General features: G+C 30.6%; 5 protein-coding genes and 1 long non-coding RNA gene across 10 annotated transcripts in view; 1 reads left to right on the top strand and 5 right to left on the bottom strand.

The window, feature by feature from the left end:
* The first annotated feature begins 2,807 nt into the window (after nt 1–2,807).
* Nucleotides 2,808–30,357, top strand: LOC111616888 (N-alpha-acetyltransferase 10-like). 3 transcript variants are annotated; one of them, XM_023358239.1, is made up of 6 exons: nt 2,808–2,856; nt 22,219–22,317; nt 29,200–29,258; nt 29,358–29,403; nt 29,490–29,650; nt 29,727–30,357. In XM_023358239.1, exons 2-6 carry the CDS (start codon nt 22,231–22,233, stop codon nt 29,827–29,829), a joined length of 456 nt encoding a protein of 151 aa, XP_023214007.1. In that variant the 5' UTR covers nt 2,808–2,856; nt 22,219–22,230; the 3' UTR covers nt 29,830–30,357. The 3 variants fall into 3 exon arrangements, with proteins under 3 accessions (XP_023214007.1, XP_023214006.1, XP_023214005.1); XM_023358238.1 differs by lacking the exon at nt 2,808–2,856 and adding an exon at nt 9,337–9,446; XM_023358237.1 differs by lacking the exon at nt 2,808–2,856 and adding an exon at nt 20,495–20,647 and having other exon boundaries at nt 29,727–30,351.
* Nucleotides 3,137–14,728, bottom strand: LOC111616901 (eosinophil peroxidase-like). The gene is made up of 18 exons (XM_023358261.1): nt 14,445–14,728; nt 14,187–14,323; nt 9,306–9,429; nt 8,910–9,133; nt 8,664–8,840; nt 8,296–8,442; nt 8,123–8,227; nt 7,939–8,043; nt 7,654–7,789; nt 7,027–7,581; nt 6,801–6,958; nt 6,626–6,719; nt 6,439–6,501; nt 4,820–4,956; nt 3,862–4,375; nt 3,620–3,777; nt 3,428–3,521; nt 3,137–3,335 (listed from the first exon to the last, which is right to left on the bottom strand). Exons 1-18 carry the CDS (start codon nt 14,465–14,467, stop codon nt 3,257–3,259), a joined length of 3,030 nt encoding a protein of 1,009 aa, XP_023214029.1. The 5' UTR covers nt 14,468–14,728; the 3' UTR covers nt 3,137–3,256.
* On the bottom strand, nt 4,825–5,173 carry LOC111616890. The gene is made up of 2 exons (XR_002755338.1): nt 5,078–5,173; nt 4,825–4,956 (listed from the first exon to the last, which is right to left on the bottom strand). It is a non-coding gene; the product is annotated as an uncharacterized LOC111616890 (long non-coding RNA).
* Nucleotides 30,358–34,751: 4,394 nt separating the features above from the next.
* Nucleotides 34,752–37,347, bottom strand: LOC111616889 (ADP-ribosylation factor-like protein 8B). Its single transcript, XM_023358240.1, has 4 exons — nt 37,238–37,347; nt 37,001–37,162; nt 35,749–35,819; nt 34,752–35,625 (listed from the first exon to the last, which is right to left on the bottom strand). The coding sequence occupies exons 1-4, from the start codon at nt 37,273–37,275 to the stop codon at nt 35,576–35,578; spliced, it is 321 nt and encodes a 106-aa protein (XP_023214008.1). The 5' UTR covers nt 37,276–37,347; the 3' UTR covers nt 34,752–35,575.
* A 5,817-nt stretch (nt 37,348–43,164) lies between these two features.
* Nucleotides 43,165–72,120, bottom strand: LOC111616896 (ADP-ribosylation factor-like protein 8B-A). Its single transcript, XM_023358252.1, has 6 exons — nt 71,869–72,120; nt 50,168–50,248; nt 45,651–45,724; nt 45,414–45,575; nt 44,162–44,232; nt 43,165–44,038 (listed from the first exon to the last, which is right to left on the bottom strand). The coding sequence occupies exons 1-6, from the start codon at nt 71,989–71,991 to the stop codon at nt 43,989–43,991; spliced, it is 561 nt and encodes a 186-aa protein (XP_023214020.1). The 5' UTR covers nt 71,992–72,120; the 3' UTR covers nt 43,165–43,988.
* Nucleotides 72,121–90,521: 18,401 nt separating this feature from the next.
* The window catches only part of LOC111616897 (DNA/RNA-binding protein KIN17-like), a 33,258-nt gene continuing 10,073 nt past the window's right edge, over nt 90,522–113,706 (bottom strand). The window contains exons 1-13 of one of the 3 annotated variants that reach the window (XR_002755340.1): nt 110,371–110,461; nt 107,053–107,169; nt 105,657–105,751; nt 105,480–105,523; nt 103,928–104,093; nt 103,743–103,851; nt 100,162–100,246; nt 99,644–99,695; nt 98,144–98,312; nt 95,421–95,489; nt 92,607–92,807; nt 90,620–90,760; nt 90,522–90,539 (exon numbers count right to left, since the gene is read on the bottom strand). Coding sequence is in view for 2 of the 3 variants with exons in the window: in XM_023358253.1 (XP_023214021.1) it covers nt 90,692–90,760; nt 92,607–92,807; nt 95,421–95,489; nt 98,144–98,312; nt 99,644–99,695; nt 100,162–100,246; nt 103,743–103,851; nt 103,928–104,093; nt 105,480–105,523; nt 105,657–105,751; nt 107,053–107,166 (1,173 nt within the window). In the remaining variant the exon portion in view is untranslated. Of the gene's footprint in view, nt 90,540–90,562; nt 90,761–92,606; nt 92,808–95,420; nt 95,490–98,143; nt 98,313–99,643; nt 99,696–100,161; nt 100,247–103,742; nt 103,852–103,927; nt 104,094–105,479; nt 105,524–105,656; nt 105,752–107,052; nt 107,170–110,370; nt 110,462–113,706 lie in introns of those variants that run through there. The other 2 variants (XM_023358253.1, XM_023358254.1) reach the window with 2 other exon arrangements.

Genomic DNA, 113,706 nt, shown 5'->3' on the forward strand with positions numbered 1-113,706 from the left:
GTGTGATCCGGTAGCGATGCACGGCTTGTGACCTAACGTAACATATGTATATACAACATATGTTACGTACTGTACATGTAAACATCGATGTTTGACTGTGTATATTCGGCGCTTTCTATCGAGCTAGAAACCAAGCACCCCTCTATCAAATTCATCGAAATCTGTTGTATATACCTGTATATAAAAATTTTATACTACGATTTTAATTTTGTAATAAATAATACGGATCAAACATAGAAAAGTAAACCGTGTTATGCGATTTCCTGCTATACGAAACAGAGTACTAGTACAAAAAAATGGGATTACGTTCCAAAAGTTAATAGTAGTGTTTCGTTAGCGTTACTTCGCCTAATGATAACAATTACAATTAAAAGTATTGTATTACGCCCTAATATTAATTTTAGTTAAACGAGGGCGCTTTCGTTTTACGAAGTGTCCTCGTACACGTGGCGGCCATTTTTAAGATGCAGAAGTCGACCATGTGCCATTGGTAAATGCAATTTTTATCTTATTATACATTATTTATTTGTTTTTAGTGATTTTTAATATACTGTTTAAGACATTTAACTGTGTTATATATGCCTTGCCGTTTACCGGAATGGATATTGTTTAGGGCCTGGTTAATAGGGAACGGATTAATTCGCTTCCATTATTTCTAATGGGGTAAATCGATTCGTATAAGGCCTCCTGTAATAAATTAAATTCGAAGTACGAGGAATCACTGTATTTTAGAACATATATTCTTTACATTTTTATTTCTAAACATGACAGTAAAATATGTAAATGAATACTATGAGGAGTGGTGGTATACCACCACTCCTCATAGTATAGTTTAAAATATTCTTTTAACAATTAATTATTAGAAATGAAATTTAAATTTTTATGAGATAATTAAGAAGAATTTTCAATTGTTTTCCCCTGGTTTCTCTTTCCATTTTTTAGACAGTAATTATACAGGGTAAACTTATAAGTCTCGAACCATAGAAGTTTAACCAGACTTATGTATTATCCTAATTTGTATTAATATTATTTAATACCTTTACAATTTAAAGCTTAAATTATTTAAAATTATATATTATAATTATTTAAAAGGCCATTAAAATATTCAATAAGATAAAAGTATTTCAAATTCATGAAATTAAGTAATGCATCGGAACAACTTCCATGTTCGTTGTATACGTTGTTAGGTTACTACTGTATTTATAAAAGAATGTTGATTTTTATCGTAAAATGCCTGATACTTTCTCTATTTTACTCTAAGACTTTTCCATCTTTCTCTTGATCTTCTCAGTTACTTTTCCTGTCATAGAAGTTTCGTGTATACGTTAGCTGGTATCCTTTTCTTACTGTACTACTTGTATTATGTAACTCCACTGATTTATTCTAACTATCTTTCTAAGTCCAAACTTTCTCTAATCTTTTTCTTTTTGATTTTATATCTTCGATGTTTTTATTTCTACATCCTGCTCTCCGCTTATATCTCTATCAGTCCAGTTGCTAGAAACATATGTTAAACTACAACTATTGAATACATAGGGCGTATTGACTAGTGAAGAGGCTTTAATACGGCTTTATAAGTTCAGCTATAGTTTTTTCTTTCAAATGAAACAGAGTATGTCATCGGTTTGCTTATACAGCTGTACAAGTTCATTACTAAGCAACGCACTCTTAGACCGTAGCCTACATCTATTAGCTTAAATACAGTATTTAAAAATCCTACAAAAAATACATTGATTTGAAATAATTGTCTTTTTTTTAGTACGTTCTGTGTGTCTGCAATTGGTTAAAAAGGTAAGGGGTTCCTGATTACGCTAATGAAACACACGCTCATTCACATATTTATACTACACACACACACTCCTGGATATCTCTTGGTGCTCTTAGAACTGAAAGAAACTACTAGAATGCTCTTAAAATTTTTTTTTGTTTTTTTTTTTACTTATCTTTCTTTTAAATAATGACTTTTTGAAAGTTAGTGTACAAAAGATATTAGCGAGGTTTCGGCCGAAGTTTTCATCTCTCAAACGTGAACGTCGAACGTCGAGCGCCGCTTACAAGATAACGGCGCTCGACGTTCGACGTTCACGTTTGAGAGATGAAAACTTCGGCCGAAACCTCTCTATTGTGTTATTTAGGTGTTCTGTTGTTCTGTCTTGAATAAGCAATGTTTGTTTTTTTTTAATGTAATACACGAATTAAAAGGCAAAATAATAATATATAATGGTACGAATGGAGAATTCTGAATCCCTTAAGCTCACCTCTTCTATTATCTGAGTCAAAAAAAAAAATGTTGCAAAGGCGCCTGACACTAACTTCTCGAGTTTTGTGGAAAATATTTGCAACATTCAATTTAGAGCTCTTATAGTGTGTGATCCGGTAGCGATGCACGGCTTGTGACCTAACGTAACATATGTATATACAACATATGTTACGTACTGTACATGTAAACATCGATGTTTGACTGTGTATATTCGGCGCTTTCTATCGAGCTAGAAACCAAGCACCCCTCTATCAAATTCATCGAAATCTGTTGTATATACCTGTATATAAAAATTTTATACTACGATTTTAATTTTGTAATAAATAATACGGATCAAACATAGAAAAGTAAACCGTGTTATGCGATTTCCTGCTATACGAAACAGAGTACTAGTACAAAAAAATGGGATTACGTTCCAGAAGTTAATAGTAGTGTTTCGTTAGCGTTACTTCGCCTAATGATAACAATTACAATTAAAAGTATTGTATTACGTCCTAATATTAATTTTAGTTAAACGAGGGCGCTTTCGTTTTACGAAGTGTCCTCGTACACGTGGCGGCCATTTTTAAGATGCAGAAGTCGACCATGTGCCATTGGTAAATGCAATTTTTATCTTATTATACATTATTTATTTGTTTTTAGTGATTTTTAATATACTGTTTAAGACATTTAACTGTGTTATATATGCCTTGCCGTTTACCGGAATGGATATTGTTTAGGGCCTGGTTAATAGGGAACGGATTAATTCGCTTCCATTATTTCTAGTGGGGTAAATCGATTCGTATAAGGCCTCCTGTAATAAATTAAATTCGAAGTACGAGGAATCACTGTATTTTAGAACATATATTCTTTACATTTTTATTTCTAAACATGACAGTAAAATATGTAAATGAATGCTTATACCACCACTCCTCATAGTATAGTTTAAAATATTCTTTTAACAATTAATTATTAGAAATGAAATTTAAATTTTTATGAGATAATTAAGAAGAATTTTCAATTGTTTTCCCCTGGTTTCTCTTTCCATGCAGAAAAATCCCAACGTCGGACATCTTCGCAATTTATGAGAGGACTTCTATTAAAAAAAATAAATTAATTATAACAGAATTATATAATAATTTTTCCACTTCATAATATAATTAATTAATTAATTAATTAATTACTCACCCGAACACAAATACATTTTCCTCTATTTTAGAAATGTTAGTGGTGTAACAAATCAAATGACTGAGTTTAACTGTTTTAATTAACTCCATCTGATCTATTAAAAACAGATTGTGATTATTTCAAACGACATTTTATAAATTTGCAAAAACTAATAGATATTTATTTAATTATTGAATTAATTAATAAATGTACCCGGTTTTAGACAATTCTTATGTCCGCAGTAATGTCTCCATCCAAATTTAAAACGAAAAAATTGTAGACCAATAATTGTGGCTGCTGTACGTCCAACTGTGGCATTTTCCAAACGTTTTTCGCAAACCAAACCCGTGAAAAAATCGATACATTCCACGCTAAAGTAATTAAATTATGCATAATTATACTATTCAATTAATATATTATTAAATAGTTATAGCATGGTATAAACCACCACTTACCATTGGTAAACTTCTTGCAATATCTTCACAGTGGAGTAATCCATTAAACCACATTTGGCTAAATCTGAAAATTTCTCAATTTTGATTCCGTATAGAAAAGATAGATATTTTATGTAAGGAGGTAGACCCTGATCTCTTCCTCTTTGTATATTCATTGAAGCAAGATCCAATCCTATTCTCGAATTATTTACTCTATATAAAAATGTTGTCAGCGACTGTACTAATAAACGATCAAATTTCTCTTCTGGTTGTTTAGTCGACCCTCTTAAAATGTCTTCGATCCCTCGATTAAGTATATAATCATTAATGCAAAAGTTATCTCTTAGCTGTATTTCTTCCATTGTTCCATCTTCGGTAACTAAGAAGATTGGATCGGGAACTGTAGAATGAAGTCTGAAAGCACAACCAGCGAAATCATTATATAATTTGNCAATTTTATTTTTTAATTCCACCACAGCTAACAGCATGACCCAGATACGGTAGATACTAGACAGCAGTACACGGCTCCATTTTTCTAAAACGATATTAGTCCCCTCTTTTTAAATCCAGGACCGTGGGCTGCCCATTTCTCGGGCCATAGACATTTGTCTAGTACGCTCAATGATTAAAACGGCTCCGATTATACCCAGTCATAGATGAACGGATGCCCAGGTAGTCGAGGCGTAATGGAGAGGGAACTCAATTGATAAAATAAGTAAACCACACGAGCGATCTGCGAAAGAGGTACCTCAAGAAGGACTTATTATGTTTTAGGAAAACTGGCTCCTATTTTTTTCTTATTTACGTGTTAGGCACGCTGTTGGTGAGGCGCAAACCCGCGATTAATCACCAGAGTTCAACGGTTTTATCCATTCGGCTATTCCTTTATGGACTAACAGTTTACAGATAAATCCCGAACGAAAAAAGAAAACTTTTAAAATGAAATATATAAAATAATATCCTAACAAAATTATTTTACCTTTACTTTCAATTTCACGCAATTTTTGGACCTCTAATTCGGCATTTCTTACTAATTCACGTAGATAATCGTCGTCGATCAAGCTAAACAACTCTTCGATTTCACGAGCGGAGACAAAGAATACGCCCAAGGCCAAGCTGTAAATTACAGAAAAACTTATCTATAATATTCTAAATCGATTATATTTTCGTAATTCGGCGTAAAATCTAGAATTAAATAAGCTAAAAACGTAAGGAGAACAAAGAAACCGAGCCTTACCTAAGCGCAATGTTGAAGTACATGTTCACAGACCCATCAGCATTTGTGCTATTTGATTATATACAAATAGTAGTCACAAATGTAGGTGTTCTCTACACAAGTGTTCAGGTGTTTATGAATAAATTTAACAAATAATTTGATTCGAAAAAACAAAAATTATTATAAATTTTTGATGATAAAGTATAGAATTTATTAGTTTAATTAAACAGTTTTAGAGTTATAATTTTTAAACAAAAAACCATCATTAAATACTAATTTAGATAAATATTAGAACAAAGTGGGTAATTGTAATATTTTAAATTTTTTAATTTTAAAATTAAATAATAATTTGTTTCATTTTATGTTTCGTATATGTTTTTCTAATTGGAAACAGCTGTTTATAAAATCTCGATATGGAACCATAACAGCTGTTTTTATGTCGAAATTTCGAGTGATTTTTATTAGAAATTATTTGCTAAAATATAATTTCATTACTTTATCGGTTAATTTACAAGCAAAGATCTCAATTAAAGCATTTATTTGGTTGAATTAGACGTTGCAATCGATCGTGCAATACATTTTTGTTGAGGCTCACTAACACCTTTATTTTAAACTGAATCTATAAACTCACGCTTTCAATACATCAGCCATGTAAAATGCAAGAAAAAACAATTCGCCTTTATATTTTGAAGAAGAAATAAACTTGTTTGCTTCGAACCTTTAAATTCTGTAAAAGGGAAATCACTTGTCTACCCAAAAGACTATCTCAGTGCCCACTTTTGAAATCTTAACATACAATACCACAAAAATCATCATTATAAGATTTATTAACCACGTTTCTACTTTAAAATTCTTTCATTATTACCCTCTTTGTGCCTTTTAAATCGTTTAAGTCACGTTATTTCAATTCAAAATCTTCCTTCGAAAGGAGTTAGATAGATGACATGCACGACTCTATTGTTAAAAGTATGATTAACAGGGGCAAGCAACTATTAATTTAAGAAGAAACAAAGTAATATCAATGGCGGTGGTACTGAATTTGGTACTTATGCATTCCCTATCAGGATCTTTCGAGTCCATAATGAGTGTGGATAAAGTATCACTTTATACAGGAAGGGTCGAAAGGTACTGGAATGCATTTATAATTTGGTTGTCTCTTCTATATTATTTACAGGGGAGAAGAGCTAGAAGGAAATCGCCTCCACCACGAAATCGTCCTAATTAAAATGCTTAAGAAGAATCACATATTCAGTTGTTAAAAGCTTTATTATTTTAATAATGTATTATAACAGTAAAACAAATTATTTTCTATCTTTAACAACAATTCATCATTTAATTTTTAATAACAACATAAAGAAAATTGGATAATTCTTCTTAAATTTTAATCCTCCTTCCACGCAGAGAGATCCAACGGAGGGAAATCACGGCAACGTATGATGCGACTTCTGTAAAAATAAATATAATATATTTTGTATTTTATTCTTAGCAACGTAACATCGAATAAATTACACTTTATATATCCGTATAGATGATATATACCCTCTTATAAATGGTATACATGATACTTACCCTCTTATAAATGGGGTTTCTGTTATTTCAGCCATTCCATTGGCATAGCAAAATACATGACTGAGTGAGACTTCTTCAATAGCTTCGCTCTGTTCTATTTTTAACAATTTTTATTGTTAATATTTAGAATTAATTTTCTTATGTGTATCAAAATTATCTATTAATATCGGTATACCTAATGTTAAATAATTCCAATGCGTGTAAAAATGTCTTGCACCGAATTTTAAACGATAAAATTGTCGTGCAATAAGTATGGCTGCTGTAGGTCCAACAACTGAATTTCTCTGACGTCTTTCACAGATTAAACCCGTAAAAAGATCGATGCATTCCACACTGAAACAATTCAATTATAATTAATTAACTACAAGTAGAAGAAGTTTACCAGCAATACGCGTACTTACCATTGGTACACATTCATTAATTTCTCTACAGTAGATCTATCCATTAAATCATACGTAATTAAATCTGAAAATGTTTCTATTGTGAATCCGTGAAAGTAATGAACGTATTGAATGTAAGAAGGAAGGCCGTGGTCTCTCCCTCTTTGTATATTTATAGAGGCAAGATCCAATCCTAAACTCGTAGTATTTCTTCTATACATAAATGTAGTCAGTGACTGAACTAATAAATCATCGTAATTTTCTTCCGCTTGTATAGTTGCTCCTCTTATTACGTCTTCGATTCCTCGTTGGAGTATGGTAGTCACATCGAAAAAGGAATCTCTTAGAAGTATTTCACTCTTTCTTCCGTCTTCGGTAATTAGAAATATTGGATCGGGTACTATAGAATGGAGTCTATAACCGGCAGCAGCGAAAGAATTTATTAATTTCATAGGAACCGAATTATAATATCTCGTATATCCACCATCGTGTAAACGTCTCGCTAAATCCGGCCCAATAATTAATGGAAGAAATTCGGTATAGACGATGTGTTGATAGACACAAATAACATATTTTCTGGTAAAGTAAAATTTGAATTTAATTTTAATAAATAAATGTTTATATAGAAGATAATAAAATTTTATGTACCTTGTTTCTTGATATAAAGTTTCTTCCGTCCATTGTGGATTCATTATTTTCAATTCTTCGGCGATTCTATTGTGGAATCTGAGGAAAGTAATGTGCATCGATGCTAAACCCAGGTTTTGGTTCGATCTAAAATCGCCTTAAGTAATAAAATAACTTATGTAAAGCGCATTTTATGTTTATAACAGACATTTTGTAGGGTACTCTTATCTTTGAGGACAATAAGAGGACCTCCTATATCCTATATCCGTACCTAACACAGACAAACATATATATATAAATATATACCTGTTTTAAAGCATTCATTAGGCGGATTGCATAGATTAGGAGCATTCAAATTCAAATCTGGCATTGGAAACTCTCCGACTGATGTCATTCTAGATGCTAATTTACCTTTATAAAGATGTTTAAAAAATAATTAAATACATCTGATAATAGATAAAGAGAATAATAAAATAATTATTAAAATTACCAGTTCCATCTAATGTTCTTAGTATTAGAGATCGATTTAAATCTGTATCGTACACTTGAGAACAATCGAGTGCCGGAGTTAAAGAATTCATCTGTTCTCTCCAACCTGTCAATGGTAATGGGTCGATATAATAATAATAGCATAATATTTTTAAATTATACAATAATATTTACCTAAATTACAAGTTCCACATCGGGCATCTCGCACAAAATTCATGCAAGTAATATTTGGAAAATCGGGATCATTCGGACCAATTTCAATAGGTAAACAAGTTTCGTGAAGAGGAGGATCGCCGCAACACTGGATCGCTGAATTATTTACTATTTAAACAGAAAATTCATTTAAATATGTTATATTTGAAATTATTAAATACAGTAGAATCGCTCTGTAGTGAGACCTTTAGCGAACATTTCTGACTTCCGCCATTTTGTGTCGTTATATCGATACTAACACGCTGTATTTACTGTAATTTAAAAATGATGGCCAGATGCTAAATCGGGTGTCACTATAAAGCACGTTTCGAATTAAAATATTTACTTACTTGACGTAGGTTGAGTGGTAAATTCCATGTCGTGATCGACGAATTGTCCGAAAATCGAAACCAGTGCAGTGTAACGATAACTAAGGCTGCCATAATTTCCAGTTCTATGAACATTTAAAGTTATATTTCTCGGATCTGGTGTAGGGCATTCCCTACATATTCTCGGGGTATCCACACCTCGAATATAAAATATTCATTAGAAGAAAGCTTTATTTAATTTACCAATAAAATTACACATTTTCTTACCATCGGCATAATCGGGAGGTAATAAACGATCCAAACAGGAGAACGTCCTTCCTTCGTTTGGCCTATTTAAATGATTGCAACTTCCATCTATTGTAGGGTATTTTGTATCGGTGCAATCGACTGGTCTGTTGTCCACACATTGCTCCTGTAATTGCTTGGTGATTTCGTTATTCTTCAGAGGATACTCTCGTAGTAGATTTATATCGGTTGAATCTAAATCATATCTTTAAAAAAAATAATAACATTAATGTATTATTTGAACTGAAGTAGACAAGAGCTAGCTTGAACTGGAAGGATCACGATTCAGTTCAGGCCGATTCGTGTCTGCTCTTTCGAAGGGCGGACTATTATAGGATATTATACCTTATTAAATGATTTATTTATTAAATAATTTACCTGCCAACTATATCACGTGTCATTATTTCAAGCATGGTTTGAACATCGTTAGGGTGATATGCGGGACACGTTTTTAACTGATGTCTTCCTTCGGCAGAAATAACGTAAGGATTCAAGTATTTTGCTGTAAGAAATTGAAAGGTAAGATCCATAAAGATTTCTCTCGGTATTTTAGAAAATAAATAATTAATTATGTAAACATCAAAAGTAATGTGAATATTATTAAAGAGTGATAGAAACGAAGACCCTGAAAAAAATCTAGAAATATTAGATTCAGCATGCTTTACACTGTGAAAGAATGAGAAAATGACCTAAATAAGGGTCAGTTTTTCATAGAAAAACCGTTGGCGAGGCGCGAACCCACGACCAACTCCAGAGTTCAGTGGTTTTTTCCACTCGGGCACTGATTAAATTTGCCATATAAGATCCTACAAGGTACTGAAGCTTTAAATTCTACCATTGTACCATGTACTTTGTTAACAGTATAATTACTTTTTACCATGATCTTTTTTAAAATTCTTTCCTCCCTGTGGCACTAAGAGGGCCTTTTTAGGAAGCCCGTTATGGCTTCGGCTATACCGGGTGATGAGGGAACGGGATACGAAATATCCAAACAGACAACCTGGGATTCGATCACCCATTACAATCCGAATGGATGAAACCACTGAACACTGGCATGGTCGTGGGTTCGCGCCTGTCCAAAAGGGTGTGGCACGTGGTGTTTTTCGGGTTTTCTTCTCGTTAGTAACACCTAAATAGCGGCCAATTTATCATAGAAAATCACTCTTCGGCAGTGTCGCGTTGTCGTATATAAATAAACCAAACCTTAGCTCGACGAGGACATAAAACACATATCTAATTATACACTTAGTTATTTCTAATTTGGATAATATATGCCGTACACACCACTACATTTATTCGATATGCTGATTTATTATGCATGCGAGGCATTAATAGAAATGAATATATCTTTTATTCTCAATTTCGTTCGTACTATTTCTCGAATTTATATAAAAAATTACACCGATTAAGTTAAAACCTGGAGGAACCGTTGATGGAATGAGGCAAAGCAACACCTGGACGATCTCCCCTATAGAAAAAAAAAAGGGCCCATATTTAGGTGTTAGACACGCGAGAAAGACCGGAAAACTGCACGTAACCAGCTCGTTTGTCAGGCGCGATTTATTTCCAGTTATTAATTAAAACATACGATTATCTATTATACGGCCCAACGGATAATCGGGACTCTACCGTATACGAGGTCCATACCTCATATTGATACGGCGTGTATTGTATATTACACTGGATAACGGAGACAATGTTGTATGCAATGTGTGGCCTGTACTGCAAGGCCGGATAATCGAAACTTTACTACGTATAATTAATATATTAACGTATAGAATAATTAAAACTGAGGAATTCAAATCGAAGTTCATTTTATTCCTTTCATTTATATAAAATTGCAGATAGATTTTTTTTTTTTTAATTACAGGTAAAATCTAAAAGGTATTGTTTGTTCTTCGAACATTGTTTAATTGTTTTTGCCGAATACTGAGAAAATTAATTTTAAATGTTCCATTATATTATTTTACAATCGAGTGAAAACCATTAATTATTCGATTCTTGTGCAACATTCCTTTCATTATGGTTCAAATGCACACAATCAGGCCCTATGGCAGAGAGGTTAGAAGTGTCATTTAAGTACTACAAGAGGCCCTGATATATTTTTCGGGCCTCAAAATTTGATACAGGAGACGGGTTTGGGAATATCCTGTCCCTCGACACCTGTTTCCTCTTTTGTGGGCCTTGTCAAATCCACGATGGATATGATTTAAAAAGGCCCTCTTAATGCTTACGGAGAGGAAGAGATCCACAAATTTCCTGTGTGTTAAGGCCTACTACTGGGTCTCACCGACCCTTAAATTTATATAATAAGATTTTATATAGAGAAGGTCATTTCTGAGGTGCCACACGCAATTAAACGAAGTCTAAATATAACTTTACACGTAAACATTGAATTATTTTTAAAGGTATTACTGATTATTATTAAGCACAGTTTATAAATAAATCATTAAAATTATGAATAAGACTATTATTATGCACTAAACAATATATTTATAATTAAAAATCAAGCTGAAAGGGTGCAAATTGGAGGTGTTCAAACTCCGTTTGGGATTAAATTTCTCCTCGAGTTGAACTCATTTCATAGAAAAAATGTTTATTTAATATCAAGTCATCGAACCATGTAATGAAGGAATTTAAATTAATTATAATTATAAGGTTTCGAGTGGTTAAATATACATTATAAACATATTTGATAGAGAATTAACGAGGTTGTTTTTATCGGTTTTTTTAAGCAAATAAATGAAAATTTGACGTTGCACTCAATTAAAATATACTTATTTAAACACGAATTTATTATTAAATGCATTTAAAATTAGTAATAATTCTAATTACAAACGTAATTAAATTGATTTTTATTAGCATAAGTGAATAAATAAAATGTAATTATTGAGTTAATTGTATTTATTTTACGTTTAAATTAATAACAGATATATTTGAAGGCTGAGCAATGTGCCTTGCAAAAGTTTTCACTCGGAGAAACCACTAGAAGGGGTTTTTCCGAGTGAAATCCACCCCTAGATCGTTGATTACGAGACGTAAATCTATCGTCATTTAGTGTATGGACCAAATCCCCAGGAATTTTTCGGGGGATGGTCACCACTCAGCCGTCCATTGTGGCCGAATCATAATGGACTTGCTAAAAGAGGCTCTTTTAGTGCCAACAGGAAAGAAATAGTTTAAAAAAAAATTGTGTATGGCTCAGTTTTGTTGTAAGCCTATTGCTCTGGAGAACCCTGGATCGAAGCAGTCGAAAAATTACAGGAATGATCCATCCCGGTTATGTCAGGCCCTGTCTCTGATCACCCAGTCTCGTTGTTGTGGCTGGGCCGAACTGATGACGATAAAAAAGCTCGATTAAAAGGCTCTTTCAGTTATCTTTTCTAAGGCAACGTGACACAAGAGGCGATCTGCCTAGGAGATGCCTCTCGTGAGATCTTTTACGGGAAACTGACCACAATTTCGGTGTTACTAACACGAAGAAAACCCGGAGAACTCTACATGTTCAGGTGCAAACCCACGACCAACTAACTACCAGTGGTTTTATCCGCTTAGCCTGGCTGAAGCCAAACTTATCTTTAGTTCAGCCAGGCCCACAATGGCACAGCCGGATGAGGAGGAACGAGTGTCGTCACATATACGTGACGAATCCCGAAAAATTCCAAGGAATTTCCGACTGTCCAGATCGATTCCGGATCCTCCAGAGCGTTAGGTTGACTCCTAATGCTTGGGGCCTTCGGGCCTATTACCTAATCCCGTGTTATATAATCTAATTAAGTGAAGATCTGTGTTATTTTAATGCTGTTATCTAATATTTTAGATATTAATTCCCCAAATTAATACAGTAAATTCGATACCATTATTTTTGTTATAATTCATTTATTTTTACGAAAAATAAAATAAAATTAATTAAAGGAACGTAATGATGCGAATCTAACAAGATGTACACCAAAAATTAATTAATTACTATTTAATTATAAATGCCTTACAGTCCTTACTACTAATTAATTTTTAATTGTCTACTTACAGTAAAAACCCTTGTACAATTGGATTATATTTCCAAAATTATTAATTACAAATTTACATAACTTCATTCACCATTAAAACATCAAAGATAATGTGATTCTATCAATCATTTATACTGTTTGCTTTTTGTAAACGTTATCCTGAGTTTTTAATTAATAAAATCGGGAATTTATTATACGCAATATCTTATTTATTTAATTATTGTCTTTAGTGGTTTGTAGTAATACCATAAAATACATCTATTTCAATATAATTTGTAATGGGGAATCGTCGGGCCCACCATTGGCCGAGCGGAGAAAACATTGAGCATTAGCGGATGGTCAGGTGGAATTTTGAGGGTATTTTTCTCGTGTTTAGCAGCTAAATAGGGCCACTTTCCTATAGAAAGTTCTCCTGGAAGGAATCGTCACGTCGAAGCGATTAAAGCATTAATTCAAGTATATAGGACAGGAACCTCAGGATATTCTTTTACTGTGTCGCTGTGGGGAGTCAGGATCAAATCTGGAAGCTCTAAAAACCTAAAGTTTTTATCCCGGATATCTCTTACACCCGGCTGTTCCACAGTAGGCCCGTTCGAACCTACAATGAGCGTGATTAAAAAGCTTTCTTAATGCAAACAGAGTGGAAAAAATGAAAAAAAGTACTGTATTGTCTGTGAAAAATTGTATGGGTTGCTCTCTTGCTGTCGATTCCAGTTACCCAGAGCGGTAGGATTGGATTGATAGATTAAGGCAACTCGACACATGGACGATCTGACAAGACGTGGGGACGGTACCCGATATATTATTGTAATAGAATCCCCGTTCCCTCAACACTCCATCTCTGATCCGGCCGGGACAACAATAGGGTTATGAGGGAGAAGGCCCCGAGGTATCCCGAATTGACACTCTAAAATACCTCTAGGATTATTTAGATTGCCCGATTTCCACGTTGGGTCCTCAAGAGCGGGGTGGGCTGACACCTTTTACATCCACAAGCCGAAATTAAAATGATAAATCCTAAACTAATAATAAAATAAGAAAACACGACACTAATCTTAATTAAAATTCTCAGATTTAGATATACTAATAATAAATAAAAGTTATTAAAATCAATTTGTCTTCGCTCTTGCGTATCCCAATAATTCTAATAAAATCTCAATCCAAGCGAGACAATTTCTCTATTATTTACGTAAAACAATAACCTAACAACTATATAATTAACATTTTAAATATATAAACTGTATAATTTTACCTCTGCTTTCAATTTCGCGTAGTTTTTGGACCTCTAATTCGGCATTTCTCACTAATTCTTGGAGGTAATCTTCGTCGATCAAGCTAAACAACTCTTCGATTTCACGAGCAGCCACGAAGAATACGCCCAAAGCCAAGCTGTAAATTACAGAAAAACTTGTCTATAATATTCTAAATCGATTCTATTTTCGTAATTCAAAGAAAAATCTAGAATTAAATAAGCTAGAACGAAGAGAGAACAAAGAAACCGTAGCCTTACCTAAGCGCAACGTTGAAGTACATGTTAATCGGCTGCACTTCACTAGTAATATGATATACGTGCCACCTAACACATGTATATATACATGTAAAGCTCGAAAATCCGGACGTCAATGCAATCTGGAGCCTTCAAAAAGCCTGATTTTGTAAGTATTCCTGCACTCTTTACGAAGTACAGGCCCGTGCTCTGAACACCTGAACTGGAATTTGGAGTTTACGCCGATGAATTCGAAAATCTGGATGGGTTTCGGACCCAATTAATCCGGATTATCGATACTTAGCTGTATATATATGATATATTCTACAGATGTTCCTCATTAAACAAAAAATTTGAATTTTATGATGGTAAATATGTTATGAAATTAATGAAAGCTGTTAGAATTTTGACGCCTGTTGCGGTGTCTGAACATGAAGAATTTAAACAGATGTTTCGATTTGTTCGAGTAGAATCCGATTTTATAACATATTTGAATTATTAATTTAAAAAAAATAGCATTTTAATTTATTACAGGGCTTAAGTTCTTTGTTTTTCGACTAAATTTATTACCATTTTTTTTTTTTTAAATTAAATATGGCGTTCGGATGTCGGGCGTGAATCTTCGTTTATTTAACAGAAAAACAACTTTTATAGTAAAAAAAAATGTCTTTAAATGTTTAGAATTGTTTATAATTTTATTAATTTAAAGAAAATTGTAAAAATTTACTGGGTTCGCGAGGCGGTGTCATGCGATTTCTCGCTTGTCAACACGTGTCGCTTGCCAGGACAACGCGACACGTGGGTGACCTACCAAGGGGGGAGAACATTCTATGGGAAATTGGCTCCTATTCAGGTGTTACAAACGTGAAAAAAACCGAAAAACTCCACGTGAACAGCCCACGTTAACCAGGCTCGAACCTGCGACTAACTACCAGTGTGAAGCGTTTTATTCTTTCGGCCACTGTTGAGGCTTGCGTAATGCAATAGGTAATGCAATTTTCTAGTATCAATGCATTTTATTATTATTATTTTTTTTTTAATGTTCGATTTTATGTTTAAATTAGAGGAAATTTTAAAAATTTAATCTGTTCGTGAAGCAGTGGCACTTGCGAGTGTAGAGAACAGGTGATGCAATTTGCCCTTGTCGATACACTGTTGTGTGTTTTTAATTTTTCCCAATTCGATTTTATGACTTGACTTGTTAAAAAGTGTACAAGACTTTTATTTGTTTTTTTTTATTAAGAGAAAATAAAATATTGCAGCAATAAATATTGTGATTAAATTGTAAAAATATACGCAGTATCTTTTAGGATTTAATACGCACCTGTTTTTTAGCATTTAACGCTGGTAATGGTCGTGGATTCGCGCCTCACCGATCAGCTGGCCACGTGCAGTTTCCCGGGTTTTATTCAGGTTCGTAACAGCAAATAGGGGCCAGTTTTCCATAGAAAGTCCTCTTGGGAAGCCACGATCCTTGGCAGACCACCCTCGCATTGTCTTATCCCATTAATCCATCAACCAATCCTCAATTTTAGAAAGATTTCTTCAGAAGAAATTATGAATGGATCAAGGACAATCAGTTTTTCATGGGAATGTCCCTCCCATCCATCACCATCCTGTCACCCTATAGTGGGTCTGGCCAAACCTATGATAAGCACGAATACAAAGTCCCCAAAGACTAGGGTAGGAAGATGATGGGGTGGAACCACCCTACCACGTCCCTACATATCACGATAAATTCTACATTTGGTAACGTTTATCGGATTTGGGGATGGGGAGGATTCGAACTGTGGTTCCTTACGCGCCACGAATGACTCTTTACTACCTGATAAAAGGGCGATTGGCAATGAAAAAGTACTAAAGGACCCACTCTCTTTGTCTCATAGTTTCCTATTTTATAGAAATTTCGCAGTATATGGGACCTTAAATCACGTAATTTTGCTAAACAATGGCACTGGCATTCTTGTGTGTGTGGCTTAATCAGAATAATAAACGGCTATGAAAGTTATTGTTTATTATTTTATCAAGTGTTTATTAAATAGAGAGGAGTCTTTCAGAAATATCCGTTATTCTCGTTTCAGTAAAATAATCCAACCCTCAAAGTAAAAATATATTTACTTTTTTTTTCTTGGTTTCTTTAACAAAATTTGTCTATAACAAAATGGAGGTAAGTAAACGTAAAAATGAAACCGGAAGGAAAGATGTGGAGTGAATATTGAGGAATTTTTTAAAGAAATGATAATTTTATCATTGAAAGTGAAAAGTGGGTCGGTAGGAATAGCAATGGGATCAGTGGGATTAGCTGTGAAGTCAGTAGGATTAGCAGTGGGGTCTGTAAGACTAGCAGAGGGGTCAGTGGGATTAGCAATGAGGTCAGTGGGATTAGAAGTGAGGTCAATACTGTAGGATTAGCAGGGATAGCAGTGAAGTCAGTAGAATTAGTAGTATGACCAGTAGTATTAGCACTGAGGGCAGTACTGTAGGAATAGCAGGGATAGCAGTGAAGTCAGTAGAATTAGCAGTTTGATCAGTAGTATTAGCACTGAGGCAGTGCTGTAGGAATAGCAGGGATAGCAGTGAAGTCAGTAGGATTAGCAGTTTGATCAGTAGTATTAGCACTGAAGCAGTGCTGTAGGAATAGCAGGGATAGCAGTGAAGTCAGTAGGATTAGCAGTTTGATCAGTAGTATTAGCACTGAAGCAGTGCTGTAGGAATAGCAGGGATAGCAGTGAAGTCAGTAGGATTAGCAGTTTGATCAGTAGTATTAGCACTGAAGCAGTGCTGTAGGAATAGCAGGGATAGCAGTGAAGTCAGTAGGATTAGCAGTTTGATCAGTAGTATTAGCACTGAAGCAGTGCTGTAGGAATAGCAGGGATAGCAGTGAAGTCAGTAGGATTAGCAGTTTGATCAGTAGTATTAGCACTGAAGCAGTGCTGTAGGAATAGCAGGGATAGCAGTGAAGTCAGTAGGATTAGCAGTTTGATCAGTAGTATTAGCACTGAAGCAGTGCTGTAGGAATAGCAGGGATAGCAGTGAAGTCAGTAGGATTAGCAGTTTGATCAGTAGTATTAGCACTGAAGCAGTGCTGTAGGAATAGCAGGGATAGCAGTGAAGTCAGTAGGATTAGCAGTTTGATCAGTAGTATTAGCACTGAAGCAGTGCTGTAGGAATAGCAGGGATAGCAGTGAAGTCAGTAGGATTAGCAGTTTGATCAGTAGTATTAGCAGTAGGATTGATAAGTCACTTTAGCTCATTTTACTTTCCCCAATGACAATTGAGAAAGTGAAAATATTGTCTTAGACAAAGTCTCTATAGATATCCTACAGAAGCGTGTAAAGCTTTAGGTGATGTAGCAGTCGTGTAGTAGGCTATAATACTAATTCAGAAAGAAAGTGTTTTGGATTAAATTTTATTTATTTACTGTATTTTACTGATTTCAAAAGGCAGGAGCGTAGCAAACTGCTTTCTTCACTCATCCTGAAACCAACAAAACATACGAATACAGAAAAACAACAAAACACATACACTAAACTGCTAAAACACACACAATTCAGTTAATTAGTTTAAAATATTATCAAAATCAAACCAAATTACTTAACTCTTAGGCTCTCTACTCTTAAAGGAACCCCTTATGCATAGAGGGAAATAAGGGCCTGCATTTCTAGGGGCCTCAAAAAACATTTTGTTGCAAATGATTCGTGCCGTTGCACCTCCTATATATTAAGAAAAATACTCTCTTTGTTTTTGATCAAACGTCATTAATTAAGGAATATAATACAATTTTTAATGCTGTTTTGCGTTTTTTATACACTGGAGGCCTCAAAAAGGCCGTGAAAGGCATTTGTCAGACTTCGTGCAATGATACAGTTAATTAAACCTCCAAAAAAACGAACCAGTAGCGGATACCGGTATGTACTTTGAGGTCCTATGTGCAATTTTATTATAAGGCCCTTTATGTAATTTTAAATAAATATATATATTAAAAAAAAACAATAAAATCCTTAAACAAAGGTTTTCAAATTCCTTTGACAAAGGTTTTCAGGCATTCACTAAATTTTTAGAGGCGTATTATCATTTTGCTACTTAGGCCTTTTGAGGCCTTGGCCGCACCTAGTGGGCCTATTGGGCAATCCGCCGCTGCAACTGCTAGTGATAAAAACTTAAAAAATGGCCATTTAAAAAAATTATTTTACATGCAAATTTGCTCAACGTTCCCAAAAACATGGTGCCCACTTGATCATTGGCGGGCAACATGTTTTTTGGGAACGTTCAGCAAATTTGCATATAAAATAATGGTAACAAACCATTCAAACCGCTAAACATTGGTAATTGATCGCGGGTTCGCGCTTGGCCATCGGATTGCACGTGGGTTTTCTTCAACTTCCTTCGCCTAAATAGGGCCAAGTTTTCCAATTTCCCCTCGTCAGATTACCCACGTTCTCGTGGTCCTAAGAAAATAAATCAAAGCTAAAATCATGGCCGCCGAATCGCGTCATATAATTAAAATAAAAGTATTTTATTAATAATTCGTAGAATTATTCATCATTCGATAAGTCATTGCCGTTAGAAACACCTGGTTTACAATAACTGTTTATTGACTTAAATTTTGTCGTGTTTCTCTCGATATTTCGATCGAATGAGACGTGACAAGAGCAATAAAATATACACTATTGAACCCTTTGAAAAACCTTTTGAAATAAACAAAAAAATATACATAATAATGCGCCAGAAAGGAGGTTTATTATTACAAATTATTAAAATTTATCAATAGAACTGTGTTATGTAACCATGCAGAGAATCACAAAGAACTGATTGATGGGGTGAGTCAAAGCAATGCGTGGACAATATGCCAAAGGGGGTACCCCCAAAGGACTTTAAATATGGAAAACTGGCCCTTATCTAGGTCACACACGAAAAAAAACCCGGAAAAACTCCGGGTGATCAGATGCGAACCCGCGACAGGCTTGTAAGATTAACCCATATTACAAGCCTGTTGTCGGGTCGCATCTGATCACCCAGAGTTATTCCGGGTTTTTAAGGCAACGTGACACTTGGGCCATCTGCCAATGGGAGGTGCCTCCCGGAAGGACTTTCTACGCGAAATTGGTTCCTATTTAAGCGTTAAACAGATGAAGAAAACCTATTTGGTGAGGCACGAACCCACGACATTCGACTACCTGCGAGATATTTCGAAATTAAGCTTTAAATTGGGTACCCCCACACAACTGCTAACTGGTACCCCCACACAACTGCTAACTGCAACTAACCAGATTTAACATGCCAACAACTATCGCTTATATAATCATTAACGTAGATTTCACACACTCCTTATATAATCTATTTTAAGCATAGATTATCATTTTGTAAATTTAGAAAATATAAAAAAATTAACTATATAAGCCTTTAATTTGCTTAACTTTTTTATCATTTCAAACGAGCTCCTGGTAGATGGAAACCTGCCTTCTGGTTGATATCGCTGACCCTCAAGATCCGAAATTTGAATTTCGGGTTTTGATGGTCAGCGATCCTTCTGCAAGTTTTAATCTATTATATGAAGTGCATAGCACTCAGTACCTGGTGCGGTACACAAGGTATTATACCTGTAAGTGCATAGTACTTTAAACTACTGGTGTGACCTTTATGGGTATGGTGCATAAGGTCTAGTAGAGGGTGGTGTTGCAATGAAGTTTGTGGGACTTGCTGGTACGCTCACGTAGGTACAGCAAGGGATGGTGGTGGTACCATCTGGAAACGGGATGCTCTTGTGGACATGGACTCTACAGCTCTGTTAAAGTCACAACAGACCATTTTACAAACCCATTATGAATTCTGTCAGGTCCACCAAACCCGCGATAGGCCCGAAAAAAAGCTCCGTTAGTGTTCACACAATGGAGTCAAAAAAATGGGAAGAATGTCTGCGTAACTTTTCATAAACAAACAAATTCGGTTATTATTAATAATTTTATATATTTCCAATTTAAATTTTATAATTTTAAAATACAATTAAACAATTTTAAAAGTTAATTTTGAAAAAAAAAAAAAAATTAAAATGTTACTCGGTTTTTAATCGGCAGGGGTCGTTGGATGAACTTAATCGGCGTGACTTTAGTCTTTTGTTAAATTTCGGTATTTTAAGTGAAATTTGATCAATAACAAGCGAATTTTGTGATTTATATTTCTGTGATCAAAACATTAATAGAAAAAACATGAACATAAGGTGTGCGAAGGTAAGATTATTTAGAAATGTCGTATATAAAACCTATACTTACTTAGTTAAGATAATCACGTGGGTACGATTGCCGCGAAACTATCATTTTAGTAAATAACTTATTTTATAAGAAATGGAACTAATATTGATTGATTGAATATTGACAATTTATAAATGTTTTATGACCTTAGTACAGTTTTTTAAATTTTAATGTAAAATTAATTATGCATATTATTCTCTAGAGTCAGGTTCTTTTAAATTAGTTTTTCACATCTTTCAAATTTTATTTTCAATACTCTGATAGTTTTATAAACACATGCATTGTACAGTCCACATACTGGATAACGAGGATTAAAAGTATTGCAAATGGCATTTACAATTAATACGGATCACATTCCGACGTTGCCAGCAAAATGATTAATTTAACTGACTAACTAAAACTGTCAATGTTATTTGATGCAGTATATAATTTTTAAATTAATTTCTTTTAATAAAATAATTATAACCATGTGTTTTTTTTTACCTTCTCCATTCTCCCCTATGTAGTCTTTTGTGGTCTTTTATTAATTAGGATGTGTGGTATACAGTTAATTAGTTAATAGTCAAAAATATGTTACTTGTTGTCTCTAAAAGTAGGCTACACTTGAAGTCCTATAATTGCATGTGTATCTACATCCTACATCTTATAATATAATTGAGATGGGATGATGATGATGATGATAAATAATAAGAGCAGAACCCAAATGGTTAGCAGCAGGGCTGTGGAGTCGCATAGAAATCTACCGACTCCGACTCCAACACCAAAACTCCACAGCCCTGGTTAGGAGTTGAAATTTGGTACATAGTTAGGATATACCATGAGAATGCACGCTAAGAAGGGATTTTTGGAAATTCTCTGTGGGGAGAGGGAGAGGGTTAATAATAATAATAATAATTTTTTTTGTTTTTCTTTTTTTTGTAAATTGCTTTGCTTATTTCTTCTTGATCATTCTTGATCTTGGAACACTTTTTGAGTTAATTTCAAGTGCTTGCTTGACCTTGTATTTGAGGTGCATTATTCCAAAATGCATCTCATCCATTTTTGCTTAATTTTTGGTATACAATAAAATTTTTAAGTGTTCGATTCAACAGTGTTAAGATTCGTTTATAGAACGTGTAAAATGGAATTATAATTTCAATGAGGAATTGGGAATGTATTGAAGTTTATAAGATGGAGTTTTGGAATAATTGAAAGTGTGGATAAGATGCAGTTTGGAATGATGTGCCTCGACACTAATAGTAATTTGACACAATTTAACCTCATAGTAGTTATTACTGTCTTTTGCTTTACTTTTCTGGCATCATTTTCAATTTACCCGACTAATTTCCGATCCCTGAAACTCATTTTCAGTTGACCCCAGGGTAACTATCCGACACTGGGTCAAATTTTCAGGAATGACTTAAGGGATTCCCATTCTTGATTTTGGATCTCTCAAATAGTAACCTGACCTTTATTGGTCACTTTGTTGTGTATTATATACTTAGAAGTTTATTATGTTGGAGGAGTAATATAATATTACACTTATTAATTTTTTTTTTCTTTTAATTTAGCCAGAGGATCTTATGAATATGCAGCATTGCAATTTACTATGCTTACCAGAAAATTATCAGATGAAATATTATTTTTATCATGGTTTATCATGGCCTCAGGTAATGAATTTTTTTAGCATTTCATATTAAGTAAACTTAATTTTAATTAATTTAGAAGAACAATACAAATATGATAAAGTAAGGTGCGTCCCATAAATATGAAGGCACAATTTGTTATGCAAATAAAAGCTAAACTAATTATCGTATAACGAAACAAATTTAATTTTGAGGTAGTTACAGCTTACAAATAAATGTACTAAAAAATCATGTAATTATATTGAAAAACAACTTAACAATAAATTAATTTAAATCAAAATTGCATTTCTTGCTGTCCCAAAATTATAAAGGCATAATACAAAATCACTAGAACAGTAGAAAGTATTGTTAATGATAATCAACTAATTATCATCCAATACACCTCTCTTTTTTCATAATAACTTTGTAGATACACAGTCTGACATTGATTGTATAAGCTTTTAAAGGACTATTGTAGTTATTTTTTCCCAGTAGATGTTAATTGCAAGTTTTAACTCATCTACACTGCTATATTGGCACCCATTAGCTTATACAGCTCTAGTTAAGATCCCCCAGAGGTTATCCATTGGATTCAAATCTAGAGAATGAGCTGGCCAATCAGTAACTGGAACTCCATTACTTAAAAACCACTCATAAGCTGATCTAACTGTGTGGATAGGGACATTATCTTGTTGGAAAAACCAACGATTTCCAGCAATTATATCAGCCCAAGGCAAAAGATAACTTTCTAGCATGAAAGATAACTTTCTAGCATTCATTCGGCCACTGAGGAATACAACATTTGTCTTGCCAAACCAACTAAACCCACCCCATACCATCATTGAGCTTCCCCTTTGCAGCCGTTTTGAAAATATTTCTTCCTCACCCCTCAAATGATACCAATAACAAGTCCAACCATCTGGTCCATCAAGATTAAATTTCTTCTCGTCACTCCAGATGATGTGCTTCCAAGTGTCTGTCCATCCTGTTTTCTCCTGTGTCCATTGCAAGCGCTTTTGCTCATGGATGGGGTTAGTGATGGCATAGGCTTTTTCATTTTATAGATGAGATCCTGACATGTACTAATAATTCTTCCAACTGTAGATTTTGATACATTAAGCTCTAGTTTTGATGCTAGTCTTCATAAAGATGTTTGGTTGCTTTTGATTTCCCTCAAAATACCAAGTTTTCCTCTATTTGTAAACTTTGAAGGTCAACCTGTTGATTTCTTTTTGTCTGTATTTGTCTCCAAATTTTACGAAATTGTCAATTACAGTTGGAGTTGGAGAACGATTAATTTTTTTTTGCAATTGCTCTTTGCTGAGTAATTTTAATCTCTTAAAGCTGAAATATTGCCTTTTTCAACATCTGTTAAGGGTTTTGCATGTGCCGTAATGAAAAACAACTCATTTACATCAATATGTAACAGAAATAAACATTTGAAATATGTGGCAGTTATACTGTACGACCTCTATTGTTAAAAAATCTAATCTGCCTTTGTTTTTGGGACAGTGAGAAATGTGATTGATTTAAATTAATTTATTGTGAAGTTGTTAAACAATATAATTACATAGTATATTTATTTGTAAGTTGTAACTACTTTAAAGTTAAATTGGTTTTGTTATATAATAATTAGTTTAGCTTTTATTTGCATAACAAGTTGTGCCTTTATATTTATGGGATTCACCTTATTGTTTGGCAACTCAACACTGCTCTTATGTGTATATAGTACAATAACATTTTTAATATGTTTGGCCTGCCAGTGGTTGAGTGGATAAAACCACGGAAAACTGCTAGACGGTCGTGGATTTGTACCTCACCTAAGGGCTAGCTTTGTGGAATTTTCTGGTTTCTTTATGACTCTAACACATAAATAGGGGCCAATTTTTAACAAAAGTCCTCCTAGAATGTATTGTGTTGCCATATTCTCCATCAAACCAAACCTTTTAATGCTTTCTTGAAAGCATTTTCAACATTAAAAAAGAATTTAAGTTACGTGTTCATTTGAATTGAATTGAAGTGATTGTTGATTAACATAGCCAAAAAAGTATTGGCTCATTATTGGTGTGATGATGCATTGTCTGACAATCTGTGCTGTTGAGTGCTCTTATGCATTCTGGAGATAAAAAGGAACCTGTTCTTTTTTGAACAAATAAAGTTAATAAAAAACTCTCTTATGTAAAGTAACATTAATTTATAGGGGTAGAAACTACTAGGAGTGTCTGTTAATCTGGTCCTAGGGAAAAATCTCCAGCTTCTCTTCTCAACAACCCCAAAAACATGCATTTTTATTTGTCCGTAATGAATCCTATATGCATCAATAGTATATTTTATAAATTCTTTTCAAAATGAAATATTATATCCACAAGTTTCCAGAACATGTTTTGAATGCTGCCACATCACATTTTGGGCTGCAATTTGAAAAAATTGTAGACCTATAAATTCTCACTGTCATCTGTCTGTCCTTCCTTTATCTTAGGAATATCAATAGAGTTAGATAGATTAAAGCCAACACCAGATAGGGAAAGTGTAAGGGCAGGAAACCCCAATTAACTATATGTGGACTTCTGATGCAAAATAGAAGTCATATTATTTCAATTCAAAAATTTCCCCCGAAAGGAGTTAGTAATAGAGTCACACCAGCCATTTATCTAACAGGAAAAGTATGGTGTACGGGGCAAGACACTACTAATTTGAGTTGGAGCACATATATTTTAGATTAAATAAATTAAAAATCGCAGCCTAGCATTGTGATGATGTCAAAATAATTATATAAAAACTCTTATGGAGGTGTTAAGTGGGTGTTATGATCAGATTTCTGTTAGTCATATCAAAATCAATTTTATTCTCAGTCCTGTATTTCTTGTAGTATCTTAATGGGGGCACAACAGCATGGGAAAATACACGAATTTCACCTGGAAACATGTGGATAAGACTAAATCAATTAAATTATGCTTTGTATGTACATACATACTATTGTACCTTCTGTTGAGTTTACAACTATAGCATCGTATGTCTTATTAAAAAAAAATTTTTTAAATGTACAAAGAAATTACTTTTAGGGATGACGAATAATTTTGTTTAATTTTTATGTTATTTACTTACTTTAGTAGGTCTACACTATAGAAAAGCCATAACTTACAAATGTACATAGTGTATATTTTGGAAAACTGTATAACCAGAGGGTATATACTATATTTTTATAGAAAAGTACAGGATATACAGTTTACGTTATCATATATTCTCCACCACAGTTATGATTGTATGCTCATATTTTTTTTAATGTTTCAAAGGTTATTGTTATATTCTCATACATATCAACATATTTAAGCAATTGAAATGTCTAACAATTTTGTTTGAATTATATTATTTTTCCGTCTTCAATTGTTAAGCAGCGTATTGAAACTGCCCATTATTGATACTGTCTTTGTATAAATAATTCAACTTTGTTAGAAGTTAGTCGGTCCGCCAAATTTAGCTTGCCACTGTAGCTGGTGGGGAGCCAATATTGTAACTGTTCGCTTGTTAAGTATTGTCAAAACTGCTGCCATTTTGAATAGTTTTCAACAAGAATTTGTCTTGGATAATAAAATCCTAAATGTGGATGCCAGTGCACAAGAGACATTGCATTTTCATGCATTGGCAAAAATATTTTCAAGAACCCATTGTAGAATATTACTCCTAAAAGTTTAACAATTAGATAAGAAATGCAATGTAACCAGAGCTGCAGTTGTTTAGTTTGTTTTTCTGAATTGATTAAGTAAAATTACAAAAAATTTATGGTGTAACAATAATAATCGATTTTTCAAATATTTTCTATTTTAACTGTTTTGCTATCATTAATTTCAGATGTTTCAGATTAACTTTTCAGATTTAATAAGGACATGTTATTAAAAACCACTACGAAATCTTTATTGGTCCATTTTAAAGCAAAAATACTAAAAGTTACATCTTATTTATTACTAAACCGTAAATATATCAAAGTAAATAAGTGTTTCCTTAATAGAGGAATTCTTCATATGTCGTTAATATTTTCAAGATTCTTGTCTTCAGTTCCATCTTTTGAATCCATTCTACTTAATTGCTTTACTTACACCACAGCTAACAAATGTTTATATCTAAAAATATGTTCATTTTTGAGTAGTCGTCCTTGTTTATTTGTCAGTCTTTCGACATTATGGCCTTATTCATTTGTATAATCTTAAATAAATTTTCCATAGAATGTATGTTGTCATTCTAAGACTATAAATTGAATAAGTGTTCTGATCATCATATACTATATTCCATTTTCAAAAATTAATGTCTAATTGTTTTAGAGATGAACGTGTGCCAATTTTAGAATTGCCGACATAAATGGCTTAATGCATGCAAGGATGCACTGGTGCTCCAACCCAAATGTGACTTTATATATATATATAATTTTTTTACATTTAATCTCTCTCATATGTACATATAAAAAATTATCATCCTATCAATTGAATTAGTGGTGAAAAGGTATATCACCACTTACAGAATTCCATAACTTGTCATGTGGTAATGTCTCAAATGCCGCAGAATCTATTTTCTGATGTGTCGAAAGCTCTCTGTGTTTCTACAAGAAACTCAATTCCACATGCAAACAGTTCCTCTTATGTCAACAAGCTACTGCATCAGATGCTTGCAATAGAAAACCACAAAGTTACAAAGGTTACATTCTTGATGGTTTGCAAGTGTCTAGCATACAAAAAACCTTGTTGTTGTTTGACAACTTCAATTGAATACGTGCCACTTTTATGTACGAAGGTAGGCTGAAAAGTAATGCACACATGCCTGTAAAACAAAAACAAATAGCAATATCGGGCAAAAAGTACATTAAAGTACCATTCTCAAGCTTCAAAATCATATATTTATTTTTCAATATAGTCACCGTTAAGGATAACACATTTCTCCCAGCGTGTAACAAGTTTTTTCATTCCAACTTTTCTCGAATCCAGGACTTGACAGCTGCCTTCACCTCATTGTCCGAGGTGTAATGATCACCCTTGAGGTCTCTCCTGAGTAGAGGAAAAAATAAAAATCGCAAGAACAGGGGAATAATGAGGGCATGGAATCGGTTCAAACTTCAGGTTTCGCAGAGCATTTCCAGTTGCGCGCTAGGTGTGTGGACAAGCTTTGTCATGTTGCAAGATTATTGGCGCCAGGCTGCCTCTAATAACAAATAATCACCTGGAGCCAATAATCTTGAAACATGACAAAGCTCGTCCACACACCTAGCGCGCAACTGGCAATGCTCTTCGAAACCTGAAGTTTGAACTGATTCCATGTCCTCCTTATTCCCCTGATCTTGCGCCTTGTGATTTTTATTTTTTTCCTCTACTCAGGAGAGACCTCAAGGGTGATCATTACACCTCGGACAATGAGGTGAAGGCAGCTGTCAAGTCCTGGATTCGAGAAAAGTCTGAAGAATTTTTCAGTGACGGAATGAAAAAACTTGTTACACATCGGGAGAAATGTGTTAGCCTTAACGGTGACTATGTTGAAAAATAAATATATGATTTTGAAGCTTGAGAATAGTACCTTAATGTATATTTTACACTTTAAAGCATCTGGACTTTTCACTCTTGCCAATAATAAGAGGAAATTCTTTGTCGGTTCCATTTATCTGAGCATGTAACATTTTTCTTCTTTGAAGATGTGTTTTCAATCAATGGGGTAGCATCCAATAAAATAATACTGCTTCATATTGTACACGAGTCTTTTAAGGTGCAAGTTCAGTACACATATTATTCTATTGCTTTGGATCTACTCTGTCTTTTCTGCAATACTGTTTTCAAAACCATCAACCCTGCAGCAATTGACTTAAAATTCAGATTGCGGAACTGTCTGACATCAGGTACCTTATCAAGAAGTATGGGACACTAATTGGAAGATTTTTGGAATGCATTGCTTTTGGTCATTTAAGTGGTTTGTTCTCAACATCAGTACTAATTATGACAAATTGCATCTTATTAGTTTTTCATGTTATTTTTGCTACTGTTGCATAGGATTTCTTCAAATTTTCTATATTGTATATTCTTGCCACTTCAAAGAAATGGCTTTACACTTGTTTGATTTCATGTTTTGTTACACACTCTCACAATCCTGCTTCAACCTGGCAACTTAAGTTTAAAGCCAATAGTAGTTAAGGTTCATATATGAAGGCAATTTTGCTGTGTAGGAAAAAAAGGAGTACAGTAATGTATATAAAAGAAACAAAAAAGGAAGACTCGGTAGGAGAACTGTTCTGTTTAAATTAATATATAAAAGTGTCATGCAAAATTATGCTGTGTAGCAAGCTAATTCAGTAAGGAAAAGAGAAATACACTACTTGCATACAAAACAAAAAGAAATGACAACTCTACATTGCCGTAAAGCTTCTTCATCAGATTTTTTTACCTTGCTATCGTAACACGACTTGGTTTCGTTCATCCAACAAGTCCGCTTTCATCCCTCTTTTTGACCATTCAGTGTTGCAGCAGATTTTCTTGGCTTATTCTTGAGTTTGTACTGGAGCAGAGGCATCATAGAATCTCCCTAGAGCAAATGGTGTAATTACTTTGTTCAAAGGTTTCTAATCCTTACAGCAGCACCAATTCAAAAAACTGGGCAGAATTTTTTTTATGTAGTGGTGAATCAAGGTAGAAATTTTAACTGTGTTATAAGCATGCTGTATGTTATAATTGAATAAACTTGACTGTGTATGTTAATAAATACTCCCAAAAATACACTGCTGGCCAAGTAAAATGCAACCTACAATATCTAGAGGCCTACATGGTGTTGCATTTTACTTGGCCAGCAGTATATACTATTTTATTTATTTAAACAGAAAAGACATTGTATTTGATATGAAAATATATATATCATAATGAATTTTAACAGAACTATGATGGTCATATATTTAATTATTAGTTGTCGTATGTAGCCGAGGATGAAAAAGGCAAGATTGTTGGCTACGTTTTGGCAAAAATGTAAGTTGTGAAAAAAATTTCTTTTTCACAATAGCATAAGAATGCTGATTGTAATCTATTTCATTTGAATGAAATGCTCAATGCATTACTGTTTTGTAGGGAAGAAGACTCGGATGACGATCCACATGGACACATCACGTCGTTGGTAAATGCCCTTGTTTTTGTCCTAATTTTATTGAAGTGATAGTTTGTGAAGATTTTAAAATACAAAACTAATTTCTTTTCATTAAGGCCGTGAAAAGGTCTCATAGAAGACTTGGACTCGCACAGAAACTTATGGACCAGTCATCAAGATCCATGGTAGAGTGCTTCAATGCAAAATATGTTTCTCTACACGTCAGAAAAAGTAATCGAGCCGCACTACATCTCTACACAAACACTTTAGGATTTACGTAAGCCATTGGTTTTTTTTTTATAAGAAACATAATTTGCAATAGACGACGCTCATAAGACACTTTCTGCTTTCAGAATCAGTGAGGTCGAACCAAAGTACTATGCGGACGGAGAGGACGCCTACGCAATGAAGAGAGACTTGGCAACTTTTGCAAATCAGACAAATGAAAGTTCGTGATTGGAAAGATTTCTTTTTATCTCGAATGCCAAATGACTCTCTTAATCAAAATTATGATTTGTGCTTGTGATATTTATTCAAATTTTTGTTCCTTTTGAAAAAAAAAATTTGGCAGATCCTCCTTTTTTCCTCTGTAAATAAAATTTTCAATGAACTATTCTAATTTGTTTTGAGATAACATTATTCATTTGTGCTAATTTATATCTACATTAAAATCAACCAAATTATACAAGTTACCTGCTACATTTTGAGTTCTTGAACTTTAAAGTTGATAAGATTTTACACATTTCCCTAACTTTTTATAGCTTACCTATCTAATATTGTGGATGGTAGGGTGTTTGAAGTTAGTTGCACATATATTTATTTATTTTCCTCCCCTTAATGATGGTCCTGTGAGGACAAGTTACCATTTTGTGTACTATCGATGAGAAATAAAAACTTTTAATTAGTTGCTGGTAATTATGAGTACAGTAGAGCATCGATTATCCGAACCTCAATTAACCGACCGTTCTAGTCGGCAAATTTCAAATGTCCACTAGTGATGTGGCATTACAATATTTGGCTATGTCTTGTCTACTTTAATATTATTTTTCTTTTAATTATGTGAAACCATGCTTTGAAATTCATTTCTGGTTCTAACACAATAAAGGCGGTTTTTCTCATCTTAAACCGCCAAGTGTCTTAATTTATTGCACTTTATTGTGTTAGAAGCAGAAAAGAATATTATTTTTGTTAAAGTTTTTGCATGTTTTAGCTGGCATCAATGGCTCGACCATTGAAGGGAGGGCAATATTTAAACGAAACTTAATTTTCTAATTATAAGTGGTTGTTTGTTTCGTGAGCAATAAAATAATTTTAAAATAATTTTTAATGATACAATAGCAACTATTATTATTTTAAAAAAATTTGTTAGGCTAAACATCAACGAAAATTCAACGCAAAGTTGGTTAATAGTGATATACTAATAAACTAATTACATGGGATATCCTAATATACTATACTAATAATGTATTTTTTCCTTCTTTACGGTTATCCGACCAACCGAGTCCCCAATTGAGTCGGATAATAAAATGCTCTACTGTATTATACAGCTTGATGTATATAATATCCTTCTTAACAAGAACAATGTTTAAAATATTATAAGGGCTTTCTGTATGTTAAAGTGCTATGTTCATCTGTTGTAAGGTATTTTTTAAACTATTTAGAGTACAGATTAACAGAATTTAACTTTTGACTAGTTGACAGTTCAAACCGTTAAAGGCGCATTGATTAAATTGACAGAATGACTAGTGGCTAGATTGTCCTTAATAGAAAGTCTTTTAACCTCATTCGTTATGACATCATCTCTTAAATTTTGATTAATAAATTGGTGAATAACTTGGCAGTTTCAGTATATCATTCATTATGCTGTTTATATTAAGCTGCTTAATAAACTAGATGAGACTAATTATAGATATTAGATGGCTGGGTGGCCAAAGCAGTTAAGGTACCAGCCTACCATTCTTGGAACCCAGAATTGAATTCAGCAGACGAAAACCCCAAGACTTGTGGGGTGGTCTGTCCAAAATATCAGGCCCAACTGTGAACCTGACCACACGATGGAATTTTCTTCAAAATTTGCCATACTTGATTTTACTGTCAATTTATAATTATAAATGAAAATAAGAAGTTCTAAACATTACAGTTTCATTTCAACAAAAAGATAAATTGAAGATAACCTTTACATTGAAGAACAATGGGGATTTCAGAGATGTATATTTCTTAAGTTAATTGAGTATAACATGTGTCACTCAAAGTCCCTCTATGTGCAAACTCCTGGTCACTTGGCACAAATCCAAGCAATAATTAAACTCTGCCAATTTAAGCACATCCAGTGTGATAATGAACACTGTATATCATGCAATAGTTAAAGACATGCAACTATTCTACAAAAGGAATCCCCAAGGTATATCAACTCTTATGTATTGGGAAGGACAAACAAAATGAATATAGGATTCCTGGATAAGAGTCCTGACATGGCACTTTACTGTGCCAGGTCAGGACTCAGATTCAACATGTTAAAAGAATATGTAGATCATCATCCCACCCTCTCCTAGCAAGACTGTGAACATAAGACCAATGTAAGGAAAGGGCTATTTATTTGCCTATGCCGACCCTGAGACAGGTGGGTAGATCTGAAAAGGTTAAAAAAAAATGTTTGTTTTAACATATCTGCTGAAGTTTAAAGGTCGGTGAGAAACATTTTTGATTTATTATTTGATTTTAACAATGAACTCTGGTCAAATATTAAACTGACTTCTGGAATGTCTTACAGGAAAGGTGTGGAACCTATTTTTCATTTAGAAAGCCATATAAAAGATATAAGACTGCATGTTGTATTGTACATATAACATTCAGTATACATACAAATATATTAATTACACACAGTGACTTCTAATAAATAAAAATATCTAAAAAGTGAACAGATGCCTGAGAACAGTATTATATCATTTCATGCTTTATTGGGCCATTCTACAAGCCATAAATTCCATACCAATGTAAACTTTGTATCTTTAAGTTCTAGTCAATAATCAGCTACCAATTTACTATAGCATTTTACTGAAATTTATTTTTCTACATTCAAACAGGAGTTCTAAATTACAGTAAAACCTCTCAAACTCAAATATTTCTTTAACTCAAAGAAAACAAAGCACTTGGTAAGTCTGAAAGGAATAGTGTCGGGATTTAATGTCTCCAACTTAAATTTTCTCCAAGTCAAAGTTTTTCATGGTTCCCTACACCAATTTATGTTACTTTCAACTTCCTTGATTCAAATTTCAACATACAGGTAACCCCTGTATAACACGGCACTTCTATAGCACGAATTCACTCTAACATGGTTAGAGAATTGGGAACATCCTCCATATAACAGTGCTTTTATAGCATGGATTCACTCTAACACGCTTTGGGTAAAACCCTCGTACAACATAAAATGTAATAAAGGGTGCGTTCTTTTATACCTCTGCACGAGCATTATAATTGTTTTCGTGGCTACTTTGAATGCTCTTTCAACAAATAATCCATTTAATGGTTAAATTTTACAATTGGGACCCTTTTGCCTCTAAAAGTTCATTTTAGAATTATAGATTCCTCCACACGATACTATCGATAATGAGGGCGCCGCCATCTTTCTTTCACCATCATTCCTAAATGCCTACAAACAGCGGCGCACTCCTGTTGCAGAGCAACCGCTATTAATGAAGGCACCTAAAAACTGTTACCAGTTGATGATGCTCATGCTGAGATCATCATATAAAATGAATAATCCTCTGGTAAAATATTTACTTAAATAATAAATAAGTATTTTACCTATGAAAAAAATGAATAATAAATCCGATTTAAATAAGGATTTAACAACATGCTTTTTAATTTTTGGAACCTAACCCCTCTTTTTGCACTAGTTCTTTGTTTTGTATAACACGGCAATTTTTTGGAACATAACTCCCGTGTTATACGGGGGTTACCTGTATATTCTATCTAAAGTGATCCTAATTATCGGATTTCCATGAAATTTTCAGACAGTTGTATCTACTCTCCAACACCAATTGAGACTATGTTCCAGTCCAAAGTGAGGTCCTCTCACTTTATCTTGACAAAAATAACAGTACCTGCAAAACTGTTTGATTCCATTAGCTACATTGAGCATTTTGCTGAAAGGCATTACACGGGCTGTTTAAAACAAAGAAAAAAAAAAAACACTATCAAAGATTCTTTACACAATGCAAGAGAGGTAAAAGTACAAATCTATTCAGAATCAGCATTTTACTCTATTGTACTGTAATTCAAAGTTTTTCCCTGCCTTTAGAACTTTGTTAGAGAAGTTTTACTGTACTTTTTAAATTCTATAAACAAAACACAAGTTACTTTAATGTGATAGCTATCAGTTCATGTAATTAATTAAATTTTATTTATGTTCGTTTATATTAAAACTTGAGCAATTTATAAGGGAATTTCATGGATGGCCACATAAGATTATAGTGTTCTACTTTACAACTGATTTATAATTTGGCTAGTATTCCACTCACTAAATCAACAAAATAGTTGTACTTTCAGATGATATATAATAAAGCTTTTATAAACAATGCATGTATTTCTTAAGAAAGTTCCTCAAATGTAAATCTAATTTAAACAACTTTATTCAGAGAAATTATTCTTAAATAATTAACATAGCTCCATGTTCATCGTCAGGAGTCAACAAGAGATATCTCGTTGATTTCTGACGATGGACACATAATCCAAAGCATTAGTTTGCTCCAATAACAGCAGTTATAAGTAGATATATGTTTTATACATTAAAAGAAAATAGTCAAATATCATATTATTCCAAAAATAAAATATGAAAAGTGTTAATTTAAGACTATATTTTAAAAAATGTTTCATATTTAAAAGAAATAACTGTCAAAAAAAAGTTAAATTGTCATTTAAAAAATAAGATCAAACTACTAAATTCGAAAAATAATCAAAATAGCCTTTTCTTTTGAGGAAAAATATGTCGAAACACAAGAATGACTTGTAGCCATTAGCATGCAATGACTTTTATTATACGCTTATGAAAGTACTACAAAATTTTATATATTATATACTGTATATATTTTTTATATATATATATATTTATATATAACTTGTGTTATGTACAGAGCAATTGCCACCAATGGCTTAGAAATACATCCATTCAAATAATTACAATAGAAACATATAAAACTCATTTTGTGTCGGGTAAACATCTTTCTTTTCTAAGTACTAAATTTTATGATTTTGCTAGATTAATTTTGAACCACTGACTTTGATCTGACACTTGAAATAAATAAGCCTAAAACTATAATTCCGTCCACGGGAGTAGGAATTAATTTTTCTTAATGTCTTTTCTTACCAATTTTGATGTCTTTTTTTTTTGTTTTTATATCTATTTTTAGATGAAGACAGTTATTGGCACATCACAACAATGCGCGGAATGTATGAGATGAAATTTTAAGAATGGCTAGCTTAAAAATTTTAAAATGTGCATCGTTTTATCAAAATAATAAATCGGAGATACGTATATGAACAATTATTTAAAGAGTATATTTTCGTTTTAAATGGAAGAATAACAATAAGAATTTGGAAAAAATTTCGTTAAGTGCAACAATGTTTTTTTTTTTCTTCTTTAATCTCATTTCTTCGTACGAAATTTCTGAACATTTCATAAAATTTCTGGGATAAATGTGTATTAATACTTGAAAATTTGTTCAGACTATTTAATATTAAGATTTTATTCTGATTTTCGTATCTGATGTAAAAAAGAAAATTAAAAACAGAAAAAAAAGGGAGAGAGAACAGAAAACCAGAACTTCAAAAATGAATTTTTTTACATTATCAAACACCCGTGCCTAAGATAAAATTACATTCGTAAAGTATCGACAGATTTTACTCAATGCACAAAATCTGCAATGCCTCCTATCGACAATATTTCACATGCAAAACTTATACAATGTTTTTAAATCTGTTATTTCTGCTCAATTGGCAACTTAAAAGGCAATAAAAGATATTAAATCTCTCTTGTTTTATCCAAATGAATAGTTTTACAAGAGTAATAAATAATTGCATGTACAAAAATCAGCTGAAATAACATCATCAATGATTTTTTTCTTTTTTTTTTTTTTTTCATTTTAATCTTACATTTCAACATGACTTTATATAGATTTTTGAGTTTCATGCTTACGAATATCATTCAGTGTGCTCGAGATTTAGAATGGGAAATCAACCACTGCAATGTTATATCTGAAAAATTATTGGAAAGTTTTTTTAATTATAAATGATTTTAAATTGTTTTTACTTTTAATATATTTTTCTCTTAAACTTTATATAATGAAATAATATAAAGATTTGTTTCGTGTGCCTCACCTATATTATCTTTTTCCTTGCAGGATATGGAATAACAGCATATTTCACGATCTTGTATAGCTTGTAAATTCCTGTAAATATATTCATTTTATTATGATAAACTCAATTACAATAAATGTGATTTCATATGTATGACACACTACAATCTCACTAATTTAAACTAATTGTTATATGGAATTGTGAAGGTTATACACAGTGGAGTGAAAATAAACTGAACTTTTAATATAATCTTTGTTAGTTTAATTGTTAAGTATTCATTGTACATAAAATTACTTTCAAAATAAGCATCTGCAGCTGTGCATATCTTGCAGCTCATTCTGTGTTACTTCTTTGAGCACAATTGTCAGAATGCATTTTCGAGTCGTCGTGAAGAACGACACGTGGAGCCACACCATTTGCCATATGTTTGGGCAATTTTCAAAATATCAACCAGATCATCTAGTGATTATCTACGATCCTTTTTATCTCTGAAAGTTCGGGAAATTGTTTCTTCATTTCTTACTGAAGTCGGCTGACACAGACGAGTTTGCTTTATGTTGATTCACAGCCTTCTTAAGCAGATTAAATATTTTTATAAAGCTTGACACAGAATTTAATATTGGTTTGCTGTTCATAATGCATCATCTCAGAATTCCAACAGCACACCCATACATACTCTTAATACTTTGACATTTTGTGTCTTAATTTATCTGAATACATAAATCTACATGTGTCAAACAAGTACTGATATATGTAACAAAATATTTATGTGCACATCCTCATAATTACAACTGTTGCTAGGAAACGTCAAAAGTTTGGTACTGTTAACAAACTTCACTATATGAACACTGGATTTTATGCTTTGAAAGTTAAATGATTATTATTTTCCACATTTTTACATATAAAAAGATAACACAGGTATTCAGTATTACTTAACGTAAATGTATGCAATGGCTATGAAGAAAATCAACAGCTAATCAAAACACTAATTTGAATCTTTGAATTCTATAATAATATATAACTAATGCTAGTTAAATTCTGTTTTTCATCTATAAAATTACATTTGAGATAAAAACAACAATGAATATTGCTGCATTATAGAAGAATATTAAGTGAAAATCTTTCTGAAATAAGCTGTACATTACAATCATCTATAACTAATAATTACAGATGAATATAATAATATTGAAATTAAAAGAATTTTATGAATTTTTTTAGATTATTCTATAATAAAAAAAAATCCTCAAATTATTTTTACATAAACGAAACTTACATCTGTTCAATTAAGTCTTTTTCATCTAGAGCACTTTCGAGATCTCTCTTATTTCCGAGAACAAGAACGGGTATTCCAGCCAACTGTGGTTTATCCAAAAGATTATGTAACTCGTTGCGAGACGCTTCAATTTTTTCATGATCCGCAGCATCCACCATATATCTGAAAGTCAATAGATTTTTTTTTTATAATTTCACTGAAGTATTTTTAGAAAATACGTAATTTAAAGCTACTTACACAATAGCATTAACGCCTCTACAGTATCTTTCCCACATGCTACGAAATCTTGGTTGGCCCCCAATATCCCAGATCTGTAACAAAAAAGAAAATTTAAATATCTCTTATCATAAAAATATATCATTATGCTAAGGAATTCAGTTCGTCAAAATATGGCTACTTTGAGATTTGAAGTGAAAATTCTGTCCAAACTGCAATATGCTTATGTTAACCTGTTTGTTTAGATTGAAGTGCCTTCGTGCTATGTGAGAACAATAGACCAAGAACAGCTCTAATCTGGTCAATATGCTTTTCGAATAACACATTTTTGGGTGTCACCTTATACACAGACTACCATTTTTTCTCTTACCTTGTAGAATACGGCTAGTTTTCGGGATTGTGAGATTGGCCTATAAGTAGCAGATTGAGTTATTTGTAGGGCTCTTGGCTACTATATTTGGGAAACACACTATTTTTTACGCTACTTTAAAAGTAATTTGGGCTAAATTTTGAGGAATTCTGCTTTACTTTTTATAAAACCTATCTGGCAACCTGTGGGGTTCTTACTGGACACGTGTTGTTTACTTGCAGTTTATTTATATTATTATCAATAATTAAGAAAAATTGCATTTGGTATACATAGCCATATTCCATTTCCTTAATAAATTACAACAATTACATGGCATTTGCATATTGTACAGAAATATGGAAATATGGAAATATGTAAAGGCAGAAATACAAGAATGCTACATACAGGATTTCCTGTACGTAGCATTCTTGTATTTCTGCCTTTATTTTTTTTCTCACTTGTATAATAGTTGTTCAGGCATTAACTCTAAGTTTATTAATAAATTTACATTATGTATATTTCCTGAAATTTTGGATACATTTTACCAGAATTTCAATATTTGGACTATGCAAATTTTGATAACTTTCTTTGTATGTAATACCTAATATTTCCTGTCAAATTCAAGTCGGAACTTTGGTGGGCCAGTTTTCTAATTCTCTAATGTTGTCACTTAAACCATTTTTCATACATTTTTCATACATGTGATATAGTGTGTTATCTTGCAAAAAAACTATATCCTTCAGGATTATCTAGTTCTATCAAGCTTGTTCATCATCTAATATTTTTTTAATTTTCTTGCACACCTTAATTCCTTTTTGAATATAATGAAGTTTTCCAACTCCTTGCACAGTAGTGTAACTCCAGACCATTATTCTATCTGATAACTACAGGTAGCCCTCGGTTTACGCCAGCTCAATTTACGCCGATTCACAATAACGCCGTTATGCAATTTGCTGTGTAATTCCCCGATTTTCCCTATGCCAGACTGATTTTCATTTCAGTGTTGACGTATTTACCAAGCCGTGACATTGTACATTCATTAAAACAAAGATTTTTATTGAATATATTTATTTTTTTCTGTTTAATATTATTGGGTATGTATACATTTGTATTAAGTTAATATTAAAACACTAAATGTTTAGGTACCCACGAGTCAAGTTATCAAACTTAATAGTCCAATAAATGGCGTCCGAATCCATAGTGCCAATGAATGTATCCCATATCAGTTCATTTAGGAAAACACCTTATGATGCAGTAGCACTTACGGAGATCACAAACTATCGTTAGTGAGACAAATCTACTTCTCGTTGGCCAGACAATATCTATCTCTCCTTATCCATCTTCAATTTTCCCGCTCAAACTGACCTTATACATGCACTACGGCGACCGGTGGTCGACCAATCAGTGTCTCCACTCGTCCATAGCTCTACGTCAGGTTAACGTATCCTTTCAACTATGGAAAGTTTGACAGATGAACTTTGTGAGTTAGACAATAATTGGAAGCGAAGTGCAAATGTAAAAAGAAACATCATCGCATCCATTTGACCATATTCCGAAATTCTCNATTTTTAAAAAAATTTGTTAGGCTAAACATCAATGAAAATTCAACGCAAAGTTGGTTAATAGTGATATACTAATAAACTAATTACATGGGATATCCTAATATACTATACTAATAATGTATTTTTTCCTTCTTTACGGTTATCCGACCAACCGAGTCCCCAATTGAGTCGGATAATAAAATGCTCTACTGTATTATACAGCTTGATGTATATAATATCCTTCTTAACAAGAACAATGTTTAAAATATTATAAGGGCTTTCTGTATGTTAAAGTGCTATGTTCATCTGTTGTAAGGTATTTTTTAAACTATTTAGAGTACAGATTAACAGAATTTAACTTTTGACTAGTTGACAGTTCAAACCGTTAAAGGCGCATTGATTAAATTGACAGAATGACTAGTGGCTAGATTGTCCTTAATAGAAAGTCTTTTAACCTCATTCGTTATGACATCATCTCTTAAATTTTGATTAATAAATTGGTGAATAACTTGGCAGTTTCAGTATATCATTCATTATGCTGTTTATATTAAGCTGCTTAATAAACTAGATGAGACTAATTATAGATATTAGATGGCTGGGTGGCCAAAGCAGTTAAGGCACCAGCCTACCATTCTTGGAACCCAGAATTGAATTCAGCAGACGAAAACCCCAAGACTTGTGGGGTGGTCTGTCCAAAATATCAGGCCCAACTGTGAACCTGACCACACGATGGAATTTTCTTCAAAATTTGCCATACTTGATTTTACTGTCAATTTATAATTATAAATGAAAATAAGAAGTTCTAAACATTACAGTTTCATTTCAACAAAAAGATAAATTGAAGATAACCTTTACATTGAAGAACAATGGGGATTTCAGAGATGTATATTTCTTAAGTTAATTGAGTATAACATGTGTCACTCAAAGTCCCTCTATGTGCAAACTCCTGGTCACTTGGCACAAATCCAAGCAATAATTAAACTCTGCCAATTTAAGCACATCCAGTATGATAATGAACACTGTATATCATGCAATAGTTAAAGACATGCAACTATTCTACAAAAGGAACCCCCAAGGTATATCAACTCTTATGTATTGGGAAGGACAAACAAAATGAATATAGGATTCCTGGATAAGAGTCCTGACATGGCACTTTACTGTGCCAGGTCAGGACTCAGATTCAACATGTTAAAAGAATATGTAGATCATCATCCCACCCTCTCCTAGCAAGACTGTGAACATAAGACCAATGTAAGGAAAGGGCTATTTATTTGCCTATGCCGACCCTGAGACAGGTGGGTAGATCTGAAAAGGTTAAAAAAAAATGTTTGTTTTAACATATCTGCTGAAGTTTAAAGGTCGGTGAGAAACATTTTTGATTTATTATTTGATTTTAACAATGAACTCTGGTCAAATATTAAACTGACTTCTGGAATGTCTTACAGGAAAGGTGTGGAACCTATTTTTCATTTAGAAAGCCATATAAAAGATATAAGACTGCATGTTGTATTGTACATATAACATTCAGTATACATACAAATATATTAATTACACACAGTGACTTCTAATAAATAAAAATATCTAAAAAGTGAACAGATGCCTGAGAACAGTATTATATCATTTCATGCTTTATTGGGCCATTCTACAAGCCATAAATTCCATACCAATGTAAACTTTGTATCTTTAAGTTCTAGTCAATAATCAGCTACCAATTTACTATAGCATTTTACTGAAATTTATTTTTCTACATTCAAACAGGAGTTCTAAATTACAGTAAAACCTCTCAAACTCAAATATTTCTTTAACTCAAAGAAAACAAAGCACTTGGTAAGTCTGAAAGGAATAGTGTCGGGATTTAATGTCTCCAACTTAAATTTTCTCCAAGTCAAAGTTTTTCATGGTTCCCTACACCAATTTATGTTACTTTCAACTTCCTTGATTCAAATTTCAACATACAGGTAACCCCTGTATAACACGGCACTTCTATAGCACGAATTCACTCTAACATGGTTAGAGAATTGGGAACATCCTCCATATAACAGTGCTTTTATAGCATGGATTCACTCTAACACGCTTTGGGAATTGGGTAAAACCCTCGTACAACATAAAATGTAATAAAGGGTGCGTTCTTTTATACCTCTGCACGAGCATTATAATTGTTTTCGTGGCTACTTTGAATGCTCTTTCAACAAATAATCCATTTAATGGTTAAATTTTACAATTGGGACCCTTTTGCCTCTAAAAGTTCATTTTAGAATTATAGATTCCTCCACACGATACTATCGATAATGAGGGCGCCGCCATCTTTCTTTCACCATCATTCCTAAATGCCTACAAACAGCGGCGCACTCCTGTTGCAGAGCGACCGCTATTAATGAAGGCACCTAAAAACTGTTACCAGTTGATGATGCTCATGCTGAGATCATCATATAAAATGAATAATCCTCTGGTAAAATATTTACTTAAATAATAAATAAGTATTTTACCTATGAAAAAAATGAATAATAAATCCGATTTAAATAAGGATTTAACAACATGCTTTTTAATTTTTGGAACCTAACCCCTCTTTTTGCACTAGTTCTTTGTTTTGTATAACACGGCAATTTTTTGGAACATAACTCCCGTGTTATACGGGGGTTACCTGTATATTCTATCTAAAGTGATCCTAATTATCGGATTTCCATGAAATTTTCAGACAGTTGTATCTACTCTCCAACACCAATTGAGACTATGTTCCAGTCCAAAGTGAGGTCCTCTCACTTTATCTTGACAAAAATAACAGTACCTGCAAAACTGTTTGATTCCATTAGCTACATTGAGCATTTTGCTGAAAGGCATTACACGGGCTGTTTAAAACAAAGAAAAAAAAAATACTATCAAAGATTCTTTACACAATGCAAGAGAGGTAAAAGTACAAATCTATTCAGAATCAGCATTTTACTCTATTGTACTGTAATTCAAAGTTTTTCCCTGCCTTTAGAACTTTGTTAGAGAAGTTTTACTGTACTTTTTAAATTCTATAAACAAAACACAAGTTACTTTAATGTGATAGCTATCAGTTCATGTAATTAATTAAATTTTATTTATGTTCGTTTATATTAAAACTTGAGCAATTTATAAGGGAATTTCATGGATGGCCACATAAGATTATAGTGTTCTACTTTACAACTGATTTATAATTTGGCTAGTATTCCACTCACTAAATCAACAAAATAGTTGTACTTTCAGATGATATATAATAAAGCTTTTATAAACAATGCATGTATTTCTTAAGAAAGTTCCTCAAATGTAAATCTAATTTAAACAACTTTATTCAGAGAAATTATTCTTAAATAATTAACATAGCTCCATGTTCATCGTCAGGAGTCAACAAGAGATATCTCGTTGATTTCTGACGATGGACACATAATCCAAAGCATTAGTTTGCTCCAATAACAGCAGTTATAAGTAGATATATGTTTTATACATTAAAAGAAAATAGTCAAATATCATATTATTCCAAAAATAAAATATGAAAAGTGTTAATTTAAGACTATATTTTAAAAAATGTTTCATATTTAAAAGAAATAACTGTCAAAAAAAAGTTAAATTGTCATTTAAAAAATAAGATCAAACTACTAAATTCGAAAAATAATCAAAATAGCCTTTTCTTTTGAGGAAAAATATGTCGAAACACAAGAATGACTTGTAGCCATTAGCATGCAATGACTTTTATTATACGCTTATGAAAGTACTACAAAATTTTATATATTATATACTGTATATATTTTTTATATATATATATATTTATATATAACTTGTGTTATGTACAGAGCAATTGCCACCAATGGCTTAGAAATACATCCATTCAAATAATTACAATAGAAACATATAAAACTCATTTTGTGTCGGGTAAACATCTTTCTTTTCTAAGTACTAAATTTTATGATTTTGCTAGATTAATTTTGAACCACTGACTTTGATCTGACACTTGAAATAAATAAGCCTAAAACTATAATTCCGTCCACGGGAGTAGGAATTAATTTTTCTTAATGTCTTTTCTTACCAATTTTGATGTCTTTTTTTTTTGTTTTTATATCTATTTTTAGATGAAGACAGTTATTGGCACATCACAACAATGCGCGGAATGTATGAGATGAAATTTTAAGAATGGCTAGCTTAAAAATTTTAAAATGTGCATCGTTTTATCAAAATAATAAATCGGAGATACGTATATGAACAATTATTTAAAGAGTATATTTTCGTTTTAAATGGAAGAATAACAATAAGAATTTGGAAAAAATTTCGTTAAGTGCAACAATGTTTTTTTTTTTCTTCTTTAATCTCATTTCTTCGTACGAAATTTCTGAACATTTCATAAAATTTCTGGGATAAATGTGTATTAATACTTGAAAATTTGTTCAGACTATTTAATATTAAGATTTTATTCTGATTTTCGTATCTGATGTAAAAAAGAAAATTAAAAACAGAAAAAAAAGGGAGAGAGAACAGAAAACCAGAACTTCAAAAATGAATTTTTTTACATTATCAAACACCCGTGCCTAAGATAAAATTACATTCGTAAAGTATCGACAGATTTTACTCAATGCACAAAATCTGCAATGCCTCCTATCGACAATATTTCACATGCAAAACTTATACAATGTTTTTAAATCTGTTATTTCTGCTCAATTGGCAACTTAAAAGGCAATAAAAGATATTAAATCTCTCTTGTTTTATCCAAATGAATAGTTTTACAAGAGTAATAAATAATTGCATGTACAAAAATCAGCTGAAATAACATCATCAATGATTTTTTTCTTTTTTTTTTTTTTTTCATTTTAATCTTACATTTCAACATGACTTTATATAGATTTTTGAGTTTCATGCTTACGAATATCATTCAGTGTGCTCGAGATTTAGAATGGGAAATCAACCACTGCAATGTTATATCTGAAAAATTATTGGAAAGTTTTTTTAATTATAAATGATTTTAAATTGTTTTTACTTTTAATATATTTTTCTCTTAAACTTTATATAATGAAATAATATAAAGATTTGTTTCGTGTGCCTCACCTATATTATCTTTTTCCTTGCAGGATATGGAATAACAGCATATTTCACGATCTTGTATAGCTTGTAAATTCCTGTAAATATATTCATTTTATTATGATAAACTCAATTACAATAAATGTGATTTCATATGTATGACACACTACAATCTCACTAATTTAAACTAATTGTTATATGGAATTGTGAAGGTTATACACAGTGGAGTGAAAATAAACTGAACTTTTAATATAATCTTTGTTAGTTTAATTGTTAAGTATTCATTGTACATAAAATTACTTTCAAAATAAGCATCTGCAGCTGTGCATATCTTGCAGCTCATTCTGTGTTACTTCTTTGAGCACAATTGTCAGAATGCATTTTCGAGTCGTCGTGAAGAACGACACGTGGAGCCACACCATTTGCCATATGTTTGGGCAATTTTCAAAATATCAACCAGATCATCTAGTGATTATCTACGATCCTTTTTATCTCTGAAAGTTCGGGAAATTGTTTCTTCATTTCTTACTGAAGTCGGCTGACACAGACGAGTTTGCTTTATGTTGATTCACAGCCTTCTTAAGCAGATTAAATATTTTTATAAAGCTTGACACAGAATTTAATATTGGTTTGCTGTTCATAATGCATCATCTCAGAATTCCAACAGCACACCCATACATACTCTTAATACTTTGACATTTTGTGTCTTAATTTATCTGAATACATAAATCTACATGTGTCAAACAAGTACTGATATATGTAACAAAATATTTATGTGCACATCCTCATAATTACAACTGTTGCTAGGAAACGTCAAAAGTTTGGTACTGTTAACAAACTTCACTATATGAACACTGGATTTTATGCTTTGAAAGTTAAATGATTATTATTTTCCACATTTTTACATATAAAAAGATAACACAGGTATTCAGTATTACTTAACGTAAATGTATGCAATGGCTATGAAGAAAATCAACAGCTAATCAAAACACTAATTTGAATCTTTGAATTCTATAATAATATATAACTAATGCTAGTTAAATTCTGTTTTTCATCTATAAAATTACATTTGAGATAAAAACAACAATGAATATTGCTGCATTATAGAAGAATATTAAGTGAAAATCTTTCTGAAATAAGCTGTACATTACAATCATCTATAACTAATAATTACAGATGAATATAATAATATTGAAATTAAAAGAATTTTATGAATTTTTTTAGATTATTCTATAATAAAAAAAAATCCTCAAATTATTTTTACATAAACGAAACTTACATCTGTTCAATTAAGTCTTTTTCATCTAGAGCACTTTCGAGATCTCTCTTATTTCCGAGAACAAGAACGGGTATTCCAGCCAACTGTGGTTTATCCAAAAGATTATGTAACTCGTTGCGAGACGCTTCAATTTTTTCATGATCCGCAGCATCCACCATATATCTGAAAGTCAATAGATTTTTTTTTTATAATTTCACTGAAGTATTTTTAGAAAATACGTAATTTAAAGCTACTTACACAATAGCATTAACGCCTCTACAGTATCTTTCCCACATGCTACGAAATCTTGGTTGGCCCCCAATATCCCAGATCTGTAACAAAAAAGAAAATTTAAATATCTCTTATCATAAAAATATATCATTATGCTAAGGAATTCAGTTCGTCAAAATATGGCTACTTTGAGATTTGAAGTGAAAATTCTGTCCAAACTGCAATATGCTTATGTTAACCTGTTTGTTTAGATTGAAGTGCCTTCGTGCTATGTGAGAACAATAGACCAAGAACAGCTCTAATCTGGTCAATATGCTTTTCGAATAACACATTTTTGGGTGTCACCTTATACACAGACTACCATTTTTTCTCTTACCTTGTAGAATACGGCTAGTTTTCGGGATTGTGAGATTGGCCTATAAGTAGCAGATTGAGTTATTTGTAGGGCTCTTGGCTACTATATTTGGGAAACACACTATTTTTTACGCTACTTTAAAAGTAATTTGGGCTAAATTTTGAGGAATTCTGCTTTACTTTTTATAAAACCTATCTGGCAACCTGTGGGGTTCTTACTGGACACGTGTTGTTTACTTGCAGTTTATTTATATTATTATCAATAATTAAGAAAAATTGCATTTGGTATACATAGCCATATTCCATTTCCTTAATAAATTACAACAATTACATGGCATTTGCATATTGTACAGAAATATGGAAATATGTAAAGGCAGAAATACAAGAATGCTACATACAGGATTTCCTGTACGTAGCATTCTTGTATTTCTGCCTTTATTTTTTTTCTCACTTGTATAATAGTTGTTCAGGCATTAACTCTAAGTTTATTAATAAATTTACATTATGTATATTTCCTGAAATTTTGGATACATTTTACCAGAATTTCAATATTTGGACTATGCAAATTTTGATAACTTTCTTTGTATGTAATACCTAATATTTCCTGTCAAATTCAAGTCGGAACTTTGGTGGGCCAGTTTTCTAATTCTCTAATGTTGTCACTTAAACCATTTTTCATACATTTTTCATACATGTGATATAGTGTGTTATCTTGCAAAAAAACTATATCCTTCAAGATTATCTAGTTCTATCAAGCTTGTTCATCATCTAATATTTTTTTAATTTTCTTGCACACCTTAATTCCTTTTTGAATATAATGAAGTTTTCCAACTCCTTGCACAGTAGTGTAACTCCAGACCATTATTCTATCTGATAACTACAGGTAGCCCTCGGTTTACGCCAGCTCAATTTACGCCGATTCACAATAACGCCGTTATGCAATTTGCTGTGTAATTCCCCGATTTTCCCTATGCCAGACTGATTTTCATTTCAGTGTTGACGTATTTACCAAGCCGTGACATTGTACATTCATTAAAACAAAGATTTTTATTGAATATATTTATTTTTTTCTGTTTAATATTATTGGGTATGTATACATTTGTATTAAGTTAATATTAAAACACTAAATGTTTAGGTACCCACGAGTCAAGTTATCAAACTTAATAGTCCAATAAATGGCGTCCGAATCCATAGTGCCAATGAATGTATCCCATATCAGTTCATTTAGGAAAACACCTTATGATGCAGTAGCACTTACGGAGATCACAAACTATCGTTAGTGAGACAAATCTACTTCTCGTTGGCCAGACAATATCTATCTCTCCTTATCCATCTTCAATTTTCCCGCTCAAACTGACCTTATACATGCACTACGGCGACCGGTGGTCGACCAATCAGTGTCTCCACTCGTCCATAGCTCTACGTCAGGTTAACGTATCCTTTCAACTATGGAAAGTTTGACAGATGAACTTTGTGAGTTAGACAATAATTGGAAGCGAAGTGCAAATGTAAAAAGAAACATCATCGCATCCATTTGACCATATTCCGAAATTCTCAATGAAAGAAAACAAAAAATGTAAACAAAGATGGATACTTTTTTCTGAAAAATGTAAGAGATCCGAAACTAAAATTTTTTAATAAAAACATTTCACTTTATTTTATGATATAAATTTTTAATTTTTAAAATATATTTTATGTATTTTGTATTATATTGTAGTAATAAACAAAATTATTTGCTTATTTTTCACTTATGTAGAACCTAACCCTATATCTCACTGTAAATTTGGGTTTGTTTTACGCCAATTCGATTTGTGCCGGCTTTTGTAGGAACAGAACTGTGGCATAAACCGAGGGCTACCTGTATAGTTTTTGTTAAGCAGTCATTTCTAAATGCTTCTCCTGACCTCTATAAACACAATTTGGATTGATATGATGTCAAAGAAGATTTAGATTTGCCAAACCATATTACTTTACTCCAATCCATGCTCTCGTTGTCATTTACACATTGCAATCTTTTTAGTTTATTTCCAAAAGAGAATGCTGGAACTCTACAATAATTATAACTATTCATTTTCATCTTAGATGATGATTAACAGTTTGCCAATTAAGAGTTTACCCTTTACAGGTTGAGATAGTTTTGCGATTGTCATTTTTCTGTTGCATAAAGCCAATCTGTTTTAAAATTCTCTTGTATCCATTGTTTTTTTAGTGGTCTATGCTTTCTCTTTTCATAGAAACAGTTCCTTGTTTGGTAATTATTTAAAATTTTATGAACCTTTACTGATTCTTTTCATAATTTCAACAATATCACAAATGGATTGCCAGATTCTTTCAATCCAATAATTATTCCTTTATCACCTAATGATAGCTGCAATCTCCTATTATTAAAAGAAATTTTTCTACTAAATCAAATCAAAATCTATGTTTACCATAAAAGAATTATTCATATCACTGCACTTTTGGCAATTTCAGTTTTATTTATGATCCTAGAAAAACAGTGACAAAATGATAAGCTGATAACATACCACCCTCCTAATGTTAAAACATTAATCTGCTAAACAGTTTAAAAAGGAACAAATACATAACATCATTATATTAAAACTACCAGCATATATATATATATATGCTGGTATATCAATATATACCAGCAATATGCTATCAATATATATATATATAGCATATTGTTTCATGTAAAATCTCAAAATAATGTTGACTATTTTACAAATTATAGACATTTAAATTAAGTAAGAATAACTTTATATTTACTATAAAGTTGTATTACCAGTAATAGCAAGAGAAGGAAGTGAAAAAATTAATTTTTTCAGTAGTTCTTGCAAAATTGTAAATTTTTAAAATGAAAACTGAGATAACAAATGGCAACAGATAATGTTTCAGAATCAATCTACAAAAATAAATAATTTCGTACAATCCACACAAAAATTTTCATTCCTAAAGAATGTCAATTGGAAAGTATGTACTTCAGACGAACATTTAAGCAAAATATCAATCGATTACTCACAAATCACTTCTTTCTATCAACAATAAACATGTCATAGAATTACAGCAACAATTACTTCTCAAGTAAATCAACATTATTAATCATTAGCAGAAAAATAAGCAAATATTTGCCAAACTTATATAAAAAATAAGTTGCCATTGAATTTTTATTGAACTGGCAAGGAAATATTACTATATTCCAATTACTGACCTTGAAACTATGATTATGTGAATTAAACCCATAAAAAAGCAAATCGGCACAGAGATCAAAAATAGACAAAACAGGTGGATAGATACATCGATATATCACTTATTTGGTTTGTACCCAGACATGTGCAATATAATAAAGGGCTACTGTGCTAGAAAAATATCAATACTCTTTATAATATAGAATATTTACAAAATAAGTGATTATTATTATTTTAGTTTTCAGGAATAGAAAAAGCTTATATTTTGGCAACTATAAATAGAAATATTGAATAATGATAAAGTTTATAATAAATTCTGCAATCATTTTATTCTTACTATCATTTAGGCGTTCCAAAAAGAATGTTACCATTTTAAATTATATTAATTATTATCTGAGAAATATGCAACATATACCAGCTGAGAGAGTAACTGTCCGAGTTTCGTCTCCCATGTGCATTCAAATATTTAGTTGTCTACTATCTCTAGGAAGCACCATAAATGAAAATGGCAACTTTCTATAGAGAAGGCGTTTTGTGATCTGTGGTTCATAAAGTTGGAATTACTTATCATTGTGCAACATGAGTAATCTGTAAGAGCTGCAGAATTACGGCTGTTTTGGGAAGAGTGACAGTGAAAATGCCATGGTAATTGTAGGAAGAATTTGCATCCTGGCCGAATGTGTGCTGTAGCATTCTTTTTGGAAGTTAGGACCCTGTTTATAGTATTTTTATCAAAATTAAAACAAATTTTAAATACATATTTTACTTTATAATTAGAAACTACTTTTAAAACTCACAGCATTTTGTATCAGTTAATAGATTATTGTTCGGTCGATATTCTTTTAATGTTTATACATACAGTAAAACTTTGTTCATCTTATAAGCTAAATAAACTTTTAAGAAATAAAAATAATAATTATTATAAATATTTTATTATAAAACACATCAATTTATGCATGTTAAAATCAGATATATATACATATATATTTTTAATAAATATATTACCTTAATAGTGACATTTCCTTTTGTTACTTTCCTCATATTAAAACCCACAGTGGGAATCATATCTTCACAGAATTGACCAGACTATATAAAAAAAAATTTTAAATATTTTATAAGTATTATTTATTTCTATTTTAAGAACTAAATTATTAATTCATAATACGTAAAACATATACCGTAATTTTACAAACCGCGATTGACAGACGCGTAAAGTTCAAGAGTAACATTAACACAAACCAAAATAAGCATAACATTTGTTCATCATACAATTCGAATACCATTATAATTATCATTTTTAAAATAGGCAGAAAACACTTAAATTGGTCACTTAGGTGAGATATTAAGGTTACAACCTTGATATTTATACGATTTACAGTTTATATAACATGCCCTCATCATTAACTAGCATTAGAATGAGAGGTGATGCTTAACGGAGAAAAAAAAGCAGATGACAAATCAAATAAAAAGAGTATTTCTCGAGTTGAGTTCGAATCCTATGTTTGTACACAAAATTACAAATTTAATAAAGAATAAATAATAATCCTCAAGAACCGAGAGTCAATATTTTGTCAACCACGAGTGAACCTTTTTCTTTTTTTGACAGATGCAATACGGGTCAATATAGCATTACAATATTAGATGATAATTATTTAATTTATGCAAAAATAAATAATCTTATGAATGATACACATTAATAAAAAACTATCCTAAGAATGTTATATAACAACATATATATTATTATTCCAATTTTTATTATATAATATCAGATGTTCCGTAATTTGTAACAATCTTAAAAGCAATATTGATAATTAATGGAATATACAGGATGTTCGTAAAGTTACTGTGCAGTGAGAAATTTGTAACACTAAAGTTTCTTATATGGTATTGCAAGCAAGAGTCTTGTATGCAATACCATACATATAACTTTACTATTACAAATTTCTCACTGCACAGTAACTTTTCAGATATCCTGTAATACATAATGTTGTAAATCAAATAATAAAAAATAAAAATGAAGCAAATCAATCAATATTTTGCTGCTTAATGGCATGATTTTCCCTATACAATCTCCAAGAGAAAATTTGTTTTATTTCTGTCATATCAGAAATCAGCAAGTTTCACGACAGGATATCTTTACAGATCTCGAATAACTTTATTCCAAAACCATTCAGTCGTATTTTACTATTTAAAAACAAATTGCAATTACATCTGATCCAAGATGCAACGATTAGGATACAGAAATAGTTCAACCACTAGTTTAAATTTTTATCATTACGTCCAATCTGCATTTAAAAATTAAAATTTTGTTAAATTAAACAAAGCTACTACAGGATTACGTATTCACATTTCTCGTACGATATCACAGGCATCAATAAAAGTATTGACCACTTAATACTGTATATCATAGAAGATTTGCAATACTTAGAAAATAAAATAAATATATATTAATTGCTCTAATATGTTTATGCAGTTGATGAGTTACAAATCTCTACAATAAAATTTTGACCCCTATATTATCAGTTTATTTACTAATTGAAGTATGAATCAGTGTTTAAAGTCTGGAATTAAAATTTTATAATTGTTTTTAAGTTATTTCAAATGAAATAAGAATAAATTTTAACTAAGACTGCTTAAATATTATATATAAATAATTTTATTGTAGGCAAGTATACTGATTACTTCAACTGATTACATCATAAATACATAAGTCACTAATATAGACAATGTCATACCTTTGTTTGAATTAAGAATGTTCTCTCATTGTATCAACATTTTTAAAACAAAAACAATTAAATTATTATCCCTTATTATAAATATAAATAATTCTCATTCATTAATTAATATGTAAGGAATGTATATATAACTAACTAACTATTGTTCCTTACTAAAAACAATAAAAATAGTTATTATGTAATGTGATTAATATTATGTATATATTAATCACATTACATACACAATAATGCAATTTATTAATCAATAACTATATTAATAACAATTATTATTACTTAATGATACATACAAAACCTTACATAATAAATTCGGCAAATGAAGTCACTACTACTTAATAGATAATATCTAAATACTACTAAATGGAACTTATTCAGCAACCTTCCTCTCATACTTGTGTGTTAAGTCAGCAGGTTCCAATGTACTCCCATTCCTATATGCTATGAAATGTTTGTTTCCTACATGATGTTAATTTTGAGCAGTTTGCAAACGTGGCATCTTGTTTCAAACTTAGGAAGACAGCTATAAAAACATGAAAACATGCATTTGAAGCAAACAAATAGGAAGATCAGTGCTATAACTAGAAAGATGCAATGAGTGCAAAAGGCACAGGGACCAGGATAAAAAAAGACACAGAAATGGGGTATCAAAAAGTAATTTATTGTGACACTGTCACAATGCTGGGCTGCAATTTTTAATCCCTAATTTAAATAAATTATATGCTCTCATCTCAAATTAGTACTGTAATGTCTTGCCCCCGTACTTCATACTTTTACGTTAACAATGGAGTCGTGACAGTCATCTATCTAACACCTTTCAGGGTGAAATTTTTGAATTGAAATAACATGACTTCCAGTTTGCATTGGAAGTTTGTATATAGTTAATCGGGGCCTCCTGTCCCTAAGCTTTTCAATATCTGGTCTTGTCTTTCATCTATGTAACTTTGTTCTATAGATTAAGGAACGACAAATGACAGTGGGAATTTATAAGTCTACAGTTTTTGCAAACTGCAGCCCACTAAATCATGCATACATAGCTGGTGACCAAACTTAAAAATGTCAGAAAGATGCTAGAATATAAACTATTCAAAATAACAATAACACTAATTTCATTGATTAGTAGTATTTTATTTGTAAAAATCTTGTTTAGATAATGCTACGATAATTTATGTTTGTGTATTTATCTCAAATATTTCACTTAAACAAACATGTTTGACAATGAACATTGTACGTATAGAGTATAAGCATTTTAATTTTTCGTCTTTATTTTTTTGTTTAATCGGAGAAATTTAACTTTCATAAATTTATCATTTATATTAATATCACGGTATCTGTTACCAAGGAAAAAAGTGCACCTTATATTTGAATAAATATGGTACACAAAAAATAATACGAGTGTTTTGATAACAGAGAAATTACAGTATAACCTTGATTTAATGGACATCAAATTTAACAGACAAAATTCCCAGTTCATATGTCGTATGTAAAAATTAACACCCTATTAATCTTAAAAAGCTTTTTATATGTAATTAAATTAACAGGTTATATTCTTTCCAAATCCAAAAGTCACCATTCTTAACTTCCATCACAATGAGAGTGTCTCAATATAATCATCATCTGAAGATGAATAAATAGGACACATTTTGTGTTTTTGTCAAATTTAAATTTCATTTTCTTTTTAAGAACATAATCTATTTGTTTAAATACAATTAAAGTGTATTTTCCAAAAAATATTTGTTTATTTATTTCAATTTAGATCATATACTTGTTTATTACAGTCTTAAGAGTAAAGTATGTAGTACATATGCAATTATACATATATAAAACTTTTCGGTAAGATTAACTTCTTATATATACTTAATTTTAATTACACAAACATATCTACATAAGTAAAAACAGATAAACTAACTATTCTGTCAATTTTTTAACGTAGGCATTTGGAAAACATACTTTATTATATAGCGGACTTACGGCTTAGTCCGAATAAGTCCATTAAATTGAGGTTTTCCTATATTTCCAAACACATTTTGAATCATAAATAATTCTGTAACTCTATAAATTTAAATATGTTAAGAATAAAAAAAATAAATAAATATTTTTATCATCTCAACAAACATCAATTTCAATTACGTTTGGTTTTCAAATTTTTCATCCTTATGAAATATAAATTTAATTCATAAAGATTTATATTATATTACAAATAAATATTATCAAATATTTTTAGTTTAATCTCTAACTGAACAAATCTTTAGTCTTTATGGGATAAAGTCTATCACAATTTATTACTTCAAATTCCATAATTCACGAATAAACACAATTCCAAAGGACATTGCATTTATTCATTCAAATGTCTCTAATAAAATAATTTTTGATTTATATAAACCTTTAAATCTACATTAATAAATATATTAACCTACTTTATTTTACTATAAAATTAGACAACAAGGAAAATTTGAACTTTTGTTATAATAATATTTTCCTTTATAAAAAAAAAACAGATTTTATTTAGAAAGAATTTCAGTGTTAGAATAACAAATTTTATAAACAAAATTAAAAACTATCAACATACAATTTAACTGAATAATCACTTTAACATAATTTATTATAACAGTGAACCACCATAAGATAATTTATGCAATAAAACCAGGCTACAGAATAAATAAAAGTCTAATTTGTTCTATATTAATTTTCTAACACTAAATCTAGACTAAATTCTAGATTAGATATTAATCGTAATATTTTAAAAAAAATTTACTAAGTAAGAATGAAAGAAAATCATTAAAGGAGCGAGGATAATTATTCAGATTACGCACTTTTCGGGATTTTCATTAGACGTTCTGACAATTTAAATAGAACAAGTGTTCGTTCAAACAACATTTAAACAAATTAACAGATATATTTCCCTCCTCGGTTTAAAAAATGTTTGAATGTGTAATGTTGGTCGGCTACATTAAATGTTCTGTTGAAATTGTCTGAATGTCAAATGCTGTTGATCTGAAAGCAGAATTGAAAATCTCAAAATGCGATTAATCCAGATAATTATCCCGATCCTTTAACAGAAATATTATGAGGACTGATCATATTCCTCTGAAATCAAATTAATTTCCACTGAATTTACGAATTTAATATGGAATAATTTTATCATCATAGGAAACAATTAATTTGATTAGACATAATTCAAACCAAAAACTCATTTTAAATTAAATTAATAATTGATCTATTAAAAAATAAAATTCTTAAAACATTTTAAGAGTTAGATCATGAGAAATGTTAAAAAACATGCTATTTCTATTTACACATTGTAAAATTTTGTCATATTACAAAATATTTTTATTACTCTTAAAATATTAACAAGATATAATTTGATTATAATGAAAATTAATTTTTCCTTCTATAGTAACAATTCTGTACATTAAAGTATTTAATATTTCAATATATTGCAATAAGCAGGTTAATCTTTGGGTTCGGAACTTTTTGCCAAACCCGAAGATAATCCTTTACAAGGATTAAAAGTATTAGTTTGAAATATAGAGCAATTTCCGGAAAATTAAATTTGTATTTATTATAAAATTCCAGTTTCATTAGATTAATTACAGAACTATTCATAATGACATAATATGAACTGTTTCTAAACTATTTTTATGTATTGCTAAATCTTTAACAGCTATTTGATCAATAAAGAGAAGTTTAATACAAAGTTTTACATTCAATTCACTTACCAGATAAGAATAAGAAATTAGATGATAACATAATATTCATTATTGCAAATTCTATTTTCTTTATTTTGTAAAGATTTATTTTTCAATTAAGAAACTTTTCTGAAACAAAAATATATTAACGTTTGCGTGTAGTCGATCAAATACAGCTATTTTTCTGATCTGGAATTATTCCTATTATAATTTAACCCATGTCTCTCGACCGGTGGTCTGTGGAACTTTGCGAAGATCCACGGTCCATCGTGGTACGAAGAAGGACTTAATATTTCTTGTGTCACAGATCCCCTAGAATCACTGTTCTATACTATATATATTACAATTAATATAGGGCAATAAAGAAAAATATAGAATTAACATACAAAATAAACTTAAAACTGAATTTTGTTGAGTTTCATAACAGAAAGAGGAAAAACAAAATTGCTTACTTTTAATTTTTAAAATCGTCACTTATCAAAACGTATATCAAAGTGCTTAATACAGTCTAGAATTAAGACAGCTTGATTGATGTCAATTGATATTTTGCAGTTTTCAATTTTCAAAATATTTTAAAGCAATTTTCTTCAAATGAGATCACAATACAGATATATAAATACTACTAGATTAAATTTTCAGATATAGGAAACATCAATCAATAAATAAATATAAATATTCATTTAGTGTACTGTGTATGTTTGACATTTTGTAGTAAATTTATCACAAAAGAAAGCTGTATGATAATCCAAAAACAAATGGCATTATTACCGGTTTATATTAATAATAAATGTTAATAAATATATTTATGGCATTAAAATTTAATAATTTTGCATAAAATATTTGCATGTATTATAATTTAAAACCATATTACTTTGAATTTAAAATGCACTTTTTCATACATTTCCATATAAATTTAAAATTTGGATGCATCTTAGATTAGAGGGCCACCAGTGGCCAAGCAGTTCTGCTCCCTGAACACCGATAGTTCGGTAGTGGGTTTGCACCTCGCCCAGATGGGCTGGCCACATGGAGTTTTCTCTACATCTGTAACACCTGAATAGGGGCCAGTTACCCTTAAAAAGGCATCCCTCCTAGGCAGACCGCCCAAGTATTGTGTCACAATAACTTAACAAACCAAACGTTAAATTAGAGGTATTTTTTAAATTCATGGTATTATTTGTTACTCTTCAAAAGTCTGGATTTAATGAAAAATTTATACTATTTTCTGGTATTTGTTTATATTTTCTGTCAATTAAACTTTATTTCAAATACATTATTCATGTTTTTACTCTAACAAATTCTTGTAAACTATATTTACTTCTAATTAACATCCAGTTCTCTGACAAAACCTGTTTGTAAAATGTGGGGTGCATCTTATATTCAAGTAATACTTATTACATTTTTAACTGAAAATATTCTGCAGATGACTCTTAACTCTAACTTTCGATTATTCTACTAATTATGACTATTAATACAAAAATAAGACAAGAAATATTTGAAATAACTTTCTCTTTTCACTTATTCTTCTAACAAATTTACAGAATTAAATGGGCAAGTTTCAAATTAGTGTTATAAACAGACATAAACCTTTAAGTTAATGTAATATTTGTGAAAGAAAATAATTTATTAACGTTAAGTATCTAAAAAATGTTACTTTATTACGCATAACTGTCTAAATTTTGCTTATTTTTATTATTTAATATTTGAAAACAAAAACAATTTCATAAACTGATCATATGTAATCATTAACTAAGCAATAAAATTTTTAAAGTACATTTTAAGTACAGCCACTCAGAAGACAATTTTAATTCACAGATCTTTTAGTTACTTTGTATATGCATTTTGGATTGGAGTTTTCACCAATCCCTCTTCAGTATATGTACAATCTGTGACAGACTTGCTTTCTCCCGATATTTTACTTTGCGTCAATCACAATAACCATCATCCCGCATCTTATATTGTCCTACGTTGTCATCCTATAGTGATTATATCCGAGAAATACTGCTAATTTTAGCATTATATTTTATGTTTAAATATAGTGATTCTGTAAATTATATTTTGAATCTTTGTAAGTATTCTGATATTCTTTACGAAATACTGGCTTTAACTTAGAACACAAACTTGAATTTTAAATTTATGGTACTTAAATTGCTAATTTACACACATTTTTGTAAATTCAGACAAACTGAAAATCCAAATGGGTTATGGTCCCAATTAGTCTATATTTTCAACTATTCACTGTACATCAAGACCTCATTTAATGCTTCATTGATTAACATTGATTCGATATAATGCTGTCTGCTCGAAGCCTAAAAAAAATGCTCAAAATTTACGCTGATTCAAATTATTGCAGCATTTCATAATTTGTATAATATGATCATTCCTGAAAAGAACCAATTGGCAAAAGGTGGCAATTCATCATAGCACTGTACTTCCCCAAAATCTATGTTTGTTTTTGTATATCGTTCTCATTAGCAGTAAAACAATGTCCATGCTATCAATATGATATGGAGTGCTGCATAAAACGTTATTAATTTGTGTGTGAATGATCTATTTTGAAAGGTGTGCAAAAGAAAGACAAGGCATTTTGGATGCAATCTCCTGCAACAGACATTTGCTTGACGAAAGAAAGAAAAGCAACAAATGTCACTAGAGACTTCATCGCAAAATTATCAAGAATTTTGTTATGTAACATATATTATTATGAAAATTAATATAAAAATAACTTAAAATTAAAGTAAAATTTGTTTATTTTTGTTTGCACGTTCCCCTTTCCCTATTTACTACAGATTCAAATGATCTCATTTAACGCTGTTTCATTTAATGCTTTGTCATCTAGGAACGCATCCTAAGTGCAAAACAAGGTCTTACTGTATTTAATTATTTTACAATTAAACATTTTTTACTTAAAATATCTTTAATAAAACAATAAATTTAATTTTAAAACAATACGATTAATTGCATTTTATTATCTAATATCATAAAAAATAAAATTATTTTTGTAACATTTAATAATTTATCATTTAAATAAATCTTAAATAATTCATTAACCATTTATTTCTTTAAAATTTCATGCATTTGTCATAGAGCGCATGATATTGATATATTATGACATTGAATAACATTAATGCATGCTTACCAGATTACTGAAAGGAGTTTGGAAGATTACAAATTATATTAAAAATAGCCGGCATGATATTGTAAATTAATTGTTAATTTTAATCCTGATGCTTTTTTAATAATAAATTAAAATTTTTCTTGGTAACCATTAAATATTTCACAAAATAAATATTAAAAATTTCCATTCAACAAAAAACAGAGCTGTTCTTAAGCATTAATTAAGATATTCTACTGTAAAATGGCATATACAGTATTTATATGAATAGTTTCACTTAGTACTTGTACAACTCAAACGGAAATTAAATCTAAATCTAAAATAATCACACAAAATTTTGATTCTAAAGATTTTTACGGTTTTTTCATTAACTATACAATTTTTACTTAAAATCTCGTAACTTATAAGAAAGGAGAGGAATAAAAAAACTGAAATAAAATAAAGCATTTTAGCTTAACTTGTGTTTATAATTAGTCACATTTCCATTAATGTTTTTACATACAAATGAAATTCTAAATTAGAACAGGTTTTAATTAAAGAAAGAACATTTTAAAAAGTTTTGTCCTTAATCCAGTTCTTACAGATTATTAATATTTCATTTAGGATCTTTAGATCAACTCTCCTGAGATTTATGACTGAATAATAATCTATTCTCTTGAGAATGCCCTTTTGGCTATATCTTATTCTTTTGTTTTCAGCTTTGAAATGTAGAGACAAAGCTAATCTTTCTCTCTATTTGCATTTCAAGATAATTTCCTTTAAAATCTCATTCTGAAGCTTTTTCTGATTCAACAGTTTTCATTTATTCTCTGAAAACATCATACTCATTTGATATCAGACGTATTCTGAATTATATTTCTTTTAAGAACATTATTAATCCTTTGGTTTATTGATTCTTGTAACTTTTATAGAAGTTCGTATAATATTCAGACCCGATCTTTATGAATCAAAATAATATTTGAAACATTCAAAAATGTAAGGAAAAAAGGACTACACAATCTACAAATTAAACAATTCAGGGATGGTAAACATCAAAGTTTACAAACTGCTTGAATATCCTGTGAGGATTGCAGTACGTTTGATTGCAATTAATAGGATATTCAATATATGAAAAATACTCATTATAATTTTTACTCTGCAAAAATTGCAAGTATCATCTATTTATACTTGTAAAAACACAACAAAAGATCAACACAGAACTTTAAAATGATAAAAAGTAACTAGACTCCTCTAATATATGGGAATTATAGGTTCAATTTCTATAGTGAGTTACATTTTATTGAATATTTTTACATTTCAAATTATTAAGTTGTTAAACTATTCAAAATATGAGACCATTTCTATCTTTAATAAAATGTATTCTCATTATTAGTAAGTTTAATGAACTAAAATTCCTATCAGAACTATAATAATCTGATAATTTAGCATATGATAATTATCATCACCTCTTTACTATATCTGATAATCATATTTAGTAGAATGCAATTTGATATTACTTTCTTGATATCTTTATTTTCTTGTAAATGTGACATTTCAAGCTCATTATAGAAATGAATTTTGCTATAAAACAAACACTTACTATAATAGTGAACGAATACTAAAAGATATTTTATTTTTAATTTCTTTATTAAAGTGAATTATCTATAAAATATCGCTTAATTAAACAATTTCAAACATTTTGTATTGACTAATTTTCTAAAAATATATACACATTCATTTAAATTAATTTAAATATGATAAAGATATATACAACACACTATTTAATTTTATTTAAATCTACAAAAATTTTCAGGAAATAGAAGAAGCATGAGTCATGTTAAAATCACAATATCGCAAGTAGACAAATTAATCTGATAATAACCTGTATATTGTAATTTATCAAAGATATGAAACAAATTCCAAAGTTGATATGAGGTTTCTACATTAATTATTTAGAAACAATTTGTTAAAAGTAAATTATGTCGGAAAATATTTTAAGATGTCCACATTTCAAAATTAGTTTTATAACATAAAATATTAAATAATAATAATAATGTAAAATATATCCACTTTATCGATCATATGTTTTAAATATTCTAGGATTAATAAATGCAATTTTAAATTATAAAGTTTGTTTTTAATGTTATCAGATATTATTATTTAATGGAATTAAAAACAATGCTCTATATAAGAGCATTTCTAAATTTAATTAATTCTGCTAAGTAATTAAAATTTGTTTTTCTTATCTTTTGTTTTTCCTTAATTATTGAAAGTCTCCTGATATCGTATGGATGAACTCTTGATATCAATAAAAATACCTTTAAGAATACCAATAACAACACATATTTATAAATATTAAAAGCTTATCCGTATACAGAACTTTCTCTGGAAAAAGAAAAGTTAACTGTATATTCTGTAATAAGACACGTATATTTTCTTGTGTATAAACCATGTGTTATTTGTGTTTAAAAGACAGTTTGAAAGGGGCACAGGTTATGTGATGAAGTGGATTATATGTCAATTTTAAATTGCAATTGCAAACTTAAAAAGCAATAGCTGCTCCCACAGGCATGGTGTATACTATATACCATGCATTGGCAGAACAAGAATAACTGACACTCCTAGGCAAAGAAAATGTAAGCGCCCTGTTTATATATTATACTCACACAAGCATACACATACACCCACATGTGTGAATATGTATAAAAATATCATCATTATGAACATTCTAACAAATTTTTATAAATTAACACTAATGATCAATCTTTTCTTTGTTTAAGAGTAAGGCTGGCTCCCCAAGGCATTGCCTAGGCTCGCCTAATGGTATAACTGGCCCTGCACCATGCCTATGGGAGCAACTGTTGATTACCACTTAGCACTGTTTGCATAACTCAGTGTGTTATGAAAACAGATTATACAATGGGTGGGTTACGCAAACACTTTTGTTCTAGCAATTTTCTGCAGAGTATGTGCTATTTTGAGCTACATGCACAAAAAGGATGTCTCTTATTCTTGTTTTTTTTTCCATCTTAAAAAATATTTAGTATTTAAATAATAAATCAAATTTTTTATTTTAGATTACAGATTTATATAACAACTATATAGCTTTTCTAAAACGTTTTATATTTAATTAAAAAAATTTATAATAAATTCGAAATCTGAGTTACGCGTTAAAAGATTTGTTGTTTTAATTTTTCTCCTTATTTTTGTGCATACTGCTAAATGATGACCAAAAAGTACCAAAGATTTTGACAAATTTTGTTGAATTTCCAAATAAAATAATCACATAATTCTAAAATTAAAAGATAATGAAAGATTTCATATTCCTAGAAAAAAGCCTTATATATATGTGATTCAAAAGTCTCCACCTAGAGCTACAGGATTCACCTTATCGTGCATCGCTTGCAAGTCCCAGAGCACCATTTCATTGAAAGCGTGCACAATATTTTCTTCTGAATCACAGCAAATGCATGTGACATATGAATGACTAATGCATATAACCAATCTTAAGAAAACATATGATCACCAGTGGGTTTGTGTTTTATATGGAGACTTTTGAGTCATCTTGTATATAAGTTTAAAATTATATTAAAAAACAAGATTAAACATTATCACCAGAAAAATATATTTTATATTTTTCTAAACTTTCAAAATAACTGTTGAAATTTATATAAATTTAGTATTAAGTTATTAAAAGAAAGAAAGAAAAATAAAAATAAAAACAATTTATCAATGAACTTATCTGTTTCCTGTAATTAGAACAATTTCTAAAATAGAATTTCTTTGAAAGTATATGTATACATATACAAGTATTAAGCTTGCAAAATAAATGCTGTAATTTCATTTTGTATATTTTATATACATATTAAATAAAATAAATTAAATTACATAATAAAAATACTGCTAAATATTTTTCCTTAAAATTCACTTTTATTCTTGTGAAATTACACTGAATAAACACTGTAATGGATCCATACCAGGTGTACTTAGCAGAGAAAGACTACAGTGTTATTATATAATGTAAGGTTCACTGAGAGGAAATTCTTTATTTAACAAATATTTTCTACCTAATACCATAGGCCATCTTCAGGTTTGAACTAAATTTAAGAAATTATTCCAAGAATAGAGCATTCTGATTTTAATTTTTACATTTAAACTATTCTAAATACAAATTTAAAACGCACAAATGTAATGGATATCAAAGGGAGATCTTCATGTAACTTTATACACAATCACTTGTATTGGATTTAAAAAAACTTTTTTCATATTGACATGAGAGAAAATTAGTATATTATAATAAAATTTTAATTAAAAAATTTTTAATATCCCTTATATTTGTACACACAAATTTTAAATAATTATGCAGACTTACGATATCATTCATCTGTGAATTTAATTTAAACTTATTTATTTACTCGCGGAATACAGGTGATGTTATCGAGACTAACTGCAATCCCACATACAATGAACAGAAGCTGGAGACATGTAGAAACGAAAATGTGTGTATTTATATTTTAATTTTTACTATATATCAAGTGAAAAAAGTGATAAAATGATCTTGTTTGTAAATAAATATTGAAATAGTTTGTATTTTATTTATAAATTATTGTTTTCTTGCCTACAGTTCAGAAGTTCTAAATAAAACATACCATTATCAACCATATTGTGAAGGATTATTCATAATCTGAAAGTTGTTATATTAACATTGAATTTAATTTCTTATGTATTAATTATAAACCAAATCCAACAGAATTTTTTTGTAATATAACTTACTGTATATTAAATATATAAACTAAAACAAATCCAGGAATAAATCAATCAAATCTAAATGGCTGGATTTAATTAAAATTAGTATAAATGTAGTGTTAAAATCTGGCAGTTTAAATATAACTTATTGTACTTAAATAGTGCAAATTCTGTACTTACAAGAAAAATTCACAAGATTTAAAATAATTGAGAATTTTTTTTAAACATTACCTTACACTATTGTTTTCCAATGTTAAAATAAAACAATATTCAACTATTTTTATATCTTTTTGTCATTTGAAATACAAGATTATCACATACAATGCAATTAACATTCTATGATTTTACAATAGACTATACTAACGATTGAAAACAAAAGAAATTTAAAATCAATTGCCATGGTAACTATATTTGCATTATCTCTCGTAGCGTAAAATTAAAATGTCAATTAAGCATATATATATATATATATATAACACAGAAAACAGCAGCAGTTTTAATTAATTAAAATCATGAAACCAAATGTTTGTCTTAAAATGAATTTGTCAATCTGTAGAATGTAAGGAATGGTATCCCATCTTGTTACTGATACACACTAAAGACAATGTTTTACTTTTAGAAATGAGTACTTAAAAGTAAACAGAAATTATCATCCAGCATCAGTAATTATAATTTAAGATTTATTTTATATTTAAGATTTATTCTAGCTTAAATCACTGTTAATAATATCTGAAATGATCTCTGTTTTTATAAACAAACATTAAAAGATTAATTAATCAAAGTTATATTTAATAAACTGTATTTGGCATTCATTACAATGACAAATGCTATCATAAAAAAAAAACTCTCAAAAAAAAAAAAAATAAATAAAATACAGGTATTTAACTCTAAGAAGGAAGGAAGTTTCTAAATTGTATTCTTTTGAAAGAATATTTAAAAGTCAGATGCAACAAGGAAGAAAACAGTTGTTAAACTGGTTTTCGGATAGTACTTGTTATTCTCATGTTGTACAGACGGATTAAAGTCAGATTATTTTCTTCGGCATCATATACCAAACAACAATAATCAAAAATACATTGATTTAATTAAATTGCTAAATTATAAATTACTACCGAGAAGACAAACTATGTTTTAAACAATTTATTAACTTTAACATTACATAAAGTGTGCTATACAATTTTACTTGATTCGGTATAGTGAGAAATAGAATTTGGGATGAAATAGTTTTGTATTTTTGAGATGAGTAATTCAGTTACAATAAAGAAAATTATATTCTGTACATAAAACACAGACATAAAAATTGTATATCAAATTTAAAATCATACAAAATAATAATAATACACAAAATATGACAGAGGCATGATATGACAATTACAGATAAAACAATTCATCACAATAGATCTGAAATCATTTTCATTGACAAATGTAATAAGATCACTTACATTATAAACATTTCATTCCAAACACTCATAGCATAAAAAAATGCTCGCACTGAAAAAAATCAACAAGTACACTCCATTTGCCCAAGAAATAAAGCAACTGTGAAAGATGGATAGGGTATTTATTGTACCTATTGTCCTCTCTTTCACTGGTATCATACCACATATGTTATACAAAAGTGTAGAAACATTAAACATTAATAAAAACACATACATGACACTATAGAAAGCTGGAATATTGAATACACGTCACATTGTAAAGAAGTTTCTAGATGATACATATACCAATAACAGCTTAATATTTCACTTGTTTGTGTAATTATGTGTTGACTTTATATTCTAGCATAGAACTTGGCACCATACCAGCTGAACATGACATTTGCAACACAATAAATCAATTATGCTGCTTTAAAAATTACTTTACTATTACAATATAGATATACTCAAATATATTCACAGTGATGCAAGATATAGTATTCTGTTAAGTATTTTAAGGGGCCAAGTTAAAAAAAAAAACTTGAAATTAAAATAATACAACTTTTCTTTCAATAATTCATATCTGTTTAAACAATGTACAGCCACATTACAGTGAATTAAGTTTATGAAGTATTTATTTATTTAGATATTTCCTGCTTTATCAGTTTTGTTAAAAAAAATTTTGTTCTTCCCATAAATAAAACCACAGGTATAAAAATACTCATAAAAATACTATTAAAACTCACTAAAAACTTAACAGTATCAAGCCAAATGATTACTGGATTATACAGGTTATATTAATACCACTATCAATGATTAAATTTTAAGTAATAATAATCAATCTAATGATTACCTTCATAATGCATATAAATTGTAACTATATAATATATAACACATTAACTAGTTACCAAACATAATTGCTAACATTAGGTATGAAGAACATGCATGCCATTGATGACAGCCCAGAGTACAAAAAGAACAAAAAAAAAGTATTAACATGGAGTAGTTGACTTTAAATTTCATGGAATTGTTGAATTTGTATTTGGCACTGTCAGCATATCTAATCAGATAAATGATACAGTTAACAATTCAAGGAAGGCGAAACTATCTTTGCCCTATCTTTATTCTAGATAAAGAAATGCTACACATCTGTAGATTATTTGGCTGGCCATTCTTATGGCCATTCTGTAGAGATTATTTGGCTGGTCTATAATTCTTATAAGTAGTCATGTTTCTATTAGAATGAATGGAAAGTTTGTGATATTCAACAGATGTTGCTAGACATGGAAAAATGTGATTTAATTAAAGTTGTTGTGATAATTTTAGAACACTATTGATAACTTATAGAATTGTATAAAATACTTTATTTTGAATTTTCTTTTAAATGTTTTACTTGAATAAAATCAAGAAAAACAGGTAAGATGCATATATGGTTGAGTTTTAGAATGATACCTCCTGCCACATGAACATTGTTTATAAATTGTATATGATGATGCTGTTAAACTGCGTATGACAGAAATTACATTGCTGACTGATAGATAAATATTATTTTAGATGTATGGTACTGTACATCAACTGAGTTTTTGAAAGTGATGTTCCAGCACCATCTCTAATCTGAACAAAATTGCAAGAGGAAATTTGAAATTCCTATGGCTAGTAGACTAGTTTACTAAAAGACTGCAGATGGTATTGTATGTAGGACACGTTTATTTACATTATTTACACTGAACTTGTTAGCGGGGATACTGCAATTCTGTGATATTCTTAGTTAATTCTGCTTAAATTTAACCCTAGCTAGCACTCTAGCTCTAGCTTTAACAAGAGATGAGTGTGTCAATGGTGATGTCAAATTTACTATTCATTTAATTTAAGTTTCTAGCAGTCCATGTTATACTTTAGACTGGGAGGTGTACAATTACTGGGTTATAAGTATGTTAAGGAATTATTATATGTAAAATTGTAAGAACAGTTAATCTGGCTAGGTTTTGAAACCAAGGGTGCTGGAAATTTAGTAATGTACCTGTATTAATTAACCTGTCTTCACATTTTTCTCAAAAAATACAACCTAATATCATTATTTTTTTCATAAGTTTATTTTGAAATATTGAAAATTTTATTGTAAAATTATGAAATGACTAAGATGTGTTTATTAATTAAAATGTATTAGTAATTGTGTTTTGTATCTTGTTGGACTTAAAAATCATTCATTTAAAATTCCATTGATATAGTTTTACAAGAAGTGTTTTTAATGATCTTTAAATAAAGAAAATAAAAATTAAAACAATGTTGATAACTTAAAATAACTATGACTATCGTTACTAAATTTTTAAAACATAAATGACTCAGATACAAAAAAATATCTGTTTAAAAATATGCTAAATTGTGAGATGTTTTACATGTTGATGATGAAATATTTGTGCTAAACAAACAACAAAAGGAAAAATTTCCTGAAAAAAATAACATCTTATACCTAATCTGAAAACTGGAAAAATGATTATCAGAATACTTTAATAAGTGATTATTAATCAAAGTCTCTCTCAAACATTAAATTTGATTTTTTAAATAAACAGAAATTTTTCATAATCTGACCATAAAATTATAATTAAGACATTCTTATTTATCATAAACTTTCCACAATTTCCTAACAATTTATCCAAAAAAACTCCATAGGCGTATCTCTGAACTATTATATCAGATGAAAATTGACAACTGTAATTTATCATCATTTGAGAGAAGCTAACGGAAAATAATACCACAAATACAATCTTCTTTCACATTCATATAAAAAAAAAAAACAGGAAAACTCTGAAATCCTCAACAAATTTTATACCTTTAATTAAAAAAAATTAATTTATTCTTTATCTTCAATAAAATTTTATATAATTCCACTAAAAGTAAACAATTTTTGTTAATGTTTATGCTTATAAAAGTCATATATTTTTATAATACTATACAATAAACTTTTATTTAAATCATTTAAAACAGGGGTGGCCAACACGAGGCCCACGGGCCACATGCGGCCCGCCTGGAGTCATGTTGCAGCCCGCGGAGCTAGGTCAAATGAATGTAAATGTTAACTTTATTGTACATATCAGCAAAAGAACATTACATCATGAGTTATTCGTATCATGTATTTTTAAATTATAGCTAAGAGAAATTTGAAATATCTCTCATTTTTGAAAAAATTAATAGATTTTTAATTATTTCAAATATCCCGCTATTTGACACTCAAGGTTACTTAGTTTTTTTGTCCGACGCTAGGTGTTGAAAAAATTTAATATAAGACTTCAACTTAAGCTATATATGTTCTGTGGTCTTTGGCGTTTTTGGGAAGCTCACAATGCTATCGGGCTCATACTCATAACTACTTTCAGTCCAGCTTGACAAAGTTCCGTGTTATTCTGTAGTTTCATTTTATTATCGCCAATGCATCTGGAGAGATTTTGCAATCGACATTAAAATACATATTTAACATATTTATAATTACAGTTCAAACTACTTTAACCAAGTAGCCTGTCTACCATATCAATTCTATAATTAAGTAAACCCGGAAATGTTGGAGAAATTTCATCAAGTTGGTTTGGAAGAGTTCTATGAAACGTATTTGGAAAAGGATAAATATCCTGCGTTTTACAAACATGCTCTGACAATGGTTTTACTATGTGGAAACACTTATGCGTGTGAATAGCTTTTTAGTCGCATGAAGTACATCAAATCACAAGCGAGATCGAATTACTGATGTTCATTTGGAAAACTGTTTGCGTGTAGCGACATCAGTGGAGATCAATTTTGATGCACTTAGTTCTGTAAAACAAAGTCAGATGTCTCACTTTTAAATAGTCTAATAAATATATTTGATTCTCGGTTATGTTTTATTTTCTCCAAAAAATAAATACCTATTTTTTGTGTTTTTTTTTACATTAAACCAGGCAAGTGTTTGACCACGATCTCACCTACTGGGAAACGACGATGTGGTTGAAGCTGTACCACGCTTGCTTGTTTACTTTAATTTAAAAAAAAAAAAATTAGGTGTGTGGCCCGGCAGGAAATATTATTTCTGAAATTTGGCTCGCCTTCTGAAAAGGTTGGCCACCCGATTTAAAATGTCTTTTACATATAATATAGTAGAGTTATGTTTGACGTAACATAAAAATTTTAGCTGAGTTAATCTATGCAACTTTAATAGTGGGGATAAAATTAAAAATGCTAATATTTTTAGCCCGTCTTCAAGTATGGACAATCGAAAGTGGAATGCCGGCTCGAATATGACCCGCTAACCGAGTCAAAAACATTGGTAAATAACCAGAGTTCAGAATACAGGCTCTCCTTTCAACAGATTTACATATATCCTATAATATAATTTATTACTAAACTATTATATAAATTGATAAAATGTTAAATTTACATAATTATGCTTATCTAAAGCAAAAATTATCTTAATGTTTATTATTCTAATTCCAACATAAATGATAGACAATGTTTTATTTATAATTTTAAAACTTGAATCTTAGACGTACAAAAATTTGAGAAAAATTACACAGTATAATTACAATTTTTTAATAAGTATTTGTTATATTAAGCCTGTTTGTTACAATAACATAATGCTTATAGATCAAAATTAATTATAAAATTCAATCATTTAACTGTGTACATGAGATAAAGTCAATGTATCAGATTAAAAATCTTAAAATTTTTCCTATTTCAACATATTAAATACTTAAAATATTACCTGTGCTGCCTATATAAGAAATTATTTAAAATTTATTCTTGTATTTAAGCTTTTTAATTAATTGCAAATCAAAATTTAATTTTAAGAAAGAGCTAAAAACAAATTACTTTTTATCAATAAACCAATTACATAAACTGGAAACGGTTTATAACTAAGAATATTTAGCAATATTCTTCTCATTCAATGATAAAAATCTTAAAATTTAAATTTAGATATAAGAAAATGATCATCTCGATTGAGTGTTTCCATTCTTAAAATCCAATTTTAACGGTCGCTTATATTTTGAATAATAATAATTATTAATTAACATAGATTTTTGTAAAATTTAATATGAAACAATTCAGTTTCAATTATTATTACTATTATTATTATTAAATCTGTCTTTAGATTAGATTAAAATGAATTTGTTGTTTATATAAAATTATCTTCAGTTTCCTAATTTTAATTCCTCTGTAAATTAATTTAGAATCTTTAAATTTTATACATCAGCGAAGTCGATTCCAAATTTATTTTTATTTCAAAAATTAAAATGAAATCTAATAGGTTAAATTCTTGTTTTCTTATACAGTTTTGCTCTATTTGCTCGATTATAATAGTTTGCAGTCATCAAAAAATGTATTAATCAAGTTTATTTTTTTCTTTTTTGTCTTATTCTTAAACTTGAAATTTTATTTAGAGCATGTTTTGAAATCTTGACATCGAAACTTGCCAATTCTAATCATTGATATGTATGTTATTCTTAATCTTTAATAAAGGTTAAATAGGTTTAAATTTTTAAAATAGTTAACATTTTTACTTGAACATTCGACAAATATTTTACATACTAAATCGAATTTGAATGTTGTTTCTTTAATCTTAAATCATCCTACTTAACAGGTCATTCTAGGTTATACAAGGTTCTTTTATGCCAATCAATCAATCAATCATGTTGTTATTATTCATTACACAATTATTAATTAATTTCATAAAATTTTTTTCACTATTTTTTCAGTTTTCTCCAACAGAAAGGGTTTATTCAACACGACAGACAAACATTAACGATGGCAATATTTATTTTATTAGCGTAGCATACATTTGTACTCTTCAAAAACAGAAGAAAAAATAAGTTACCCAGTCTAAAATAATCCAATTTTTATTACATGTAAGTAACAAAAAACAAAATCATAAAAATCAGTTTATTTCGGAGATTCTGAGAATGTTTTATTGCTAATGAAACATGTTATCATCTTTCTAGAGGGGGAAAAAAAAAGATCAGGTTCCAGTTTTTCAATACAGCCATATCGGACTACGTACAAAAACAGTCTAATAAATTTTTAAAACTCGGCTTACTATTTAATTAATATATATATATATATATATTCTTCCATCTATAGATCACATTTTTCACTTGTTTGAACTATGAATTAATCAATTGCATATAATCATGGTAATTTGACAATACATGTTACGACGTAGAAGAGGAAAGCAGTAATATATATATATATATATACACACGTGTGTGTGTGTGTTTTTTTTTAATGTTTGGCAAAGTACGACGATACAGTTTTTGAACAGTTACGTGTATCACATATAATCATGACATTAAGTAAAAGAAGAAAGCGGAAACAAACGCATATGCGTATTTAAATGTTTAGCGAACAATGACGATATACCGTATTCGAATGGGTATACCACATATTAATCAGTCGCGTATTAAACGGAGACGATAACAAACACATATACCCGAACGGGTACGTAAACGATTAACCACAGACTAATCAATCAGGTATAACCACGACGATTAAGCCACACACAAATATCACGACGAAGAAAGTAAGGAACACGTATCTGAACGTTTAACGGAAGACGACGACTTAAATACCTTTATTCCACCCTACTACACGACAGAAATGTTAACTCAAAAGTAAATTAAGCTGAAATAAAGTCAAACAATGATGATGATGATGATGATATATACATGTGACCTATACATGTGTATCAATGATATATTTGAATCAGTACATAATTTATACACATCTTTTATTAAATGGACAACGAAGACGACTGGCAGGAATCCGAATAATTACGAAGAACTAAATTTAGTTTTGTTTTCCAAGTGCACAGACCTCAAGCGAAGATGACTAACGCGTGGATATTGAATCGTATCGACCAAAAAAAAAAATAAATAATAAAGAAAAGAATCAGAGAAAAGATTTAAGCGTAAAAGCGCACTAAACCAGAAAAGCAAGGAGTAAATGAATAAATAATAAAAGCCAGAAACGAAACGAATAATGAATAATTAAAGAAGGTTTATTGATAACTTACCGAAATGACATTTACAAATGTGGTTTTGCCGGAATATTGTAAACCAACTAAAGTTAATTCCATTTCTTCTTTCCAAAATAGGCTCTTAAACCAATCTAATATTCTATTAATTAAAGCTAACATCTCGATTATAATAATTATTTCTTTCTTTTCCTCTCTAAAATATCGGTCGAATGTGTGCCTCTTTAATCACGCTCCACCATCTACAGAAGACCGATTCTCGTCTCCTAACGGGCGCTAGATGGCGCTCTCTCTCTTCCCGATATTTATTTAAATCGATTTTACTTTATTATCGTATATTCTATTGCGCACTTTAATTCTAAACGACATCGTTTATTTTTTAAATATATAAATTTATTAATATTAATTAAATAAAATTATTTGTATTTGTTAAGAATTATATCTATTATTATTATTATTATTATTATTTATTTTTTTTGTGGTAATTGAGTGTTTACTTTTTTTTTTTAATATTTATGACCGTGTTCTAAGATGGCGACCGAAAGATAATTCCGTTTACGTATTTAATTAATTTCTTCCTATTGTTAATTTTTTTTTCAAAATTGCAATTAAATAGCTTTATAAAGAATTTATATTTATTTTTAAAATACAAAGCTAAAAAATGTATAATTTTAGTCGAAAAAAAATTAAGAAATGATCTTAATTGTTTTTTTCTAGTTGGTCGGACTATACCTTCATTTCGGCGCCATCTTGAATAACAATAAATCTACTACTTTTGATTATATTAATACACTATTTCATTATCGTAGTTCCAAATATTAAAAAAAAACTGATAAAAATAGATTCATTATTAATTTTATTAGTGTAAAAATGTAAATAAAATTTAATGTTTTCAAATAATGTGTAAATTTTTAAATATTTAACATAAATTTATAACTATTTTTGATAACAGATGGCACCACGTTAAATGTCAAGAATTAACATTAAAAACATTTAATTATTTGCGTAATAAACTGCTTAAATAAGATTAATATAAAAATAAATTGAGGTCGAACTAAATTATCATCTTGTTTAGAATATTTCATTAAAAAAAAAATTAATTTTTTTTAATTTTAAAAGTCATTTGCTACTTCGTGGAATATACAATTTGTCATTAAAATAAATTATATAATTGCTTTCTTTGATAAATTATAATTATATATATTTTTAAATGTGATTAAATAAAATTATTTATTATTTTAAAAATAATTTAACGAACAAATATTTAATCGATTTTTAAAAGCAGAGCAAAAACCAGCTGTAATTTATTGTGACGTAATCACAATGGGGGGCTGTAGTTTTCGTCACAATGCTCTCAATTTTAGTAGTGTTTTGTCCCTGTGCATCATACTTTCCTGTTAACAACAGGGATACGCCGGTCATCTATCTAACTCCATTCGGGAGAAAATTTTGAATTACAATAATAATTCCGGTTTAGACCGGAAGTTACGTTATATAGGAACTTCCGGTCTAAACCGGATATTCTTATATAGTTAATCGAGATCTCATTCCCCCAAGCTTTCCATATCTGATTTCGACTTTTATCTATCTAACTTCGTTCTCGAGATTAAGGAGGGACGGACGGATGGACGCCGATATCTGCAAGGTTTTGAAAATTGGAGTCCAATAATAACAGTAAAACCTATTCCCAGCCTCCCGACCCTTCTTTTTCCCAATCAAGATCTATCGATAGGTCTCTGTAACAAAACATATAAATGTATGACCAGCCACCATAGGCTCCCTCTCCACACAATCCCTCAGAACACCAGGGAGTGTGCACCAAACAATTTATTCCTGTGGCAGTGTTTCGCACCTGTAAACATAATTTTCATTCAAGAGACTTGGTTGTCTCCTTTTCCATACCGGGAATCGCAATGTTTCGGAAAGGTCGCCCAGATGATCTCAGCAGGAGTCTCCTCGTGGCCACGTCCAGAAACTGCCGGCATCTCCGGAGGACCTTCCAATACCAGACACGATTTCGCATACTTAGGGGTCAAACTTTACGGTAGTGGCCAGGTACCACGGTACCAGGTCCTCTCGAGATGCCGGTCAGTTTCTCAGCCCATTAGAACCGCTGATCATGGCAGCGCTTGAATTGCATTCTATTGCGAAACTTCCATTTGAACGGTCTAGAAAGAAGAGGAGTGAGGAGGAGAAGGAAAATGCTTATTAGTTAAATTCTAATTTAATTACTTTGTCTTTTAATTTAAATTTTTAGTGCCCACTGGGTGGAAAGAGTTTTAAAAAATCTATATTCGGATAAATATTATATTGTTAGAAAGGCGCATCAAATCCTCCGTCCTTGAAGCACATACAACTGAGCTCTATTGAATCTAATTTTGATTAAATGTTTACTTGGGGTTACTTTAGGTCATTGAGCTATGTATATGTTATCTATTATGCATGTTGGAATAATAAAAATTCGAAGGATTGGTCTGGTTTATTCGTATACGGCAAAGTGACACACGGACGATCTTCCAAGGGGGAATGCCTCCCGGGAGGTGTTTTATGAGAACCTGTCCCTATTTAAGTGTTACTAACGCGAAGAAAACCCGGAAAACTCCACGTGGCTGCCCATTGGAGAGGCTCGAACCCCGAACCCACGACGTTCAGTGGTTTTATCCACTCTGCCACTGGTGAGCGGGTTTCAAAGAGTTTGAGTATTCTAATAAATATTATCAAACAAATAGCAGCCTAGTAATTGAATTAGTTGCTTTTTTAAAAAATCCTTTTCACGTTAATTAAGATGGCTTTTTTCATGAGCATCGTGGATTCGATCAAGTCCACGGTGCGATGCCAGATATATCCGTGCGGAACTACCATGGAAATTTCCGAGATTATGACCCGTTCCTGAACACGGATGCCCAAAACACTTTAAGCTTTGGAGCATCCTCCGCGAATGGGATAACGTAACGCAGCATATGAGCGATACGCCAAGGGAGAGTGCTTCCCAGGAGGACTTTCAATGGAAAAAATGGGCCTATTTAGGTGTTAAATACGTGTAGAAAACAAAAAATTTCCCGTGGTCAGTACGTTGATTAGGCGCAAACCCACGACCAATTACTAGTGTTCAATGATTTCTTTTTAAAATAATATTGGAACTTTTATGTTGAAAACTGATCGAGGAGCCAAAAAGAACATAGGAACATTAATAATAAAGATTATTTTATTATAATTAAATTAAAATCCTATCGTCTTCCATATCTATGAGAAACCTTACGAGTGATAGCAAAAGAGGAAACGCGAAATACATCAATTTTCATTAAGCATTATACAATAAAAATGCGATATAATTTCAAGCAATTAACATTGAAATAATCCTTAAATCAGAGCTTACAGGAACATTTTCATTTTATAAGTAATTTTATGTAAAACAGAGAAATAAAAATAATTGTATTGTAAACAGGAGTGCTTCTACTGTCCAACATATTCTAGTGCTACATAAATAAAGAAAGAAGTTGTGACAAATCTTGAAGTGAAACCAATGAGTAGTGGACACTAAGAACTAAATAAAAATCTCTGAGTGGTGCACTCATAGAGATTTTAGGTTTAGCAAAGACCGTTTCGAGAAGAAAAATTAGTCCACAAACAATACGTAGAGTATTGTAGACAATAGGGTATAAAGCAAGAATACCAAAACCATCAATAAATCAGAAGGGTAAAGGGCACTTTGAATATATGAATATCATACAAAATGTTATTCATATATTAATAACAACAATCAATTGATGTGTCTTATTTTCTCTCTACTTAAGCTTTCAATTTGCTAATTTCTTTATGAATTGTTTCTATGTAAAATTATTTTTAAAATATATAGTGTTGGGAGGACGTGCATAATTTTGAATTTATGGATAGTTTTCTTATTAGCTATTATTTACATTTGATTTTACTTTAAAAATAAATAAATTTATGGATATATGAAATTTGTTTCATACAATCTATATATAAGTAAGCTGCGACATTTTGTGTTGCCAATACATATATTATTCACGATTAAAAATCGATATTAGCTGACATTAATCTCTGTTAAATATATTGATTATTATTTTAGAGCTAAATGGTATGAAATTCTTCAATTTTTCCTTTCTCCACACATGCCATTCAATTCACAACAACACTTAAATTGTCTGCTCTAACAGTAATATTCAGTTCTTTTTCTAATGAAACTTTCATCAAACTACTAATCTGCTGATCCCTGTATTTTATATATATTTTGGAAATTATTCATCACATTATAGTTTTATTATGGACTTTTCTTGTTAAAAACAGTTTGAAAGAACTTTTGGTTTAAAACTTTCATTTTAAATATTAAAATTTTGGTTTGTAAAGATTATTATTTAGTCCCTCACTAACCTTTATACACACATTCACTAATATCATTATTATTTTGTATGCAACCTGTTCTTAAATCAATTGAAAATCTGATTTATTGTAAGTTTCCATTCAATTTTTCAAATATTCTAGAAAATAAATTTAAAATTATTTTATAATAAAACAAAACTGGAAAGTTTTAACTCTACAGTAAAGAAGTTTGTCATATATCTGAAATAACTTGCAATTGTTTTCACATTACTTGAAATTATTTTATAAAATAGCATATTCAAACAGATTGTTTATGGCTTATTACAGAATTTTGTTTATAAAACTGATTTTCATAATGTTTTAAATAGTCTAACAACAGTATATAACTGCGTGTACCGATAAGTTTAACACAAAGTGTCGCTCAATGGACACTTAATCAAAAACAAACGTACACCACATTAATTTTTATTAAAATTATAAGAGAATAAGGCTAGAAGTGATTACCATAAATTAGAAAATTATAGAAAATATAATAACATAAAATTAAAGAAATAAAGTTTATTAATAATCAAAGCATTTACACATTTTTTTTTGGGACAACCTGTATTTAAAATATATAATATCAGAATTAATAATCTGATTTAAAAAGTATTTATAAGGCAGATTTACTTCAAAACTGTACTTCCAAATAATTAAAACTTCCTTGATAATTATGAGAAAAACTCTCTTCCTGAAACATTCTACGAACAAAGTTTTTATTAAATTTAAAAGGATAAATTAACACATCACTTGCAATAATTGTATTAAAATCATCCTTGATATAAGTTACGATATGAGTTAAATTTTTTTAGTGCAAGTACAGTACTGTACATTGTCTAAATCAAGTACACTTCTTGCCCAAAGTTAAAGACACGTTAAACAAATAACCTATCGGATATTATGGCCACAGCGAAAGAGACTCCTCGCATCAAGACGAGAAGGAACCGGACTCAAATTATCCAAATATTAATTAATATTTTAAATCATTTGAGTCCGGTTTCTCGTCATCTCGATGCGATAAGACCACTTTGCCGTAACCGTAATCTAATAGGCAATTTGTTTAATGTGTTAATTAGCGTGCAATAGAATAGACCAATTGTTTTAAAAGTGAATAAAGTGTATACAAAAGGGATGGCATCAAAATATTTGACTGTATTAAATTCACTCTCGAGTAAACAAATGATATTCCAGTAGTCGAAACACCGTTTAATCAACCAATCAAACTTCCAAGGAAAAGACAAAATTGAAACAAACAGGAGGAAAAGGTTCACGTCACTCAGAATTTGTTCTAAAACTTAATTAAATAATCACGAACGTTAAAAGTTAAGTGTGATGTTATCCACGACGTCAACAATAAGTCACGAGATATGCAAATCAGCAGATAAATTTTAATCAAACCATTTACCACATTTATTCTTCCATCGAATTATACAATCCTCGACTAGAAATTACTTTCGAAAAAAATTACAAAAAATGGAATGACACAGGCGGACATGTTGCATGCATTCAACCTCCTTCTTCCAACCAACCACGTGACAATTTATCGTCACATGACGTTGAATCACTCGCTACTGCCTCTACCAGTGATGTTTCTTCATCCATTTTATCAAAGATTTTCACACGTTTTTTAAAAGTTATTGTTATGAAAAGTCGATTGTTATTGGTTATTCAGTATTGTATGCCCGCTCTTTTCCTTGCGTAGCAGCCTAAACATGCACAGATTCCCAATATACCGATGACCAGGCCGATGATTAACGCTAGGCAATCTCCGGCGTCGAAATTCGCTGCGTGGACAACGTCCAACACTGCCAAGGCCATAACGGCAAAGAAATACAAACAAATCACCATTTTCAATACGTTAGAAATCAAAACAACAAACAGACACTTAAATACTTTCCTTCCTCCTACTGTAAACGTTTCCGCGCCACCTGGAGGTATTATTATTATTTTTTTCTCGTTTTATTTTTATTTTTATTTCTTAAATTCGAAACTTAAAATCGAAAATATTAAAAGGGTGTCGATGTCTTATTAATATTTTAACTTTTATTTTATAAATTTATAAATATTATACGCGACGATCTTTCTTATATAAAATATTAATAATAAAAGTGTTGCCACGTATTTGTTGAGAGTAATACCGGTTCGAATCCGATTCGGAATTCACGCGACACTTATTTTTTTGTCTTGTTGGCACTTTTTAAAAACTATTCGTACTAATAGAGCCCTTTTTTTTAGCAAGCCAATTATTCGTTTAGTTAGGCTCGTAATGGAGCGGCAGGATGGTTAGGGAAGGGTCTGACATACGCGAATCACCCCCGAAAAATTTCTGTAGATTTTAGACCCTCGGGAGCGGTAGGTTGGTACCTTAACCTCTCAGCCTTTACTGTGACTATTAACGAAATTTTATGAGGCCGGGCTCGCAATGGCGGAGGCCGAGTGGTGCGATTCCAGACCCGACAAACTGGCAAAAATTTTCTGATCCAGATTCGGGCTTGAAATCGTATTGGATTGATGGAATAAGGCTACGCAACATACGATCTGTCAGGGGTGATGTGCCTCTTATTTATGTGTTAGACACGTGAATAAAATCTGATGAACTCCTTTTGTACAACCCGTTGATCCAACTGGAANATTCTATGATTTTACAATAGACTATACTAACGATTGAAAACAAAAGAAATTTAAAATCAATTGCCATGGTAACTATATTTGCATTATCTCTCGTAGCATAAAATTTCAATTAAGCATATATATATATATATGTAACACAGAAAACAGCAGCAGTTTTAATTAATTAAAATCATGAAACCAAACGTTTGTCTTAAAATGAATTTGTTGTTTATATAAAATTATCTTCAGTTTCCTAATTTTAATTCCTCTGTAAATTAATTTAGAATCTTTAAATTTTATACATCAGCGAAGTCGATTCCAAATTTATTTTTATTTCAAAAATTAAAATGAAATCTAATAGGTTAAATTCTTGTTTTCTTATACAGTTTTGCTCTATTTGCTCGATTATAATAGTTTGCAGTCATCAAAAAATGTATTAATCAAGTTTATTTTTTTCTTTTTTGTCTTATTCTTAAACTTGAAATTTTATTTAGAGCATGTTTTGAAATCTTGACATCGAAACTTGCCAATTCTAATCATTGATATGTATGTTATTCTTAATCTTTAATAAAGGTTAAATAGGTTTAAATTTTTAAAATAGTTAACATTTTTACTTGAACATTCGACAAATATTTTACATACTAAATCGAATTTGAATGTTGTTTCTTTAATCTTAAATCATCCTACTTAACAGGTCATTCTAGGTTATACAAGGTTCTTTTATGCCAATCAATCAATCAATCATGTTGTTATTATTCATTACACAATTATTAATTAATTTCATAAAATTTTTTTCACTATTTTTTCAGTTTTCTCCAACAGAAAGGGTTTATTCAACACGACAGACAAACATTAACGATGGCAATATTTATTTTATTAGCGTAGCATACATTTGTAGTCTTCAATAACAGAAGAAAAAATAAGTTACCCAGTCTAAAATAATCCAATTTTTATTACATGTAAGTAACAAAAAACAAAATCATAAAAATCAGTTTATTTCGGAGATTCTGAGAATGTTTTATTGCTAATGAAACATGTTATCATCTTTCTAGAGGGGGAAAAAAAAAGATCAGGTTCCAGTTTTTCAATACAGCCATATCGGACTACGTACAAAAACAGTCTAATAAATTTTTAAAACTCGGCTTACTATTTAATTAATATATATATATATATATATTCTTCCATCTATAGATCACATTTTTCACTTGTTTGAACTATGAATTAATCAATTGCATATAATCATGGTAATTTGACAATACATGTTACGACGTAGAAGAGGAAAGCAGTAATATATATATATATATATACACACGTGTGTGTGTGTGTTTTTTTTTAATGTTTGGCAAAGTACGACGATACAGTTTTTGAACAGTTACGTGTATCACATATAATCATGACATTAAGTAAAAGAAGAAAGCGGAAACAAACGCATATGCGTATTTAAATGTTTAGCGAACAATGACGATATACCGTATTCGAATGGGTATACCACATATTAATCAGTCGCGTATTAAACGGAGACGATAACAAACACATATACCCGAACGGGTACGTAAACGATTAACCACAGACTAATCAATCAGGTATAACCACGACGATTAAGCCACACACAAATATCACGACGAAGAAAGTAAGGAACACGTATCTGAACGTTTAACGGAAGACGACGACTTAAATACCTTTATTCCACCCTACTACACGACAGAAATGTTAACTCAAAAGTAAATTAAGCTGAAATAAAGTCAAACAATGATGATGATGATGATGATGATATATACATGTGACCTATACATGTGTATCAATGATATATTTGAATCAGTACATAATTTATACACATCTTTTATTAAATGGACAACGAAGACGACTGGCAGGAATCCGAATAATTACGAAGAACTAAATTTAGTTTTGTTTTCCAAGTGCACAGACCTCAAGCGAAGATGACTAACGCGTGGATATTGAATCGTATCGACCAAAAAAAAAAATAAATAATAAAGAAAAGAATCAGAGAAAAGATTTAAGCGTAAAAGCGCACTAAACCAGAAAAGCAAGGAGTAAATGAATAAATAATAAAAGCCAGAAACGAAACGAATAATGAATAATTAAAGAAGGTTTATTGATAACTTACCGAAATGACATTTACAAATGTGGTTTTGCCGGAATATTGTAAACCAACTAAAGTTAATTCCATTTCTTCTTTCCAAAATAGGCTCTTAAACCAATCTAATATTCTATTAATTAAAGCTAACATCTCGATTATAATAATTATTTCTTTCTTTTCCTCTCTAAAATATCGGTCGAATGTGTGCCTCTTTAATCACGCTCCACCATCTACAGAAGACCGATTCTCGTCTCCTAACGGGCGCTAGATGGCGCTCTCTCTCTTCCCGATATTTATTTAAATCGATTTTACTTTATTATCGTATATTCTATTGCGCACTTTAATTCTAAACGACATCGTTTATTTTTTAAATATATAAATTTATTAATATTAATTAAATAAAATTATTTGTATTTGTTAAGAATTATATCTATTATTATTATTATTATTATTATTTATTTTTTTTGTGGTAATTGAGTGTTTACTTTTTTTTTTTAATATTTATGACCGTGTTCTAAGATGGCGACCGAAAGATAATTCCGTTTACGTATTTAATTAATTTCTTCCTATTGTTAATTTTTTTTTCAAAATTGCAATTAAATAGCTTTATAAAGAATTTATATTTATTTTTAAAATACAAAGCTAAAAAATGTATAATTTTAGTCGAAAAAAAATTAAGAAATGATCTTAATTGTTTTTTTCTAGTTGGTCGGACTATACCTTCATTTCGGCGCCATCTTGAATAACAATAAATCTACTACTTTTGATTATATTAATACACTATTTCATTATCGTAGTTCCAAATATTAAAAAAAAACTGATAAAAATAGATTCATTATTAATTTTATTAGTGTAAAAATGTAAATAAAATTTAATGTTTTCAAATAATGTGTAAATTTTTAAATATTTAACATAAATTTATAACTATTTTTGATAACAGATGGCACCACGTTAAATGTCAAGAATTAACATTAAAAACATTTAATTATTTGCGTAATAAACTGCTTAAATAAGATTAATATAAAAATAAATTGAGGTCGAACTAAATTATCATCTTGTTTAGAATATTTCATTAAAAAAAAAATTAATTTTTTTTAATTTTAAAAGTCATTTGCTACTTCGTGGAATATACAATTTTTCATTAAAATAAATTATATAATTGCTTTCTTTGATAAATTATAATTATATTTTTTATAAATGTGATTAAATAAAATTATTTATTATTTTAAAAATAATTTAATGAACAAATATTTAATCAATTTTTAAAAGAGGAGCAAAAACCAGCTATAATTTATTGTGACGTAATTACAATGCGGGGCTGTATTTTTCGTCACAATGCTCTCAATTTTAGTAGTGTTTTGTCCCTGCGCATCATACTTTCCTGTTAACAACAGGGACACGCCGGTCATCTAACTCCATTCGGGAGAAAATTTTGAATTACAATAACGTAACTTCCGGTCTAAACCGGAAATTCTTATATAGTTAATCGAGATCTCATTCCCCTAAGCTTTCCATATCTGGTCTCGACTTTTATCTATCTAACTTCGTTCTCGAGATTAAGGAGGGACGGACGGATGGACGCCGATATCTGCAAGGTTTTGAAAATTGGAGTCCAATAATAACAGTAAAACCTATTCCCAGCCTCCCGACCCTTCTTTTTCCCAATCAAGATCTATCGATAGGTCTCTGTAACAAAACATATAAATGTATGACCAGCCACCATAGGCTCCCTCTCCACACAATCCCTCAGAACACCAGGGAGTGTGCACCAAACAATTTATTCCTGTGGCAGAGTGTTTCGCACCTGTAAACATAATTTTCATTCAAGAGACTTGGTTGTCTCCTTTTCCATACCGGGAATCGCAATGTTTCGGAAAGGTCGCCCAGATGATCTCAGCAGGAGTCTCCTCGTGGCCACGTCCAGAAACTGCCGGCATCTCCGGAGGACCTTCCAATACCAGACACGATTTCGCATACTTAGGGGTCAAACTTTACGGTAGTGGCCAGGTACCACGGTACCAGGTCCTCTCGAGATGCCGGTCAGTTTCTCAGCCCATTAGAACCGCTGATCATGGCAGCGCTTGAATTGCATTCTATTGCGAAACTTCCATTTGAACGGTCTAGAAAGAAGAGGAGTGAGGAGGAGAAGGAAAATGCTTATTAGTTAAATTCTAATTTAATTACTTTGTCTTTTAATTTAAATTTTTAGTGCCCACTGGGTGGAAAGAGTTTTAAAAAATCTATATTCGGATAAATATTATATTGTTAGAAAGGCGCATCAAATCCTCTGTCCTTGAAGCACATACAACTGAGCTCTATTGAATCTAATTTTGATTAAATGTTTACTTGTGGTTACTTTAGGTCATTGAGCTATGTATATGTTATCTATTATGCATGTCCGAATAATAAAAATTCGAAGGATTGGTCTGGTTTATTCGTATACGGCAAAGTGACACACGGACGATCTTCCAAGGGGGAATGCCTCCCGGGAGGTGTTTTATGAGAACCTGTCCCTATTTAAGTGTTACTAACGCGAAGAAAACCCGGAAAACTCCACGTGGCTGCCCATTGGAGAGGCTCGAACCCCGAACCCACGACGTTCAGTGGTTTTATCCACTCTGCCACTGGTGAGCGGGTTTCAAAGAGTTTGAGTATTCTAATAAATATTATCAAACAAATAGCAGCCTAGTAATTGAATTAGTTGCTTTTTTAAAAAATCCTTTTCACGTTAATTAAGATGGCTTTTTTCATGAGCATCGTGGATTCGATCAAGTCCACGGTGCGATGCCAGATATATCCGTGCGGAACTACCATGGAAATTTCCGAGATTATGACCCGTTCCTGAACACGGATGCCCAAAACACTTTAAGCTTTGGAGCATCCTCCGCGAATGGGATAACGTAACGCAGCATATGAGCGATACGCCAAGGGAGAGTGCTTCCCAGGAGGACTTTCAATGGAAAAAATGGGCCTATTTAGGTGTTAAATACGTGTAGAAAACAAAAAATTTCCCGTGGTCAGTACGTTGATTAGGCGCAAACCCACGACCAATTACTAGTGTTCAATGATTTCTTTTTAAAATAATATTGGAACTTTTATGTTGAAAACTGATCGAGGAGCCAAAAAGAACATAGGAACATTAATAATAAAGATTATTTTATTATAATTAAATTAAAATCCTATCGTCTTCCATATCTATGAGAAACCTTACGAGTGATAGCAAAAGAGGAAACGCGAAATACATCAATTTTCATTAAGCATTATACAATAAAAATGCGATATAATTTCAAGCAATTAACATTGAAATAATCCTTAAATCAGAGCTTACAGGAACATTTTCATTTTATAAGTAATTTTATGTAAAACAGAGAAATAAAAATAATTGTATTGTAAACAGGAGTGCTTCTACTGTCCAACATATTCTAGTGCTACATAAATAAAGAAAGAAGTTGTGACAAATCTTGAAGTGAAACCAATGAGTAGTGGACACTAAGAACTAAATAAAAATCTCTGAGTGGTGCACTCATAGAGATTTTAGGTTTAGCAAAGACCGTTTCGAGAAGAAAAATTAGTCCACAAACAATACGTAGAGTATTGTAGACAATAGGGTATAAAGCAAGAATACCAAAACCATCAATAAATCAGAAGGGTAAAGGGCACTTTGAATATATGAATATCATACAAAATGTTATTCATATATTAATAACAACAATCAATTGATGTGTCTTATTTTCTCTCTACTTAAGCTTTCAATTTGCTAATTTCTTTATGAATTGTTTCTATGTAAAATTATTTTTAAAATATATAGTGTTGGGAGGACGTGCATAATTTTGAATTTATGGATAGTTTTCTTATTAGCTATTATTTACATTTGATTTTACTTTAAAAATAAATAAATTTATGGATATATGAAATTTGTTTCATACAATCTATATATAAGTAAGCTGCGACATTTTGTGTTGCCAATACATATATTATTCACGATTAAAAATCGATATTAGCTGACATTAATCTCTGTTAAATATATTGATTATTATTTTAGAGCTAAATGGTATGAAATTCTTCAATTTTTCCTTTCTCCACACATGCCATTCAATTCACAACAACACTTAAATTGTCTGCTCTAACAGTAATATTCAGTTCTTTTTCTAATGAAACTTTCATCAAACTACTAATCTGCTGATCCCTGTATTTTATATATATTTTGGAAATTATTCATCACATTATAGTTTTATTATGGACTTTTCTTGTTAAAAACAGTTTGAAAGAACTTTTGGTTTAAAACTTTCATTTTAAATATTAAAATTTTGGTTTGTAAAGATTATTATTTAGTCCCTCACTAACCTTTATACACACATTCACTAATATCATTATTATTTTGTATGCAACCTGTTCTTAAATCAATTGAAAATCTGATTTATTGTAAGTTTCCATTCAATTTTTCAAATATTCTAGAAAATAAATTTAAAATTATTTTATAATAAAACAAAACTGGAAAGTTTTAACTCTACAGTAAAGAAGTTTGTCATATATCTGAAATAACTTGCAATTGTTTTCACATTACTTGAAATTATTTTATAAAATAGCATATTCAAACAGATTGTTTATGGCTTATTACAGAATTTTGTTTATAAAACTGATTTTCATAATGTTTTAAATAGTCTAACAACAGTATATAACTGCGCGTACCGATAAGTTTAACACAAAGTGTCGCTCAATGGACACTTAATCAAAAACAAACGTACACCACATTAATTTTTATTAAAATTATAAGAGAATAAGGCTAGAAGTGATTACCATAAATTAGAAAATTATAGAAAATATAATAACATAAAATTAAAGAAATAAAGTTTATTAATAATCAAAGCATTTACACATTTTTTTTTGGGACAACCTGTATTTAAAATATATAATATCAGAATTAATAATCTGATTTAAAAAGTATTTATAAGGCAGATTTACTTCAAAACTGTACTTCCAAATAATTAAAACTTCCTTGATAATTATGAGAAAAACTCTCTTCCTGAAACATTCTACGAACAAAGTTTTTATTAAATTTAAAAGGATAAATTAACACATCACTTGCAATAATTGTATTAAAATCATCCTTGATATAAGTTACGATATGAGTTAAATTTTTTTAGTGCAAGTACAGTACTGTACATTGTCTAAATCAAGTACACTTCTTGCCCAAAGTTAAAGACACGTTAAACAAATAACCTATCGGATATTATGGCCACAGCGAAAGAGACTCCTCGCATCAAGACGAGAAGGAACCGGACTCAAATTATCCAAATATTAATTAATATTTTAAATCATTTGAGTCCGGTTTCTCGTCATCTCGATGCGATAAGACCACTTTGCCGTAACCGTAATCTAATAGGCAATTTGTTTAATGTGTTAATTAGCGTGCAATAGAATAGACCAATTGTTTTAAAAGTGAATAAAGTGTATACAAAAGGGATGGCATCAAAATATTTGACTGTATTAAATTCACTCTCGAGTAAACAAATGATATTCCAGTAGTCGAAACACCGTTTAATCAACCAATCAAACTTCCAAGGAAAAGACAAAATTGAAACAAACAGGAGGAAAAGGTTCACGTCACTCAGAATTTGTTCTAAAACTTAATTAAATAATCACGAACGTTAAAAGTTAAGTGTGATGTTATCCACGACGTCAACAATAAGTCACGAGATATGCAAATCAGCAGATAAATTTTAATCAAACCATTTACCACATTTATTCTTCCATCGAATTATACAATCCTCGACTAGAAATTACTTTCGAAAAAAATTACAAAAAATGGAATGACACAGGCGGACATGTTGCATGCATTCAACCTCCTTCTTCCAACCAACCACGTGACAATTTATCGTCACATGACGTTGAATCACTCGCTACTGCCTCTACCAGTGATGTTTCTTCATCCATTTTATCAAAGATTTTCACACGTTTTTTAAAAGTTATTGTTATGAAAAGTCGATTGTTATTGGTTATTCAGTATTGTATGCCCGCTCTTTTCCTTGCGTAGCAGCCTAAACATGCACAGATTCCCAATATACCGATGACCAGGCCGATGATTAACGCTAGGCAATCTCCGGCGTCGAAATTCGCTGCGTGGACAACGTCCAACACTGCCAAGGCCATAACGGCAAAGAAATACAAACAAATCACCATTTTCAATACGTTAGAAATCAAAACAACAAACAGACACTTAAATACTTTCCTTCCTCCTACTATAAACGTTTCCGCGCCACCTGGAGGTATTATTATTATTTTTTTCTCGTTTTATTTTTATTTTTATTTCTTAAATTCGAAACTTAAAATCGAAAATATTAAAAGGGTGTCGATGTCTTATTAATATTTTAACTTTTATTTTATAAATTTATAAATATTATACGCGACGATCTTTCTTATATAAAATATTAATAATAAAAGTGTTGCCACGTATTTGTTGAGAGTAATACCGGTTCGAATCCGATTCGGAATTCACGCGACACTTATTTTTTTGTCTTGTTGGCACTTTTTAAAAACTATTCGTACTAATAGAGCCCTTTTTTTTAGCAAGCCAATTATTCGTTTAGTTAGGCTCGTAATGGAGCGGCAGGATGGTTAGGGAAGGGTCTGACATACGCGAATCACCCCCGAAAAATTTCTGTAGATTTTAGACCCTCGGGAGCGGTAGGTTGGTACCTTAACCTCTCAGCCTTTACTGTGACTATTAACGAAATTTTATGAGGCCGGGCTCGCAATGGCGGAGGCCGAGTGGTGCGATTCCAGACCCGACAAACTGGCAAAAATTTTCTGATCCAGATTCGGGCTTGAAATCGTATTGGATTGATGGAATAAGGCTACGCAACATACGATCTGTCAGGGGTGATGTGCCTCTTATTTATGTGTTAGACACGTGAATAAAATCTGATGAACTCCTTTTGTACAACCCGTTGATCCAACTGGAATATCCGAGTACGGCGTGCACTCGAATATTTAGGAAATTTAAGATCAATACAGATTGGTGATTTCAATCGGTTCAGTTCACGGGACGCCAGTAACTTGGTCGTGATTGAAGCAATTCGTGCCGCCATATTGCCGGAGACGGCGCCACACTGGAGCAATTTGGTTTATCGAAGACTGCAAGGTGACATAAAACGAAATGAAAGCAAATTCACGGTCAAGATAAGATAAGCGCTTGTCATTTATCTTGTAATATCAGTGATGATGATAATGACATTTAAATGACTATTTCTAGAAATAATTTTATATCATTAAAAAACAAATGGTGTATCACGTGCATTGTAAAATGTGGATCTGAAGAATTACACCCGCTTTAATATTAAACTGATACTTAATTTATTAAAACAAATTATATAGTCGACACTACAACGAATATCGCTAATTAAACAAACTATTTTAGTGGAATCGAAATACATTTTATGTAGTATCGGTTTTGGTTCATTCGTTTATGGCAACGTGACACTTGGGAGATCTGCCGAAAAGGAATGCCTCCAGGGAACTCCCCTATTTAGGTGATACTGATGTAAGGTGATAAAGAAACCCACTGGTTTAGGTGATAAAGAAACCCACTAAAAACTTCGACCGATCCGTTAGCCATATACGAACCCGCGACCAACTACCAGTGTCCAGTGTTTTTATCCACTCGGGCACTGGTGGGCCACCAGATTTTTAAAAGTTTCATTTACTAAATTCAGTCGAAATTTTTTTTTTCTTTTCTTCCTCATTTTATGCCTCTTCTTTCCTGATTGGTATGTAATGCATCATTATATGTTAGCAGCGTTGGTAAACACAAGTTTTAAATACTTTGAAATAAGGCAATAAACATTAAAACGGGGAGCTTTTCAATGTAGTTAAATACAGAGATACGACTTTTAGGATTACCAATATGACCCAAAGAAATGATTAAATTTAGCACAAATTATTACGTAGAAGTATTTTAATCTGCAAGTTGTTGCTTATTTATACATTTGGACTTTAGTAGGAGAGCTGTACTAAAAAAATCCAGCAACCAGTTGCGTAACTTTCCCGGCTGTTATGAGATTTAAAAAAAATAACTTTTATATTATTATTTATTGTAAAACGTCAAAAAACTTAATTTTGGGGTTAGAAACGAGTTTTATATTTTAAAAAATTGTAAATGATAATCATTAAAATCATTTAAGACCTATCCCACTCGAAGTAATGAAGGAAAAGCTAAAGAAATGACACGCGTAAACGGTTTTTCCCTTTATTTTGACAATATATATAGGGAAAAAACTGCTGTAGCTTGATACAACACTATTATTTATTGGCCAGCAAAAATTGTGTTTTGTGTAAGTAAATTTTGGTCTAATAATGACAAGCTCAAGACACTCAAAGCCTTCCAAAATATCTATAGCATTGTAATGCTCAATATCAACAATTTATTTACAACTTCCAACAGGCTACTTGAAGTGAGAAAAGGTACAGCACTTTGTAATATATTTCAACTCATTATGAAGAAGAATGATTCAATAGGCTGATGCAGACTGTGGCACGCAACCATAAAACCTACAAAGCCCGTCATCTCAGTGTCTATAAGCTGGCAACAGTTTCTAGATTCTCGAAGGCTCGTCAAATACTGTTCAAGAATGTTTCTGCAGTGTCATAATTCCATTTAGAAATAGTCACTTTCCAACCTTTGCTATATTCTTCAAATTGATTACCTCAAACAGCCTGAATATATATTTGTTTTTCATAAATAAAATATTAGAGATCATAATTAACATGACCACATTGAAAGCCATACGGAATCTTCAACGGAACTGTGGGTTTTTGGAACTGTAGAATTCTACCCGTAAACTTGTGTGCGACTCACGTAGTCATCTTACCTGCATGAACCAATAGATGTCGATTGGATTTTATCAAAAATCAATGACATTATGGCACTGTTGGAGAGACGTTGCCATTTTATCGGTTCCTTGTCTTATGTTCTCGTGCATCGATGGTGTTGCCGTCACAGTCGCCTCCAACTTGAACTTTCGTGTGTCAAAATTACATTGCTATTGCTCGTCCTCCCAAATTTTAACGACATTTTTCCAGTTTTCTATTGAATCAAAGAAAGTCAAAAAGGACTGCAGACAAATCCATTTAAAAAAATTCAATGTAGGTGTAAACTATAATATAACATTAAAGTAACTAGTGTGTACTTTATTTTTCAAAAACATGGTTTACACAAACAAATTTTGGGATGTCAACATTTAAAATCTGAAATCTTCGTGACCCACTTTATTTGGAATTGGGAATGAATAATGCGGATGTCAGTTGTCCCCTAATTTTGTACAAGAATTCTAAAATTGTGTCAAAGTGTTGTAAAATGTTGAAACTGGACTACAGATACATTACCAATCATTTGTAAACAAAAATATTTGTAATAAAGTACAGAATTTAGACTAATTGTTTTGTTTACAATAGAAAATGTTATTCTATGATTTACAAAATATATTTTTTCTATTTTTAGTAATTTACTTTGATCCAATAACTGAGTAATGATCTTAGATGTATTTTTAAGATAGCATTTGCTGTTTATTCAGTACAGTTTGGCCTTCAACAATAATTTCTAAGTTCCCAGTTTCATGGACTACATCTTCAAAAAATGATGAGGACATATGATAAAATAATAATTTATTTTTAGAAAATATTACAAAATGGAGAAAAAAAAAATACCACATAATAATTTGGAATTCGTTCTTCCCTAATGTCGTATTTACAATATTCCTACGTACGTAAAAGTAAATGTTATGAAGTATGTAACTTCGAAAAGTCTTCGTATGCAATTCCTTCAACGACTCTGCCTCTCGAGGGTCCCTATGAAATAGAATGATTAAAGTACATCATGGTTAACTTAAAATACCTCAAAATTTTTATGAAATTATTTCGTAATTTTCATTATTAATACAGTAGGACCACATTTAATGCTAAGGTTAGGTTCCGGGAAATGCTGTATGCATCGAACAGTATACATGAGATGTAGAATGGTTGTTGCAATGATCTAATTCTCGACTTGTGCACTTTCAACTGCCTTACAGAACTGTTGCAAGAGATGCCATAATGCATCTGATCAATTGTGGTGTGGAAGGCCAGTGGAAAAGTATTTCAAATTGTTCTTTTGGGACTGCTTTCACAGACAGATGTTTGGCTTTGTGAGAATTTTCTTTACAGATAGGATGTAATCTCTAACTTTGCAACTTTTTATTAAAAATATGGAAAATTGTATCTCATTAGTTGGGTTACATATCAGCTGAATATTTTGTGAAATGATAACTACTGCTAAGTATTTTTGATGTATTTACATAACTAATTTTGTTTATATGCTTATGTCCTTATTGCATCAATTTAGTCAATCTGTTGTTAAAAATACTTATATTTGTCCCTGTTGAAACAACACCTGCAATAACCAAGATGGTTAAGATTTCGGTTATTGCATTAGGTGACTCTACCCAGAAAATTTTTTGGGGTCTGTCCCTGCTCCTAGCCAAACCCATGTTGGGTATTTTTTGACTCTTTCTGCCCTATGAGCATGAAAATGTCCTCTTAATGCTTATAGAACAGAGCTGAACTGGGGGTTCCTCCGTCTGCCTCATCCATTAGGAGGCATTTCGAACGTTGTTTTTTTTTCCACCTAATGCACTTAGTTTTATAATGTCCAGTTTAATTTCCATGGTAATAGAGAAATACTTCTTTATTTACTCCACTGCTAGATTTACTATTATGTTTTGGATGCATTTTTGAAGCACCAATGGTTAAAAAGTTTATAAAAATTGCAAACAATTGCTAAAAATACTGTTAATCCATAATTATTAACTTCAATGCCACCTCATGAGCATCAATGGGACCTCAGAATTCATGCGAAAACAAAAAATGACGATACACAATAAAATTAAGCCAACATTAATTGATCGGCACACTTATTAATCTAATCAGTAAACACTTTAAAAGTCCCAGATTAACTTTTTTACTGATACACGATAACACAAATCATTTAATTTCATAAAATACGACTGCCAACTTTTTAAATTATCACCAAATAAAATTATCATTATCATGTAAATTAATGGATTTAAAACTGTAACTTTTTAAAATCATTGTACCCCCTTATATAATTAATTCAAAATATATTTTTGAACCATAAGTCTTACAATTTACATGATTTTTTTAAGTAAAAAATAATTACATTACATAACAAAGATCTTTGCCATTGACAAACAGTAGATCAAATGTTCTCTACTTCACAACTGGGTACATAGGTAGACACTGGGCATCTTTAACATCACCCTTTATTCAGGAATATCTTTTGGACATAAGCCCCACTTCTGTTGGCTTTTTCTTTAAGACATTTAGTAAAGAGGTACTAACTAATACACATCCTTTTTTAAAATACATATATTTACAGTTAAAATTTCCCTACAGTGCACTGAACAGCCTGACAGCTTGAAAATATGAATCTACTCTGAAAAATAACACCTGATTAATTGAATTTCTATCCGTGTTGTTTGAAACAATAAGAATTAGAGAAATGCATTAATTGCGGGAGTACTGTATATTTGTGATACTGTACTAAAGATATCTACCATAATTTGCTGAAATTTAACATTTTTTAAAACAAATCTACCGAAAAACACAAAATATTCTAATAAATAAATTATTAACTTACGGATGAAATTTTTATAGTAGCACAAAATTTATCTTGCTGAATACTCTGAAGTATTCCTTCGCATCCTCTGTATGCTCCGTTCAGTATTAAAACTTGTTTTCCAAATGCTGGAATTACAGTTTCTAAGTGCACTTGATCCAATTTTAAAACATCTCCTCCATCTAACATTTTAACTATACCCACATATTGATTTTTTATGTCCTGTAAGTAAAAACAAATATTTTTGATTACAAATGTATATATATTTTTTGATTCTAATGTTAAATAATGAAAAGTATAGGGTACTTATGTAAAAGAAGTAAATTGATGGATGTTTTATTAACAAATTTAATACAACTCCTAGACAAAAAAATTAATTATTCATCTAACTCAGGGCTGTCCAACTGGCGGCCCGCCAAATAATTTTTACGGCCCGCGAGTACATTTTACTATGAATATATTTATGTTACTAAATTATTATTATTAATATTAAAATTATTTTACTATGTGAAAATTTAAATCTAATTTGAATTTAAAGTAGGTACTATTTAGTTTGCGTAACTTCACTTAACCTGGGTGAATACAGCAGTAACCTTCTTGGCCCCCGAAATGATTGGTGAAGAAAATATGGCCCGCGGGCTATGATAAGTTGGACAGCGCTGATCTAACTGAAAGTTTAGTGTACATTTTCTCACGAACAACACAGAGTACGAAACTTTTTTGGACTCTACATAAACAATGTCTATGTATATTTATTATACCCATTAATCAGACAAATTAACTCAAACGTTTTTTATTACAAATGGAAATGAAATGACAAAAATTAGAATAATAGTTTGACCATGACAAAAAATTAGAATATTTGCTAAATGTGGATTAAATATAGGAAATACAACAAAATAAGCTTAATATTTTTCAGCGTCGCCTTTTGCCATAATAAATGCTCACAATCTGTCGGGCATGGTGCGGATTAATGCTTCGCATTCGTTTCTGGTGACTTAGTTCCAAATGTGTTAAATGTACATCACTAATTCCTCTTTAGAAGTTGACCACTGTTCATTAAGTCATTGTTTCATGACTCCCCACAAAACTTCAATGGGTTTACGTCTGGGGAATTGCTTGGGCAAGGCAAGATTGCAATCTGTCATTTTTGTAATCAACATATCATTGACTTTGCGGTATGAGAGGATGCTCTATCTTGTTGAAATAGAAATGTTTTCTCAATTAAATCCTCTGCTGATGGTGTCATAAATGTCTTTATTTAAGATATCTTGATAAGTCTGTGCATTGACACGTTCTCGAAGAATGCACAGTTGTCCTATGCCGTTAGCATTCATGCATCTCCAGATCATGACAGATGATGCAAACTTCACAGATCTCTTCATACAGTCCGTTTTGAAAGCCTCTTTGGTTGTTCTCTATACACATGGGCCTTGGTCACCACAGGAGTGATAAAACAGAGATTTGTCACTGAAAAGAATGTTATTCCAGTTGTCTTGTTCCACATGAACCTCTCTCTGCACCATCTGCCACTCGCTTGTCATTGCTTTTTCGCTAGAGATAGCTTCCTCTTGGGAACATGGAAGTTGAAGTGCAAGTCATGCAACCTTCAGCATGTGGTTCAGCTACTAACGTTACTTCAGTTGCTTTCCATTGTGCATGCAAATGTTTAACGCTCTTAAAGCAGTTTTGCACGACAATCTTTCTCAAGTTTCTCTCATCCCTTGCAGGCATTACTCATTTACATCCACATTTCTGGCATTTATTAGTTAAAACTTGAACACAGTTTTGTTGTTTCAGTACTCTACAGACTGTTGGCTGCGAACATTTTACATAATTTGCAATTTATTTTTGTGTTTTTCCTACTTTGTACAGGCTATGATAATATCTTTAGTTCTGTCACTGATGTCGCGCTACACTCCACATTGTACTGTTATACTGCTCAGCAATATAAAAATTTGCATTACAATATAGTTTTTTATGGGTGTTTATTTGGCTGTTTTTGCTAATATTCTAATTTTTTGTCATGGTCAAACTGTAATTCTATTTTTTTGTCATTTCATTTCCATTTGTAACAAAAAAACATTTGATTTAATTTGTCTGATGATTAATGGGTATAACAAATATACATAGACGTTGTTTATGTAAGGTCAAAAAGAAAAAAGTTTCGTACTCTGTGTTGTTCATGAGAAAATATACACTAAACTTTCAGTTAAGTGAATATTCTAACTTTTTGTCTAGGAGTTGTACTTTCAAATTCAAACTGTTGTGAACACCAAGCCTTGCAAATATTTTTTATTTAACTAGAAGGAACACAATTGTTATTCAAACTATTGCAGGATTTGTTTGTATATGGCAATGCAACACCTGGGTATTCAGTTTATGCTTCTTGGGAGAACTTTCTACAAGGAATTGGCTCTTATTTCGGTCTTACAAATGTGAAGAAATCTGGAAAATGCCACATGTCTGGCCTGTTGTGGAGTGTGAATTCACAACCAACCACCAATATTCAGTTGTTTTATCCAGTCTGCCACTGATGAACTAAAACTATTGCATGACAGCTTGACAGTTGCATAATAAAGGCATTAACCTGCTACTTTGAAGTTGTTGGATTTGTGCATGGGTCAAATTTTCAAATAAGGTAATTTGAGCAGGATATAAGGTCCCAGTTCTCATCATTAGTGGGCATGAAATAAATTAAGTGTCATTTGACAGGCTTTATTTCATAAGTTTTCATTTTATAATTAAACATATTTGTAACATGCTAAGGTATGTTTTTATGGTATTTATTAAAGTATTAAAACAAAACATAAATAGTAATTATAGAATACTTACTGTTATGACACCTTTCTTTTTGTAGTATTTATCTGACATTTTCTTTGTTATCACTTTTACAATAATTCCCTAAAAAATAAATAAAAAATACTGTAATATTATAATATAAAAAAATAATCAGCATATTTTTATATATATATTTATATAGAGGAGCAGCAACTACAATTTACATGCAACAAAAGCTTATAAAATAGTAATAATTTATTAAAAGCATTACAAATTTCATCATATTTTCATAATGTTGAAAAATTTAAAATAAAATAATATTGTCAGAATAGCATATCATTTTTCTGGTATTTAATAAGGAAAAGTTCAACAAAATAGGCAAATCAGAAGCTGGCCTTCTCTTTACAGTCCTATATATATATAAAACAGTCGATTCTGCTTAATTGGAACATGCTGGGATTAATCAATTTTGGCATGATTAAGAGGTTGCCCCAATTAAATGAACTAATAATAAATTCTAAATTAAAATATGTAATATGTAGGTAAAAAAATAATAATTAGATACTTATTTTAATGCTTTATTAAACCAACATAAAGAAAATATTTGTACTATAAATTTGCCAGATTCACGATGATAAATAATTGATTTGCATCATGCTTGTGTTGCCAAATATTAGTAGTGAAGTACGCAAGGGTTGACCATTTGATCCGTTCATGATTGAACAATCTTTCCTTTCTCCCTTTTTAGTTAGAATGTGCCAGATTTGTCTAAAAGTCACCTTACAGCTTTTCTTTGAGCACAGTTTCCTTTACTTGGCGATGAGCCACTTTGGTGAGAGCGTCTGTATAATCCACCAGCTCCAGATACTGGTCCCAATGATCAGATGGCTGCTGTCCTAGTCTAGACGTAATCATGTATGCAGCACTTTATAAGGGCTTCCACAACTCTAGCTGTCTTCCAACTTGGATGAGAAACCTCAAAAAATTGTCTGGGTGTCCTTGGTCCAATGCAGATGGTCCAATCCAGAGCAGGGTCAGTAACTCACATTCAGGTCTGCTTCAGATGGTCCTGGTGCAATATATCCTGTTATACTGACCTCATCCGGAAAAACCGACTCGCTCAAGTGAAAGATAAAACTGCTTTGTCACCACCAACCATTAGGCCTACACAACATTAGTGTAAGTAGTGTTGACATATTTTCGAAAAGTCTCTAAAATATATCAAAAACTGCTAAATTCCATTTCTGCTACAGTCCCAATTAAGCGAAAAGCCGCCTCAATTAAACGGAATCAACTGTATTTATGAATATATTTACATAATACTTATTCTGCATAAAAATGTAAAGACAATTGTTAACTGAAGATTCAAATTTTAAAATAGCTATTATAATTATCTTTAAAGTATGCTTGAACAATTTCAGTGTAGACAGGGTTCGTACAAGTAATTCCACCTGTGTTTTCTGACCAATTATGACATTGTTCCACGACCTAATAAGTTCTCTGCATTTTTCCTTTCCATTATGTAATATTTGGCCAAGTGAATTTAAGCCCAATTTGCACACAATTATATAAATTTTTTTTTATTAAAAAACACTTTATTTACTTCTTACAAAAAACGAAAAACTTCACTTAAAATTGATTATTTAATTAACTATGTCATTTCTATTGTTTAAAAAAATTTCATAATTTTATTTAAATTACTTCATAAATTTTATTTAAATAAAAAAAGACTTGTATTGTGTTGTAAAATTGAAATTTTCTTAGAGCAAGGAGGTGGAAAATTCAAAATAATTTAAATAGAATAAATTGTGCACTCTGTGTGAGGGAGAAATTGTTTATCGTGTGCTATTTTTGGTCCAGCACAGACCCATTCAAGGTCACTACATTTCTTCCAATCCCTCCCTGAAACTTGTAATGGGAGTAGCAAAGTTTTGACAGAAAAGCAGGCCATCATCAATGGAGTTTTTAAAAACCCGACTTTAACTCTACGGTAATATTTTAATATACTACTTGAAATTCTGTGGGCCATCTGAAAATGAAAATTTGCAGTTAGAGAGAAAACATATCACAGATCATCAAACTGTCAAAATTGACAGGATATGATCAAATTCCTATAAAAATTCCTAAATCTTTATAGGAATTTTATTGAAAAATTAATGATTATGTTAAGCATTTACTAAAAATTAGGCCAGAAATCTATTTGTAACCTAATTACTGACTTTCCCGTGTATTAACATCATAGAAGAGGACATAATGTACCTATTATTATTATTTCTGTTTTTATTTTACACAATTATATTTTTTTTATCATCTAAGAGATACAATTTTACATTTATTATGGCATTAACTTAAACAATGTAAATGCTTTGGGTTACATCTTAAACATCTGATTATTAATATATATCTATAACAATGCCAGATTCATTATCAGGCTATAACCTGGTTAATTAAATGTATAAATATGATAGAATTTAGACTAAAGATAGGTGGTTATGTCAACATCTTATATTAAATTCAATCATTAGGCAGGATGCTAACCTGCAACTTCTGCTTACTGTGCAGATGTGTTGTCAATTATGCTACCCAGACATCCTTCTGATCACCACTTCCAGACTAATTAATTTAGATGCAACCACACTTCTCTGTAGCACTTGGACAACTTTAAATGTACCACCATGCCAGGGTAAAAGGTTAATCAAATAGTAAAGCAGGCCTGAATAACTGTTTAAAAAAATCTAGTCTAAAATCCATCAAAAATTTAATAAAATTTAACTTACTGGTGCAAGCCAGTGATCTTTTCTATTAATTTTTTCTTTTCTTTTTTCTTGTTCTTCAATAATTTCATCCAAGACATTCTTTCGCTTTTTTGCCTCATTACTCTGTTTGTTTTGTTCATCATTATTATTATTAGATGACGATGGTTTTGATATTAACTTACTAAGCGGTCTGTAATAATTAAACTACATTTTACAATTATTACAAAAGAAAAAGATTATCTGGCTTAAATATATGAAGATTTCAATAACAATTTATCTAAGAAAAATATGAATTATATAATAAAAATATAAAACGTTTTTAATAACATATTAAAAGAATTCTGATATTTAAATATCTTACTTGTGTAAATAATATGAGAAAATAATACACACAAATATGTTTAAACAATAAATGTAAATAATCATAATTGCTAATTACCATAGTATTATTTTTTATTTTATTTAAATGTCTTTCAAGGTTAAATTTAATCAACGATTTTAACCTGCATTTTTAAAAATTTTCTGCAAATATATTCAAGATACATAATAATGCCTGGATTGTAAAGCTCTGAAGTTAAATAGCAGGGGAGAAGCCGAGTTGGAAATGTTCTTTTTGCAAGATACATTTGCCTGCCCACCAAACCATGCAAAAAAATAAAGAATTTAGTATTTGAACTATTCAGTCACCTAACCTGTCAGAATATCATTTCATCTCAATATTGGAGAAACTATCTGAAAGAGATGATATTTGCTTCCAATTAGGAACATATTGATGCTGCAGAGATCTGTTATGTGTACCAAACTAAGAATTTCTTTTAGAGATTGCAGTGTTTGTAGCAAGTGTATACAGTTGAGATGACTATGTTGAATAAAATTATTTCATTTTACTAAATTCAACTTATCTTTTAATCTCCTTTTATAGTTTAATTTTTAAAAAAAGTTATATGGAAGAAAATAATAAATTGTGAAAAATAAAAAAACAATGTTACCTCTCATGGTTGTCATCAAATATTGGAATGTGCTTAAAAAATAAATGTGAAGTTATTTTATTTAAATTGGCTATTTTAATAGGGAATAGTGACATATACTAAATTATTAACATGTATTCCAAAACTCAACACTAAGAGAGTTTGGAACATACATCTTTTATGTAACAATTTAAAGATGTAAATGCCACAAAATGTTTTAGAGTTATATAAAATATAATTACAATATATAAAATGTAATTCTTGAAGAATTTACTGACATGTGAGTGAGTATTATTGAGTGATTAAGATAAAGTTTGAACAATTTTACTTAATTCAAATTGGTAAATATGTTTTAATAAATATGTTAAGCATAATTAACATGTTCATTAAATAAAGTTAGCCTATTTAACAAAGATTTTTCTCGATGTATTAAATTTTTAAAATATTGCATCTTTTAATAAATTTTAATAAAGATTCCAAATTATTATTTTATATTAAGATTACTTTCTTAAAAATAAAAACATTTTTAAGAATAAATATTACATCAACTTACTTTGCCTTGGGTATTGTCTTTTCTTTAATTTTTTCAGTTAATGAAAATGCCACTGTAAGAAATTTAAAAACAAAAGTAAGTATTCCGATTTGTTTTTATTATAATTTTATAAATTTAAGAATTAATAACACAGGTATGTAGTGCTTAATGATGGACTGTATACACAAGAGGCCCCATAAGATTTTGAAAAACTTGTATTGTGCATTGTTACGGTAGCATTATACAACTCATTAATGCATAAACAGAACTGAAGCACAGCCAAAAAGTTTACTACATAAACTGTTTGGCTATGCTTTCAATATTGACTCTGTTAAATCCAATATGCATTCCAAATATTTCCATATTTTTATCTCTATGTAAATATGAAGAATCTAAATTTAGTTATAAAATGTAAAAAAATGAAGAATTTTATACACCGATGAAAGATTATTTTTTTAATTACAGATAAATTTAAATTCTGAAGTGCTTATTTCTAACAAGTAAACGATTTTTTAAATAAAAATTTAATTTAGAAATACCTTTCTCTCCTTCGCTATCTCTCTTTAGCTCAGAATAACTAGCATCATCATCATCATCTTTCGTGCTCCCTTTATCTCTCTCTATCTATAATATACAAGATTTATATACATTAATTTCTTTTATATTCCTTATAAATTAAATAAAATTATATATTAAAAATTTAATTTATATTATTGTGACATTGTTATAATGCCAGGCTGCAATTTTTAATCCAATTTTAATTTAAAAAATTATGTGACATCCAGGCCAGACTGGAAGTTTATACAGTANAAACCTACACCCCCTATTACATAACATTACATACTCCACGAATGTGAAAATACTAAAAAGTATATGTAGCATACATAATATATATATAGTGTATATTATTTATCTTTTCATCTGTAAAAATCATATTTTAATTTAATTCTAACTAGCAAATAGATTGTATAGTATACTTTAATTAAATAGAACATAAAAATTATGACAAAACATAAGCATTGATTAATTATTAATTCATCAAAAATGATCTGAGTGGAAGTAATGAAAAAGAAAAATAAAGCTGTTATTACAAAGAGAAGAATGGATGAAGGTCAGTTTAGGCGGTGAGAGTTTGAATATCAAGTTACAAAGGCAATTTGCTAACATACATTTGTAAGAAATGTATTCTTACCCCTTGAAGTGGTCGGTATTCTCTCATTTATATCATTATTTATGATCTAAATGACTAATAAAAATCAATATAGTGATTTGTCTATTTTGTAGTTATCAAGTAAGTGTAATTTTTCAAACATTTTTACTTTTTTCAATAAATTATTTATTAAAAATTACTTTAGCCCCCATAAAGCTGTTAAGATCATAAATGCAAGAAACTTAAATATCTTCCTACACTTTTTAAAGTGGTCAGCAAATTGCCTTTGTAACACAAACGTTTGAACTTTTACCAAATAAATGCCGTTGTCTTAATCTTAAAACTTTATTTTCATTACTACTTACTACTGTTCTTGTCAAATGAATGAATAAGTTCAAAAAAGTTTATGGTCTCTTGGTACTGTAAGCTTAATTCCAACAATAAGACAAAGTTTAATAATATTAATATGTATGATGATAAATGGTAATTGTCAACTTAACCAAATTAATCTCTAACAGATAATGACCACTGTTCGGCTTTTTACAACCTGCCCTTCACCCTATTCCTATTTTAAGCCAGTCTTATTCAATGCCTATGGTCAAAATTCATCCTCTGAAAAAGTATTTGAACCGATTCTTTATTTTAGTTTGAAAATATTTTGTATGTAATTAATACTTTCAGAATATTGAAGGCTTTTTGTAAGGTAGGTTATGGACATCAACATCTGTTATTTAGAGGTAAATATTATAGATGTTCTATCTGAAGGGTCAGAAGAATGATTGTAATGATAGATCAATATGATGCACAGCAAACTGAAACATAAATTTCTTATAAGAAAATTTAAATATCATATTTCAGAAGGCTTTTAGATATTCATCAATATTTAACTTTAGAAAAAAATGTATAAAAGGTTAGGAATCAAGTATCAGATATTGTGCAACTGAGATGGTTATTTTGTCAATCTAGTCATACTACTGATTGTACTACAGCCCACTTTAGAGTTATGCCATTCCAATGATATCAATGGTTTATATATTATTCTGGATGTCTTGTTTTCAGAAAACAGAATCAATGTATAAGTAAAAATTTTGTTTTCTAAAGTTCTCACTTATACAAATTTTATACACCTTCTATGTGAGCCTTTTCAAATGCATTTGAATATAAATGTGTGTGTGTGTGTGTGTGTGTGTCAATCATTGAATCAAGAGAAAGATGGGAAAGATAATCAAAAGATATGAAACAAGACAAAATAAAGGCAGTTTAAGAAATTGAATGGAATCTGGCAGAATGCCAGAATCTCAAAAAGAAAATGAAAATATGTAACACTATATTGAGTATTGTACTCTGTACAGCAGCAGTCCCCAACCTTTTTATCTCCGCGGACCGGTCAACGTTTGATAATTTTACCGCGGCCCACTGAGGGGGAACGTTGATTTTTTATATTTTAGATTGATTTAATTTAATAATTTTAATTTAAATGTATTTAAACACGCCTTCAAAATAAAATACAGTTACACCAAAAAATGAATATAATGTGATTTAACATTTTAACTCACTAGAACGCTAAATCAATGAGAACCCTGAGCACGTTTCTTTGTAACGCGACAGTTCCATCTGGGGGTAGTAGGAGACAATAACACCCGAAGTGTGTTTCTTATGTCCAGTTTATTTCGTTGTTCCGAGAGAAATACACCATAGTAAATAAAATGGAAATAATTTAATGTTTCTTGGGCGGCCCGGTCCCATTTGATCCACGGACCGGTACCGGTCCGCGGCCCGGGGGTTGGGGACCACTGCTGTACAGGACCAAAACATGGAAATATCAAAACTAGATGCAAAATATATGCAAACAAAATAAACAATTAAAGAAATGATAGGTACAAAAGTACTGATTATTGATAAAATCAAACAAAAAAGAGAGATGGAGAAAGAGAGAATTTGAGAAGTGGGGAAAGAAGGAGACATCAGAAACTGATATGTGTCTGTATATAGTACACACAGTATCCGGCTTATGATAATCCAATCTTACAACACTATTCATAATAAATCTGGTTCTGACATACAACGGTGACCAAAAGTTAAGACGTGATGTCAGTGTAGCAGGTGCTGGGAGTGTAGGTATAGGACACAAGTTGGAACTACTTTTTGTTATTGTTGTTTAGTGTGGTATAGGAATACTGTGAAGCAAGCAAGAATACCACGTTGAGTGTTATAGTGGTACGTTGTTCTCGCATTAGCCTGTGCTTTCATTACATTAGTGTATGGTGCTTCATATCTTTTTGCCTTTTATTCTACTGTAAGGTTTGAATAAGGTTCATTCTACTGATGGCAGTGTGTCAAAGAAAAGGAAAGCCACTGTGATGGAAGTGAAATCAGACAGTAGAGTACACAAAAGGGAGAAAGGAAAGATGTTTAATGTTAAGAACTAACTTATAATGAAATCCAACTTACATCAAGCTGTAGGAACAAATCTCTCTCATAATTCAAAAACTGCCTGTGTATATATTTAAGTTTGTAGAGAAATAGTGATTGTATTAACATATATCACAAAACAAGGAAATTTTATAGTACTTCAGTCTTCCCTATTTTGCTAATATTCCATTCTATCCAGCTATTAAACATTTCTGGGAAGAACACTGATAAATATTTAATTGTAATAATACGTAATGCATTATTTAAACAATATTACTATAATATCTGTATAACAAAACTAAACGAATTCTTAAAAGCTTTTGCTTTGAATGGTGTTTCAAATTAAGTTTGATTATATTTATTATTATAAGATAAAATCTATCTTATAATTTTGTAAAAATATTTAATATTTTTACAAAACAATTTCATAAACATATTAGTAATTTTCTTATTAGTCATATTTAAAATCCTTATAATTTTTTAAAACTAATTCTGTTTAATTATTAATTAAAAGTTTGTTCATATATAACTATATAAACAAAATTTTTAAACAAAAACCTGCTTTTCTATAAATTTTGCTATCCTCTCTTCATCATCTAAATTCATTTTTTCTTTTTTTGCTAAAGCTTCTTGTCTTCTTATTGTTTCAGGATCTCGATCTATGTAGCTGAACGTAAATATTGAATATTGTTAAATGACAGAAATAAAAATACATCCTAATATATATAAAGACATTTAATTACCTAATAAACCATCCTTTATCAGTATAATCAACTACGCAATGTCCTTCTCTTCCTAGCCATTTAACAAAATCTGTTAATGTTTCCCATCTTGTAGCATTCATGTGAAGATGATGTCGGTCTGAAATATATTCCTGATATACCTGATTTGCATGTACTCTTTTAGTACCTGTGAAACAAATTAAATTCTATTAATTTAATTAATGTTATTCTCTATTCTAAACTAAAAATTTCAATTTTATAACTAAACAATATCAACTGAATTACATTCCCATATCATAGCAATCTTAACAATTCATAATAATATTAAATTTGTTTTAACTGATATGTACATAACACAGCTAATGTGCTTTTTACAGTGGTGGACTTATGGACTTACTAATCTGGTTAAGACACCTGACTATTGGATGAACTTTTAAGAATGTGCTTTACTTTGTTTTCGAATTTATTTTCAGTTGTTCTATTTTTTTTTCATTTTATTGTTTGCTCCATAACAATATGTTAATGAAATAAAATGATCAAGCATCAAACAAACTGAATATTGGAAAGAACCAAATCAGTTATTGCAATCTCAATATCCAGTTTTCGATAATTATGATCAATGTGTTCATAGTTTTGATTGTTCTGGATCCGGAATTTAAATTCATTATCCAAATATAATAATGTAATCTAACATTTTATACAGTAAAATATTAAATAATACAATACTAGTTTACATATGCAGATAAACTTTTTCAATTTATGTGCTATCTTAGTGGAAAGCAGCCCTAAATGCTGTTCAGTCACAAGCCAAATCATATCTCTGAGAGGTTCATGCCAGCTGCTGCTATTTGAATGGTACTACATCTTATAGTAAGTCTTTTTATGCTGGCCTTCCACTTTTTCAAGTATTATGTCTCTTTTTAATGACAATTCACTTCATATTAAATCTATGGTATATAAAATCAATTTAATAATGCCACTTAAAAGTTTGATGTTGCAACTGTGTTTGAAATGATAAATAACTATTAGAACTTTTCTACTTTGCATAAAATATATCTGAACATTTAATTTACCCACTTATTAAAATTCCATATAAATGCTTAGAAACATTTATAATTCACAGAAAAATTGTAAAACAACTTATAATAGTAAATAAATATAATACTCTCTTGCGAAACTGGTCTCTCAATTATCTGTCAAGCCCCACTGTGTTTCCGTTTCCACAAAAATGCTAGTTACATCACACATCCTGTTTACGCATTTTACTTCTGTGTACAGTACTACATGTTATTGTGAATAAAGAATTAAATGTTAAATTATTGTATCACTGTACATAATTTCATAACAACAAAACAGCACAAAATAAATCAGTACCAAAGAATAATAGGTCATATCATTCACTGTCTTTAGACAATTTTACACCATATACTCTTAGTAATATGGCACTCCAATTTTCACAAGTAACAGGTTACTTGTAAAAATTCATCATCTGTTACAAAGAATTTCATCTAGTTATGTTAAAACACATTATACTGATAAATAATCAATCATTTATTTCATTTTAAATACTTACCAAATCTTCTACTGAGTAATTCAATAAATGTGTCTAAAAACTCTCTGAAATAAAAATAAAATTTTATTAGTAAATTTACAAACATATTTAAAGCAATATTAAATTTTATCCTGAAAATTAGTATATTTTAAAATGTTAAAATCAAAATTAAAATAAGAATTTTATCAGAATTCTTACTTTGAAAATCTGTCTATGTATTTATAAGGATTTTCAGCAAATAGTAGTAACTGTCGCTGATGAGATTCTGAAGTTGTATGACATTTAAAGCCGTTCTACAATAAAAAGTAAGACGTTCATTGATAAATTTAGGTATAAATAACTATGAAAATAATTTTAAATCAAATTTTTATATCATTTTTAATCATATAATTAAATAAAAATCTACTTTAAACATTTTAATACTTTTGAAATATGAATTCTAAATGAAAAGAAAATCTTATTTATGTTTGAGAAAACTTGCTCTTAACTTATAAACTCATTTTATAAATATGATGGATGTTAATTATGGTATACTTTTTCAAAATGACTAGAATTTATCTCATAGTCTATTGTAGCAACTTGTTAAAAGACTTTGGAAAGACCTATCCTAAGGCTTTTGCAATTTTATCCCATTTTTGGCTTTATAATCTCATCAGATAAGTATAATATGATGAAAAGATTTCAAAATATTTAAATTATCTATAAAGTAATTTTAAATGTATCTGCCATTTTTTCAACAAATTTCCCATGAGTCAATGCACGATGTTCACTGACTTGTGAGTCACGGAATGTTGTAAACGTGCGGCGCAATGTTAATCAAGGCATATAATAATTATTTCTACCATTCCGTGGTATAAATAATAAATTCATATCAATAATAAATTCCTATTACAAATAAAAATAATTTATTGTTAATTTAAAATCATCACTAGGACACCTCTACTGCCCGTTTTTGGCATACCGTTACGCAGACAGACAAACACGCGTTCAATGGATTGTATAGATAAATTGGGTTGGTCCATAAGTCCTAGCGATTTTTTAAGTGAAAATTTTGCATGAAAAATAAAATGTTTTGGCACTGCGTTTTATGTTATTTGATAGAGAATTATGTGTTCTACAAAATAGTGTGTTTAGTTTTTTTATGCTGATATACTATTTGTTCTTTTCAGGTCAATAAAATGGAAGTGTCAAGTCGACAAAAAAGAGCATTTTTGACACCTTCTGCTTTGTGCGTTTAATTGAGATGACAAAGCCACAGTAGCTGCTCGAGAGATTTGTGAAGTGTAAGGCAAAGAAGTGATGCCTCTTAGGACGGCTCAAAATTGGTTTAAGAAATTCAAAGACAACAATTTCAACCTCAAAGACATGCATCGCACCAGACACTCCATTCAGTTCGATGAGGAGCGACTGAATCAGTTTATTCACGAAGATTCATACCAAACAACAAGGGAATTGGCAGAGATAATGGAATGCTCCCACAGTACCTTAGAGCATCACCTTCACTTAATGGTTCAAAAGTTGAGTGTACTTAAAAAAAACCGCCAGAACTTATGGACCAACCCAATATAACAATTATTAGATGAAAAAATCTTACCTCATCTCTGCATTGTTTTTGACACATCTGGCAGTACCATCGCAATTTTTGTAGACCTTTAGCTTTGATTCGATTGGCAATGGCTTTAGGTGTCAGAGGCTCGTGTTTTGGCATTTTCTGTACAAAACATTATTAATATCAATCAATGAAGTTAACATCTTACCAGAATTTTAATTTATTTGTTGTTATATTAATTAGATTCAATAAAATAAATTATATTATACACTTTATCATTATGAAATCACAGTTAAAATATCTAAATGACAATATATTTTTTCAATAACTACCCACTTTAACAATAAAATATATAATTATTATGTTGATAGCTTTGCTAAATTTGAATTATGTCTAAATTATGCAATTACAAATTTACCATTATTACTGAAATTTATTATTTTATATCCAAGTTACTTGTGTATACTGGTATACAGGTATGTGCCATTTAATCTTACTCCTGTAAGATTATACAGAAGCCGAAAAATTCACAGCCACCATTCTATGTTTAGATACATAAATATTAATGTATTACAGTTGTGTTATGTATAGCCTGTATAAGTAGAAGAATGCACCATACAGATTTGTATAAATGCATTCTATGATGTCACATAAAGACAAAATTTCTTAACAATGTATTTCTTGAAACATCCCTGTCATTAAATAACATATATTGGATGTATAATTTCTGTTTCATTAACTTACATTCCAGTGAATCTCTTCCCCATTTCACCTAATTACATAACAATTATTTCGTATTCACGATGCTCACTCAATGAGCAAGCGTGAGGCTTGGAAAACTCACATCTCAGCACACAAGGCAGAAAACCTACACCCCCTATTACATAACATTACATACTCCACGAACAACCAAGCGGAGCCACTCAAAGCCAGAATAGTTAAACTAGCTGGAAAGAAACACAGAAATGCTAATCTCATTGGGAAAAAATAACCATGCAAAAATGCCTTTCCTTGTCCCAAATCAGAACAGAACCACCACACTCATAACATTTCACCTAATTACTCCTTACACAATAAAAAAAAACAGTAGATATCCTTCCCTTAACTCATACCCTAATTTGGAACAAAAAATAAGAATAAAATTTTACCAAATAACAAGCAATTATTTACTGTGACATCGTCACAATGCCAAGCTGCAATTTTTAATCATATTTTTAATTTATTTCATTTAAAATACAATGGGTGGTGATTGGTTAACCGATATAATCTGTTCAAAGACAATGTTTGCTACCCAAATTGTTCATTAACCAATTATTGATTTACCATAACTTTTATGGGAATTCGATTGATTTGTTCTGGTGACTCCAGCAAAAATAATTATATAATTTCTTAATATGTACATGTAATAACAAACTAAAAGCAATCCCTCCATTTTTTAATGGATGGCCCATCTTTCTTTCTCAGATGCAATTTTCATTACTTCTTTATCTGCTTGAGTCTTTTTATATCTTTCAGAGTCTTTCTAAACTAAGATTGCGCCTACTGTAGACCTGTTGAAGCCATACTGCCTACCAACATTAGACATCTGTACATCTGTCCACTCTCTACCTTGATTATTATCTCTTGCTAAGTTTCTATAGTGAACACAGTTCTTCACACTCCACTCTTTTTTAGGTCCCATAATATTATCAGTTTTTTCAAATAAAAAGTTCAGAAAAAACACAAAAATTCAGAGAACAGAAATCAACTAGTACAAGAAAGGTTATATATACAACTGTAAAAGTCTTGTTCCTTAAACCATTCATAGATAGTAGTAAAATATAGGCATAGTTTTACAAATCTTAAATGCTTCATCACTTCTTGTGTTTGTTCTGTCAGGTGTTCGTTATCCGAACATAAAAATCTTTTGCAAAAGCATTCGTCCTCCGATTTGTTCGCAATCCAAACTGTTTGTTAACCAATCACCCACCGTATATGCTCCTCACCTCAAATTAGTACTGGCTTAACCCTTTACATCATACTTTTTTTTTTAATAATAGTCATGCTGATCACCTTTTGGGGAAAATTTCTGAACTGAAATAATGTGACTTCCGGTGCAAGCCGGAAGTTTTTACATAGTTAATTGGAGCCTTCTGTCCATAAATGTTTCGTATCTGGGGCCATATTCTTGTCACTAATGTCTCGTCTCTTCTTCCAGAGATGAATGACGAGATTTGTCTCTTCTGACGGTAGCAATTCTGGTCACTTTTAACGATCTCATCTTTGTTGTTGACATTACGATTCTACTAGGTTGATTATACATGTTCGGGTTATCTGCACGTGCAACACAGTATAGAATTTTAACCAATGAAATTGTGAAATTTTCGAAAATGCAGAGTACATAATTATAGATCACGTGGTAAGGAAAGCATGTAATTCTGATAAAGTTATGTTTTTTGTTTTGTAATGTTATTACAGATTGTAACGTCAAATTGTCTCTTAAAAAATAAAAATTTTAATAACCTAAATTAGAAAAGTGTGCGTACTTAGTTAAGGAGAAATTTGATGATAATATTTTGAAAAATACTTACAAGAGACAGATAAGATTAACATCATATTCAATAGTTCAGTAATTAATATAGAATAATGAGTGGCATTGCCGAGAAAAATCAGAAGCATTTTTTTCTCTCTTGAAATATTCTTTCCCGAGATAGAGAACATTCTCTAATACAACTGTACAGTGTGAATAGTGAATAGCTAGCATACAGTTGTCCATATTGGATATAACTGAGACAAGAGACAGGTCAAAAGACACCTATCCGCTCATCTCTGAGAGAAAAGACAATCTTCGAGAGAAAAAGTCATCCAGAATCACATTTGTAGAGACGTGACGTTCTCTCGAAATGTAAACAAATGATTAGCAAATCAGCGACTGTCTTGTGACATAGCGATGTGTCTCAGAGACGAGAGACAACGACCAGAATATGGCCCCAGGTTTTTTTTTTTTTTTTTTTTTTGCATCTACTTAACTCCACTCTCGAAATTAGGAAAAGACAGACGGACAGACACGCAGACAGGCGACAGTGGCAATTTATAGGTCAACAATTTTTTCAAATTGCAGCCCAACTACCGAAAATGTAGAAATCGACGGCGAATTTCATGCCTTAAATTTACTGTTAAGTAGAGGTTACTTTTACGTTAATATCTATATATTTATGTATGTACGGTTTACCTAAAAGTAACTTCTACTTAAACATGGATGTTCTGCATTTATTGTGCAGAATATTTTATTTTTATTTAATAAAACGAAGACATAAAGCATACTGAATTTAGAATTTAAGTATAAATATCAAATATTTTATAAAAGGAATATAAAATTCTTACGAAAAGACTTCGAAGATAAGAAGTAAATACCCACTTCCAGGTTTTTAGATCCGTACTTAAGTGTTGCCAGATATTAATTTTTTAAAAAATGCTTATTTACTCGTAAAATTTAAACGTTTTTAAAGTAATAATAATTTGTATATTTCTGAATATACGAAATATAATAATAAATATAAATAATAAAAGAAAGAGTAAAAATTATAAATCTTGGATTTATAGAATATCGCATTCTAAATGCTGATCCGCCATGTTTAGTTCACACGATACCGCTATATTTGCTACGGAGACGGTAATAATTGCGTTCTCGTTATGCGTGTTGCAGTAATTTATATTTAAAATATACCCTGGTATTATATGAAGGCGAATAAAATAAATAATAGTAAGCTTTATGTTTGCAAAGTGTTGGTGTGTGATCTTTATCGCCCGGTCTCCTTCATTGTGCTTGTTTGTTTGTTTGTTTTAAGTTACGGCAACGCAAAACTTGGGAGATCAGCCGACGGGATTCAGCTTCAGAAGGTCTTTTTAAGGGTAATTGGCCCATATTCAGGCGTTACAGACGTGGAGAAAACCCAGAAAACTCCACGTGGTCAGCCCATCCGGGTGAAGCGCGAACCCACGACCGAACCCTCAGTGTTCAGAGAATGGAACTGCTTGGTTACTGGTGGGTACTCCTTCATTGTGAATCTGGATAAACCAATGAAATAGGAAAATGGCTACCCCAGTTTCCATCAGGCTTAGAATTGAAAAATTATAAAAAGACCAAGCATCAAATCAATTAATTAATTATAATGCATTCTTATAAAAACAAATTGATACTCTGCAATTATCAACATTTGCATTGCGTTTATTTCAGAATTAAACTATTTATATTTAGAATTCTGAATTTCTTATTGTTCAATATCGATTTTGCAAACATATTTTAAAGAGAGTTATGCTTAAGATTTTAGTGGAATCTCGGTTCTACATTCCTACGTACCAGTTTTGCATACTTAACATACATATAATTATATTACAGTGAGAACTATTCTAAGAATTAATGCACTGTGGGCCACCAATATCTTAATTAAATAAATTTAACACACAATGAAATTTTATTTGAATGACGTAATGTATTATGGCTGTAAAATCTCGAAATCTCAGAAAGTTTAGGTGAAATATACCTCTTTTATCATATCGCCACGTATTCTGTTGTCTTATGCTGTTAAACCCACAATCCTTTCTTGGTTTATATATAAAACGTTTATTTTTCGAGTACTTTCTTTGAAATACCCTTTGAATCAACGGGCCCATTGGTGGCTGCGTGGATGAAACCAATAAACACTAGTAGTTAGTTGGTCGTGGGTTCGTTCCTCATCGACGTCCTGAGCACGAGTTGTCTGGGTTTTTCTCGTCTCGAATACTTGAATAGGAGTCAATTTTCCATAAAATTTTTCTCGGGAAGCACTCTCCCTGTTTGTTGCATTTCCTTCTCCCTTTAATTCTATATGAATAATTTTGTAAATGGATACTGTGCTGTAGGAATATATATAAAGTACAACTTCGAATTGATTCGTTCTGAAGGTGGTTCGGATAATCGAAAATTCAGATAAGTGGATTAACGTATAAAGAATGAAATTACACGGTAATAGCACAGTATTGTGATCAATGTGTGAGTAATTTATTTGAATCTGTCACAGCATATAGACATTATGTTATTTATTTATAAATGAAATTTAAAATAGAATATACGAGAACATTATTTGAAAGTCAAGAATAACTTTTATAGTATGTAACGTATCATTGAATAAATAGGATTGAATAGAAAAATGAGCTATTCCAAACCATCTTAATGAACAATGTTTTCAATTCTTTTTACGGCTTTCTACAAATACTGGACTTTAATTAATTAATAAAGCTGGATGAACAAGGCAAAGGCTTGCTTATTTCATTTGAAACACGCGATGCTTCCTTATTTGATCGATACTACAAGTGAAGAAGTTACAAAACTGTAGAGAAATAGTTAAACCATTTATGAATAAATGCTACAGAAAATGGCTAATACATGCGTTTATTGCATACTTTATCCCACATTAAATCTCTCTGCTCTATTCGGTGATATATTTTACGAACGATGCGAATTCCACAGACTGAATGGTTTACACAAACGAGCCATGTCATACTACGCTTGGTGTTTACAAATGGTATTTGTCACTCATTTTCTGTTGTTAATTCTCCAATGTTTTGCGACTAATGATAATGTAATCGCTTGTAGTCCGGCTAAGAAATTAGGGAGTAACAACGTAAACGAACCGTTTCAGAAAAGCATGCTTTTACTTGTGGTTTTAGGTATCATAAATATCATGAATTCTGGAAGGAAAACAAAGTTAAATTTTGATCTGCAAACTTCGGGATACGATGGAGAAAATCGAAAAATGGAGAAATATCAGTTCACTTCGAGTATGTTTTTTGGAAAAATTCTACTTAGTTTACTTATATTTATAAGTATTTTGGTGGCCTACGTGTATAGACAGATAAGAGAGGATTCCGATGATTTTCGGGCATTCGTCTGTTCGTTTCTATCCTCTATGTTTACAGTTACGAAGCAATATTGTTTACGTGGATTATTAACGCGGTTGTAATGATCTGTTTAATGCTTCTAGAAAGATTTACGGCATTGTCTGAACAGTTACAATTAGCTACGCACAATCCAATGCTCAAGATAAATGAGATCATTTTAAAGCATACCGAACTGTACAATTTAATTAAACAAATAAACGATAAATGGGCAGATAATATACTTTTTATTTATGGTATATCTGCTTATCTTCTCGCATTTATTTTCTATAACGCAATATTTTTTAATACAGTTCCAGAAATGCGCATATTGTTTTTATGTTCCTCCATATTTGCACTTTTGGTGACTTTAATTTTTACATTTTCCATTTCTCGTTTATTCTTACCGGTAAGTTATTTGCCGTTTCTTTTTTAAAAATACGAATCTGCTTATTGTAATCGATGGTTTGAAATTATCCCGAAACATATACAGTAGACCCCCTACAACACTGTACATAATTCCGTGTTGTACGAATCACTTAGATTTTACCGTATTTGTAAAATCTAAGTAACTCGTACAACACAGAATTCATATAACACGGAATAATCTACAGTGTTATAGGAGTCTACTGTACCTAAGTTAAAACACACCTATGAAACTTTAATTATTTTAATACTACTTCTGCCCTCGCTTAACGATATCTGTACAGTTGAATGTAGCGATTACAAACAGATTCTATTGTATATTTTTTTTAATTAGAAGTTGTGTTTAAAGACATTTTCTAATTTACTTTTCATTTTATT

This window comes from Centruroides sculpturatus, unplaced genomic scaffold (assembly GCF_000671375.1).
Source record: "Centruroides sculpturatus isolate CEXI.00-Female unplaced genomic scaffold, Cexi_2.0 scaffold1040, whole genome shotgun sequence".
Classification (NCBI taxonomy): Eukaryota; Metazoa; Arthropoda; class Arachnida; order Scorpiones; family Buthidae; genus Centruroides; species Centruroides sculpturatus.

What these genes read in the sequence shown, in the direction of transcription:
- LOC111616888 (XM_023358237.1), top strand. Translation starts at nt 20,627, where the DNA reads ATGAACATAAGGTGTGCGAAG. An exon ending in ATGGTTTATCATGGCCTCAG is followed by an intron (nt 22,318 to 29,199) that starts GTAATGAATTTT and finishes TTTAATTATTAG; the next exon opens with TTGTCGTATGTAGCCGAGGA. An exon ending in ATGGACACATCACGTCGTTG is followed by an intron (nt 29,404 to 29,489) that starts GTAAATGCCCTT and finishes CTTTTCATTAAG; the next exon opens with GCCGTGAAAAGGTCTCATAG.
- LOC111616889 (XM_023358240.1), bottom strand. Translation starts at nt 37,275, where the DNA reads ATGTGGGAAAGATACTGTAGAGGCGTTAATGCTATTGT. An exon ending in AAAGACTTAATTGAACAGAT is followed by an intron (nt 35,820 to 37,000) that starts GTAAGTTTCGTT and finishes ATATATTTACAG; the next exon opens with GAATTTACAAGCTATACAAG. An exon ending in CAAGGAAAAAGATAATATAG is followed by an intron (nt 35,626 to 35,748) that starts GTGAGGCACACG and finishes ATAATTTTTCAG; the next exon opens with ATATAACATTGCAGTGGTTG.
- LOC111616896 (XM_023358252.1), bottom strand. Translation starts at nt 71,991, where the DNA reads ATGTTAGCTTTAATTAATAGAATATTAGATTGGTTTAAGAGCCTATTT. An exon ending in CATTTGTAAATGTCATTTCG is followed by an intron (nt 50,249 to 71,868) that starts GTAAGTTATCAA and finishes TTTTTTATATAG; the next exon opens with TCTGGTCAATTCTGTGAAGA. An exon ending in AAGGAAATGTCACTATTAAG is followed by an intron (nt 45,725 to 50,167) that starts GTAATATATTTA and finishes TTTTTGTTACAG; the next exon opens with ATCTGGGATATTGGGGGCCA.